The sequence below is a fragment of the Nomascus leucogenys genome, chromosome 10 (genome assembly GCF_006542625.1).
Source record: "Nomascus leucogenys isolate Asia chromosome 10, Asia_NLE_v1, whole genome shotgun sequence".
Classification (NCBI taxonomy): Eukaryota; Metazoa; Chordata; class Mammalia; order Primates; family Hylobatidae; genus Nomascus; species Nomascus leucogenys.
Window position 1 is genome coordinate 2,240,176 of NC_044390.1, and position 144,179 is coordinate 2,384,354.

At 42.0% G+C, this 144,179-nt stretch overlaps 3 protein-coding genes, 1 long non-coding RNA gene and 3 pseudogenes across 9 annotated transcripts; 4 read left to right on the plus strand and 3 right to left on the minus strand.

The window, feature by feature from the left end:
* Window positions 1–7,410: 7,410 nt before the first annotated feature.
* ZNF583 (zinc finger protein 583) lies at window positions 7,411–28,315 on the minus strand. Of its 2 annotated transcripts, XM_003277227.4 has the most exons (5): window positions 28,188–28,315; window positions 25,450–25,547; window positions 18,206–18,332; window positions 17,851–17,946; window positions 7,411–9,103 (listed from the first exon to the last, which is right to left on the minus strand). In XM_003277227.4, exons 2-5 carry the CDS (start codon window positions 25,456–25,458, stop codon window positions 7,626–7,628), a joined length of 1,710 nt encoding a protein of 569 aa, XP_003277275.1. In that variant the 5' UTR covers window positions 25,459–25,547; window positions 28,188–28,315; the 3' UTR covers window positions 7,411–7,625. The 2 variants fall into 2 exon arrangements, with proteins under 2 accessions (XP_003277275.1, XP_012355389.1); XM_012499935.1 differs by lacking the exons at window positions 25,450–25,547; window positions 28,188–28,315 and having other exon boundaries at window positions 18,206–18,344.
* A 335-nt stretch (window positions 28,316–28,650) lies between these two features.
* LOC100603726 lies at window positions 28,651–32,246 on the plus strand (annotated as a pseudogene). 2 transcript variants are annotated; one of them, XR_001114179.2, is made up of 2 exons: window positions 28,651–28,753; window positions 31,960–32,246. The product of XR_001114179.2 is annotated as a 60S ribosomal protein L38 pseudogene, transcript variant X1 (transcript). The 2 variants fall into 2 exon arrangements; XR_004031901.1 differs by having other exon boundaries at window positions 28,651–28,746.
* On the minus strand, window positions 31,963–38,652 carry LOC105738335. Its single transcript, XR_004031902.1, has 3 exons — window positions 38,275–38,652; window positions 37,887–38,111; window positions 31,963–32,044 (listed from the first exon to the last, which is right to left on the minus strand). It is a non-coding gene; the product is annotated as an uncharacterized LOC105738335 (long non-coding RNA).
* A 5-nt stretch (window positions 38,653–38,657) lies between these two features.
* On the plus strand, window positions 38,658–49,967 carry ZNF582 (zinc finger protein 582). 2 transcript variants are annotated; one of them, XM_003277254.4, is made up of 5 exons: window positions 38,658–39,108; window positions 40,501–40,589; window positions 41,827–41,953; window positions 42,234–42,329; window positions 47,426–49,967. In XM_003277254.4, exons 2-5 carry the CDS (start codon window positions 40,581–40,583, stop codon window positions 48,745–48,747), a joined length of 1,554 nt encoding a protein of 517 aa, XP_003277302.1. In that variant the 5' UTR covers window positions 38,658–39,108; window positions 40,501–40,580; the 3' UTR covers window positions 48,748–49,967. The 2 variants fall into 2 exon arrangements, with proteins under 2 accessions (XP_003277302.1, XP_003277303.1); XM_003277255.3 differs by having other exon boundaries at window positions 38,658–38,886.
* A 4,279-nt stretch (window positions 49,968–54,246) lies between these two features.
* On the minus strand, window positions 54,247–68,107 carry LOC100595116 (zinc finger protein 883-like). Its single transcript, XM_030819972.1, is given in 7 exon segments — window positions 54,247–55,459; window positions 55,462–55,650; window positions 55,653–55,703; window positions 57,452–57,522; window positions 57,990–58,306; window positions 65,220–65,428; window positions 67,978–68,107. Coding segments are annotated over 7 exon segments (1,818 nt in total). The 3' UTR covers window positions 54,247–54,608.
* An 8,059-nt stretch (window positions 68,108–76,166) lies between these two features.
* Window positions 76,167–78,318, plus strand: LOC100594773 (annotated as a pseudogene). Its single transcript, XR_004032108.1, has one exon. The product of XR_004032108.1 is annotated as a complex I intermediate-associated protein 30, mitochondrial pseudogene (transcript).
* A 2,209-nt stretch (window positions 78,319–80,527) lies between these two features.
* Window positions 80,528–100,023, plus strand: LOC115836934 (annotated as a pseudogene).
* Window positions 100,024–144,179: the final 44,156 nt, after the last annotated feature.

A 144,179-nucleotide genomic window follows, 5' to 3' on the forward strand; every position in this document is an offset into this window, starting at 1 on the left:
TTCATTAAAGATGAAGCCTCTACATGCATTTCTTACTCTTGTTGCTTTACCTTGGTTTCAGAAAGGAAAGACAAACAGAAACTACTTCAGTCCATCCTGTTAAATGTAGAAGTTAGTAAATATTTTTAAAGGCTTCTCACACATATATTCAAACTTGTTTCCTTGTGGGAATACACCAGTCTACCACTCTGCTGTAGAGAATAGGATAAGGGAGTAGGAAAATGAAGTTCCTTACCTGAAGGCCACAGTCTTTATAGATCAGATCTGCTTTCCTTTATACATGTAAACCATCTCATTTTCTGTGGGTTGTATCTCTGACACTTTCTGCGAGGGAGACCTTCTGTGGAGTGTATTAAAAGGAACTGCCTTCAACGGTCTCACTTTCTGTGGGTTGTATCTCTTACGCTTGCTGTGAGGGAGGCCTTCTGTGGAGTGTCTTAAAAGGAACTCCCCTGAAGTCCCCTGGCATGCTGGGTTCAGGTGACGCTAAACCAATTCTTGTCACCACAGCCCCAGCCTCTTTCTGCTGGGGTTACTTTATCATGCAACCTTCTCTGGATTACTGGCAAGACAGCTTAATTACAAGCCACTGTGTGCTATGTCCATTGGACCCATAGAAATGTAACTTACCTATGCTACAGAGTGAGGCAGCACCCCTGAATTGAACAAATTAATATTTCTGAAGAAAAAGATATGAATGTTTATACTAAGTAGGATCAATGTCAATAAATACCCTCATGTCAATTCAGGTCAGGTTTTGCCATTATGAGAACTGATTCTCAACCTGCCTTCAACCAGCCCCCATTCTGTGTGTTTTTTTTGTGAATTGGTCAGTTCAGTGATTCAGTCTCTCTGGAAGAGGCATGTGCACTTGACATAGGCTGGCTAGAGTACCCCACACACCATGGACCCAGTGTCCAGAGTGGGCACACAGCCAAACTGAAACAAATCATATTTTCCTCCCAGGGATTGACATGGATATTGTCCTACTTTTGAGATTAAATATTTATGGACATTTTAAGTCTAATATCCTCAGATGCCATTTCTTTCCCACCAAGAGACAGAACCTGGAGAGAAGGAAACTACTGAAAGCAGAGCTGAGTTACAAACCTCTGATAAGTCTGAGCACTTAAATCCAGCCTAACACTATGCCATACATGTTCAATGCTTTTTAGTTACAAGAATCAATAACCTGTTTCCTAAACTAATTTTGTTTGGTTTCTATCAATCCTGACTACTGTTGCTGTTTCTGGATTTATTTTTATACGCTCTTTACAAGTCTTTTATGAAAGAAAAGGATGTAACCCATCCCATGTGAGTTTATCACATTTGTTGCATTTTAACTTGAAATATAGCTAACCTGTATTTTCTTATTCTATCAACTTTAGGCAGATCTCTTGAATATCCTCTGCACAATGAGATTGCCACTTATCCTTGCTTCAATCTTTCATTTTCCCATCTACCTTCCACCATCCAATCAATCAGCTATATTCTGCCTTTCACATTACTATTTATGTTATAGATAATACTTCAGTGATTTCTATATTCTAAATGTAGAAAATAAAATAGCATTGCATTACTACCAACATTTGTTACTCTCTGAAGAGCCAGAGCCAAGTAATATGTAAAGATTACATTCCTCCTCTACACATCCAATGTTATGATCTTAGTACTCACTTAAAGGGAACTATCCTCATATCAAATGGATTTTCCTTTTTCAGTTTTCTAAAATCATGCAACATTTCATGAGGAGTTGCTTAACGTTAAGACCATGATATCTAGTTTGGTTTTTCCTTTGTCTTTTCCAGAGCCAGTAATTATCTTTCTTTCCTTCTCATATGAACAAAATTTTATTTCCATCATATTGCTAAGATCCTCCAACTTCATATGAATTCTGTTTAATGGAACCCATTCCATCCTTCAAAAAGTTTTTCTTCACTGACTCCCTGGATTCTTAGTCTACCAATAATTTGGTTGGATAGTTTTCTATGCTTATTGCAAAGTGGGTATCCTTGTAATCCTCAACTCCAGTTTTGGGTTACAACCACTGTTCACTTAAGCCTATCCTGCTGTCTTCTTCTTTTTTCATCTACATTTTCCTTGAGTGAATCCTTTAATATCCTGGATAATGGAAGTAAATTCCATGACTGAAAACATCAATATTTGGCCTCATGCTTTAAATATTGTTGGCCTACCAGACTTCTAGGTCCAAAGTAATTTTATCTCATAAGTTGTAAAGTGCTATTCTGTATTCTATCCAATATTTCTGATAGGAGGAAGGGCTAAAATCATCTTGATTCTCATTCTTTTTTGGTTACCTAATCATTTTTTAAAGCTTTTAGAATGTTTTCTTAATATTCTGAAATTTCACAAGCATATTTCTGGATTTTCCTGTTGTGGTCTTCCTAGTTCATCCTATACAACATTCAGTGAGCTAACCCAAGCTGAACATGCTTGTCTTGTTTCAGTTTAGAAAGATCCTCTATCATTCATTTGATACATTCTTATATTTTCTGTGAAATTTTCCCCAAAACATTGATATTGGACCTTGTAAATTTCCATGTCCCTTTTTCTCATTTTTCTTTTTAATTTATGCATCTAAAGTTTCTTTTCTTTCTAACCTTTATTAAATTGATTACAGCAGTATTTTTTTATTTCTTAGGAGTTCTTATCTAATTGTTCCCTTTATTTTGTAGTTTCAAATTGCAGGCTAAAATCAATTTTTCATTTTCTTCTGTTATTACATGACTTTCCCCACTCAGGATTCAATTATATCTCTTGGTCTTTATTATGCTGGTAGTTTTCTTCAAGTGATGATACTTAGCTATCAGTTTCCATTTAAGTATTACATGGTTTGATTACCATAGGTAAATGCCAGGGGGTCCTTTGTATATTTCCACTGTAGGTCTGTTTGCCTAAATGGGAAGGGTTATCAGGGTATCTGTATGCCTGGGAAGGGCTGGCAAGTCAAGGAGAGATTCTCCGAATTCCAAAAAAAGGTTTTAACTTAGACTGCCAACTTTTCATTCTAGGTGTCCAGTTCATTGTAAACTCAATTTTTTCATGTTAAAGTTTTTTTTTTAAATTATTACATTGATGTTTAATACTTCAAACAGTACAAATAACACTAAATCTTCCTTTGACCAGAACATCCAATACCAGTCCCTTCCTAGAGGAAACATTTATCAGTTGGGTGTCTGTTCAGAATGTTCACTAAGCATTTGCATACTTCCATAAATGCATTAGAAATAAAATATATTTTTAAATATACAATGGTGTATGTGAAATTTTTACATTTTCAACCAGTAAGTCCTTTAGTCAAATTCGTATCAATATTATCAGCCCATTCTTTTAAACTCCAGCATAGAACTCCTAGTCATTACTTTATTGATAGAAATTTAGGTTGTTTTCAGTGTTTCATATACTAACTATACCCTACAAAGTGGCTATAGTGAGCATTTTAAAAACTTCACTGCCTCTAAAGTAGCTGTGATGAGAAATCCTGTCTCCACACCACGACCAATATCTGGTATTATACTGTCTCAATTTGAATCTCTCGACTTGTGATTCCAGCACTTTGGGAGGCTGAGGGAAGAGGACCACTTGAGCCCAGGAGTTTGAGACCAGCCTCAGCAACAAAGTGAGACCTCATCTCTACAAAATAAATAATAAATGAGCAAATTTGCATCACTTAATACTAATGAGGTTAAGCAGAGACTTAGATTTATTAGATATCTGTATGTCTTCCATAATTTGGCCATTCTCATCTTTCCACATTTATATACTTGCTTTGTCCTTTACTTATTGACTTATATGTGTTCTTACATGTGTCCTTATATTATAAATGTGTTTCTTCCTTCCTGTTGCTTATCTTTTAACTTTATTTAAAAGCACACTAATTTTTGTTGTTGTTGAGACAGAGTTTCACTCTTGTTACCCAAGTCGGAGTGCAATGGCGCGATCTCAGCTCATTGCATTCTCCACTTCCTGGGATCAAGCCATTCACCTGCCTCAGCCTCCCAAGTGGCTGGGTTTACAGGCATGCCCCACCACACCCAGCTAATTTTGTATTCTTAGTAGAGACAGGGTTTCACCATGTTGGTCAGGCTGGTCTCTAACTCCTGAGGTCAGGTGATCCACCCGCCTCGGCCTCCCAACGTGCTGGGATTACAGGCATGAGCCACCATGCCTGGCCAAAAGCACACTAATTTTTTTTTTTTTTTTGAGACGGAGTCTCACTCTATCGCCCAGGCTGGAGTGCAGTGGCATGATCTTGGCTCACTGCAACCTCTGCCACATGGTTCAAGTGATTCTCCTGCCTCAGCCTCTCAAGTAGCTGAGATCACAGACGCCTGCCACTGCACCCAGCTAATTTTTTGTATTTTTAGTAGAGACGGGGTTTCACCATCTTGGCCAGGCTGGTTTTGAACTCATGACCTCATGATCCACCCACCTCGGTCTCCCAAAGTGCTGGGATTACAGGCGTGAGCCACCGCACCCAGCCAAAGCACACTAATTTTTGACAGTCAATTTTATCAATCTTTCCTTTATGGTATTTGAATATTTTAGAAAGACATGTCTGACACCAAAGTCATGAACATATCCCACTATATTTTTTCTAATACTTTTGCTTCAGTAATTTACATTTAGATTTTTATTCAGTTAGAACTTATTCTTGTTAATGGTGTGAAATAAAGATCCCACTCAATTTACTTATACAAGAGAGGGGAGAGTGAGGAGGCTTTTGGCAAGGGCTACTGACATAACTTTCACATACAAAGGCTTTAAGAGGCTTTTCATCATGTCTTCTTAGAAGCCACAGCCAGTACATAAGCCAGTTCCAAGCCTAACCTTCTCTAGGGATCCTTTGGGCAGACTGGATCCCAAACCCTTCAGTCATTCACATATAACATGCAGCATCTTCTGCTACAATTCATGAATGAACATTCTTCCCTGATTTGCCTTTTATTTCATCCACTCAAAAGCCTCACCTTTTTTTTTTTTATCATTTACATTGTTCTATGTGTATAATAGAATCTGGAGGGAAAGACATTATGTGCCGAGTTTTTGAACTTCAAAATAAAATTCTACTTTTCCCAATTAAAATTCTGAAGTTGACAAATTTCCCAATTAAAATTCTGAAGTTGACAAATTTCCCAATTAAAATTCTGAAGTTGACAAAAACCAGTTTGTACAAACTCATGCTCTTTTAAATTAGTGCATAGTATCTCTTTTCCTATGCTTTCAATGCAGTTTTATTAATCTGATATTGAACAAAATAGTATTTCATTGGCCTAAACTGTATTTATTCTGATCGTAGGGAGATTTAGTACTTACCACATATTTACTGGTCACCTGTTGCCTCTTCATATCCTTTGACTATGAGCTGGAGAAAAGCGTCATTTCCTAAGGGATTTTTATGAGCAATTTTATGTTAAGGATATGAATTCCATAGTTTATATGTGCTGCAATAATTTTCTCCCATTCTTAGGTTTAAAAAATATTTTATCTTTTACTACCTTTGATCATATAAAAGCTTTATAAAGTTCTTATACAGTCAAACCTATGACTTATTGACAGGACGTGGGGAGGCTTCTGAATATCATATGATGTTTAGGAAGGCCATTCTCATTCCATGATTAGAGTGTGTCACAGAGTCCTCTAATCACTGTTCCACATTTAGATAAACCACTTGAAAGTAACTTTCACATATGGAAAGAATGAATTGTTGTATAGAGCAGGATAAATTTTTCCAAAACTGTTAAACCACTGATGGTATAGGTCACTTTTGTTATAATTTTCTTTATATGTGTAACAGCATGAATATGTATGTTCACACATACATGTTAAAACCTTACAAAATTTATTAGGATTTTGTTAGGTAGAATCTGTAAATTAATTCATGAGCTACTGACATCAGTATGATAGTGAATCAGTCTTACCATATAAAGGATAAAATATTTGTCTTCTTTTTTATCCTCAATTAAACTTTCGTCATTCTGTTTATATCTATAGTCATATGTGAATTGATCACTGCATTGATTATATGTCAAAAGACTTCTGGGGTCAGGAATTAATATTAAAAGAGGTCAGATGTAAAGGATCAGGGAGTGGTTTGAATGTTGGAGAAAGGGAAAACACATGGTCTGCCGAAGGTATTCATGTGTATTTTAAACTTGATGCATACAGAATCAAACATGTTTGTGGGCCAGTTTATGAGAACTGACCTATAGTTTTGGTTTCTTTTCTTCACTAGTTTTGAAATTTTAGTAATTTAACAACCTTTATTATTTTAAATGACATAGGTTTGATATAATTCATTCACCCAGATTTAGAACAGGGGTTCAAGCTTATACTTTATTTTCTACTCATCATTGGTTACTGACTGTTTCAAGATTTTTTAATTTCGATTTTGCCTTTGTTTACATGTAAATGATGAATACATCTCGTAAACTGTCTTATTAAAAATGACTTTTTAGGCCAGGCACGGTAGCTCACACATGTAATCCCAGCACTTTGGGAGGCCAAGGCAGGCGGATCACCTGACGTCAGGAGTTAGAGAAAAGCCTGGCCAACATGTCAAAACCCTCTCTCTACTAAAAATACAAAAATTAGCTGGGTGTGGTGGTGCAGGCCTGTAATCCCAGCTACTCAGGAGGCTGAGGCAGGAGAATCACTTGAACACAGGAGGCGGAGATTGCACTGAGCCAAGATTGCACCACTGCACTCAAGCCTGAGCAACAGAGCAAGACTCCATCTCAAAAAAAAAAAAAAAGACTTTTAAAATAAGACATTAGCGTCTTAGAACTGTTAAATATCCAGTGAATGCTGAGATACAAGCCACCATCTTACCCTATATCATGGACTGTAATGTAAATCCTACTGTTAGATACCCTCCTCACCTACTTTTAGAAAAATGCCTACCATTCCTAATAAAAAAAAAAACTTCACAATCTCTCAGTCCTGAGCTGCTGCATCTCTCTTTATTTCTGAGATAATCATGGCTGAGATGATTGGCTTTCTATGTATAGTATGGTTATCTTTTTACTTTACATTAATGTTTGAGTAATTATGCTAGGCACGCTGCTGAGCAATTTACATGCATTATTTCATTCTTCTATTAACTCTTGAGGTAGAACCATTATTACTCCCACACAATAAATAAGACTGAAGCTTACAAAGCACAAAATGCTGCCCCCAAATTAAAGGGCAGAAAATGGAAGTGCAAAGATTGGAACCCAGGTCTTTTTGATCCTGGAATATGTATCTTAATCCTGGATAAGTATTCAGAGAATGAGATGGATAGTGACACAAGATAGGAACTTTGGAAGGTAGCCTGGAACAAGGTGTTAGAGGCTAGGTTTTTAGGCTATTTAGAAGAACGTGTGCTTTAACTTAAAAACCATGGGATGCCACTGAGGAATTTTAATGAGGGAGAAATGAGATTAAACATATTTTTTAAAATACAAATTTGGTTGCAATGTGGACAGCTGACACAGAGACAATGGTGAATACAAGGAGACCAATTAGAAAGCTACTCAAGTATCCCATGTCAAATATATTAATGTGCATTGGACAAGGATGACGGAATGGAAATGGATTAAAGAGGAGGATTCCAGGCATATTCAGGAGATGAAACCTACAGGTCTTGGCAACTGATTTGATGTGGAGGGTGAGGGAGAGGAAAGAGTCAAGAATGACTCCATAGTATGAATTCTCTCATGATGAGCAAGATGTGCACGCTGCCTGAAAGATTTCCTGCAATCTTTACATTCATAGGGTCTCTCTCCAGTATGAATTCTCTGATGTAGAGTAAGAGATCCACTATAGCTAAAGGCTTTCCCACAAACATTACATTCATAAGGTTTCTCTCCAGTATGAATTCTCTGATGTTGAGCAAGGCCTGCATTCTGGCTAAATGTTTTCCTACATTCCTTACACATATAGGGTTTTTCTCCAGTATGACTTCTCTGATGTTGTGCAAGTGATGAACTATTGCTAAAGGCCTTCCCACATTCAATACATTCATAGGGTTTCTCTCCAGTATGAACCCTCTGATGTTGATCAAGGTATGCAATTTGGCTGAAGGCTTTCCTACATACTTTACATTCATAAGGTTTTTCTCCAGTATGAACTCTCTGATGTTGAGCAAGATGTGCATACTGGCTGAAGGCTTTCCTACATTCCTTACATTCATAGGGCCTCTCTCCAGTATGAATTCTCTGATGTACAATTAGGTATCCACGATGGCTAAAGGCTTTCCCACACACATTACACACATAAGGTTTCTCTCCTGTATGAATCCTCTGATGCTGAGCAAGAAATGAACCATTACTAAAGGCCTTTCCACATTCAATACATTCGAAAGGTCTCTCTCCAGTATGAACTCTCTGATGCTGAGTCAGGTGTGCAATCTGGCTGAAGGCTTTTTTACATTCTTTACACTCATAAGGTTTCTCTCCAGTATGAACTCTCTGATGTTGGGCCAGGTGTGCATTCTGGCTGAAGGCTTTCCTACATTCTTTACATTCATAGGGTTTCTCCCCAGTATGTATTCTCTTATGTTGCGCCAAGTTTGCACTCTGGCTGAATGTTTTCCCACATTCAACACATGCATAGGGTTTCTCTCCAGTATGAATTCTCTGATGAAGAGTAAGGGATGAGCTCTGGTTGAAGACTTTCTCACAATCATTACATTTCAAAAGTTTCTTTTCTACATAGACTTTCCTATGTTTCATTTCAACAGATTTTTTCCGGTAACTCTTCTTTTGTGGTTCATGCTTATGTGCTTTTTCTTTGGTGGGAAAATTCTGTTGTATATCAAAGATTGTATCCTGGTGGAATGTTTGCCAAGATTTGTTATATTCTTTATTTTGAACTTCTGGAAGGATTTCTTTATGAGTGATGATTAATTGACTAAGATGTACCTCTTGACTTCCCAGCTGGTTCTTATACCAGTCCTCACTTTGACAGTCTTCTCTCAAAGTGGGATAGTCAAGGCTATAACTAAGATGTCTTGCTCCCACTGTCACAACTTTGGATGATTCTTCATATGTCTCTTGCTTTGATGAAAATTCACTGTTTTTAAATACATACTCCCAATCTAAAAGATATCAAGAAACAAATGTCTTTTGTATTTAATTCACTAGAAGAAACTTCTAAAACAAAAACATGTGAATAAAATACATAAGTTAAAGGATTTAAAAGCTTATAATGCATTCTAAAATAATGACATTATAATAATAAGAACTTAAGAGACTTGATTAAGGAAATAATCATTGACAACCAGTAAGTTAAGTATAAGAACAAAACAATGAAGGTGGTATTCTAAAAATCATAATCATCTTTTTATATCTAAGTTAATAACAGATTTCAAACACTTTTCCTCTCTTGTCATAGGTTATCCTGCATTCAAGCTAAGTTATCTTTAATAAGCCAGTTTTATGATGTTAATATTATTAAAAACTCCATTGGAATCCCAGGCCTAAAAACAACACTAGGCAGTATTAATATCCTTATTAGGATACATGTAAAACTTTATGGTTGTTCATATTGTTCATAAAACTCTATGGGTAAACATCTGTAGTTAGAAAAAAGTCTTCCTGAAAATCATTTTCTATGTAACAAATTCCAACCATATGTAAACTTTCAATTGATCCGTGCAGCTAAGATGCCTTCATATAAGAGTAGTTTTGTATCAAACTGCTTGGTCTTACTAACCTAGCACAGAACTTAATTTGCCTTCCCCTGTCCAGTTCCAAATCAGATCACTTCATTTTTCTGCTTAAGATTTTCCTGTAGGTTCTTACTACATTTAGAATAAAATGAAAATTCCTACCCTGGTTTATGAAACTCTACATGACCTGGTGTTCTCTGATCTGATCTTCTACTACTCTCTTGCTTGCTTACTCCACTTCAGTCATATGGGAATTCACTTTATTTCCACTTTAGGAACACCAGACTTGCTGCTTCTCTGCCTGAAAAGCACTTTCCACAGATATCTGCTTGATCCCTTCTCTCATTGCACTTCTTCACTTGAGGTTCTGTTCACATATTACCTCTTCAGTATGGCCTTTGCCGAACATCCAATATGAAGTATTCCACACTCTTATGTTTCTCTTTCCTCCTGCTTTGCACTTCATAGCACTTAACTTATTTAATATCATATTACATGTTAACTTACTCTCTTCTTATTAGAATGTAAACATTCATGTGCAGGAACTTTTTTTCTCACCCCTGAACACCCATTGCCTAAAATAGCCTGGACAGATAGAAGGTGCTTAGTATCTTTGGAATAAATACTGAATCAATAATACATAAAACACCACACTAATTCATCCTCTTATTAGAATGACATGCTTGCATGAATGGGGTAAATATCTGAAACCAAATGGAATATTACCACTAAACTTAAATATTATAGTGGATAGATATTTGGAAGGAAAAGAATCTGAAGGCAACATACTTAAATTGAGGCTGCTAATTCCTGCTGTGCTGCCTCAGTGCCCTTCCAAATTCCACTTTCCTCTCTAAACAGTTGCAAATCACACCCATGAATGCCCTATAGAAAGTCAACATGAAGATTAAATTCTGAAGACTCATGGGTCAAAAAAGAAATATGAAATGACTGCCAAGGAGCAATGATCTAATTAAACCCAGAATTAAGTTGATAAAACTATAATAAGTAAAAACATAGGTATAGTCATTGATGAATACTAATTCTCATTAGACTGAAAAGGATGGATATTATAATCGTTACAGGCATGATTCTTACATTTTAGAGTGTATCAGAATTAGATAAACTTGCTAAACTACAGATTGCTATACCCCACGCACAGAGTTTTTGATTGAGTTAGTGGAGGTTGAGGGCTGAGAATCTTCGTTTCTAATAAATTCACAGGTGGTGCTGCTGGTCTCAAGATGACATTCTGAGCATCACTGCACTATAGCACCCACTGGAAGCATAATATAAAAAGGTACAACAAGCCAGCAAATAAAATAAAATGGAATTATAAAAAATATTCAAACATCCCAAAAGAAGATAGAGATGAGCAAATATTTTTTAATGAGAAATATTAAAGAGAAAACAATAGTAGACTCAACTCAAATTATATAAATAATTAAATATTAATGAACTCCTTATTCAGTTAAAAGGCAGAACTTATAGGAATCAACAAAATGAAAGACACAATTATATGCTGTTTATAGAACCCTCACATTACATATAAGAATACATTAATAATACAGATAAAGAGAGATGTAACATGCAAACAGTAAGCATAAGGCTAGACTGACTATATTCATGTCAGATAAAATAGACTTTAAAACTGAGTATTACCAAAGATAGAGACATATAGTAATAAAAGGATCAATTCATCAGAAAGAAATAATCTTTAATGTGTGTGCACCTAATATAAAGCCTCAAAATACATAAAACAAAAATTGAAAGAGTAAGAAATAGGTAATCCTATAGTCATAATAGGCAACTAACACATGCTTTGCTCAGAAACTGACAAAACTAGGAAAAAATAGTAACAAAGAGGATCTCAACAGGGTTAACTACTTTGATCTAATTTATATTTATACAACACTACACCTAACACTTGTACAACATGTATTCGAGTGCACACAGTGTGTTCAGAAAATAAGATAGACTATATTCTGGGGCATAAACCAAGTCTCCATAAATCCCAAAGTACCAAAACCAAGATGAGTATGCTCTCTAACCTCAACAGAGGTTAGAGGTTATTGATTTTTAAATCAATAATACCTAGTCAACTCCAAACATCTGAGAACTAAACACATTAATATATAAATCATGGGTCAGAGTATACAAGAGAAACTAGAAAATATCTTGGTTGATAATGACAGTACAACATATCAAAATCTGTGAGATACAGCTAAAATAGTACTTAAAGGAAAACTCTACAGTTTTCAAATGCTTGTATTAGAAAACAACTAAAAGTCTAAAAATCAATAATCTAAGGTGTCACCTCAAGAAGTGAGGAAGACCAAAGTAAACTTAAGGAAAGTAGAAGAAAAAGTTAAGAAAGAAAATTAACAATATAGAAAAACAACAACAGAGGAAATAAAACAAAAGTAGGTTCTTTTTTTTTTTTTTTTTTTGAGACGGAGTCTCGCTCTGTCGCCCAGGCTGGAGTGCAGTGGCGCAATCTCGGCTCACTGCAAGCTCCGCCTCCCGGGTTCACGCCATTCTCCTGCCTCAGCCTCTCTGAGTAGCTGGGACTACAGGCACCCGCCACCACGCCCGGCTAATTTTTTTTTTTTTTTTTGTATTTTTAGTAGAGACAGGGTTTCACCGTGGTCTCGATCTCCTGACCTTGTGATCCGCCCGCCTCGGCCTCCCAAAGTGCTGGGATTACAAGCGTGAGCCACCACGCCCAGCCAAAAGTAGGTTCTCTTAAAACATCAGTTATCAAGAAAAAATGAACAGATATCAGCAACACCAGAGTTATCATTACATAGCCTACAGCTGTTTTTTAAAAAGTTAATAAATTGAAAAACTCAGGTGAAACACAGAAATCTCTTGAAAGACACAGCCTACCAAAGCTGATTCAACAAAAATCAGATAACCTGATTAACTCTATATCCATTAAAGCTGTTATGTAAAAAATACTTCAGGCACAGATGTCTTCATTGGTGAATTCTATCAAATATTTAAAGAAGAATACCATTTTATCCAAACTGTCAGAAAATAGAGAAAGATAAACACTTTCCAAGTTGGTTTTATAAGGCCAGTATTATCTTGATACCAAAACCAGATAAAAAAATTATAAGAAAGTAAACCTGCAGGCCGGGCACGGTGGCTCACGCCTGTAATCCCAGCACTTTGGGAGGCCGAGGCGGGTGGATCACGAGGACAAGAATCAAGACCATCCTGGTCAACATGATGAAACCCCATCTCTACTAAAAATACAAAAATTAGCTGGGCATGGTGGCGCATGCCTGTAGTCCCAGCTACTCAGGAGGCTGAGGCAGGAGAATCACTTGAACCCGGGAGATGGAGGTTGCAGTGAGCCAAGATTGAGCCAGTGCACTCCAGCCTAGTGACAGAGCAAGACTCCGTCTAAAAAAAAAAAAAAAAAAAAAAAAAGAAAGTAAAACTGCAGACCAATGTAGCACAAGTACATAAGGCAAAATCTTTAATAAAACTGTGCAAATCAAATCCAGGAAAATATGAACACCATCATCTTGACCAAGTAGAGTTTATCCCAAAAATGCAAGATTGGTTTCACATTTGAAAATCAATCAATGTAATTCACCATATTAAAAGGTTAAAGAAAAAAAATCACATGATCATTTCAACAGATGTAGAAATAGTATCTGATCCATTTATTATAAAAATTATCAGCAAACCAGGAATAGAAAGTAACGTTTTCAAACTGATCAAGGACATCTAAGAAAAACTTATAGCTTACACTGACTTAACAGTAAAAGACAGAATACATTTCCCCTTAAGACTGGAATAGCACAAGTACATTTCCTCTTACCCCTTCAATTACACATTATATAGGAGGTCCTAGCCATTGCAATATATCAAGAAAAATAAGGTTTAAGGATCAGAAGGAAAAAGAAAAACGTATTTGTAGATAGCAGGATTGTCCATCCGAAAAATCCTCATGGACCTACAAAATAACTGTGAGGGCAACTATTAAATGAATCTAGCAAAGTCATAAGATGTAAAGCTAATATAAAAATCAATTTACATTTCTGCCTACTGGTGGCAAACTATTAGAAAACTGAATTGTTAAAAAATTCTATGTATTATAGCACTCAAAAAACTATTAAAGACTTAGGAAAAAAATTCAACAGAGTACCACTATACTGGATACTGCAAAATATTCTTAAGATAAATTTTATTATTTTTCCTTTTTCTTTTTCAGACAGAGTCTTGCTATGTTGTCCAGGCTAGTCTCCAAGTCCTGGACTCAATCAACCCTTCCAACTCAGCCTCCCAAGTAGCTGAGATTACCAGCGCACACCATCACACCCAACTTCAAGACATTTTTAAAGACTAATAAATGGCTTAATAAACCATACTTATATTAGAAGACTCAATGTTAAGAGGTCAGTTTTTTTCAATTGATATACAGAATCAATGTAATCCCAACAAAAATCTTAAGTTTTTTGAGCAGAAATTCTCAACTTCATTCTAAAATTTATATGAAATGCAAATGATCTAAAACAGTCAAGGCAATTTTACAAATTGCACTATCTGATATCAAAACTTACTACAAAGCTACAGTAATCAAGGCAGTATGGAACTGGTGAGATGATAGACATATAGATCAATGGAACAGAAGACATTCCAGAACTATACCCACATATATGTGGTCAAGTGATGATCAGGAAAAGTAGCAAGGTGATACAATTAGGAAGGGAAAGTTTTTCCTAACGAAGGGTCTTGGGGCAACTGTATATCCATATGGAAAAAAAAATGAACCTTAACCTTTACCTCACACAAGACACATAAATTAATCAAAATCATTCACAGAGCTAAATATAAATGCTAAAACTTTAAAACTCCTAGAAAAATATCTTTGTGACCTGGGAGTAGCAAGAATTTCTTAGATATAAGAAGCACCAACCAAGACAAATTAATAAATTGGATTTTACAAAAATTGCAAACTTTGCCTCCAACAGAGGTGGCAGCAGAAAAACAAAAAGGCAAGCCATAATTGGCATACATATAAGCCAATACATATAAATGATAAAGAACTTGTTTTAAGACTATATACAGAACTCTTACAACTCATAAGATAAACAATCCAATAAAACATGGGAAAAATGTTTGAACAAAGATTTCATAAAAGTTATATGCATGGCCAGTAAGCATATGAAAAGAGGCTCAACATTATTAGTCATTCCAGAAATGCATATTAAAACCACAATACAACCTTTAGAATGACTAAAATTAAAAATACTACTGACGATACCAAGATTTGGTGAGAATGTGGATTAACTGGAAGTCTCATACACTGCTAGAAGAATGGTATAATTCCTTCAGAAAACTGACAGTTTCTAACAGAGTGAAACATATACCTATCATATAACTCAGTTCTTCCATCTTAGGTATTTACCCCCAAAAAATAAAAATGTATGTTCACACAAAGTCCTGTATATGACAGCTGCGTAGCAACTTTATTTATAATAGCCCCAAACTGGAAACAACCCAAATGTCCATAACCAGGTGAATGGATAAATGAAATGTTGCATTCATACATGCAACAATATAGATAAATTTCAAGATCATTATGCTGAGTGAAATAAGCCAGATATAATAAAATACGTACTGTATGATTCCATTTACTTTAGATGCAAATTAATAAAAAATAACAAAGATCAGATTCATGTTTGTTTGGAAATGGGAGTGGAGAGTAGGATAGATGGAAAGAGACACAAGCAATCTTTTGGGGTGATATACTAAATGTGTCTTGACTGTGGTGACAGTTTCATGGGTATATGCAAGTGTCATCAAACTGTACAATTTATATGTATCCAGTTTACTGTATGTAAATAATTCCTTAATACTGTCTTATCAAATACAATAAAACCAGAAAACTCTCTTTTAAACAACTCTGGGTGAAAGAAAAAATTTTTTAAGGTAGATTATCTAGTATGAACAGCAGTAACAAAAACACTAAGTATCAGAATCTACAAGAGATAGACAAAGATAAACTTAGAGGAAAATTCATAGTCCTTAATAATCTTATTACTAAATAAAAGAATTAAATTAATAGATTAAGCTCTCATTTCAGCACTATGGAGATCAAAATAAATAAGAAAATTAGAAGGAAAGAATTAGTAAGGAGAAAATATTTATGAATTAGTACAGAAAAAAAACACAAAATTGGAAAAGAATACTAATACATAAATCCATAAGCTAGTTCTTTAAAAATAAACTGATTTATGAGTAGAGTGACCTAATAAATGTATTCTTTTTTTTTTTGAGACAGAGCCTCACTCTGTCTCCCAGGCTAAAGTTCAGTGGTGCGATCTCGGCTCACTGCAACCTCCACCTCCTGAGTTGATTCTCTGCCTCAGCCTCCCAAGTAGCTGTGATTACAGGAGCCTGCCACCAAACCTGGCTAATTTTTGTATTTTTAGTAGAGGTGGGGTTTAACCATCTTGGCCAGGCTGGTCTTGAACTCCTGACCTCATGATGCACCCACCTCGGCCTCCCAAAGTGCTGGGATTACCCGTCTAAGCCACCACGACCGACCAATATATTCTTTTAAAAAAAGAAGAGTTATACAAAATAAGAAATTAAAATTGGAAACCATTATAGATATAAAACAAAGAAAGCTAATTGTAGATTACTTTGCTCAAATTCATGAAATCGGGTAACCTAAATGAAAAGGACAATTATCTAGAAAAATTAAAATGCATAAAATTTAACCAAAGACAGGCTGGGGGCAGTGGCTGATGCCTGTAATCCCAGCACTTTGGGAGGCCCAGGCGGGCAGATCATTTGAGGTCACAAGTTCAAGATCAGCCTGGCCAACATGGTGAAACCCCATCTCTACTTAAAATACAGAAAAATTAGCTGGGCGTGGTGGTGCATGCCTGTAATCCCAACTACTTGGGTGGCTGAGGCAGGAGAATTGCTTGAACCTGGGAGGTGGAGGTTGCAGTGCACCACTGCACTCCAGCCTGGGCAACAGGTCAAGACCTCATCTAAAAATATATATATATTAACCAAGGACAAATTATAGAGATGCCATTTACCATGGAGGATACTGAGAAAGTTGTCAAAGATTCACTTCCCCACAAAGGCCTCAGCATCAGGTTTTATCTCTCAAACTCTTAAGACCAGTGATCTCATTCATTCACACTGACATCTCTAAATCAGACTATTTTTCTGAGCCCCCATCTTCTAAACCAGTTGCATGTTGCATTTCTTTGCTTGGAACTCTCCTCATCTTATATATATAACCCTCTTATGTCCACAGCCAAATTTTTCATCTTTCCTCCTATCAACCTATTCTTCTGATTGTTTCTATTAAGTGTTATCATCTTCTAGTTACCCAGACTTGAAAATAAAATTGGCTTTCTTTTTTCTTTGCTGGTGTATAAGCCTCTGAATAATCCCAAGAATTTTGCAGAATCCTCTTCTCAAAACATAAAGTCAATCAGGCTTGGTAAAAGAATAAATAAATAAATAAATAAATAAATGCATCAATCCTTCAATCTAAAGGGAATGAGTAACTGAGAAAGGAAAAAACAAACAAACAAACAAAAAAACTGGCTTTCTTTTCTTTTTTTTAGACAGGCTCTTGCTTTGTTACCCAGGCTGGAATGCAGTGGCACGATCTCAGATCACAGGCTCAGGTGATCCTCCCACCTCAGCCTCCCACGTAGATGGGATTACAGGTGCATGCCACCAGGCCTGGCTAATTTTTTTTTTTTTTTGTATTTTTAGTTTTGCCATGTTGCCCAGGCTGGTCTCGAACTCCTGGGCTCAAGTGATCCACCCACTTTGGTTTCCCAAAGAGCTGGGATTATAGGCACCTGGATTTTTAAAAAATGAAACCAAGCAACTTGTATAAAACTAAAAGGCAGGGACAAGGAGATGCTGTGACATTTGGATCCAACAATAGGAAAATGGGTTATCAGGGAAGATTACTGTCAGAGAAGACTGTAACTTGTGAGAGAATATAGACAGAGAGAATTGAGGAGCTCATGCTAAAGATGCCTCAATATTTCTTCCCAGGCTTTGAGTCTTTAAGAAAAGCTACCCAGGAAACGTCAATTATGAACTGAAATCTTTCAGAATTGCTGAGCTTTTCCTGGCAATGGCTTCTATCTCCCTATTTCTCTCTCACTCACCAGGGCATGGGCCTCTTGTTCCCTCCTTCTTCACCATCCAGGGCTCTTTTCCTTGCTCCAATAATGAGATCACATCTGGCTTAGAAACAGAAACTCCTGCTTACAAAAAACAAAAGGGGAATTAGGCAGGTCTGTAAATAAGATCAAGTTTCTGCATCATCAAGAAGGTGGGAGAATAATGGGAGGGAGCCGAGGAATAAGAATGGGGAAGATGAAGCTGCCAATTCTACAAATTCAACCTATTTTGGGAAGCACAAGAAAGGGAAATTTAATGAAGCACATCAGAGGTTTCCCAAATATTACATTGGAGCTCAGTCCCATGTACAGATTCTGAATTAAGGGGAGATGTTCTTACCCAATGATACCAAGCTCCTGTAGTTCTCTAACATCACTTTCCTGTACAAATTCCTCTGAGCAGGGTTCAGCCATTCCCATTCCTCTTGAGAGAAATTTACAGCCACATCCCCAAATGTTACCAAATCCTGAAATGACATAAACACATTCTTGCTCAACTAGTGTTCATATCCTCACATGAGCCTAAGTTAAAAAGTTAAATTGTCTGTACTTTTAGAGAAAAATATTGCACATAGTGAAACTTTCTGACAGTATCTTAGGTTCTGAGCAACACATGTCAGGTAATTGCTAGATGACTTCTTTGTGCTTTGTTTTGATACTCTGTCATGGAAAGTATACAATTTAAGAGATAATCCTACTGGTAGAGAAAGGATTTATCACACACACAAAATTGGAAAACAACAGAATACTGTAAATCAAGTATAAAATATGTTATTCATACTAAATGCCACAGTATTTCTCAATATTGGAAAATCAGATACACCGGGGCAGTAAAGAGCTTCGAGGAGGAAACAGGCTGAGTTAAGCTTTATAATGTGTACATGGTTGAATCTGGCATTTTTCCAAACTCAGTACAATGGAATGGTCAATGTTCCAGAGATATCAATAGGGTTGTATAAAAATATATATGAATATGTTTGATGCTTATAATAATGACTTTCCAAAATTAAATATATAATAGAAACAGTAAACAAAATTATATACTGACTTGCAAAAATATGGCTTAAATGTATACCATAACAGAGAGCAATCAAGAAGCTGAGTGACAGATCACCTGATGTGTGAAAGTATGCCACTGAATTTGTGCTTGGTGGCAAAGACAACATTTGCCAACCAGCTGTCAAAGTGATGCATCTCATCTCACTGATGACATAAGGTATCTCACGTATCTTTTACATTTCATATTACACATTTCACAATGACAACCTAGGTCTTGTGTGTGTTGAATTTTAAACATTTGTTTTACACAAATTCCTCCCCTGTAGATGGTTTAAATGAATGGAAGGCATATGGTTTAGATGAACAGCAGCTTGATGTGACAAAAGGTATCTGAATCAGGCCAGGTGAGGTGGTGCATGCCTAAAGCCCCAGGTGCTCAAGAGGCTGAGGCAGGAGGATTGCCTTGGGATGCTTGAGTCCAGCCTGGGCAGTATAGTGAGACCCCGTTTCTAAAGACAGACAAACAAAAAGGTATCTGAATCAAAACAAGAAAAAATGTGTCACGGATAAAATGAAGTTGATCTCAAAGCCTACGACTTGCAATGTCTTGAGAAGAAGAAGAAGAGTAATGTTACAATAAATGTTTCAATCTGTATAATCAGTACTTGATAGGAAGGAATCAAAGAAGTACAATAAAAGTTACTTCAATATGGGACAAATGTCCATTGGAAATAAAAATTTTCCTGAGACTGTGTGTAAGAGGCGACTAATGATTGCCTAACAGCTCTTGATAACCCCACTAAGTTGTAAAGATAGTTGGTAACTTATAATCATGCTGCATGAGACAAAATAGTAGTAATTTAAGCACTATTAATTTACCTAAATAGTGAATGTCTCCAAGTCTGATAATAAAATGCATCAAAAAATACCTACAGCTCTCACTAGAGAAACATACACAATCGTGCCTGTTTGATGAGCAAGAGAGTTTTTAAAATGTTACAGTACAGCTCCCAAATAATACTACCCAATGTTGAATTAAGGATCTTTAAGATAACATGGAACAAGACCTAGTTTGCTCCCTAAAAATTAAAAATGGGTCTTCTTCCTAACAAGATAAATCAACTCAAGCCTTATCAGGGCTTGCTGTGTGGTTAGGCATGTGCATCTTGGTTTTGACACGTCACAGAGCAAAGCCTGCTCTTAAGCTGGGCTGACATAGAGATGGCATTCAATGGTACACACCTGAACATACTGATTTCTTAAATACTGAAATATTGCCGCACTCACACTCACTGATAAACAGCTACTTCACTGAGTGCTGCTAGTGACCACACCAGATTTCTCCATAAGGAATTCAACAACTGAAGATTAATGCCCAGCATGGCAGCAAACTCCAGGATCCCAACTAGGATAAGTTCTGCTGTGTGCCTTTGCCTTGTTGGTTGTCAAATATGAACATCACCCCTACTCTTATATGACTCTTTGCAGAGTAATGCTTCTATTGAAGAAATACTCAAATACATCAGTGATTTTATTTAGAAAACTTTTTAACGGAAAAAAAATGAGTCAATGTTAATTGCTACTGCCGGAAAAATGCACAAAAATGTTAAGGAGGTTATCTATAAAGAAAGCAAAAGTATGGCTCCAAGAAATATCAATTACATGCATCACCTGCTTTTAAAAAGCTTCCATCTCTGAAACACTTCTTAATACAAGGAAATCTGAGGAAGTGACTTGTCACCTCAAAGAAGGAATGGAATGTGAATCAGGTCTAAAAATTTAAACTTGTGCTGGATAGGCCTGGGCACTGCTAATCATCAATTCTACTGTAACTCAAACACTTCAACACAAACTCTCTAATATTTTGTGCAGGAAAGTGTTCCACACACATCATTTATTCTGCAGACATTAGTGAAGCAGCTTTTGCAACACAAAGTCCTTAAGAGACATTTTTTAGCTGCACACATGAACTAATAGATTGTGTTTTAACTATCTGACATTTTCCTCTCAGCCAATGAGACCATGAATACCTTGTAAACGTTTTTTATATTTATTTAGATTTAATTTAAAAAATTTGCCATCATTAAAGAAACTTAAAATATACTTTCCAGTATTTCTACCCTCAGTGATTTCCCCCCACTCCTTTGTTTTAATTTTATTTTTTGGGAGACAGGATCTTGCTCTGTCGCCCAGGCTGGAGTGCAGTGTCACAATCATGGCTGATTGCAGTCTCAACCTGTCAGGCTTGAATGATCCTCCCAACCTTGGCCTCTCAAGCAGCTGGGACCATAGGCACTCATCACCAGGCGCAGGTAATTTTTTTTAATTTTTGGTACAGATGATGTCTCACTATGTTGCCCAGGCTGGTCTCAAACTCCTGGGCTGAAGCGATCCTCCTGCCTTGGCCTCCCAAAGTGCTAGGATGCTGGGATTGATTACAGGTGTGAGCCACCTTACCCAGCCAATTTTTTCCCTTTTTAAGTTAAAGAATTGGAAGTCTTTCACCCCCATGCCTACTCCCGTGTCACCCTACCTCCTAAAAGCAATTATAATTTATAGTTAGTATAATCTGTTCAAATGGTTCCTTATACTTATGTCTATGATTATGTATATATTTTATTTACCGATAATGTCACTTTTATTGGCTGAGTAATATTATACAGTATAATTATGCCCTATCTTATTTACTAACCCCCATGCTTATTTTCAGTTGGGTAAATCTTAATTTTTGTTGTTGTTGTTTGTGTTTTTGAAATGGAGTCTCGCTCTGTCGCCCAGGCTGGAGAGCAGTGGCGTGATCTTGGCTCACTGCAACCTCCACCTCCCATGTTCAAGCAATTCTCCTGCCTCAGCTTCCCAAGTAGCTGGGATTACAGGGGCCCACCACCATGCCCAGCTAATTTTTTTGTATTTTTAGTAGAGATGGGGTTTCACCATGTTGGCCAGGCTGGTCTTGAACTGCTGACCTCAGATGATCCACCCACCTCGGCCCCCCAAAGTGCTGGGATTACAGGCGTGTGAGCCACCACACCCAGCCGGATAAATCTTAATTTTTTTACTATGATGTTGCATAGGTCTTGAATTATTTTCTTAAAATCGATTCATAGACGTCCGTCTCTCCATTGAGACCAGGATTTCACAAAATTACTTAACCTCAAAAAATTTTTTAATTACACTATTTTGACCCAGCAACAATACAGTCAAATTGTCTTTGAATTGAAAAAACAATTCAGGGTAGGAGTAAAGTGTTGGCTTGCACTCGAAGACATACTTGAAGAGTTCTTCAGGTAGAAGTAATACAGAAGGAAAATGGAAGCATGAAAACACAGGAAGAAATTAAGAGTTCTAAAGCAGTAACTATAAATAGAGCAATAAGAATACTGTGGAGTTAAATCATCATAGGCATCTTATCCTGTTCAGGAAGTGATAAGGGTACTAATCATAGGAAGAAGATTACAGAAGAAAGAAGGATTACTACATATGAGTAATGGATGAATATTATCTTAGAAAAGCCACTAAAAGAACAATAAAAATTACGTACAATTACTAAAATAATAAGGAAAAATACCTGACTTAACCAAAAAAAGCAAAAAAGGAGAAACAAAGGAAAAAAGAACAGATGGGATAAATGGAAAACAAACAGAAATACAGTAGCTTTAAACACATATCTATAAGTATTACATTAAATCTGTAATAAACACTAAAAGATTAAAATTATCAGGCTAGCTTTTTTTTTTTTTTTTTTTTTTTGAGAAGGAGTCTCGCTCTGTCGCCCAGGCTGGAGTGCAGTGGCGCCATCTCTGCTCACTGCAAGCTCCACCTCCCGGGTTCACGCCATTCTCCTGCCTCAGGCTCTCCGAGTAGCTGGGACTACAGGCGCCCGCCACCACGCCTGGCTAATTTTTTGTATTTTTAGTAGAGATGGGGTTTCACCGTGGTCTTGATCTCCTGACCTTGTGATCCGCCCGCCTCAGCCTCCCAAAGTGCTGGGATTACAAGCGTGAGCCACTGCGCCCGGCCCAGGCTAGCTTTTTTAAAACTAACCAATTATATGCTGCTTACAAGAGGCATACTTTAAACATAATCTTTAAAGGCAGAGGTTCTCAAAAACCATGCATAAAAATCATCCTGGATACCTGTAACCCAGCTACTTGGCTACTTGGGAGGCTGAAGCAGGAAGACAGCCGGAGGCCAGAAGTTCAAAACTAGCCTGGGCAACATAGTGAAACCCCATCTCAAAAAAAAGTAATCATCATCCTGGGAAACCCAATAAAAATGTGTTTTCTTAGGTGCCACCAAGAGACCATGATTCAGGAGGTCTGGAGTGGGGTCCTGGAAACAGCATTTGGGCTAATGGGTTCCATCTATTCTATACATCATACTTTCAGCTTTTTGTTTCTTCTGTTACCAAATCAGTAGCAGGAAAGAAGAGGTGGCTAGCTCTAGCTATCCTGGTCTCACTCACAGATGAGGAATTCATCTGAATGCCTGTTACCAACCAGGCACTATTCTAAGAGTCAGGAATGCAAAGGTGAACAAAACAAAGTTCCTCCTCTTAATATTCTAACAAAGGAGAAAAACATTAAACATAAGGTCATACATGTCAGGTAGTGACATATGTGACAAAAACAAAAGAAGGTAAAGGGGGATTAAGAGTGACAGGGTGTTTATTGTAGATAATATGGTCAAGGTAAGTGTAAATGAAGAGGTAAGGTTTGAACAACAATCTGAATGAAATGGGAGAGCAAGCTATGTCAACATGTAGGGGGACAGGGAAGCAAATGCAAAAGTCCAGAGACAAGAAAAAGCACAGTAAGTCTGAGCGACAGCAAATTCACAACTGTGATTAAAATGAAGGGAGGTAAATACTTGTAGAAAATGAGGTCTAGGAAAGCCAGGACCTGAAGCACAAAGGGCCTTATAGGCCATGGTTAGGACACTGGATTTCATTCCAAGTAAGATAGTAAGGCAATGAAGGTTCTGCACATGGGAGTGAAATAATGAGCCCCATCACAGTCTTGCTACAGTGTCCCTCATCATTTTCTACCACCCTCTTCATATCATCACTCATCATCATCGACATTACTGACCCTCAATTTTTATTACAACTTCTTACATCTGACTCAGTCACTAACTGGTTACGTGGACATGTCACTTTCTTCCCCTGGCCTCTTTTTCTTCATCTGTAGAATGAGAAACTTGGACAAGATCACCCATAATTATCTTCCTGGCTTTACTGTTTTATAAACCTAAGACTGTGCTGTCTAATACACTAGCTACTAGCTACATACAGCTAAATTTAAATCAATTAACATTAAAAATTCAGTTTCTCAGTCATGCTAGTATATACAAGTCTTTGTAGCCATATCTGGCTAGTGGCTACTATATTAAACACTGCAGATATAGAACATTTCTATTGTCATCATCACAGAAAGTTCTATTGGAAAATACTGTACTAGTTGATTTCTGCATCTGCCTCACCTTACTCCTTCTCCATTTTCCATATTTTAACCTAGAGGTTTGTATTTATATATATTTAACCTATATAATGTATTTAACCTCTATGTATTTTTCTCTAAGTGTAAATTTTTTTTACTACATGAATAATCCATCACTTTCCCACTGATTTAAAATAATATCAGTACATCATATAATAAACTAGTATACATTAAATTCTATGAAGACAAAGACAGGGCCTATTTATCACAACACTTAGCACAAGGCCTTTAATAACTATATGTTCAGTGAATGAATATTTCCATTCTTATGGAATTCTTATACTTGTATTTGTTTCTTAACATTATATGTTCCTTCTGGCTCCATTCCACACTATCTACTGTTTTCATTATTATAGACATATACAGCTTTTATTTTAATGTAGATTCAAGTGCTCTCCCATTACTCTTTTTCAAAAAAATAGTTCTGCTATTTTTTACATATTAATTCCACTAATCTTAACTGGATGACCTAGAATAACATAGCTGTGGACACTCAGAATGTCCCTAAAATGGTACCTCATTATTCCCTGGAATACTATTCTTCGAAGCCCATGGAGTGCCTGGAAAAATCCCTGCCCTAGCTGACCGACACTTCAATATTCAAGACTCAACACATCTCACTCCTCAAAATCACTTTGATCAAGAGACTTTGCCCTGTTCTGTGACTAAGATCACCTGATAACCCTCCTGTCTTGCCTTCTTTTCAAACCTAGGTCTATGGAAAAGCTTTATTTATGCTAGTGGTTACATCTGAACATACACCTCAGTCTCTCTCAATGAATCAACTTACTACAATGAAGGTTTACATATGCCAATGAGTGTATTTTTGCATCGTGACAGCTTCCAACAGACACTAAACCCAGAGGAGGTGCTGAACTATTTCTTGAGTGAAGATAAAAATGCTGGCTGTGGAAAAAAAGATAACTAGGCTTTTGGAAACTTTTACTGGAAAGCAAGATATGAGGAACAAGTCACTGGATGAATGGGACCTTGTTGGGTTGCAGAATTTTGGAAGAAAAACAAAATGTTCATATAATCTAAAAAATAAGACGGCATTTTAGGGAAGAGAGAACAAATGCTTCCTTACCTTGGACATGGCTTTAAGGATTCCAGAATTTGACAGTTCTTCTGTCCTACTCCTTCAGCTCCTTTCTGGGAGAGGGACAGTATCCTGAGAAAGTGGAGCTGGAGAAGGAAAAGAAACCATAAAATGCCAGGCCTGCCCTGCAGCTCTCAGTATCATCAGCCTAGAAACCTTTCCTTCCCTTTCTCCTTCTTTCCCCAACCTCAGGAGTAAATTAGAGGTATCACTGAGCAAGTCATTTATATCTAAATTTACAATTCTTTTTCCCATATGCTTTGGATCTTAAGAATACAACATACGGGCCAGGTGCGGTGGCTCATGCCTGTAATCCCAGCACTTTGGGAGGCCGAGGTGGGTGGATCACGAGGTCAGGAGATCAAGACCATCCTGGCTAACATGGGGAAACCCTGTCTCCACTAAAAAATACACAAAATTAGCCAGGTGTGGTGGTGGGCGCCTGTAGTCCCAGCTACTCGGGAGGCTGAGGCAGGAGAATGGTGTGAACCCAGGAGGCGGAGCTTGTAGTAAGCCGAGATCACGCCACTGCACTCCAGCCTGGGCAACAGAGCGAGACTCTGTCTCAAAAAAAAAAAAGAATACAACATACATGTTCTGTGCTTAAGTTACCTCCCCATTTATCATTTAAAACAAAAACAGCAATTACAGAATGGCATTACCAAGCAAGGATTTCCCCCTCTTTCACACATGAAGGCTCTTCATCAGAGTAATTATTCAAGGCATCATGGTAATAAGTAATTAAGCCAAACTGGAAACCAGGTCTAACTTTTAATTCTTTCCACCCGATCATGATGTTGAAAGGAAATATGTCCCCATCCTTTCTGCAAGGATGACAGATAAAGCTACAAACTGAAATTTCTCAGAGAAAGCATCTCCATACACAGAGTGAGTATCAGAGGGTCCATGTGGTGTGGTGGACACTCAGTCAGAGTCAAGACGGCCTACTTCAGGTCCTGGCTTAAGACGACCCACAACTGAAAGCTAATCTCTTGTTCTGGGCAATCTCCTCCGAGAGAAAGAAGGAGAGAGGGAGGGAGGGGCAGGCTATGCATAAACAGTGATCCAAACCCCCTATCATGAATTCTTGTCCACCAGACCTCACTGCCTTGAAGAATAAAGCCATTACCTAAGAAGCGGCATAACTTAGTGGTAAGAACCACTAGGCTTAAGGATCAGAACACCTGGTCTCAAAACAGCCAAACCACCACATGCTACCTATACAACCTCTGGCAAGTTAGGTAACCACTGCAAACCTGTTTCTCTATCAGTGAAATGGTAGCTATTCCCTATCAATTGTTGGGAGGATTCTGAAATGATCTACATAAAGCATTGAGCACAGTGCTTGGTACATCCTTTTTTAAATAAATTTTCATCTTTCTGTCATTTGTTTTCATAAACAGCACATGGTAGGTCTCCCATTCCTTTTTCCTTTTACATTCCTCACATGCCCCCAGAGACTGAGAGGGATGGAAAAACTACTGTGCCAGAGGACAAGCAGCCAGCGTGGTCAGCTTTTCAGGCTTAAGGCTGAGGCTCCTGTCTGTCTCTCCCTTTCCAGCTCTCGTCCCCTCTCCCTTTCTCCATCTTTTCCCTTTTATCTCAATCTCTCTGTCTCTCCACCACAACAGCAGTCTCCCAAACCCCAGAGCACACCAGCATCTCCAAGCACCCACACAGCTTCCTGCCCACACAAATCACAGACAACAAACCCACAGTTTCTCATTCTGGCACCTCCCCTGGCAACCTACGGACATGCCCCCACATTGTAACCCACCCTGCTCTCACAATGGGTCATATAAGGCCATTCTGAGTCACATTGTCACACTCACTGTCGGGATGACATACAGCGCTAAGTCACACAATCTCCCTCAGTCTCACATAATCACACTGTCATGCACAGTCTCAAACACTGTCACACACAATTTCAGTCCAACAACAAAAACTGTTCACATACAGTGACACAGTCTCAAACACTGTCACACACAATTTCAGTCCAACAACAAAAACTCTGTTCACATACAGTTTCACATACAGTGCCACAGTCTCACACACTGTCACACAAATTCTGTCGCAGTTTCACGTGGTCCCACATCAACAGCCACACACCGTACACAACCACACATAGCCTCACACACGGTGACATGGTCTCACATACTGTCACAGTCTCACCTAATCCTACACACACGGTCAAGCTCTGTTCACAAAGTCACACACACTGTCACACACTCTTACATTAGCCCACACACACAGGTCACACACAGTGACATGCTCTTACACACTGTTCACACGTGGTCTACACATAATGACAGTTTAACACTGTCACATATTCCCAGTCTCACACATGGTGATGTGGTCTTAAACACATACAGTGTCACACAGTCCCATATACTGTCAAAGGCTCCCGCACACACAGGGGCAACGGTCTCACACTGTCACACACATTCTCACACTCACTCTCATATTGTCACACACAGTCCCACATTTGTCCCACATGGTCTCACACTGACACACATATTCACACACGGTCTCACATTCTCACACTGTCACACACGGTCTCAAATTCTCACACAGTCACACATGGTCTCACACCCGGTTCCACACTGTCAAACACATTGTCACACACGGTTCCTTAATGTCTCACACATTCTCACACACTGTCACACACGGTCCCACACATGGTGGCATGGCGGCTCCCGGCGTCAGCTCCATCCCGCGCTCCTCACCGCCTCCTCCCTCCGGTGGGCACCTCCTTCGGCGCGGTCCTTGGAGGCCGGGCTGGGCCAGGGCCCGGGCCAGGGCTCGATCCTGGCCGCCAGCCGCGCTCACAAAGGCGCCGCAGCCCTAGGGCAGGCCGCAGGGGCCGCTGGGAAATGGAGTCCGGGGCGGCGCGGCGCAGAGGATGTTGGGATGTTGGTCGAGGGTCCCAACCGGCCGCAGGTCCCGCCGCTCAGTTGCGGGTAATTTCTGCTGCGTCCCCTTCCCTAGTAAGGCCACCTCCGCTGGCCTTCAGAACCCCACCCTGACCAGCTGAGCCCTCTCAGGCCGCTTGACTGTAGGCTCCCCTACCCGTTCCACCCGAGGCCTGGGAGGACCCTCTCTGACTGCGCAGGCGCAGCTGACTCAGGTCCCCAAAGGCTGCCAGGCCGGGGTGCTAGCGCGGTGAGGCGCACGCGCAGTGGCCGCGTCCGCGCTCGAGCGCTCCGGGTGGGGCTGTGAGCCCAGCGCTGAGAAAAGGGAGCTGGAAGACCAGTGTGGAGCCTGAGCCAGCTGGAGAGGGGCCCGGTAGGATGTACGTGTGATTAAGCGCTCTGGCGCCCGGGCTTTCTCTTTCCCTTTCTGTTTCGTCTCTCTCCGCCTTGCCCTGTCTTTCATTCGCCATTTATTGAGCGCCTGCTGTGTCGGGCACTGTCGTAGGCCCTGGGCACACAGCAGTGAACAAGCAGACAAAATCCCCACCTCATGGAGCAGCATTCTAATGCGGGAGGAATTCAATAGGAAAAAATTAATAATAAAGGACACTGATGCATATTGGGAAGTAATGCGTATTATCAAGAAAAGCGAAGCAGAGTATTAAGATCATTCTTTCAGTTCTTCATTCTTTCAGTTATGCCCTCTGAATAGGGAAAAAACACAAGGTGCACTTTTTTTTCTGTTATCTCAACGACAACTAATCATAACAGAAGACTTCTCTGACCAAATATATGGGAGTTTCCCACACATCCCAAGCAAGCAATGAGTTCGGTGTGTTCTGCAGCGGACACCAGCTGGGTGCCCTCCAGTTCAATTCCGACGCTGTCTACTTGGAGATGGGTCAGATACCATTCGCTGAGGGCTCAGTCCCCAAGCCTGCCTCCCCCTTCCCACTAGTCACAAGTCCAGCCTCTGGAGCATCTGACCTCACCAGCTTCAAATTGGGATTTTCACCACCCCCTCTTTGCGGTTCGATATTTTGCTAGAGTGGCTCACAGAACTCAGGAAACACTTATGTTTACTAGTTTATTATAAGGGATATTACAAATGATATAGATGAAGAGATGCATAGGGCAAGGTATAGAAAAAAGGGTGTTGCACCTTCCAGGAACCTCTACATGTTCAGCTGTGTGGAAGCTCTCTAAACCCTGCCTTTTGGGAGCTTTACAGCGGCTTCATTACATAGGCATGATTGATTAAAATCCCGTCCCCTCCTTAGGGTTGGGAGTGGGGTTGAATGTCCCAACCTTCTAGTCATGCCTTGGTCTTTCCATAACCAGTCCCCATCCTGAAACTCTATAGGGGTTGCCAGCTATCAATCAACTCATTAGCATACAAAATGAGTTTATACTCTTACTTTGTAGTTTCTAAGATTTTAGAAGTTCTATGTTAGGAAGATCAAATATATATTTCACAATATCATACTCTTATTCCTATTCTTCAGTCTGTCTTTGAAAATATTTTATAAACTCCTATCTCTAGTTTATCTCCCAATCGTGTACCATCCCTTCCAAAATCCTGTTATGCCCTTCAATTGCTTCATTTAATTGTCTGACCAAAGTTGTCAGTGACAAAGAGCATCACAGAAGCTGGGAATTTTATTTGAGGAAATAATAAAAAATGCAACTATGATATCAGCAAAAAATACTAACTGAAACTTTTTTTTTTGAAACGGAGCCTTGCTCTGTCACCCAGGCTGGAGTGCAGTGGCGCAATCTCAGCTCACTGCAAGCTCCACCTCCCAGGTTCATGCCATTCTCCTGCCTCAGCCTCCCGAGTAGCTGGGACTACAGGCACGTGCCACCATGCCTGGCTAATTTTTTTGTATTTTTAGTAGAGACGGGGTTTCACCTGTTAGCCAGGATGGTCTCGATCTCCTGACCTCCTGATCTGACTGCCTCAGCCTCCCAAAGTGCTGGGATTACAGGCATGAGCCAGCGAGCCCAGCTGAAACACTGTTTATAATAAAATGTTGAACATAAACAATATAGCTACTGTCACGGGTAGCAACTAGATAGGGCTTGTATCAAAGGTGGTAAAGAAAACAGTCTCGTATTTACCAGGACAGTCCTAAAGAAAGGCAGATTTATTAGAGAAAGTATGAAAATACATTGCAAGGTTGCAACTGGCAGCACAGGAGAGGAGGAGCTGTCTGCAAAGAGGCAGGAGCTGGAAGGGTTTTATAGGGTCATCCTGGAGAGAGCTGTTGTTTGATTAGCCATCTCTCAGAACAATTGTTCATCGTTCTTCCCCACTGGGGCCCCTTCCTCATTGTTGCTTACTTATCAGGACTCCACAGCTACAAGTAGAATAGTCAAATAAATAACAGTATGTTGTAAACCAAAAGGTATTGGAGACAGGTCTCAATCGATTTGGAAAGTTTATTTTCCCATGGTTAAGGAAGCACTCACAGTCTCAGGAGGTTCTGATGACGTGTGCCCAAGGTGGTTGGGGTACAGCTTGCTTTTATACATTTTAGGGAGATATGAGACATCAATCACTATAAGATGTACAGTGGTTCAGTCACGTAAGGTGGAAAAATCTGAGCTGGAGGCTTCCAGGTCATAAATAGATATGGGACAAAAGGTTGCATTCTTTTGAGTTATTGATTAGCTTTCCACTGAATACACAATTTAGTCTGGCTCCGTGAATCTGCATTTTTACATAAACAATAGCTCTAAGGAAGCAATCAGATATGCATTTCTCTCAGGTGAGCCTCATAGGGATGACTTTGAATTCTGTCTGTTGTCCAAAAGGAATTTCCTTGTGGGCAAATTGTGAGGGAGGTATGTAGCTTTTTATCTTTATAGCTATCGTATTTAGGAATCAAATGGGAGGCAGCCTTGCCTGACATAGTTCCCAGCTTGACTTTTCCCTTGGCTTAGTGATTTTGGAGTCCTTAGATTTTTTTTTGTTTTTTGAGACAGAGTCTTGCCCTGTTGCCCAGGCTGGAGTGCAATGGTGTGATCTCTGCTCACTGCAGCCTCCGCCTCCCAGGTTCAAGCTATTCTCCTGCCTCAGCCTCCCAAGTAGCTGGTATTACAGGTACACACCACCACACCCGCTTAATTTTTTTTTTTTTTTTTTTTATCTTTAGTAGAGACGGGGTTTTACTGTGTTGGCCAGGCTGGTCTCGATCTCCTGACCTCGTGATCCACCTGCCTCGGCCTCCCAAAGTGCTGGAATTACAGGCATGAGCCACTGTGCCCAACTGGAGTCCTGAGATTTTCCTTTCACATCTATCTGATTGAAAACTATACAATTTTTTAAAAGAATAATCGCATGGCAATGAAGCAACATGTAAAAATACTTCTTGTGTTAAGGTTTCTTAAAGGAGGAACAAAGCTGATAAAATTGCATTATGACTGCAACACTGGAAAACTGTTCCTAAAAAGTAAAAGGAACATAATCCACAAAAATTGTAATTGGGTTGTGTTTGAGTGTTGAAATTGTTAGAAATAAATTTTCGGGCTTTCTTTTTCATCCTTTTTCCCGGTTGCCGCTTGCTGTCCCGGTCCACGCCAGCGCCCAGTGCGCCTCGTCGCCATGCCTCGGAAAATTGAAGAAATTAAGGACTTCCTGCTCACAGCCCGACGAAAGGATGCCAAATCTGTCAAGATCAAGAAAAATAAGGACAACGTGAAGTTTAAAGTTCGATGCAGCAGATACCTTTACACCCTGCTCATCACTGACAAAGAGAAGGCAGAGAAACTGAAGCAGTCCCTGCCCCCTGGTTTGGCAGTGAAGGAACTGAAATGAACCAGACACACTGATTGCAACTGTATTAAAATACTAAAAATCCTAAAAAAAAATAATAATAAAAAATAAATTTTCGGTGCCACAAAAGAAATAGCATTCGAACAGAAATTTTCTCAGCAAGGCAATTTTACTTCTATAGAAGGGTGCATCTTGTGGATGGAGCAATGGTGAGAGCACACCTGAACAAGGGAGGGGAAGGGGTTCTTATCCCTGACATAGCCCCTACTGCTGCATCATTCCCCTATTGGCTAGGGTTGGACTGCACAGTCTAACCCTAAGCTAATTCCGATTGGCTATTTTAAAGACCGCAGGGGTTAAGAGCCAGAGTGGTGGGGTGAGCAGGAAAGATGGTTATGGAATAGGTGACTAAAGGTGACTTAGGTTAGAGCAGGTGACCAGGGGTGACTCAGGATGGAGCAGGTGACCAGGGGAACAGATGTGAACTACTGATCAGAACTGGCAGGGAGGTTGTTTACTGAAACTAGGGGCAAGGAGATGAAGAGAATGAGGAAGTTAAACTTTAAAATGGAAAACAAAGAACTGAACATACTGACATAAATTCTTTGAGGAGAAACTTAGAACTCACTGTATTTAACAAAATTATGATTGATAGCTTCCCCTTGCTTTTTCAAAACAGACAAGCCTTGTTTAAAATTTTAAAATAAGGCATCAGTAAACTTCCAGGTTTCTGCAGTCTTTTCGATATTCCACAAATGTGTGAAGAGAGTAGGAATCTTTATGAAACCACCTTTGCAAAAACTCTATCAGTGAGAAAAATTATTACAGTAAACTGAGCTAACCCATCTATCTTGCCTTTCCCTTAATTATTCCTGGGCTATAGGGCTGAGCTAACTTTGGAAGACATTTTTGCTATAGTTTAAATAACAGGCTTTGCCCAAAACTCAATTGTTTTTGTAAAGCTAATGGGAGGCCATCAGTCTGGGAGGAGAAGAGTCTGGGTCCTGCTAAGGTGGCGCCATTATTCAACTGTCAGCCATTATTCCAAAGGTTATAAGATATGCAACTTTCCCAATTACTACTGCAAATGACATCACTACTGTAGAACCTCAGATTGGCCTTTTGAGATATCTTTTCAGGTTTTTTCATGTCTGACACCCATGGCTCCACCTGGACCTGATGGTTCCACTTGGACTAACCAACCCAGCTCCTGTGGCACCACCCAGAAGCAATTCAGCCCACACAAGGAGAGCTTTGACCCCCTATGATTTCATCTCCAGCAGCAAGCACCTGTTACCTGGCCACTCCCACCCCTTCCCCCAAACTGACTTTGAAAAACCTCTAATATAAGAGCTTTGGATGAGATGATTTGAGTATGAACTCCATTTCCCATGTGGCGTGGCCAGCCTCGTGTCTATTAACCTCTTTCTCTACTACAATGCCATGGTCTTTATGCAGTGGGCAGGAAGAACCCCTTGGGCGGTGGTTACGTTTAGCTGAGGAGGCTAGGTGGTAACATTTTTTATTTTTAGCCATTATCTCTTAAGCTTCTCCTTTTGGTACAACCTTCTACAAAGCTTGGTAAGAGTCACTAAGTAAACTTCGATTTGCTTAAAAACCACATTTATTCTTTGTCTCAGGTGAGCAGCAACTATTTGGGCTGGTGGCGCAGAGGTAAACGAACTTACCAAGACAGCTGCGGGTGAAGAAAGGCAGATGTATTAAAGACAGTATCAAAGTATGTTATCAGGGAGCAACAGGCAGAATCAGTGGAAGAGGGGCTGACTGCAAGGAAATGAAGGCTTGCTGGAGATTTTATAGGATGGTTCCTGGGCTGACTGATAACGCCAAGGCAGCAGGGAGCTAACCTGCATTCTTCTGTCACCTGAGGTATTTGACGATAAGTGGATGCGCGCGTTTGATGATAAGCAGGAAGTCTGTGAGTTATGTTCATTATTTGCTCAGGAGGGTTGTATGTCCTGGGCCACAAAGAAAAGCAAGGCCATAGCTTATCTGCTGCCTTTTTTTGTTTATATATCCTGGACCATGAAGAAAATGCAGATCTATAGCTTATTTTCTTTATCTCTTTGCTTTCCCCTGGTCCCACCAGCCTGACTCCTTTTCCCTACATAGGAATCCACATTGTTCCCAAATGGGTAATCAGCAGACATATGTCTACCTACCACACCCAAGTTTAACGTAATTATCTAAATGGAAAATCTTGAGGAATAAAGATAAAAAACCCTCTAGCAGGCACAGCAGCTCATGCCTGTAATCCCAAGTGACATAGGAGTTAAAAAGAAATTATTTAGGCAGATAGTGAGGGTAAGGAAATCCTTGGTAAGGTTTTCCTTTTAATGAAAAGCAGCCCCCAAGTCATTTCTTTTCTAACAAAGAGCAGCCTGAAAAATCAAGCTGCAGACATAGATAAGCAAGCTGGAAGCTTGCACGGGTGAACGCCAGTAGCTGTGCCAATAGGAAAAAGCTACCCGGGGGCCAGGCATGTCCAACATCACAGCTCCATCTTCCCTTTTCTTTGCTCACGTGTACAGTAAGGAACATACAACGTGGCCCGGCCAGGTAGGGACCCCATCTGCATAATAAAAGATTAGGGTAGGGCAACCAGCTTCTGATTGGCACATCTGGTCCAACCAATCTTTGGGGCCTATGTAAATCAGAGACCACCTCCTGAAGCCAGTCTATAAAATCCTGGGCCCTTCGCCACAGACTGTAAGTCCTACTTGGGAGCCCTTCTCTCTCTGCAGGAGCCAGAGCTGTTCTCTTTTCTCTTTCACCTATTAAACCTCCGCTCTTAAAACTCACTTGTGTGTCCGCGTCCTTGATTCCCTTGGCATGAGACAACAAACCTCAGGTATTTACCCCAGACAACAATGCAGCTTCACCAGCATTTTGGAAGGCTGAAGCAAGACGATCACTTGAGCTCAGGAGTTCAAGACCAGCCTGGGCAATACAGTGAGGCCCCCATCTCTACAAAAAAAAAAGAAAAGAAAAATTAGCTTATGTGGTGGCATGCACCTGTGTTCTCAGCTACTTGGGAGGCTGAGGTAGGAGGATCGCTTAGGCCCAGGAGGTTGAGGCTGCAGTAAGCCATGTTTGTGCCACTGTGGCAAGCCAGATGTCACAAAAGATGAACAGGCAAGCCTCTGTTAACAACTGCTCCAGCACTGACTAAACGGTTAGGTTAAATATTAAAGGCTGAGAGAGCCAGCACCCTAACACAAAGGCTGATGATTTGAAGCATGACAAGATAATGAAGAAGGCCGGGCACGGTGGCTCACGCTTGTAATCCCAGCACTTTGGGAGGCCAAGGCAGGCGGATCACGAGGTCAGGAGATCGAGACCACAGTGAAACCCCGTCTCTACTAAAAATACAAAAAATTAGCCAGGCGTGGTGGCGGGCGCCTGTAGTCCCAGCTACTCGGAGAGGCTGAGGCAGGAGAATGGCGTGAACCCGGGAGGTGGAGCTTGCAGTGAGCCGAGATTGCGCCACTGCACTCCAGCCTGGGTGACAGAGAGAGACTCCGTCTCAAAAAAAAAAAAAAAAAGATAGTGAAGGAATGGTCACACTCCTCATACCAGGATCCATTTAGGATTAAACAAGTTTTATTGGGGGTCTAAAGGAACTCCCCAGACCTCCATAACTTAGTAGGAGACAAGATACGGGTAATTACCTTTGGCACTTGGACCCATCCAGAGTAAGTAAAATTACTGAGGCTCCAGAGGAATGTCCCCAAGACTCAGACCTTAGTTATAGATTAGAAGAAATTAATCACTTGTGTCTTTAGATGAATGCACACTTACATGTAGACATATAGCTTAGAAGGTAGATAAGCACTGGAAAACTTTGTAATTTTGAGTTGGTCTGGCAATATTTTTCTGGCCCTCTCCCTGTACCCGGTTACAGAAATAAAACTCTCTTCTTTCACAGTTCGTCAGCGTCTTGTTACAGGGCTGCGAGAATAAGCAGCCTGACCTTCGGTTCAGTCCAGGAACACCACTGCACACCAGCTTAGGTGACAGAGTGAGATGTTGTCTCTTAAAAAAAAAAAAGTCCTCAGAGAGAGAAGGCCACATGTATTTTGTCCTCAGTTGTCACAAGGAAGATGCAATACATTTATTTTTCTCCTGGATTAGTACTGCAGAAAAGCCTTTTATCCTTTTTCTTTTTTGGCTATGGATGTCTAGTTGCTCCAGCACTGTTTGTTGAAAAGGTTATACTTCCTCCGTGGAAATTTATTATTATAATAATACACAGATTTTAGGTCAGAAAAATTGGGGGAGGTGCCCAAGGTCACTCAGGGAGTAAGTAGCTAAGATTGGGTTAGAACCCACTTTGTTGTTGTGTGATTCCTTGCTTGGATTACTATGCACAACAGAGTATGGCCCACCTCCCCACAGTTGATCTCATTCAAGTGATAATGGGTGATCCTGAAATAGAAGGAATCTGGCAGAAGCATGGATATGGCTGGGGGTAACAGGAGAGGGAGCTGCTGGAGTAACTGCCTGTGCTTTGGCACAGGAATGTGTACTGGGAAGTGGCTGACAAAGACCTATGGATTCCATGGAATGGAGAGGCTAGCTCAGAGCATTCTCATACTCTTAAAAGGAAGAAACTGGAAGCCACCCTCTAAGAGGACCCTGAATGATCCCTGCCTCTTAGTACTTATACTCTTGTGTAGTCTCCACCTACTTAGACTCACAGCTGATTTTGTGACCAAGAGTATAATGGTGTATGACTTCAGAGGCTTGGTTCAGAGTCAGAAGTGGCCATTTATCATCCTCTAAATTTCTCTTTGGCAGATTAATGAATGTGAGAAAGTAAAAATGGTATAGACGAAAGTTAGCCTGAGAGATGGCTGGCTTTGTACCTGTTTGGTCCTTTTCCTTCCTTTCCTCCATAAGCAAATACTGAAGCATGTACATATAGACACACTCAACACAGTGGGATGTTAAAGGGAAACTAGAGCCACTCGCCCCTTCCCAAGATCAGAGAACATAGGAAAGATGATGACTTTTTGCATCTACCCTCTCCTCTTGAACTCACAACACTGTCCTGAAACACAAATAAGGTCAAGTAGGATAAATCTACAACTGTCTCCTCAACTGTCCGCTCACAAGTGTGAAATTCAACCATCCTTGCTGAAGTTGTCTCTTAATATCAGTCATCAGCAATAACCAACCTCTGAGCTTTGCTTATATTATTAAATCATTTTATTTGACCCTCAGGACAAAGCTGCAAGCCCAGCATTACATTGTTCCTTTTATGGACAAAAAAAAAATAAATAAATAACTGAGATAGGCATGAAGAAACTAATCCATGGCTGAAATGCTATTTGAATCCACATCTGTCTAACTCTAAAAGTGTGCTTTCCACCACATCACTGCGCCTGCAAGGAAAATGCAGCCTCTACCCTCTCCTGAAGAATGTGTAAAGAGGCAATATGGTGTGTTTTGGAAAAAGCATCTTTGCAGAAAGAAAGCATTAGCTTCAGTCATATCAGCATCCTTATCCAGCAGCAGTAGCATTATTTTACATGTATTAGCTCAGTTACTCCTCTCCAACAACTCAATGAATTAGATGCTACAATCATCCTCACTTTCAAATGTGGAGACCGAGTCACATCTCTAAGACTGGAGTTCAGGCATTCTGGCTCCAGTCTTAGAGATGGTTAAGGGTTCACACTCTTAACCACTTAATACACCATAGAGCTCACCAGGTCTGAGGGAAACAGGATCTAATCAAAAGAGTCACTCAAGACTCCGGGCCTGACTCAAGGACAAACTGTTCCACCTCGGACAGGGAGGGTTTCCGCATTCTGAGACCCAGCATAACAGGCCCTGACCGGCATCTGGTACTCGGACTCCCGATCATACTGGGTCACACTGGCTCGAGATGTGTAAAGTCCAGGGCTTCTCACACTTGATGACACCAAAGCCGCCTAAAAACAAGAGAGAATTAACAACTACCTATGGCGGTCTGATATTTGGCCAAGAGATGCCGCCCCATAAAACTCCTTTACATCTTTATTACGTTTTTATTTTGCGTTCTCCTTCATAACCCACATTTAACTCACCATAGATGTAACGTTTAAAATTAGTTACCAGATACACTCTTACGCTTCCAAACTTTAAGCTTCCTTCGAAACCTTCTGGTAAAACTGTTGTTCCACGGAAATGGGAACGTAACAGATGAGGGAATCTTCCACAGCCGCACACAGTTGTGTATCCACCGCTAAACGGTCCCAGTCACACATTCAACGACCCAGGCGGAATCAGAAGCTACCACCACACACCGTCACAATCACGCACACACAGTGACGGCCCCTTGCCCACTCGGTCACTCGCCCACAATCTCTCGCTAGAGAATCACACGCAGATAGCACACCCAGCACCACAGACCCCAAGAAGCAACCCAGGGACTCAAACACACGCACAGCACTCCTCCGCGCACTGCGCAGGCACGCCTGCGTCCGGCTCACCCCGAAACATCGCGAGATCCGGCTTCAAGGCCGGGCTGCTGCCTTTACGCCTAGAGACTATGTTTCCCAGAAGACACTGCGGCGCCGGCCCTATCATGGCGCAGCATCGGTGTGCTTTGTGCGCCTGCGCCATCTTCCGGCTGCGCACGGCGAATCCACCGGTACCGTGGTGGAAGCGCGCCTTGGGCTGCTGGGGGCGCGGCCGCGGTGACAGTTGGAGCCGAGGAGGCGGCAGGTGAGGGGTTCCGGAGCTTTCCAGGCGCTCTGAGGTCCAGCAGGAGCTGGTGCCGCGGCCGGTTGGGTCTTAGGCCTGAGAAGAACCCAGACGTCTCGCCCCATCGTCGCTCTATGGCTTTACCGGCGTGAGACTACATTTCCCGCCGGCCCTCGCGGTGCGCGCCTGCTGGCGCCCCCTTTCTGCTTCCAGCCTCATAGCCCAGGTGCATGGACCCCTTAGGTGGGTGCTCCGGGGTCTCCGACCCCCTGAAATGGCGGATGTTTTGCATTCGCTGTTATGCGTGCTTTTTTTTTTTTTTTTTAAATCTGAGAGGAAATCTTGTTTCATGAGGTTTTCAGGAGTTGCAAGACCCCAGAAGATTTAGAACCGCTAGTTTAGAAAAACTTATATTTGGGAACATTTTATATGTTCAAATTCTATGTCCAGCAATGGGGAAACACTTGAGTGGATCACAGGGCATCCTTTGTAAATAGGATATCGTGCAGTTAATACAAATAATTCTTATAAAAGTGGTCATAAGGAAAAGCTGTCTATTACATCATATTAAGCAACATTCATAATTATTTCACTTACACGTTACTTAGAACCAAATGTTTGTAATGCAATAGGCACTTTATATACTTCTTTACAAAATACTTATTGTTTAACAGTGAGCTCAAGAACTGGTTAAATGACAACACTGCGAATACTTGGGTGTTTTTTCTTCCAATTTTTTTGTTTTGTTTTGTTTTTAGCCTGTGTGTTAGTGAGTGAGTTTGACTTCTTTTTGCTGAATGGTCTCAAAGGATTCAGTAGTTAATATCTTTGCTTGTCAGTTTTTGATAGTCATTTTTGATAGTCACTTGGCATCCCATTATATGGCTGTGCCAAAAATGATTCAACCTCTTGGCTACTTGTGGACTTGCCTACTTATGTACTAATTTTCAGTTCTCTTATTTAGCAAATATTATTGGACATGCAGCTTTGTGCACTGCTGTGTCTCTATGGAAGGACACATTTATGTGCTGATAATGGAGCACTGGGCGTGCTGCGTGTAATTTGTCTCTTACTGTTCCTTCCAACTCTATCCCATTTGTTGATGCAAGGCATGCTCCATGAAGTGGCATCCACAAAGCCTCAGTTTGGGCTGTAGAGCTTTTTGTAAATTTGGCAGTTGGGAAAAGAGCCAGGTAGACTTTCAAAGGTGTTATATTTGCTGCAGGAGAGAGTTAAATGGCCTAGTCCTGGAAAGGCTTTATTCTAGGCTGGGGCTATGCAAATTTTGCAGGACATCTATGCTCCCTGGCTTGAGGGAAGCCCTCCTTGTCCTTGAGGTAACATGTGGGTCGCAGTCACTAGAACAGCCCTCAGCATCCCTGTCTCAGACTTCCATCTGCAACGAAACAGAACCACTGGATGTTTAGAGGAAATGGGAGGGAAACGACCACTGGTTCCCCTTCTCCTTGCAGCAGCTAAAGCTGGTTTCCTGGGGTTGGGTGAGGATCCGTTTGCCTCTCCTCCCCCCTCATTTTCTTGGTGGGCAGAGGGCAAGCAGGTGGGGACTTTTAACTCTGGCATTCTAGGAGCTGTGAGGCAAGCCTAGCCTCTCATGTTTGCTCTTTCCTCCCCCAGCTCTACCATCGCAGAACTCTGCCCTTCCCTAAGAGAGGAACCAGGAGGAGGACCTATCAGCCCTTCAAATTCTAAAAGTCATGTCCCTTGTGAGTTTTTAAATCCCATAAATATTTGCTTTCCTTATCTTGAAACTTTCCACCTGGGTTCCATTCAGGAATTTGGTTCTCAGACTTTCCCATTTTAGGGAATAAAAGGAACAGGCAGGAGTCCCTTCTCCCATTGTCCTCTCCTCTCGGACAAATGCCCACAGATTTATTCTCTATAGCATTCTGCATCTCCTGATGGTTTTCGTCTGCTAGGAGGAGAAGCTCATTTCCCTGTATGAAATGAGAGCATCCTTTGTAAGAACTGAAGTTTGAAGAGATGGAAATGAACGCTTAGGAGCAATCACATATAGAAAAGCAGGGGAGGTGGTGTTGGTTTCAATTTCAGCGCGTGGTACCGTATCCTGCTTTGGGAATGATTAATGATTGGATATGTAATTGAGGTTTGGCTGGGAATCCATCAAAAATTTGATGCCAGAATTAAAGTCTAGTTTGACGTTGAACAGAGCATTTGAATCTGGGACATCCTCCATTAGTTTCTTTAGCTTAAGAGGAAGAAAAGTACAGAGCTGAGGATGGTGAGTGATGTAGCAAGTGAGATGATCAGCTAGGCGGGTGAGTGATCAGGGCTTGGAAAAGCCTTAGAGATCTGATCCAACCCCAAGATCCAAAATAAGAGGATGTTTGAGTCATTCGTTTCACTTGATAGAAAATTGTACACTCAATAAAAGTGATCTCCACGGTTTTTCCCATGAAGAAAAAGGCTTGTGTTACGTTCCAACGTAATGATGAACTTCCATCTCCAAGAAATTCTTGAGTTACATGAAAATCCTGTATCTAAGATAGAAAACATGTTTCCATAATTAAAAAAAATAAAATATTTGGGGAAAATCCATCAGAACTATTTTTTGTTGTTATTGTTATTCCAAAAGATAGAAATGATAGGTCTCACCTTGAGAATTTATTGTATGCCAAGTACAGAGTGGGCAGTGTGCTTTATTACACTGTTTCTTATAATAAGGAAAACTCCGTTTAGCTTGATTTTAATTTTCATCCCAGACCTTCACACAGAGCATTGATTTGCTGTTAAAAGGAGTGTTTGAGAACATTTGCTCATTCTGTTTTACTCATACCCATTTCTTCTGTCACCTTTCACATTCAGTCCCACCCTTCTTGTTCAACAAAACAACCCCCCTTCCTGCAAAGACCTGCCCCACCTCCTTTCATCCCACTGTGAACCATTGAAATACATATGTATCATACATGCCTGTCATTCCAGGGGTCAGAATTGTTCAGGGATGTGGCCATAGTCTTCTCCCAAGAAGAATGGCAGTGGTTGGCACCGGCTCAGAGGGATTTGTACAGAGACGTGATGTTGGAGACCTACAGCAACCTGGTCTCACTGGGTAAGGTGATCTCGTCTGTTAGTTTGGAGGTTATCCTTGGGCATGTTCCTTCCTGATCAGTTTTTGGATGCTTTTCAGTCTTATGACTGGTTGGTCATTTTTGAGGGATTAAAGGGCAGCGCTGTTGGCTGAAGCTGCATCTTCCCCTACCCTCAGGCAACTGTCCTATCTTCCTCTGGCACTTCCTGCAACTGCCTCTCCTGCTTGATGACCAGGTCCTGGATCTGAATTCTGGAGCCCCCACACCATAACCAGGTGGCATGTTTCTTCTCATCTCCAGGTCTTGCCATTTCCAAACCTGATGTGATCTCCTTCCTAGAGCAAGGCAAAGAGCCCTGGATGGTGGAGAGGGTGGTGTCTAGAGGCCTGTGCCCAGGTGAGTGAGGTATCAATGGGAAGGTAGCAGCCACTTCAGGTATCAGGTCAGCTGGAAGTAGCCCTTTGTCTTAGAAAATCTTCCCTTCAGGTTGCTACATTCAAAGCTCATGTCTTACGTGTTGTTTTCCTCAGCTTGTCAGCAGCATTCGACAAAGGTGGCTGCTCCTTCCTCCTGAAACACTTAAAAATTCAACCTGGATTATAGGACTAGATTGAGTACAAATATGGTGGTTCCTAAGGAAAGTGTTTTGTCTTTGGAAAGATGTCTGTATCTTTTGACCATTTTTCTTTTTTTATTTATTTTAATTTTAATTTTTTTTAACTTCAGGAGGCAAGTGCAGGTTTGTTAAATAGGTAAACTTGTGTCATGGGGGGTTGTTGTACAGATTATTTCATCACCCAGGTATTAAGCCTAGTACTCATTAGTTACTTTTCCTGATTCTCTCCCTCCTCCCAACCTCCATTCTCTGAAAGGCCCGTGTGTGTTGTCCTGCTCTGTGTGTCCATGTGTTCTCATCATTTAGCTCCCACTTATGAGAACATGCAGTATTGGTTTTCTGTTCCTGTGTTAGTTTGCTTAGGATAATGGCTTCCAGCTCCATCCATGTCCCTGCAAAGGACATGATCTTGTCCTTTGACCATTTTTCTAAAGGAATTTGTATCGGTTTGTTTGAATTCTGGAGTCAGTTAACAAATACTTATTAAGCTTTTATTATGCACCATGGAATATGCCACAGTATACATTGATGAGGCAGGTGGCATTATCCTCGCTTTCATGGAACTTACACTGCAGTGGGAAAATAGACATGAAATCATACACACACGCGGACACGAGCTAATATGTGAAAGAAAAAGATCAGGTTCAGTCAGGGTGCATGGTAGGGCCAATGGCCTCTTCAAGGATAAGGCATTTCAACTGAGACATGGAAGGTGTGATGTAGCTGGGGAATACCAATTGTAGCCAATGAGTGTGAAGGACCTCAGCAGGGAGCCCTTGGTACCTCTGAGATAATGGATGGCCCTTGTGGCTGAGGTCAGTAAGCAAAGGGAGGAACACAAAGAGATACACTAGGGGCTGGGCATGGTGCCTCATGCTTATAATCCCAGTACTTTGGGAGGCTTAGGCGGCCAAATCACTTCACCAGCCTGGCCAACGTGGTGAAACCTTGTCCCTACTAAAATCACAAAAATTAGCTGGGTGTGGTGGCACATGCCTATAATCCCAGCTACTTGGGAGGCTGAAGCAGGAGAATCGCTTGAACATGGGAGGCGGAGATTGCAGTGAGCCGAGATTGAACCACTGCACTCCAGCTGGGGCAACAGAGAGAGACTCTGTCTCAAAAAGAAAAAAAAAAAGATACCCTAGGAAAGGCAACCACATTAAGAAGTCTGGGTTCTGCACTGTGGGCAGAGGGAAAGCAGTGTAGAAATAGAGCCAAGCCATGATTTTATGGTCCACCTGGAGAGGATATAAATATTGTGCTTCTCACAAGTTATTCACCTGCTAGTTTCAGAAGTCATTGATAGTTTTCTCTTGGATCAGATATGATTAATAGTTACAAAATAGTGATTTTTTAAAAAACTTTATTCTTTATTAGATCACATACTCCTGTAAAGAAGAGCTTTCTCCCTTTCACCATTTGTTTCTTCATTTATATCATATGGATTAATAGTAGGTGGCATATTTTTTCTCATCTCCAGGTCAGAATAAAATAAATCTTATTTTATCCTGTAACAGATTATTACCCATTATCATTATTTATCACAACGTTCATATTTTTCCAAATTTGGCCAGTGACACCCTTTCAAACTGGCTCCAGGGTTCTTTGGACATAATCCCCCCCTCTTTTTTTATAAGCACGTTTTTAACTTTTTAAGTTTCAACAATTCAGTAAAAGCTAGTTAACATAAATACAGAACAAGTCCACACAATTGACATCCATGTACATAAATGCAAGAATACCAAACCTCACATGAACCAAAAAGTATCAACTCTTACAATGTTGACTATTTAGCTATGACTAGTAGGTCATAAATCTTCGCATAAGCAAGAGTACACATTCAAATGTTTTTTAAAACTAAGAATAAAACAAGAATTTTATGTTTCTAAAGGGAGAAGCATAAAAGTCAATCTGTCGGCTGGGCACGGTGGCTCACGCCTGTAATCCCAGCACTTTGGGAGGCCAAGGCGGGCGGATCACGAGGTCAGGAGATCGAGACCATCCTGGCTAACACGGTGAAACCCCGTCTCTACTAAACATACAAAAAAAAAATTAGCCGGGCATGGTGGCGGGCGCCTTTAGTCCCAGCTACTCGGGAGGCTGAGGCAGGAGAATGGCATGAACCCGGGAGGCGGAGCTTGCAGTGAGCCGAGATCGCACCACTGCACTCTGGCCTGGGAGAAAGAGCAAGACTCCGTCTCAAAAAAAAAAAAAAGTCAATCTGTCGAAGAACATAAGGATGTAATAGAAAAGAGATTTGAGTGGGCACAAAGTTAGTACATCGTGTTAATACTTTTACATATTAAAATCCCTCTGCAGCCTGTAGTCCCAGCTACTCAGAAGGCTGAGAGAGGAGAATCACCTGAGCCTAGGAGTTTGAGGTTGTAGTATACTATGATTGTGCCTCTGCACTCCAGCCTGGGCAACAGAATGAGACCCTATCTCTCAAAAAAAAGAAAGAAAGAAAAATCCTTTGGAGGCAAACTTTATATAGAACGTTTGTATATGGTTTTTTTTTAAGTCGTCAGTGTCATACTTAAACTAAAATGCAGATTGTGCTTTTGTCTCCAAACTGATTGTAATACTTTTGAGTCCAATCAAAACACCTCAGAAACATCCAGTTACTGTTGACTACAATAAATGTGACACGCTGACAGAATTTAAGAGGGTACAATTTTTCACTGGTGAGAGCAGAAAAAGCTTGGTAATTCTCAATAATGTTGGGATCACTGCAGTGAATAGATCTGCAAAACAACATATCTAAAACCCAGACAAATGTTGTAAATACTGGTTCTGTTTAATAAATGACCAATGTTTTTATAAAAATACTTAACATAGAATTCCCTCCTGCTCTTTCACCCTCAATAAATGCTACAAAGTGCATTCACAAAGAGCCATATTAAGATAAAACTACTGCACAAAATATACCACTCATATATACTGAAATGAGTAGTATCACACTGGAGTTTAATTGTGCACATTTTATATACAGTATAGCAACATCCTTAGCCAGAAGTCTCAACAGAATTATCATGAACATGTTTAAGGGTTATACACATATATCAATTTAAAGTATGAAAAGGTACATTTGAACTTAATGGCAACATTTAAAAATGATATCCTTGTTAGCACATCAACTTGAATCTTTCTATGATGTACGATTCAGCAAATTAGGACAGAATCAAATTCTCAGCAAAAAGTACTTTGAGGCTGGGCATGGTGGCTCACGCCTGTAATCCCAGCACTTTGGGAGGCCAAGGCAGGCAGATTGCTTGAGCCCAGGAGTTTGAGACCAGCCTGGGCAATATGGCGAAACCCCATCTTTACAAAAAAACACAAAAATTAGCTGAGCATGGTGGTGCCCACCTTTAGTCAAGCTATATCTGAGTCTCTTTAAGTCAACTGGGGTTGGTTGCTATAAGTACAGTAAAACTTGCCACTGTAGCTGAAATCATGTACCAGGTAGAATCACAGTCCATTATACCATTCAGATTTTTCATGCAGTTTGAATAATCAGCAAAGTATGTTGCTCTAGAAGGACCTACCCTCAATCGACTGGCCTAATCCTCTAAACAAGGAAAAAAGCCCTTCTTTTTCCAAGGTCACCTTTAAGAAATGAAAAGGTTCAGGTAAATGAATGACATTTAAGAAATTTAAGAAATGTCATTCAGTTGATAATGGGCTTCAGCCATGGTGTTCAACTAAACTTCAGATATAAAAAACACCATGATGTTCAGCTAAACTTCAGTTATAAAAAGCTTCACAGAGGAAGACAGCAGCCATGTCATTCTAACTTCTAGCAGACACATGAGAATAGCTGCCACTGTACCAGCATATTCCCCTGGCTCATTCTCCTGCATATCCTCCAGGCACTGAGGCAGGTTGCAGATCCAATCACACACTTCCTCCATCACTTTTATTTTTATTTTTTAAAACTGCGGTAAAATACAAGATTTACCATGCTAACCATTTTCAAGTGTACAGTTGAGTAGTATTAAGTACATTCACACTGTTGTGCAACCATCATCACCGTCCATCTCCAGAACTCTTTTCATCTTGAAATCCCCATCATCTTTTTAAAATTCACTCTTTTGGGGGCATAATTTATGGTCAATAAAATGCATTTTTAAAATGTAGTATTAATAAGTGATGACAAATTTATACACCCACATAACCATCACCTCAATCAAGAGAGCGAACATTTCCATCAACCCAAAAAGTTCCCTTGTGCTCCTTCCTGCACAGTCCCTCAAACCAATGATTTGCTTTGGTTTCTGTCACTCTATATAGAGTCTCACAGAAACATTTATTGTCTTAAAAAATATAGTTCAATAGTGATTCTGACCCACACCAACTCTTTTTTTTTTTTTTTTTTAAAGTCTCCCTCTGTCACCCAGGTTGGAGTGCATTGGCATGATCATAGCTCACTACAGCCTCTAACTCCTGGACTTAAGCAGTCTTCTTTTCTCAGATGGGACTACAGGCATGTGCCACTGCAGCTGGCTAATTTTTAAAAATTATTTTGTAGACATGGGGTCCTGCTGTGTTGCCCATGCTGGTCTCAAACTCCTGGCCTCAAGTGATTCTCCCTTCTTGGCTTCCCAAAGCACTGGGATTACGGGCATGAGCCACCATGCCCAGCCCCACACTAACATTTTAGAATCACTTTTATAACCTCTCTTATTACCTCCCTCATCTCATTTATGTTATTTTCCTTTCACTGTTCTACTGTTCTACTTGTCCATTTTCTAACTGCTTAGCTACATTCAAGATTTAATAGGCATTGAGTCTAAACCCTCCAGTTCTTATTTTAGTTCCTTTATCTGGAAAAAAAAAGAAACCAAACATACTCGCTTTTTTCATTCTTTCTCAGTATTGGAGTCCAGATATGATACCAAGGAATTATCTCCAAAGCAGCATGTTTATGAAGTCGAATCACCCCAATGGGAGATAATGGAAAGCCTTACAAGTTATGGTCTTGAGTGTTCAAGTTTCCAAGATGATTGGGAATGCAGAAACCAGTTTGACAGACAACAGGGAAATCCAGATGGACATTTCCATCAAATGATCATCAGACATGAAGAAATGCCCACTTTTGACCAGCATGCATCCCTTACTTTTTATCAGAAAATTCATACTAGAGAAAAACCTTTTGGGTATAATAAATGTAGAAAAGACTTCTGGCAAAAGGAACTCCTTATTAATCATCAAGGAATTCATACTAATGAGAAACCCTATAAATGTAAGGAATGTGGGAAGGCCTTTAAATATGGCTCACGACTAATTCAACATGAGAATATTCATTCTGGTAAGAAACCCTATGAATGTAAGGAATGTGGAAAGGCCTTCAATTCTGGTTCAAATTTTATACAGCATCAGAGAGTTCATACTGGTGAGAAACCGTATGAATGTAAAGACTGTGAGAAGGCCTTTAGTCGAAGCTCACAGTTGATTGAACATCAGCGAACTCACACAGGTGAGAAACCCTATCAGTGTAAGGAATGTGGCAAGGCCTTCAATCGGATCTCACATCTTAAAGTACATTATAGAATTCATACTGGTGAAAAACCCTATGCATGCAAGGAATGTGGGAAAACCTTTAGTCATCGTTCTCAGTTGATTCAACATCTGACTATTCATACTGGCAAGAAACTCTATGAATGTAAGGAATGTGGGAAGGCTTTTAATCAAGGCTCAACTCTTATACGACATCAGAGAATTCATACTGGTGAGAAACCCTATGAGTGTAAAGTATGTGGAAAGGCCTTTAGAGTGAGCTCACAACTCAAGCAACATCAGAGAATTCACACTGGAGAGAAACCCTACCAATGTAAGGTATGTGGTAGGGCCTTCAAACGGGTCTCACATCTTACTGTACATTACAGAATTCATACAGGTGAAAAGCCATATGAATGTAAGGAATGTGGGAAGGCTTTTAGTCATTGCTCACAATTGATTCATCATCAGGTTATTCACACTGAGAAAAAGCCCTATGAATATAAGGAATGTGAGAGGATCTTGAGTCATGATTCAACTACCGTTCAACCTCAGAAAATGCATAATAGAGAAACACATGTGAATATAATAAATGTAGAAAAGCCTTCCATCAGCAGTTACCCCTTACTAATCATCAGAGAATTTATGTTGGCAAGCAACCATACGAATGGAAGTAATGGGGAAAGCCCATTAGCCTAGGCTAATCACGACTTACTTCTCCCTCTTGGAGAAAGACTTTAAGAATGTAATGCCAGTGACAATGCCTTCATTCAGAGGTCATCCTTTATCCTAAGTCTGAAAATTCATATCAAAGAAAATTTTATGGATGTAAATTGTTCAGACCATAATTGTCAAAGAAGCAGGGAAAGGTTGGAAGAAATTTTATTTCTAACACATTCCAGAATCACATTTTCTAACCACAGTGTAGTAATTTTATCAAGAGCAAAAGTTTTAGTTTTCTTACAAGTTAAAAAAAAAGCCAGATTATCATTTGCTTAACAAAGAAATAATTCAATTACTATAAATGGTAATGAAAAGAATGAATTGAGAGTTTAACATGCCAAGAGATGTGAAATGTGGCCAAAGAGATGTGAGGGTAAGGGGAAAGCCAAAGCTACACTGGAGGAATTTTTATAGCCTTTGAATGCATGCATATACATGAAAATCTGAAAGATAAACTCATAAGCACTAAACATGCTATTCAAGACTACCAAACATCCAGGCAGTGACAGAAGAAAGTAACAGAAAATGATGAAATAAAGAGACCATCTTACAATAATCTCGGTTTTAGTTTCTTTCTGATCCAGAAATAACCTAAATTTAGGAGAATATTTCTTAATTTCCACGTTGTTACATTGTTCTATGTGACGGGCACAGACAACCGTTGGTTGCCATCCCAGCAGCCATACCCAATTCCCCTTGTTATTGGCAGCATCTGTGTCTTACCTTAGACTCTGAGAATATCAGATGCTAATTTTCCAGTCTCCTGTGCAGCACAGCATGGCCAGTATTTCCCAGTGTTGCTCAGTGGAATCTGCTGGGGCTTCTGGGAAAGATTTTCCTCATTCAGAAGAGACAGGTTTATCATGAAGACTTCCTCCTCTCTCACTTCCTGCTTTTAAACATTTTTATATGAGAACATGATGCCTGAAGCTGCTGCAGCTATCTTGGAACCAAGAAGAGAAAAAAGTGGACCTCAGAGAAGCTGACCCAGAGCCTCAGAAGACTCAGCTACTAGGCCAGTTCTGGAACTGCCTTTTTGATGCCTTGTTATGTAAGAAAAATAAACCTTGATTGCTCAGTTACTTTTAGTTGGATATTTTGTAAATTCGCAGCCAAAAGCATCCTAAGTGATACAATATCTAATTTAATTTTATTACGGTTGGTAAATATGGCCTGAAGTTATCTACTTTTTTGAATTTTACTCTTTTTTTGGAGATGGAGTCTCGCTCTATCACCAGGCTGCAGTGCAGTGGCACAACCTCTGCCTCCCTGTTCAAGCGATTCTTCTGCCCCAGTCTCCCCAGTACCTGGGACTACAGGTGCGCGCTACAATGCCCAGCTAATTTTTGTATTTTTAGTAGAGATGAGGTTTCACCATGTTGGCCAGGATGGTCTGGATTTCCTGACCTTGTGATCCACCCGCCTCGGCCTCCCAGCACTTCCTGTAAGTGCTGGGATTACAGGCATGAGCCACTGTGCCGCCCAGTTTGACTTTTGTGTGTGTGTGTGGTTAAATACAAGATGAACATTGAAAAAATATGTATTCTGCATTTTTGGATACAAGTTTCTAAATAAGTCCATTAAGCCACTAGATTGCAATGGTAAAAATCTCCATGTTTTTATATAATTTGGTATGCTGGATCAGAATTTCCTAAAAAAATTTTGCCAACACCTTGAGTTTCCAGACATTTATGCTTTTTAATTTATATTCTTTGACTTACAGGGACATACTACTAACCCTCCATGAATTATACCTTTATCTTTACATAATATCCCATTTTGCCTAGTGCAGGGTATAAAAACCAAATCCAGCCTGCTACTTGCTTTATAAAGTCTGAGCGACACATTGCATTTATGGTCTACAACTGCTTTGGCTTCATTACAGCAGAGCTGAGTAATTGCCACAGAGACGATATGGCCACAACACCTATATTTACTGTCTGGTTTTTTTGTTTTGTTTTTTGAGATGGCATCTCAAACTGGACTGCAGTGGCACAGCCATGGCTCACTGAAGCCTCAGCCTCCCATTCATGCAGTCCTCCTACCTCAGCTTCCTGAACAGCTGGGACCACAGGCATGTGCCACCACGCTAGACTGATTTTTTAAAAATTATTTTGTAGATACAGGGTTTTCTTATGTTGCCCAGGATGGTCTCAAACTCCTGGGCTCAAGCAATTCTCCCACTTTGGCCTCACAAAGTCCTGGGATTACAGGTGTGAGCCAATGCACCTTGGCTTCTCTGGTTTTTTAGTTAAGTTTGGGCCAGGCACTATGACTCCTGCCTGTAATTCCAACACTCGGAGGCTGAGGCAGGAGGATCACTTGATACCATGAATTCTAGACCAGCCTGGGCAACAAAGGGAGACCCTATCTCTACAAAGAAATGGAAAAGTTAGCCAGGTGTGGTGGCATGTGCCTGTAGTCCCAACTACTTGGGAGGCTGAGGTGAGAGGATCATTTGAGCCCAGGAGTTCAAGGTTGCAGTTGAACTGTGATCATGCCATGTACTCCAGCCTGGGCAATGGAGCAACACCTTGTCTCAATGTTTACTCTTATTGAAACATTGGAATGGCAGATGACTTGCCATTGGCAAACTCGTGTGCTATGAGCCAGAACCATAGATTTCTGAAGATCAGTCTCCCCACATTCTATTGTAAGCCTTCTACCCATATGGTAATTATGGCCCTCCTTGCTTTTGATGCTAAGAGCTGTCACCTGGCTGCCATTATTCTGAGATCCTATCATTCCCATTGCAACTAGAGAGCCCAGTTCCTTAACAGCACCTCTTGCAGCCACCTCTCGCCTAGGGGACAGCCACTATCGGCCATCTCCATGACGCTTGTTCTCCCTTCTTGTATATCCACTTCTTTTGATCCCGTCCTCATTTGTCATGGCCATTCTGCTATCTTCATTTTATTTAATGAGAACCAATGCTTTTTCCAAGCTTCAAAAACTGTTCCAGCATCCATTAGAAGCATCTTTTTTCCCTTGCCAGTGTCTGAATCCTGTCATACAGTGACCCCATAGCAAAAAACTCTCCCCTATTCAACTTTGTATTCTACCCAATGATGCAGCAGTCTCAGGATCTCCTCCCAGGTATACTCTTCTGGTTCTTGCTTGTACATGTTAGCCAGGTCCTAAAGCTCCTTTGGTGTCTGAATCCATTTCTTACCACAGCAGTCCCAGAACTTCCTCAGTTTGGGATTGCTGAAATTTGACCCATTATTGATTTGGGGGAAAGATACTGTGGAAAGAAAGCATTGTTTTAAAGGGAGCATAGAAGGTATAGGGAAATCTGGGGATTTGAGCAAGGTGTGCAAATGCATGTGCTAAGAAGTCTACATCCTGACTCAGAGTTGCCACTTCCTCCCCACTAAGTCTTTCCTCTTAAGACTGAAAGCAAAACAAGGGTACCTACATTTATCACTTTCATTCAACACTGTCCTGGAGGTCACACAGCAATTGCAATGAGAAAAAGAAAGAACAGCATAAAGACCAGAAATGAATAAACTGTCTATTTGCAGGTGACATGACTGCTTATGAAAAAAATCTTAAGGCCAGGCGCGGTGGCTCATGCCTGTAATCCCAGCACTTTGGGAGGCTGAGGCAGGCAGATCACAAGGTCAGGACATAGAGACCATCCTGGCTAACACGGTGAAACCCAGTCTCTACTAAAAATACAAAAAAATTAGCCGGGTGTGGTGGCAGGCACCTGTAGTCCCAGCTACTCGGGAGGCTGAGGCAGAATGGTGTGAACCCGGGAGGCGGAGCTTGCAGTGAGCCGAAATCACGCCACTGCACTCCATCCTGGGCGACAGAGCAAGACTCCGTCTCAAAAAAAAAAAAAAAAAAAAATCTTAAGAAATCTGTATAACAACTCCAAGAATAAGTGAAATGTTCAAGACGATGCAAGATAAATGTACAAAACGCTATTTTCATGTAAAAGTAGCAAACAACTGGAAAAGTAAAAGACAAACCAATTTACATATTGTGAAAATGTCTATGAATAAACTTAAGAAAATACATTCAAGATCTCTATACAGAAAACTACAGGGTATTTCTGAGAAAAATTAAAGGAGACAAATAGAAGTTATGCTAAGGTTACAGACTGGAAGTCACTGCTGTTAAGTGTCAGTTCTCTTCAAATTTGTCTACAGAGTTGATGCAATCTCAATTATAATACTGACAGGCTTTTTGGTAGGAACTGACAAGGTGACTCTGAACATTTATTAGAAAATGCAAATAAGCTAGAGTAGTGAGGCCAATTTTTATTTTATTTTTTAATCCAGAAAAGCATCACCAGGATTTTTTTTTTTTTTTTTTTAAGAGACAGGGTCTCATTCTGTCAACCTGGCTGGACCGCAATGGTGTGATCACAACGCACTGCAGCCTTGAACTCCTGGGCTCAAGCGATCCTCCCACCTCAGCCTCCTGAGTAGTCAGGACTACAGATGGGTGCCACCATGCCCAGCTAATTTCTAAATTTTTTTGTAGAGACAAGGTCTTGCTATATTTCCCAGGCTGGTCTTGATCTTCTGGTCTTAAGTGATCCTCCTGCCTGGGGCTCCTAAAGTGCTGGGATTATAGGCATGAGCCACCATGCCCAGCCTAGAGGAATTTGTTAAAATAACAACAAAACTGGAAGACTTACTACTAAATTTCAAGACTTCCTCTAAAGCTATAATTAAGACAATGTGGAACTACTGAGAAGACAAATAGATTGATCAAACAGATTATTTCAGAAGTGTACTCATGATAAATAATTGATTTTTGCAAAAGGTGCCAATAACAACGTAAGGGCGAAAATGAAAGACATCTCCCAAAACTGGTGTCACTATGGGTCAATAATATGGGGGAAAATATAATTGAACCTTTACCTCCTCCATTATCCATAATGAAAACATGAAATAGATCTAACAGTAAAAGGTAAAAATACAATATAGCTATAGAAAACATGTAAGAAATTCTATGTAAGCTCAGCATAGAATAAATAATACTTCTTAGAACATAAAAAGCAGAATTAGGTCACGCACAGTGGCTCACATCTGTAGTCCCAGCACTTTGGGAGGCTGAGGCAGATGGACTACTTGAGCTCAGGAGGTCAAGACAAGCCTGGACAACATGGTGAAACCTAGTCTCTACAAAAAATATAGAAATTAGGTGTGGTGGCACATGCCTGTAGTCTCAGCTACTTCAGAGGCTGAGGTGGGAGGATCGCTTGAGCCTGGGAGGCAGAGACTGCAGTGAGCCATGATTGTGCCACTGCACTCCAGCCTGGGTGACAGAGTAAGACCCTGTCTGAAAAATAAATAAAAGCATAACTATTAAAAAATGTGATTAATTGGATGTGATCAAACTTAAAAGCTTTTATCACCATTATGTAAATGAAAAGGTAGGTTACAGAATAGAAGATATTTCCAAAATCTGGTGAACTCTCATAACTGCACACTAAGAAAAACCTCTAATTTTTTTTTTATTATACTTTTAGGGTACATGTGCACAACATGCAGGTTTGTTACATATGTATACATGTGCCATGTTGGTGTGCTGCACCCATTAACTCATCATTTACATTAGGGGGAGGGGGGAGGGATAGCATTAGGAGATAATACTAATAAAAAATCTCTAATTTAAAAAATAATCTGCAAGACTTCAACACACACTTCACAGAAAATATATATCAACAGTCAAGGGAAGGCATTTTTAAGTTAAATTAACAGTGCAATGAAATATCATTCCATATAAACTAAGATAGCATATTTAAAAAGACTGAGAGGACAAAGTACTGGTGATGATATAGAATAATCAGAATTAACATTTTGAGTTTTGGTTATTTGCTAACATTTTCCATTACACATTCTACAGTGTCGAGTAAGGTGAGAGCTGCATCTAAAGGACTTCCCGCATTGACTGCACTGAAAGGGTTTTTCACCAGTATGAATTCTATTATGTTGACAAAGTGTGGAGGAAGTATTAAAGGCCTTCCCACAGGCATGGCATTTATAGGGTTTCTCTCCACTGTGTGTTCTCGTATGAGTAACAAGGGAAGAGTGCGCACTGAAGGCTTTTCCACATTCCTTGCATTTATACGTTTTCTCTCCACTGTGTGTTCTCTTATGAGTAACAAGAGAAGAATGGGCGCTAAAGGACTTTCCACATTCCTTACATTCGTAGGGTTTTTCACCAGTATGAATTCTCCTGTGCAGAGTGAACTGCATGACATGACAGAAGGTCTTTTTGCAGTCCTTACATTGATATGGTTTTTCTCCAGTGTGAATTCTCCAATGTGCAATCAGGGAAGACAGGCGCACAAAAGATTTCTTACACTTACTACACTCATAGGGTTTTTCTCCAGAATGAGTTTTCTGATGTCTAATGAGCTGGGCACTTTGAGTGAAGGCTCTGCCACACTCCTTACATTCATATGGCTTTTCTCCACTATGAATTCGCTGGTGATCCATAAGAGCTGAGGAATGGCTGAAGGCCTTTCCACATTCACTGCATTCATGGAACTTTTCTCCCATATGTGTAGTCTGATGCTGTGTGAGATGAGTCATCTGGCTGAAGGTTTTCCTACATTCCTTACATTTGCAAGTTTTCTCACCAGTGTGAATTCTCTCATGCTGGGTAAGGTGTGCCCTCTGGTTGAAGGTTTTACTACATTCATTACATTTATAGGGTCTCTCGTGTGGATTCTTTGATGCTGAATGAGAGTTGATCGACGAGTGAAGTATTTCCCACAATCTAAACACTGATTGCATTTCTTTCGTGTATGATTTCTCTTATGGAGAGTAAGCTGCGTATTGTGGCAGTATACATTTCCACATTCCTTACATACGTTTCTTATACATGTTATCACTCTGTCAAACTGAGATAATACTCATTAATAGCCGTCTTTGCAGATAACTCCTTAATCTCTGCACCTGGCACCTCTGAAAGGGAAAAAAATCAATGAACAGAAGCAAATTAAACTAATGTAATATACCTGTCTTTTATCTTTTCAATCCCACTTTAGGCACCTACTGAAGAAACTAAGATATCAGTTTTTAAGGTTATATTGATAAGAATGCTTATTGAAATAGGCTTTATATTGGAAACAAACTAGGGGTCCCTCATCATGAACCATGGTATATCTCTATCTGTAGTACTACTTAGCTACTAAAAAAAGAGTGAACTTCAGCTGTTTTCTGAGCTGCAGGATAATATATTAAGTGAAATGAACAAGATGCAGTGTGCTAAGTTATACCACAAGTTTCAAAACACAAAAAGGTAAATGATAGTTGGTCAACTAGAAACATCCCAAATGTCTGTCAACAGGAAAATGAGTAAGTAGAGTGTAATATATTAACACAATGGAATACTCAGCAAAACAACAACAAATAATGGACATCAATGAACATTAAAATCATTATGTTGAGTTAATGAAGCCAGACACACACCTACATACTACTTGACTCCATTTACGTGAAGCCAAGCAAAACAAATCCACTGTCATCAAAACAAGAATTTAGTTTCCTCTGAGGGCCAGGGCAGGGAAAAGTACATGAAAAATACTTGTAGGAGTGATGAAAATCTATCTTGATGGTGAAAATATCAACAGAGTTAAGGAAGCAGTGGAAGTATGGAGGAAATGGGATAAGAACTGCTGGTTAAAAAAAGCCTTAGCTTAAATACTTCACATCAAAATACAGAAACAAAAAAGTGGTAAAAATGTTTTTTTTGCATGGTTGTTACATGACGGTTGAAATTTTTTATTAATTTTTCTTTTAAAATACATAAATATAATTTAACAACTTCATGAATAGCTTGAGTCATCATAACAAACAATGTGTAGGGAAAATATTGCCTGTTTTCCTAAAAGAAAGAAAATATAAGTTTCCCCTTTGAGAAGAAAATCTATTTTTCAAACAAAAAGTCTTGGTGACTACGCTTAGTGGGCTAAGAATCAAATCTGGTTGTATTTGCACAAAATTTCAGAGACCATGCAAACACCCTGAAGAGAACCCTTTCTTGGGAAATAGAGCCAGCTCATCCATCTTCTCCCTTGCAGCATACTTCTTGTTCCTCATTTACAGAAAGCCAATAGGTATTTCCCAGAATTCCACAGATGAAGCCTGTGACTTGAAGCTGCCCAACGTCAAACTGGAACCTGTGATCCAAAACACTATCTTTCACTAATGTCCTAGTAAATGGCCTGACTTTGTTAACCTGGACCTTCATGCTCAAGATATCAATCACATTCCCATTCCCCAAAATTTCCAAAGGCAGATTACCGAGTCTGAACCACTCATTAGCATTTTCTATGCTGCGTCCTCTCAGTCCAGAGCTGTAAAGAAATTCAAAGATGACTGAGTATTCACCTCTACTTCAAGAAGACGACAGTCCCCGGATAAAGGCTCTCGTCTTCTCCAGGGAATGTATCTTTGACCCACCACACAGTGCTTAAAAGAAGACTGGTGACAGTGGAGATTCAGATTAATTCATTCAGTGACTAAATGAACACTAAAGTACAGGACATGGACTCTGAGAAGAGAGGTCCCTACAGTCCCATGTGTTGCTGAATGAAAAGACCTGAACCTTGTCCCGGTGTCACTCTTTACCACCCAAGTAAGCAAAATTAGATGTGCCCAGGACTTACAACCTATGATGTTGCAGGAAAAAAGATAAAACAAAAACTCACCTGAGACATGGCTAATGTGCACTGCGCTGGAACAGTGTCCTGAACAGTGACCGGGTCCTGGAAATGCAGAGCTAAGGAGAAGGAAGAAAACTTCAGAGACGAGATTCTCGAACCCACTGCCACCCATTTTCAACCATGTTCCTAACAAACTCCAAAAACGACAGATTTCACTGTTTAGCGAGCAGCTCTGGTTCCTAAAAATGTAACTGGGCTTTTTCCAATGCCCCAGGCGCCTACTCTGGGATAGAACCATTCACACAAAGAGTAATTTTAATAATGTCCTCTGTGTACACAAACGCCCCAACGCACTGATTACGCGCGCATTGTTGTCAGGCACCCGCCACCTCCAAACTCAGGCCCGGACGCCAGCTCTGACCTGCGCGGATCCCTGGGCCTCTGGCCATTCAGCCGGCCACTCCTCCCCGGAGCGCCTCTGAGACGGACCGCCCCGACGCAACACAAACCTCATAATGGCCCAGGCTCCGCGTGGCGCTGGGAAAATACCGCCCAAGAAAGGAGAAACGGCGACGCTGCCCACCCAGGTCTCTTTAGAGCCGCCGACCTGAAGCAGCGGCCGCACCGCGTATGCGCCCGGGTGGTTTCTGGGACTAGGCGAGGACTCGCAGTGCGCATGTGCAGCCCCACGGCCCCGCTCCCAGTGACCGGAATGCAGAGGCCTACAAGGGCTAAGAGACAAGCTACCTGGGACACAAAGTACGCGTGCGTACTGACGCCCCGTAGGGCCTCGACGCGGAGCCTGGTGGAGAGGGTTCCGCTGGTGATTGAGTACGCAGGCGTGAGTTCGGCCTTGGGGGCGTGGCTTTGTGCCGGTTGGCGGTGTTGAGAACGCTGCGCCTGCGCAGAGAATCAAGCGGGTGCCGTCTGAGGGCTGAAGCGTGTATCAGTACCAGGTTCAGACTTCGTGGGAAGCTTTAAGAGGTGGGGAAAGTGCCTATGATAATACATTGGCGTGGATATGTGCGTCGTAAGTTTGGGAAAGTGTTTGTTATGAGAGGTGGGTAGGACCATCGAGCGTCTGCTTTGGTGTATCTGATGGCCCCATTCTCTGTGAGGTTAGGCCCATTCTCCGTGAGGTTATGTGATTTGATATGTGACTCTATATGCATCTCTGTGGGTGTTTGGTTGACACTTGAGCTGTAGAGTGTGTCTGCTGTGTGACTTTTTCTTAATTGTTTAATCTTTATGAGCTTCAGTTGCTCATGTGTGCACGGAACAATATTTCTTAGCTAATAGTGTTGCGAGGATTAAGTGCTCATAAATGTGCCTGGCACAAAATAAGCAATGAATGGAGAAACTGTGCTTCAGTGCATTATTTAGATCATGGGCTTTTAGGTCATTTGATTCTACTTTGTCATTGTTTTGAGCTATTTACCAACTCACATTGTGGATCACTGATGGCAGTTCAAATTACTTCTTGTTTACACAAAAGTAAATTGGAGGAGGCTCAGTTTACTTCCCTCCTCCATCTCCATTTGGGAGGAGACCGGTTTTTGCCTCTTTTGCTGCTGCATATCATTTTAATTTTAATTTTTTTTGTTTTCGTTTTTGTTTTGTTAAGAAACAGCATCTCACTCTATTGCCAACACTGAAGTGCAGTGGCACCGTCATAGCTCACTGCAGCCACGACCGCTTGACATCCTGGATTGAAGCTATCTTCCTGCCTCAGCCTCCTGATTAGCTGGGACTACAGGTGTGCACCACCATGCCCGGCTAATTTTTTAAGTATAGGTGAGATCTCACTATGTTACCCAGGCTGGTCTCAAACTCCTGGCCTCAAGCGATCCTCCCACATTGACCTCCCAAAGTGCTGCAATTACAGGCATGAGCCACTGCAACCAGCCACTTTAATATTCTTGATCTATAAATGTGACTTTTTTTCGACTCGGGGAAGGGTTCTCTTATGAGTTGGTTTTAACACGTCACCAGTTTTTCTCATTAATGAGTTAAGCAAAATCTTCAATCTGTGTATTTTGCCTATTACAGTGCCTTGTAATTTTTTCCTGATAGCTGAATATGATGTACTTGGTAAAATGAGCTGCATGATAGGTCTTTAGTAACATGGTGATAAGATTTGGTTGTGAGAGGAGAAGTGTCCTATAGTCTGCAAAAATAATATATAAACTTAGGCATATTAAAATTTTAAAGAGTTTATTTAAGCAGATAGCAGTTCATGAATTGGGCATTGCCAGACCACATACAGCTTAGGGCCTCTCTGAAGAGGCATGAGGGAAGGGCTTTTACAGGCTGAACTCAGAAACAAGGCAAAGAAAATACTTGATTGGTTAGAGTAGAGCCTTATTTGGATCATTCCAGTAGAAAGTCAATAGTAGGAGGTTAATTGGTGGTTTCTGATTGGTTAAGGCCAGTTATACTGAGTTGGGTTTGGGTTTGCTTAGGTTAAGAATTCAGGCTACTGGAGCCACCTCAGCCTAATGGCCTCCCAATTAATGGTTTCAACAAATCTTAATGGTAAGGTTTCTTTTTCTTTTTTTTTTTTTTTTTGAGACAGAGTCTCACTGTGTCACCCAGACTGGAGTGCAATGGCGCAATCTCGGTTCACTGCAAGCTCCGCCTCCTGCCTCAGCCTCCCGAGTAGCTGGGACTACAGGCATCCGCCACCACGCCCGGCTAATTTTTTGTATTTTTAGTAGAGACGGGGTTTCACCATGTTAGCCAAGATGGTCTCGATCTCCTGACCTCGTGATCCGCCCGCCTCGGCCTCCCAAAGGTTTCAGTCTCTTATCCTGAGCCCAGAGGGACTATGAATTTCACAAGTGCTTCTCAGTAAAACCCTTTCCCCTTAAGTGGGACAGGATGGCAAGAGGAGACCAGAATTGTTTATTTTCCTTCTTCCAGGTCATTTGGACACTGATAAAACCCCAAGACGGTAGGCTCTGATAAAATAGTTTCTCTCCAGAGCATTGAACAGAATGCTGTGGTATATTTCAAAATGGCTACTCTTCCTCTTCCCCTGCCAGAACCAGCTGGGGACTTTCTCAGATCTTCACTGTGAGAACCTGCTAGAGTCCTTGGAGATAAAACTCACGAAAGTGTAAAGATAGCTCTATGGCAAGGTCTTCTTGGAGTTTTTAACTCTCAGACTTAACCATATTCAGCCTCCAGCAATTCATCAATTACAGTTCAGGTTTTCCTAACCTTGTTCTGGTTCCTGCAGAGGCACAAAGATTTGTGCTTGTGAGTTTCTGCTCTGGTAAGTTATCATTCTCTGTGTCTGCCTGTCTCCAACTTTGGAGGCAGTAGCTTGCCTTGTGACCTCACTTATTTGACAGATCTAAGAAGAATTGCCGATTTTTCAGTTTGTTCAGCTTTTTATTTGTTGTTAGGATGGAGTGAGGACTTCCAGCTCCTTGCTGGACCAGAAACTGGAAGTCGCAGTAATATCTTTAAACATGTTCACTTTTGTATCCATATGAGACTCATCTTTTTTTTTTTTTTTTTTTTTTTTTTTGAGACAGAGTCTCACTGTGTCACCCAGGCTGGAGTGCAGTGGCGCGATCTCGGCTCACTGCAAGCTCCGCCTCCCGGGTTCACGCCATTCTCCTGCCTCAGCCTCTCCGAGTAGCTGGGACTACAGGCGCCCACCATCACGCCCGGCTAATTTTTTGTATTTTTAGTAGAGACGAGGTTTCACCGTGGTCTCGATCTCCTGCCCTCGTGATCTGCCCGTCTCGGCCTCCCAAGGTGCTGGATTACAAGGGTGAGCCACCGCGCCAGGCCGAGACTCATCTTTTAATAGCAGGTAGTGAATGTTAGCTGCCTAAGCCTTTTAACCATGTTGTATAGGGAAACTGTGTGTCTATTGTTGAGGAAATAAAAACAGAAACTTCCTGCCAACCCAGAAAACCTCGCTACAAAGGTAGAAGGGAAAGAAAACAGTTTTATTATTGAATAAGCATTACACCAGAATCCAATATGTACCATAGGCAGTCTGCTAAAGAGATTGCTAAGACAGAAATCTCATCTTTTTCTATAGCCAAACAAATACATCTCATTATGTACATTTCTCAAGATCAACAATAATTAGTCAAGTCGTAGGAATTGGAGGGCCTCCACTACCAACTGGAGGGCCAAACCATGACTTTAAATGAAGTAATACATTCTGATAAGAACAAAGCATTCTTGTTTCTGTGTGATGTGTCTGTTCTGTTTCTAGGAATGGATGTTTTCTTTTAAAAATGGTTTATTGAAGTATCATGTACCTATCTTAAGTGTACAGCATGATGATGTGTATGCCCATGTAACCATCACCTAGAAGGTAAAGAATATTTCCATCACACTGGAAACTTCCCTTGAGCTCCTTCCCATTCATCACCCCCTTAGAATAACCACTATTCTGATGTTTATCCCCATAGATTCATTTTGCCAGTTCTTGGCCTTCTTAGAATAGTATGCAATATGTATTCTTTTGCATCTGGCTTCTCTTAGCATAATGTTAGCAATTCATATGTGTAGGGTATATGTCAACAGTTCTTAGTAGCATTCCATTGCATGAATGTACCAGTTTAGTTTATGCATTCACTCACTAATGGACATCCAGCTTGTTTTAAGTTTTTAACTGCTGTGAATAAAGCTGTATGAACATATGTCTCTATGGCCATGTGCACTCCCTTCTCTTGTAATAGAGGTAGGGTCATGGGATAGTTGTGTGTTTAATTTTTTAAAAAACTGTCAGTTTTCCAAAGTGGTTGTACCATATAACATGTTCACTACCAATGTGTGATAATTCTAGTCATTCCACATCCTTTCCAAGATTTTATAGTGTCTTTCTTTAAATTGTAGTCATTCTGATGTGTCTGTAGTAGTATCCTGTTTTCTTAGTGAAGCAAAAGTAATATCAATAGACAGTCTGATTTATTATTGGCCTACAATAGCTGAAAACTATTCTATTTAGTTCTCAACTTTCATGAGTAATAACATGAGTTCATGTGGTAAGCTGTCTCTACATTGCTTGGTTCAAAAAGTCCTGCAGAGGACCACTGATCTTTAAAAAGTGCTGTCACCCTTCAGGTTCTCTGTCTCCTCAATCTATTCTTTGCCTGACTTAAGGATTTTTTTCCTGCCCAGAAGCTCTCCAGCAGTTCATCCCCTCATCCATGTTCTAGCTTTACTGGATGGATGGATTGCCTGTGATGGGAGGGGTTGCTGCAGAGGTCTCTGAAATGCCTTTGAGACCTTTCTGCCATTGTCTTTGCTGTCAGCTCTTGTTTGCATTTTACTTATGCAAATTTCTCTAGCAAGTGGTTGCTTAGCAGCTCACTTGAATTCTTCTCTTGAAAATAGGCTTTTCTCTTCTACCACATGGCCAGGTTGCAAATTTTCCAAACTACTATGGTCTGCTTCCTCTTTAAATAGAATATAATTTCCAACCTTAGGTCATTTATTTGCTCACACATCTGAACATAGGCTGACTTCTCATCCAAAAAATGGAGGCCTAACACAAATGGAAAATTGTCTTAAATTGCTGAAGAATAAAAAACACTTAATGCTATATCCTATGAAAATATCCTTTAAATATGAGGATAAAAATCAAGGTAATCTTAGAAACATGCAAAGCTATGAGAATTTTTATTGCCTACAACCTACATGACAGCCAGTTCTAAAGGAACTCCTTCAGTCTGCAGGAATCCTAGTGCAGGTCCAGGGATAAACCTGAGAAACAGTAAAGTAGTATATATAAAAGACAACATTTTCCTTCCTGATGGAATTGCTGTAAAACGCTACTGACTCTTTAAAGAACAATAACCCCATAGGCAGTTTTTATACTGTAGGCAAAAGTAAAAATTATAAGAATTGCGCAAAGGATATGGGGTAAATGGAATCAGTTATACACTCTTGGTTTTCTCCTCACTGAGACTGAAGAGGAAATTAATGAATTTTACAATACGTGAAGCTCAGAAAATTAACTTTCCCCTCAGGGCTTAGTATAAGGTAGCGCCCCCTGCCCACCCTGTAGTGGAACTTACAGAAGGATATTAACAGCCTGTGCTCCTTCTGTGCTCCGTGAGCCTTATCTATACTCCCCAGTTTCACATTCCTTGGAGCTCTGTGAATTCTTGCTTACCTCCCCAGCACAGCTGCAAGGTCCTAAGATTGGTAAGGATATGTTACACAACCATGTATTCCCAAGGATGTAAGACATGGAGTAACAACTGCCTTTCTTCTCGCTTCTGTAAGTACGCTTCCTGCATCATGTAATTCCCACCGCTGACTGTTTAAAAGGTGGCTGCTCTCTTTGTTCGGGGCTCAGACTTTCCTGGACGCTAGTCCTACTGAGCCAGGTGATCACCTTAATAAAGGCTCTCCTGAACTCTGTTCGGTCATTCCCATCTCTGATTGTCCTGCTACAAGACAGTTATCAAATCCTCCATCTGCATAACTCCATCAGCAAACCCTGCATTTACCTTCTGGGACAATGTGGTACTTTCCCTATATCTTTCTCCCTGTCTCATCCTTTCATCTATTTATTGCATATCTTAAAGTAGATGTTTTTCACCAAGTACACACTGGTATCTGGTATTAATGAGGCTGTCAGTAAATAATATTGGCACCACAGAAAATAAGTGTTACGTCTATTCTTTGTCTTTTCCCAAATACTAATCTATAAATTTCTTTAGGTTGTGGCTTGAGGTCATCATAATCATTACCTTCTTCCCAATCCTGATTCAAATCTTGACCCATAATAGGTGCTTAATACCTAAACATATGAAGGAATAAAGAATAGATGCATATTCTAAGTTAATAAATAATCAGGAACAAATACATGGAAGGATCAGTACTGCCAGTTTAAACACACACAAACTGTGCTTCAAACGTCTTGCACTATTTGCCAATAAACACAGTCTGGAGCCAAAGTTCAAGTTGGAATTTTTTGTTATAAATTGTTTTATCATAATTGTTTTACAGTCATAATTGTTTTACAGAGCTTGGTCTTGGGCTATTTTTGTTACTTTATTTTTTAATTTATTTTTTCCAGTATTTTCTTGTATCTCTACCATGTTTTAAGCATCAGCCAAGTCAGTGTAAAACAGTAAAAATTGGAAAAAAAATTGACATGATCTTCAAAATCATGGAGTATTCAGTAAAATAAATGAACCTGACAGTAAATAAGCAAATAGAAATATAGCACAGTATTAATACAATGTGACATTGTAATATTAGAACATTTTGATAATACTGTTACTACCACATCACCTAAGACATTTGGAGGCAGTTTTATACAATTTTGATAGTTTTGGTAAGTTTTGATTTAAGCAATAATCTATCATGAGAAAAAGTTCACACTTACTGCCCAGGGTTACTCAATGCTAGAGGCTTCATGTGGAGCTTCCGAAATTATGTATGGGGACCCGTGGAGCTGTCAATTGGGAACAGAATGCCCCACATCATGATTACTATCCTCAATAGAAAAACCACGGTGGGTTTCATATGTCAGTGTCACACCCACATTTCCTGTGAAATACAGGTGCCGGTTTACAGCTAAGGTGCTTTCCACATGAGCATATTAATGTTGGGGGCCTCCAGTTTTGGGGATGTAGCCAGGATTTACTTGAAGGCTGAGGATTTCCTGGGGAAATACGAGAAACATTGTCTTGTATATGACACAGTAGATTGGAACAAGATTTTCTAATATGCATAGTTTAGGGAATTGCATTTTAACTCTGTCCCTAAAACACAGTCATTCAGCCGTCAAAAAGTGGTCCACACTGACATTCCATTATTAACTCACCTTGGCCTTGGAATTGCAGAATGAGTTGGGGAAGAGCTGAATGGGAAGGTGGGAGGTATAGAGGTGTGGGCCCTTCTGACTCTCTAAACCTGCTTTCTTCCGTTTAACTTCTATCCATGGTGAATGATCCCTGGGAACAACAGATTGGACCCAACTAGGATCTCCCTTGGAGTAGATCAGACTGATGATCTCCACCATCCAAATGGTTCCTGAATAAAAAAGAAGAAGGTGTCACCTACTTCAATATGACGTCTTAAAGACACTGTTATTTCAGTGATAATGCCCCTGTCCATCAATCCAACTGGTGTTTTCATTCCTCATCTTACTTTGTCTTAAGTGCATTCAGCTGATGCTTTATTCTAGAGATACTGTCCTTTTCACTTTTATGTGGCCATCTTTACCCTGTTTTGTCATAAAACTCTTTTAAAAAACCAACTTTTAAAATGTTAAATTGTGGCAAAATACAAAAAATTGACTGGCTTAACCCTTGGTAAGTGTCCAGTTCAGTAAATACGCACATTATCGTGCAACCATCACCACCATCCATCTCCAGAACGTTTTTCTCTTTGCAAAACTGAAACTTTGTAAACATTGAAAACAACTCTTTCTATTCTCTTCCCATCAGCTCCTTGCAACCACCACACTACTTTCCCTCTCTATAAATATTTCTACACCAGGAACCTCCTGTGACTGGATCACACAGTATTTATCCTTTCATGCCTGACTTTTACTTAGTATAGTGCCCTCAAGGTCCATCCATGTGGTACCATGTATTAGAACTTCCTCTCTTCTAAGGGTGACTAATATTCCATTGTATGTATAGAGCACATTCTGTTTATCTGTTCATCCGTCGATGGACACGTGGGCTGCTTCCCCCTTTGGGCTGTTGGATGCCTTAATACTCTTGCTCCCACTGCTCAATATCATTTTATTTATTTATTTATTTTATTTTATTTACTTATTTATTTATTTTTTGAGACAGAGTCTCGCTCTGTTGCCCGGGCTGAAGTGCAGTGGTGTGATCTCAGCTCACTGCAAGCTCTGCCTCCCGGGTTCAGGCCATTCTCCTGCCTCAGCCTCCCGAGTAGCTGGGACTACAGGCGCCCGCCACCATGCCTGGCTAATTTTTTTTGTAGTTTTAGTAGAGACGGGGTTTCACCGTGTTAGTCAGGATGGTCTCGATCTCCTGACCTCATGATCCGCCCGTCTCGGCCTCCCAAAGTGCTGGGATTACAGGCATGAGCCACCGCACCTGGCCTCAGTATCATTTTAAAAAGAGCAAAACTGTCATGTGCAGCCAACATGGAGGGAACTGGAAGAAATTGTGTTAAGTGAAATAAGCTCAGTCCAGTAAAACAATGGCACCAAATAGTCTTAGTACACAGAATAGACCATTGAGCTACTGCACACATGCACTTGCTAAATATTACAATATTTTCACTCCCATTTTCCCACCTCTCACATTCTTTCTCTAGTTACACTGTAGTATCCGTTACACTTGATAATCCCAGCTTCCCTGTATGTGCTTCTCCACCAGCGCGCTCTGCCTCAATGCATGACACCAACACATGCCTACTATTCTTTACCTGAAACCTCAGGCATATGTATGTGCCTTCTTCCTCATCTATGCCTAATATATGGTTCTCAGCTGGGGTAAACTGTGCCCACCTCAAGGGAAAATTAACAGTGACTGCAGACATTTTGAGTTATTACACTTGAGTATGCTACTGACTCCAGTGGGCAGGGGCCAGGGATACAGCTAAACATCCTACAATGCACAGCACAGCCCTCTTCCCTCTGAAAATGTATTATGTGGCCCACATGTCCATAGTGTAATAGATCGAAACACCGCCATCTGGCAAAGACGTTCTCCTCGACCAGACTTGACTTAGGCTTCCCTGAGCCCTGTTCCTGACTAGGCCTGGACTTGGGACGTCTGTGTCCATCCTGGCTGCACCCAGTTTCAACAAGGGTAATGACAATCCCCCCATCCTTGATACCTGATCCGGATTCTCATCTTCCACTCTTAATGTCTAAGTCTTTGGCCTGCCTTTAGCAAGGATTCTGCTCTTGATACCTAATCAAGTTGCTCTTTGTAATTTCCCACCCACTGACTGCCTTACTCTGATAATTGTCTACAAAAAACCAACTATCATTGCTATATTCAGAGTTGAGTTGGGTCTCTCTCCCCTGTTGCAATTGTGTTGAATATTCTTCCTCACCATTTACCCAAGCGTCAGAATACTTTTTCTTTTACATCTAACAATCTCACATTCACGCTCAGCATCTAAGGATAAATGTTTATTTTTTCACCGAAATTCCTTCAATAGTCAGTCCCCTCTAACCATCCTGCATGATCACTTAAATCTGCCTTAGCTTCTGTGGGATCTTATGTCTCTCTATGTCTCTACAATGCCCCAGTAATCACATTCATTTGCATTATGTTTAATTATCTGGCTTAATCCGTCTCTCTGAGTAGAAGTTTTGTCAAAACACCACACTATCGGCACCTGTAGTCCCAGCTACTTGGGAGGCTGAGGCAGGAGAATGCTGTGAATCCGGGAGGCGGAGCTTGCAGTGAGCTGAGATCGTGCCACTGCACTCCAGCCTGGGCGACGGAGCGAAACTCCGTCTCAAAAACAAACAAAAAAACCCCCACACTATCCACCAAAGCATACCCAAGCGCAGGGCATAAAGAAGGCACTCCATCAGTATCTTCACCCCATCCCTTCCTCAGTTTCAGGTCCCACTTCCTTACCTGACTTTGGGTAAGAAAGTATAATGACATCTTCATCCCACAACACAACTTCATCCTGCAAACATCTCAGGTCTGTAAAATTATTGCTGGGAAAAGGAATCCCTTCAATCCAGATAGATTCACCAGCCATCTAAAAAAACACCACAGGCTTCCCAGGTTCGTATTTGTTGTACCTGTGCAATCTTAGAGGCACCACTTTTCTTGTTCTGCGACAGGTTAAGATGCAAAGGATGGAGAGATTGGGACAGAGCAGCCTAAGTTCATTTTGATACAGCTTCGATGACTGGAGGATTACCAGGCTTTTTGGTCTGGTGCTGATAGGATTAACGACATGGACACATGTGGAGTAGTTTTAAGAGTGAAAAGTTTAATAGGCAAGTAAGAAGGAAGAAAGAAGAGAACAGCTCCCCCGTACTGAGACATAGGAAAGGAACAGAGATAGACCCTGTGCGCAACAGAAAGACAGTCCGTTATATCGGGAGGCTGGAGGAGGCGGTATCTGGTTTGCATAAGGCCCAAAGGATTGGTTTGACCAGGTGTATTATTCATGTAGCCTGGGAGAAACCAGGCCCTCCCACCATAGCCTTTTAATATGCAAATGTGGGTTGCCATGATGGTTTGAACACATGGTGTTACTTGGAGGTGGCCATCACACTTTGCACAGGTGGTAACAAGGAGAAGACGGTGGGAATCACCATATTGAGTGGACTCAGTTTCTAGTGGCCAGATTCGCACATCAAAGCTTGTCAGCCCGGCCCTTGAAGCCGCCTTTTTGGTTAGAAAAGAGATTGTTTGGGGATCATTTCTTATTATAGGAAAATCTCCACCAAGAACCTTTACCCTTACTGTATGCCTAAAATGATTTCTTAATAACTCCTGTAATATCCTCCCCTCAAAGAGAATTAAACCTAACTGCCGTTAGGGGGTGTTAGATGATGATTCTTTCTGGCTACTGTCTGCTGAAAAGGGGCGTGTGGTGGTGGGGGACAGCAGTTGGGCCTTCTCCTGTGGTTGATCTAAGGTTCTCAAAAGAATGGCATGTCTATGTGTGGCTCTGCTCACAGCACCATTTAAAGTTTAATTGCTTCTATTAAACTTTAATGTTTTATTAAATAAAACATTTAATAAAATATTAAAATATTAAACTTTAATTTAAGGTGAAAAAATATAAATTTTACAAGAAGATTTAAAATGTAGGGTTAGGATACAATTATTAAAATTACCACCGTTAGTGGGGGGCCCTATATATATTTTTTTTTTTTTTTTGAGACGGAGTCTCGCTCTGTCGCCCAGGCTGGAGTGCAGTGGCGCGATCTCGGCTCACTGCAAGCTCCGCCTCCCGGGTTCACGCCATTCTCCTGCCTCAGCCTCTCCGAGTAGCTGGGACTACAGGCGCCCGCCGCCACGCCCGGCTAATTTTTTTGTATTTTTAGTAGAGACGGGGTTTCACCGTGGTCTCGATCTCCTGACCTCGTGATCCGCCCGCCTCGGCCTCCCAAAGTGCTGGGATTACAAGCGTGAGCCACCGCGCCCGGCCAGTGGGGGGCCCTATTAAACCATAACTGACAGAGTTTGACACCTTTTAGTTACACCAATGGATTGCAATACTGGCTTGCCTCCACTAGATGTCGGTGTACATTACCAGAAACGTTAATATAGAAGTAACTTTTTCCTAGAGAAAAGCAGACATTTCCCCCTTAACCTGCCGTTAGAGAATAACTTTAGGCCTAGGCCATTTTTACAACTTGCAATATGATTGGGAGAAATACATTATTGGGTGGCTAAAATAACTTCAGCGTTAATTTTGACAGTTCCTTTCCTTTATTAAAATCTTTCATGACTTTTATACACCTTCTTACAACATCTTCAAACTTTTTGGTTTGTCCTAAACATCCTTTCTTTAAACAACCAGTTATTTCCCTTTAGTACAAGAATTTACCATACAAAATCCTTCCTTATATAAAATCTCTTCCTTTATACCCTTTTCATGGTGTGTATCATATTACCAACCTTTAGTAAAGTCTTTTCAAACTTAATGATAGTATAACTTTCATGCTTCTTATCCATAACTATTAGTCCTGCTATAAGCAAAACAACCTTGACTAAATTTTTCCTGCAATTATTAATCCTGTTATAAGGATGATAATCAGGCAAAATATTACAGCAATTAGAATTTTACAACCAGAATTCCACATTGGGGGTGCCACAGTGTTTAGTTCTATTGCAAATAGTAGCTTGACTAGAACAATTTTTGCAAGAGTGGCATAGTAAATAATTTTCATTTAAAACTTTGCTTGCCAAGATATAACATGTCCCTTTGGGGATTTACAAAGTTACAAATGTGATTCTATGAATAATTAAATCTGTCGGCCGGGCGCGGTGGCTCACGCTTGTAATCCCAGCACTTTGGGAGGCCGAGGCGGGCGGATCACGAGGTCAGGAGATCAAGACCACGGTGAAACCCCGTCTCTACTAAAAATACAAAAGATTAGCCGGGCGTGGTGGCGGGCGCCTGTAGTCCCAGCTACTCGGAGAGGCTGAGGCAGGAGAATGGCGTGAACCCGGGAGGTGGAGCTTGCAGTGAGCTGAGATTGTGCCACTGCACTCCAGCCTGGGTGACAGAGTGAGGCTCCGTCTCAAAAAAAAAAAAAAGAAAAAAAAGTATGTGATAAGGTAGGAGTGGGACTAAGATGTGTAGCCCTCACTCAGTTACTTATCTTTTATGATTTTCAGCTTAAGATCTTTTTTTGTTTTCTTTTTTTTTTTTGAGATGGAGTCTTGTTCTGTCGCCCAGCCTGGAGTGCAGTGGCCTGATCTCAGCTCACTGCAACCTCCGCCTCCCGGGTTCAAGCGATTCTCCTGCCTCAGCCTCCTGAGTAGCTGGGACTACAGGTGCCCACCACCACGCCTGGCTAATTTGAATTAGTTTTTGTATTTTTAGTAGAGAATTTATTAGAGAATTTAGTAGAGAATTTATTGCAATACTGGCTTGCCTCCACTAGATGTCGGTGTACATTACCAGAAACGTTAATATAGAAGTAACTTTTTCCTAGAGAAAAGCAGACATTTCCCCCTTAACCTGCCGTTAGAGAATAACTTTAGGCCTAGGCCATTTTTACAACTTGCAATATGATTGGGAGAAATACATTGGGAGAAAAACACTGTGGCACCCCCAATGTGGAATTCTGGTTGTAAAATTCTAATTGCTGTAATATTTTGCCTGATTATCATCCTTATAACAGGATTAATAATTGCAGGAAACATTTAGTCAAGGTTGTTTTGCTTATAGCAGGACTAATAGTTATGGATAAGAAGCATGAAAGTTATACTATCATTAAGTTTGAAAAGACTTTACTAAAGGTTGGTAATATGATACACACCATGAAAAGGGTATAAAGGAAGAGATTTTATATAAGGAAGGATTTTGTATGGTAAATTCTTGTACTAAAGGGAAATAACAGGGTTTCACCATGTTAGCCAGGCTGGTCTCGATCTCCTAACCTCCTAATCCGCCCGCCTCCCAAAGTGCTGGGATTACAGGTATGAGCCACGGCGCCTGGCCAAGATCTTCTATTTCTTCACACTGATATTGAGGACATTCCTCCAGACTGTCAGGGGTGGCTTCCTCAGCTTTGCAGGCTTTGGCTTGATTGTGATGTATTCACAAGTTGATTCCTGTAACTTTTACTGCCCAAGGGGGTTGAGAGAACAACAGTGTAGGGCCCTTCCTAGCTTGGCTTAGGGAAGGTGACAGAGGTGAGGGTTTTACTAACACCAAATTTCTTCAGTTAAATAGAGGTGGCTCCTGCTGGAAGTGAGCTGGAGAGGTTACATGCTTAACCAATTTAGAGGTTTCCTGCCTGAAAACAATTTCTGAGCACATGGATAAGTTTTATCCTTTCCCAAGTGAAAAGCTTGGTGAAGGATTTTAAGAACTTTTCATTGGCTGGAGGCTGGCAAATAGAGTTTGCCATCCTGACTGTAGCCATCCTGGGGGCTGAAAAGTATGCCCTAGAGAAGTAGCCTATTCTATTGTTGCAGGGGAATACTGAGGTTTAATTTCTCTTACAGAGCCCTTTTAGATTAGAAGGGGCTTGAAGTGTGTTAATACCTTGAAGCTTTCATGCCTTTGACTTAGCTGCCTGATCAGCTAATTTATTTCCTTCGGCTACCTTGTTTCCTTTCAATGTTCCTTAAAATGCACCCCTGCTATTTTTTCGTGGAAGAAAAACTGAAGATAATAACCTGCTAATTTCCTGGCGATATTTTATAGGAGATCCATTACTGGTAAGAAAATGTCTTTCCTTTTAAATGGCCCCAGCATGAGCATGGAGAGCTATGAAAGCATACTTGGAATTAGTGTAAATGTTAGCTGCCTTTCCCTTGCTTAATTTAGGTGCTCCTGTAAGAGCTATTAGCTCAGCTAATTGAGCATTTGTGCCTGGGGAGAGTGACTATTGCTTATCCTGCCTTATGTACTTCTTGCTTTACCGGCTGTCAGCTAAGAGCTCCCCCTAGAGGACAGTGATTCTGCTACATTATGTGGGCTGTAAACAGTTAAATTATTTCCTAGGATTAACTTGGACGCTTTTCTGACTAGTAGAGCTGTCATGACAATGGCTTGCAAGCATGTGTCAACTAAGGTTGAGAAAAAGATTGGATTAGCCTTTTTCCTGAGATGCCCCTTACGGTTGTGCTCTGGGGAGAGGGGAGGTCTGGATTAGAGAGGAGAAGAGAGAGAGAGACTAGCTCTAGTGTTTGGAAGGAGGTTTACTTTCCTTCCTTTAATTTCCAGAATCATCTGGAGCTCCTGTGCTATAATGGCAGTTTGAACCGCTGGAGCCAAGATTTGAGCCCCGGGACCCATCAGTCCTGCTGGACCATACGCGAGACTGGTCCTGAACCCAGTGACCTCTGCCTCTGGGGGCAATTCCATCTCCAGTGGTTTTTGCCACAGGCTGACAGGGTCAAGCTTGCTTCGTCTTGCTGCCTGGGCAATCCTTAAAATGCCCTGGCATGCCACATCAATAGCAACTAGCAGATGCACCTTGGGGATTCTGGACGTTGCAAGCCTGCAAAGCTGCTGCTAGAGCCTCTGTCCTTCTCCTGAGCTTGCTGTCTTTCTTTTGGGCCTCCTCCTCCTGGTCCATATTATTAAAGACCGAAGTGGCCACTGTCAGGAGGTTCTCTAAGGTGCTGTCTGGTCCTGTACCTTGCTTCTGTGGTTTCCTTCTACTATCAGGAGCTGCCTTGTGTAATAAACGTGTCCTTCAGGATGAGCTGCTCCTCAACTGAATTAGGGGATATGGAGGTGTACTCTATCAGTGCTCTCTTAGCCTTTCCATAAAGGCTACAGGATTTTTATCTGGTCCATTATAGACAGTTTAGAGTTTGATACCCAACCTTGTTTTGACCTTAATTGACTCTCCCTTAGCTTGAGAGAGCCAGACAGACTCCATCTTGGCTCCTTCACTTACAGCCCCTTACCCACCCCCTTCCTCAAGGACTTAACTGGTGCAAGCAGTCTCCCAGCACATCCAAGGATGCAATTAACTGATAAGATACTGTGGCAAGCTGTATCCGCAGTTCCTAGGAATTTGCCCAGTTGATAGCACCCAGAGCCCCCGCATTTGTCTCCGGTTGATAACACCCAAAGCCCCACGTCTATCACCTTGTGATGGATTTAAAGCCCCTGTACCTGAAACTGTTTGCTTTCCCATAACCATTTATCCTTTTAACTTTTTGCCTGCTTTACTTCTGTAAGATTGTTTTAACTAGACTTCCCCCACTCCCCTTTCTAAACCAAAGTATAAAAGAAAATCTAACCCCTTCTTCATGGCCGAGAGAATTTTGAGCACTAGCCATCTCTCGGCCGCTGGCTAATAAAGGACTCCTGAATTCGTCTCAGCGTGTGGCATTTCTCTGTAACTTGCTCAGTTACAACAAGAGTAATTGAGGCCGGGCGCGGTGGCTCACGCCTGTAATCCCAGCACCTGTAATCCCTCGGCCTTCGGAGGCCAAGGCGGGCGGATCATGAGGTCAGGAGATCGAGACCATCCTGGCTAATGTGGTGAAACCCTGTCTCTCCTAAAAATACAAAAAATTGGCCGGGCGTGGTAGCAGGCGCCTGTAGTCTCAGCTACTCGGGAGGCTGAGGCAGGAGCATGGCGTGAACCCAGGAGGTGGAGCTTGCAGTGAGCCGCGATCACACCACTGCACTCCAGCCTGGGTGACAGAGTGAGACTCCGTCTCGGAAAAAAAAACACACAAAAAAACAAAAGAGTAATTGAGAGGTTTGGCCTTGGTTTTCTGTAGGCCTTCTAAAATGCATATTACAAAGTGCTTTATCTTCCACTTATCCCCTTGGGTAATGGGGTACCATTAGGTCCCAAAATTTGGTTGATATCTAAAGTTTATTTTGCTGTACAACTCTGGTTTTTGTGGGGTTTTTTTTCTTTTTTTTTTTTTTAGAGTCTTACTTGCTTCTAACACAAAAAAGGCCAGGTTTTCCTTCAGGCAACTCCTTTATGGAGTTTGCGCTTGCCTCCAACAGGAAAGATGAGGTTTTTGCCCTGCTCCCCTACTGGTAGAGAGCAGGCTTCAACCTGTGACCCATCATCCCTAGATAAGTAACTGAGTTGGAGATTGTCTTGGCCAAAGAGAAGAGTAACAACCAGCTGGTCTTAATTTCTTGTTACCATTAGAGCACTTCATAATCATATAAGTTGTGTGATCATTTGTTTTGCTTAAATGTTTTGTTGTTGTTTGTTTCTGTTTTTGTTGTTGTTTTGCTTTTTTTCCCCATTGGGTTTTATCAACTCTACCTTTTTTTTTTTTTATTGAGCAAAGGTTTTTTCTTCTCAGCTGACTGACTAATGTTTTCTTCATTTACTTCTGCTGTCCTTTCTCTTGCACCCTCTGCTGCATGAGGAACATAACATAGTTTATAATAGTCTGAGTTTCCTTAAAGAAAATGGAGAAGGTGCAACTCCCTTGGGGGAGACACCTGTTTTTCCTTATCAAACCCCAAAAGTGTAAACAGAAAAGTTCATCTCAGCTCTTAAACTGCTTGCTTTTGTATTGTGTTACCTGATTTATTAACTAAAATAGTTATCGCAACAGAATTTACTCATTGGGTTTTAAAGAAGTGTATAGTTTAGACAGAAATGTCATTGTTTACAAAATTTTTTTTCTAAGTGCACTGTAAAAACATCACATGGTCTAGCCTCATCATAATTCTCCCTTTTTGGAAACCCAGCATTCAGTGTGGGTTTCTGCCCAGAGCTCAGAGAGCCAGTTAAAGGATAGATAATTCTTATCTAAATAAAATTCGTCTCCTTATACAACCCTATGATAAATTTTTATAATTTTATGTTTGATTTGGCATCCCTCTTTAATCTCCTTCTAGCACACCAGACTCTTTCTCTCCATACTTTATAATGCAAATTTTTCTATTTGATTTTCACCTGAGTTGTTTCCTTTACTATGCAAATTTAAGGCTATTTAGCTGACAACTGCCTAAGGTTGTGAAACAGGTTACCAAGAATCTGAAAATCTATGATAGGAAAAAAGAAGGTTTTTGTGAATTGGTGAAGATGTACTTCTTTCCACATGTCTAATATATCTATGTATTTATGTGTTATGTAAACAATATTTCACTAATGAAAATATATAAAAGAGCTCTGATTAATAGGCTTAAAAAACATGTACATCAAATACTTTATCAGAAAAAGAAAAGATACTCAAATGCTTTTTCAAGTTTATGTGACTTAAGTAAATCTTTAATAAATAAGCTAGCATTAATATTATTATTAAAGTAATATTAGAAATGTCTGAAGAATTGCCAGCATACATTTTTGTTTGCATTTTTTTTTTGAGATGTAGTCTCGCTCTGTTGCCCAGGCTGGATTGCAGTGGTGTGATCTTGGTTCACCGCAAGCTCTGCCTCCCAGGTTCACACCATTCTCTTGCCTCAGCCTGCCGAGTAGCTGGGACTAGAGGTGCCCGCCAACATGCCTGGCTAATTTTTTGTATTTTTTTTTTTTAATGGAGACAGGGTTTCACCCTGTTAGCCAGGATGGTCTTGATCTCCTGACCCTGTGATCCACCTACCTCAGCCTCCCAAAGTGCTGGGATTACAGGTGTGAGCCACTGCGCTCGGCCCTTTGTTTGCATTTATTGATCAAACAATTTCTTACTTATCCCTGCCAAATACTATAAGGTGTCAAAATTTGACATAGGGGTTGCGAAAGTATAAACACAGCCAAAACAGAATGACTTTGCTTGTGTAATCTTTAATAAATAAGACATTGATACTGGTTTAATAAAAATAGCTCTATCTTGAATTTAGTAACATTACCATAACTTCTAATCTTGTGGCTTTAGGTGGTCTAGTCCACAGGCAGTAAGGAAGTTGGTTTTGGGAAAGAACTGTTATCATCTTTGTTTCAAAGCTAAACTATAAAGTGAGTTCCTCACAAAGTTTGTTTGGCCTACGCCCAGGAATGAACAAGGACAGTCTGGAGGTTAGAATCAAGATGGAGTCAGCTAGGTCAGATCTTTGTTATTGTCTCAGTTATGGTGGTTTCATAATTTTAAACGATGCCTATCACAGTTTCATAAACAATGTAGGTAAATGATTAACATAAGATAATTAGGTAAATGTAATGGGATGACTACTTGTAGATAAAATTGTCATAATTTAAAATCTAAATTACTATTACATTAAATAATAGATATTTTATTATTTGGGTATTTTTCAACAAAATATATTGTAGGAAAACATTCTTTCTAAAAACAGGTGTGTGCTTTTTAAAAAGGTATACACTCTTTTGTCTAATTTAAAGCTTATGTAAAGGTTTTATATAAAACAAGGTAAAAGGAACCAGGAAATAAGAGAGATGTAAAGAAAGTTAAAGAAATAAAGAGGTTTTTCTCTCCATCGTGCCGAACGTCCAGCCTCTGGAGATTGGGCGCTGAGTGCCGGAGGTAAACACCGAGGCAGAAGAGTTTTGCCACTCACTACCTGTGTGACTTTCGGTAAATTAGTCTTGGAACATCCATTTCCTCATCTCTATAATTGAAATGATAATAGTACCTCTCTCAGGGTTGTTGTGAGCCGTCAATGAAAATACACTTAGAGCAGTTTCTGGCACTTGGTAGAATTGGGCTATTTGCTAAAGCTTCTTGGTAGCCCTTGGTAGCCCAGGAAGAAACTTACATTTTGATTTTTTTGTACCATGGCTTTGGTTCACAAATTGCTGCATGGCACTTATATTCTCAGAAAATGCTCTAAGACAACTGCTGCCTTGCATTCATTTTTGGGTATTCGCTTTGCACACCATTCCAGTAGTCTTCAGAAACCAGTGGCTTCTCCTGACAAAGCCTCCTCACAGAGGAAGACTGAAGGAGGTTGGCAAGGACATCACCAGAAAGAAGTTGCTTTGGATATAACTTCTCCTGAGGAGAAACCTGAAGTTAGTTTTAATAAAGCAATTAGAGATGAAATAAAGGACCATTTTAGGTGTTTGAAGGATGAAATTATGGATCATTGGATAGGACCCAAAGGCCGCCCTCTGCATGAGGTCTTGCTGGAACAAGCCAAGGTTGTCTGACAGTTCTAGGGGAGAGAAGACTTGGATAAGTAGATAGTGACTTCTGAAAAGACAATTGGAGGCAGAAGTGAAGTATTTTTGAAAATGGGCAAGAATAACCAAAGTGCACTGCTATATGGAACTCTGAGCTCTGAGGTGCCTCAGGATGGGGAGACTACCTGAAGTGAGTACTGTGCAATGATATCCAGGATTCCAGGGGGTGCTTTTGAGAGGAAGATGTCTTATGTTTGGTCCCAGTTCAGTACTCTGTATCTCCGTGTACGTGGGGATGGTTGGCCTTGGATGATGAATATCAGGGAGGACACAGATATAATCCAGAGGAAAATCAGATGTATAGCTACTTCATGTTCACCCGTGGGGAGCCCTACTGGCAGAAGGTCAACATCCCTTTTTCCAATTTTTTTTTCCCTAATCAAGGAAGAGTGCAGGATGTTCAGAGTCAGCTTCTGCTTGACAAGACCTCTTCTATAGCATTCACCTTGGCTGATAAAGTGGATGGTCCATTCTTCCTGGAGACAGATTTTATTGGAGTGCTTACTGATCCAGCCCACACAGAAGAATTTGCCTATGAAAGTTCTCCAGAGCTTAACCCAAGACTTTTAAAATAAAGATCATGTGGTAGTTTTCTTTTACTAAACTAAGGGTACTAGTATCTACAATGATATAAACAAAATAAAATATTTCTTTAATGGCATCCAAAAAAAAAAAAAGAAAGAGGTTTTTTTTTGTAAGACAGCTTAAAGAGAAATAATTTTATATGAGAAAGAATCTTGTATGGTAAATTTAGTCCTAGAATAAAATGACTAGTTGTTTAAGAAAAAGTGATGTTTAGGACAAACCAGAAAATCCAAGCATGTCATGAATTACAAGCAATTACAAGAAGATTATTAAACAAACAAAACAAAAACTTTTATATGATCAAGTTGTCTATAAAGAGAAATGATAATGGTGTTTCTGCAGATTGGGTTTGATGTAAGAAAACACTTATACACTAAAGAATTGGTTAGAACAATGACATTTTCTTAAGGGGTTGATTTACTCAATAAATTATAAGAGATTTTATTTTTTAATTTTTAACCCAAAATTCAACTTTTATTGCATCTCACAGGTTTTGGTTTTCTCTCCCTTTCTAAAAGGCACAAAATAGTAACACTCTCCTTCAACTCATTTTCAGGTCATGTAAGTTTGTTTTCCTTGGGTTCCACTTTTTTTTGTTGTTGTTGCCTGATGCTAACAGCGTTTTCTCAAAGGTCTAAAGGAAATGTTTCCTTTGAACATAATATTCTGTGCACTGCAGAAGGGTTTTTTTTTTTTTGCCTTTTGGTAACCTGCCTAGAAGATTTTATGTTTTATTGCTTAGAAAAAGCTGAGGCTAAAAAAATTCCTAATTAAGGTTATTACATTTGTTATCTTCCTTTATGTGCTTTTAAAGTCCTTGTGACATTGAGTTACAGGGCCTTGACTCCTGGGTCTAAAAATGACACCAAGCCCTACTAAATCTTAAATTCTGAGAGCTTATATTGCATATATTTCAACCTTGGAGAATCTGACAATTATTTGTCTTGGGGTTGCTCTTCTCAAGGGGTATCTTAGTGGTGTTCTCAGTATTACCTGAATTTGAATGTTGGCCTGTCTTGCTAGGTTGGGGAAGTTCTCCTGGATAATATCCTGAAATGTGTTTTCCAACTTGGTTCCATTATCCCTGTCACTTTCAGGTACACCAATCAACCATAGGTTTGGTCTTTTCACAGTCTCATATTTCTTGGAGGCTTTGTTAGTTCCTTTTTCATTCTTTTTTCTCTAATCTTTTCTTCATGCCTTATTTTAGTAAGTTGATCTTCAATCTCTGATATCTTTTCTTTTGCTTGATCAATTTGGCTATTGATACTTGTGTATGACAAATGATGGCAACTCCTCTCCAGCAAGGGCACAAAACTGGACGGAGAATGAGACTGATGAATTGACAGAAGTAGGCAGATTTGCCCTGAGGGGTTCCCAGCTTGAAGGGATCCAAGATATTTCCCTTTCACAAGACAATCCCATTCTGTCAATGAATTAATCAGCAAGAAGATTTCTTTTCACTTCCCTCTTCTCCTGCAAGGGAAGACTTTAAGAGACCTGAATTGACGTGGCAAGGTGGTCTCATTTTCAACTCTCAGGCACAAAGTCTTTCTTCTCTTTGGTTTGACTGCCAAAATGAAAATTCAAGGTTACTAAAAGCTGCAATTCCAGTATATCTCCTTCTTATGCCACAGAAATTGTCATTCATGGATATGAAGGCTCTGACAGCTAAGTATAATTTTGCCACCATGAAAAAGCCAATGAGAAGCCAACAAAAACAGGATTTCAGAAACACAAAAGTACCTCCATTTCCAACTATGTGTCAAAAGCTTTCCTGATTACGCTTGTTTGTTTGAGATTTCTCTAGCTGTAGCCAAAAATATCCTAAATTATTATCATTAGTATTCCTTTCATGAAATTGATGTGACCTGCTACCCTGACTCATACTAAGAGAAGAATCAAGAGAATTGTGAAAAGGAAAAGTGGTTTTGAACTTTGTTCTCCTGGAGATCCAACAATCTAACCTTAGAACTCTGCTTCCTCCAGTTTTCTCACTCCATCTGCAGTGAGAGCTGCCCTGCTGGCTCCACTGCTACTTTGAGTGCAGGCACTGCCTTGAGAGACATTTTGCTGACAGAAAGGTGATAGGGGGGCTTTCAAACGATTCCTTCTGAAAGCTGACATTCAACTCATGTTTACTCTTTGGGTAACTTTATCCTGCAAATTCTGAGAGAACACCATCCTTCTAGGTCCAATTGGCCACAAAACAGGTTGCATGAGTCTCCATAGCAAAATGGAAATCCAAATGGAATCCAATTTCCATTTGGATTTCCATTTTGCACATAGTGAGTTTTCTCTGTTCATTTCGGGTTTGGATGGAGGAGGGGAAAAATGCTCAGACTTTCCCCAAGACGGTAGTATCAGACAATCCCCAGGAACAGCTTGGAAGGGTCAGTGTGGGCAGGTGTTGAGTTCTCTAAGTCATCTAGAGCAAGGGCAGGCAAACCATGGCCCACAGGCTAAATATGGCTACAACTCCTCCTTTACATATTGCTAAATACGGCTACAACCGCTCCTTCACATATTGCTAAATACGGCTACAACTGCTCCTTCACATGTTGCTAAATACGGCTACAACCGCTCCTTCATATGTTGCCAAATACAGCTACAACCGCTCCTTCACATGTTGCTAAATACGGCTACAACCGCTCCTTCACATATTGCTAAATATGGCTAAAACCGCTCCTTCACATATTGCTAAATACGGCTACAACTGGTCCTTCACATGTTGCTAAATACGGCTACAACCGCTCCTTCACATGTTGCTAAATACGGCTACAACCGCTCCTTCACATATTGCTAAATACGGCTACAACCGGTCCTTCACATGTTGCTAAATACGGCTACAACCGCTCCTTCACATGTTGCTAAATACAGCTACAACCGCTCCTTCACATATTGCTAAATACGGCTACAACTGCTCCTTCACATATTGCTAAATACTGCTACAACCGCTCCTTTACATATTGCTAAATACTGCTACAACCGCTCCTTTACATATTGCTAAATATGGCTACAACTGCTCCTTCACGTATTGCTAAATATGGCTACAACTGCTCCTTCACATATTGCTAAATACGGCTACAACTGCTCCTTTACATATTGCTAAATACAGCTACAACTGCTCCTTTACATATTGCTTACAGTGGCTTCAATCTGCAAGAGAAGACTTGAATAGTTGCCATAGACACCTTCTGGTTTGCAAACTGGAAATATTTATTACCATTTACAGAAAAGGTTTGCTGTCGTATGTCTCACAAATCCAGTGCAGTCTGTAATTAGTTACAATGAAAAGATGACAATGCCCAGGTCACATTGTTCCTAAGGCCTGTTCTGCATTTCTCCCCATTTAGAATGAATTCCCTGCAGGCATTTTTGTACTCCAAATACATTACGCCACTGTCAAGCTTTCTCCTTCCATATATGCTTAGAACCCTGGGAACAGGCCACCTTTTCAGTTCTGTTCACAGTGGCTGTGTCTTCTGCTTCAGCCAAAACTTTCACTGTGGTCACAGCCTTCCAAGCTACAAGGCCAGCCAGCAGGATGGGCAAGCTACAAGGCCAGCCAGCAGGACCCAGGGTCCTGTTGGGTACCCTAAAATCTCATTCTGTTGTCACCTTTGCCCCCTCATCCAAGTGACCATCTCTGGAATCTAGTTGGAAACATCTCCTTCCTCCCTAGACAAAGACCCATAGTCCTGGTATAATCATCATCCAGTGTAATGGGGGCTCTATCACTGTTTTCTACTGTGTCTTGAGCTATTTGGGCTTCTTGGTTCTGGGGACCTTTGCTGTAGTCTTCCTGGAAAGTAACCCGCCTGACATCTTCAATGAAACCAAATGTCTCACCTTCAGCATGTTGGTGTTCTGCAGTATCTGGGTGGCTTTCCTCCTGAGTTATAGTAGCACTCAGGGAAAGGCCATGGTGGCTGTGGAGATTGTCTCCATCTTGACCTCCAGCACTGGGTTACATGGATATATCTTGCTCCCAATTGCTACATGATTCTCCTTCACCCAGAAAGGAACAGTCTTCAATGCCTAAAGAAGAAGCTGAGAAACCATAAGCAGAAGGACTATACTATATATAGACTAAGAGGAGGGACTACAATGCTTATTAGTGGTAGAGAATTTGTAAGCTAATTGTGTAAAGTGCTCCTGAAAAATCAATAAATATTAAACAACTTGTTTCAAAAAAAAAAAAAGACAACGAGATATTGGCAAGTTACTTACAGAAGCAAACCTGAATATCCAGTGAATAAGAAGATTCTGGGCTCATTGGAAGGTATTGAGTTGTCACAGTTAATTTTTCACAGTAACAGATTTATCTTGTTATACTCTCGCCTCTTCCAGGATTCAACTTTCACTAGCCTTCAGTTTTAAAAAAGAAGATGCTAAGCCTAACTAGTAATCAAAAATGCAAATTAAAAAGCCACAAAATAACATATTACTTTGCAGAATAAAAGAAAAAATTACAAATCTGTAATCACTAAATATTGACTAGGATGTAAAGCAACATGTGCCTGCAAACGCACACACACAGAACTACATAAACTTCACACCTGTTAAGGAATAATTTCCAGGAGGCATTGTTAAGTAAAACAAGCAAGATATAAATGAAAGTACAGGGTGGGTGGAGCCGAGATGGCCGAATAGGAACAGCTCTAGTCTACAGCTCCCAGCGTGAGTGACACAGAAGACAGGTGATTTCTGCATTTCCAACTGAGGTACTGGGTTCATCTCACTGGGGAGTGCTGGACAGTGGGTGCAGGACAGTGGGTGCAGCACACTGTGTGTGAGCCAAAGCAAGGCAAGGCATCGCCTCACCCGGGAAGCACAAGGGGTCAGAGAATTCCCTCTCCTAGTCAAAGAAAGGGGTGACAGACGGCATCTGGAAAATCAGGTCACTCCCACCCTAACACTGCACTTTTCCAATGGGCTTAACAAATGGCACACCAGGAGATTATATCCTGCACCTGGCTCGGAGGGTCCTACGCCCACGGAGCCTCGCTCATTGCTGGCACAGCAGTCTGCGATCAAACTGCAAGGTGGCAGCAAGGCTGGGGGGGGCGCCCGCCATTGCCGAGGCTTGAGTATGTAAACAAAGCGGCCAGAAAGATCGAACTGGGTGGAGCCCACCACAGCTCAAGGAGGCCTGCCTGCCTCTGTAGGCTCCACCTCTGGGGGCAGGGCACAGACAAAAGGCAGCAGTAACATCTGCAGACTTAAATGTCCCTGTCCGACAGCTTTGAAGAGAGTAGTGGTTCTCCCAGCACACAGCTTGAGATCTGAGAACGGGCAGACTGCCTCCTCAAGTGGGTCCCTGACCCCCGAGTAGCCTAACTGGGAGGCATCCCCCAGTAGGGGCGGACTGACACCTCACACGGCCGGGTACTCCTCTGAGACAAAACTTCCAGAGGAACGATCAGGCAGCAGCATTTGCAGTTCACCAATATCCGCTGTTCTGCAGCCACCACTGCTGATACCCAGGCAAACAGGTCTGGAGTGGACCTCCAGCAAACTCCAACAGACCTGCAGCTGAGGGTCCTGACTGTTAGAAGGAAAACTAACAAACAGAAAGGACATCCACACCAAAAACCCATCTGTACATCACCATCATCAAAGACCAAAGGTAGATAAAACCACAAAGATGGGGAAAAAACAGAGCAGAAAAACCAGAAACTCTAAAAATCAGAGTGCCTCTCCTCCTCCAAAGGAACGCAGCTCCTCACCAGCAATGGAACAAAGCTGGATGGAGAATGACTTTGACGAGTTGAGAGAAGAAGGCTTCAGAAGTTCAAACTACTCCAAGCTAAAGGAGGAAGTTCGAACCAATGGCAAAGAAGTTAAAAACCTTGAAAAAAATTAGACAAATGGCTATCTAGAATAACCAATGCAGAGAAGTCCTTAAAGGACCTGATGGAGCTGAAAACCATGGCACAAGAAGTATGTGACGAATGCACAAGGCTCAGTAGCCGATGAGATCAACTGGAAGAAAGGGTATCAGCAATAGAAGATGAAATTAATGAAATGAAGTGAGAAGAGTAGTTTAGAGAAAAAAGAATAAAAAGAAATGAACAAAGCCTCCAAGAAATATGGGACTATGTGAAAAGACCAAATCTACGTCTGATTGGTGTACCTGAAAGTGAGGGGGAGAATGGAACCAAGTTGGAAAACACTCTGCAGGACATTATCCAGGAGAACTTCCCCAATCTAGCAAGGCAGGCAAACATTCAAACTCAGGAAATACAGAGAATGCCACAAAGATACTCCTCGAGAAGAGCAACTCCAAGACACATAATTGTCAGATTCACCAAAGTTGAAATGAAGGAAAAAATGTTAAGGGCAGCCAGAGAGAAAGGTCGGGTTACCCACAAAGGGAAGCCCATCAGACTAACAGCTGATCTCTCGGCAGAAACTCTACAAGCCAGAAGAGAGTGGGGGCCGATATTCAACATTCTTAAAGAAAATAATTTTCAACCCAGAATTTCATATCCAGCCAAACTAAGCTTCATAAGTGGAGGAGAAATAAAATACAGACAAACAAATGCTGAGAGATTTTGTCACCACCAGGCCTGCCCTAAAAGAGCTCCTGAAGGAAGCACTAAACATGGAAAGGAACAACTGGTGCCAGCCACTGCAAAAACAAGCCAAATTGTAAAGACCATCAAGGCTAGGAAGAAACTGTATCAACTAACGAGCAAAATAACCAGCTAACATCATAATGACAGGATCAAATTCACACATAACAATATTAACCTTAAATGTAAATGGGCTAAATGCTCCAATTAAAAGACACAGACTGGCAAATTGGATAAAGAGTCAAGACCCATCAGTGTGCTGCATTCAGGAAACCCATCTCACCTGCAGAGACACACATAGGCTCAAAATAAAGGGATGGAGGAAGATCTACCAAGCAAATGGAAATGTTGGCCTGGCTAGCTAAGTTGGGGGAGTTCTCATGGATGATATCCTAAAATATGTTTTCCAAATTGGTTCCATTATCCCTATCTCTTTTGGGTACACCAGCCAGTCATAGATTTGTTCTCTTTACACAATCCCATATTTCTTGGAGGTTTGTTCATTCCTTTTCATTCTTTTTTTTTCTTCTATTCTTGTCTACCTATCTTACTTCAGAAAGGCAGTCTTCAAGCTCTGAGATTCTTTCCTCTGCTTGGTCTATTCTGCTATTAATACTTGTGATTGCATTTTAACATTCTTCTATTGTGTTTCTTCAGTTCTATCAGGCTGGTTACATTCTTCTCTACACTGGCTATTTTGTCTGTCAGCTCATGCAATGCTTTATCATGACTTTTTAGCTTCCTTGAAACATGATCCTTTAGCTCAGTGAAGTTTGTTTTTATCTGTATTCTGAATTCTACTTCTGTCATTTCAGCCATCTCAGCCCAGTTTCAAATCCTTGCTGGAGAGGTGATGTGGTCATTTGGAGAAAAGAGAGCACTCTGACTTTTTGTGTTTTCACCATTCTTGTGCTGATTTTTTTTCTCATCTTTGTGGGCTTATCTACCTTTAATATTTGAAGTTGCTGACCTTTGGATGAGTTTTTTTTTTCATTTAACAATTTGGCCACTTTTCTATAGGGCTGCTGTGGTTTGCTGGGAGTCCTCTCCAGTCCCTAGTCATCTCAGATTTCCCAGTACCTGGAGGTATCACCAGTGAAGGCTGAAAAACAGCAAAGATGGAATTCTGCCCATTCCTCTGGGAGCTCTATCTTTGTGTTTGTAACACAAAAAATAAATTCTTGGGGTGATGGATACCCGATTTATCCTGATGTGATTATTATGCATTACATGCTCATATCAAAATATTTCATGTAGCCCATAAACATATACACCTACTATGTACCCACAGAAATAAAAAATAAAAATAAATGGTTATGTCAATATAACTGATACATCACGTTGGAAAAGTGAACAAAATAAAAAATTTAAAAATAATAATAAAATAATTTGTGCAAGATCAGATCATCACCAAATGGTAGAGATGTGATAAAACAGGCAGTCTGTGAGCCACCCCACCGTTTCTGTGCGGAGATTGTGGTGCAGCGGGGTCCTCTATAGTCCAAGCCCAGGCAGACCTCCAGGCATCTAGAACATCCCACTCTGTGCAGAGAATTTGGAGCCAAGGAGGTTTCCTATCTGATCCATGGCTAGTCACACCTCTGGGTACATGGTTGACACTGGTGCTTGTGCCTGCTATCAGGAAGCCTGTACATGGGCCTGCCCATTCCAGCCTTGTCCATCTTGGAATGCATGCTTTGAATTTTTTAATCTGTAATCTCTTGTTTTCCATTTTGGTTAAGGATCACTGCTGAAGAGCTAGTGTAATCTTTCAGTGGTGTCACAACATTCAGATTTTTCATGATGCCAGAATTCTTACAATGGCTTCTTCTCATCTGGAGATTTTGGCATTCCTAATTTTTGTAATTATTTTCATGCAGACAAGATTCTTATATGTGTGTGTGTATATATATATATATATTTTTTTTTTTTTCTTTTTTCCTGTTTCCCTAGAAGGTGTGAGCATACAGTATGTTTGGTACCATCTTTTGGCTTTGCTTTTATAGCCCTATGGACTTCTCATGGCTGGCTTTATATTGAGCTATTGTGCAGTTTGGCATACTAGCCAGCAGATGGCATGCACGAATAAGAGATGGCTTTGGCCAATGTCACTAGGTATATACTTTATTATTGTTTACTAAGAGAAGCTCTCAAAAAATTGAAAGCATGCATTGCAAGGAAGCTCAGCAACACCCAAGGCAAGGTTCAAAATCAACGCAAATATATTTCTACAGCAATCTAGTAAATGAAGGAAGAGATAAACATGTCAAAAAGAAATCAGAGCTTCTGGTATTGAAAAACTCAATTAAGGAATTTTTAAAATACAATTAAAAGCTTTATCAATAGACTGGAGCAAGCAGAAGAATGAATTTCAGAACTTGAAGTCTGGTCTTTTGAACAAACTCAGTCAGACAAACAAAAGAGTTTTAAAAAACAATAAAGTCTTTGAGAAAGATGGGATTATATAAACTGACCAAACTTATGAATTAATGACATTTCTGAGAGAAGGAGAAAAGGTAAGTGACCTGGAAAACATATCTGAGAGAATAATTTAAGAAAATCTCCCTAATCTTGCTGGAGAGGTAGACATCCAGATAGAAGAAATCCAGAGAACACCTGGGAGATACTATACAAAGCAGACATCACCAAGACATAGTCACCACACTGTCCACCATCAATACTAAAGAAAATAAATCTTAAAGACAGCTACAGAAAAATGTTAGATTATGTACAAAGGGAACTCCATCAGGCCAACAGCAGACTTCTCAGCAGAAACTTGCAAGCTGGAAGGGATTGAAGGCCTGTTTTCAGCATTCTGAAAGAAAAGAAATTCCAACAAAGAATTTTATGTCACACCAAACTAGGCTTCAAAAGCAAAGAAGAAATAAAATATTTTACAGACAAGCAAGCAATAAGGGAATTTGTTACCACTAGACCAGCCTTACAAGAGATCCTTAAGGGAGTTCTAAACATGGAAACAAAGGAACAATACCTGCTACCACAAAAATACACTTAAGTATATAGTCCTCAGATCCTATAAAGCAACCACACAATAAAAACCTACAAAGCAACTAGGCAACAACTTCATGAAAGGATGAAAACCTCACATATCACTATTAACCTAGAATATAAATGGCCTAAATGCCTTACTCAAAAGGCATAGAGTGGCAAGTTTGATTTTAAAAAGAAAGACTCATTTGTCTGCTGTCATCAAGAGATCCATCTCACATGTAAAAACACCCATAGGGCTCAAAGTAAAAGGTTGGAAAAAAATCTATCATGCAAATGGAAAACAAAAAAGCAGGGGTAGATATTCTTAGATCAGATAAAACAGACTTTAAACCAACAAAAGTAAAAAAGTATGAAGAAAAGCATTTCATAATGATAAAGACCTCAATTTAATAAGAAGACTTAACTATCTAAATACATACGTACCCCACATTGGAGCACCCAGCTTCATAAAGCTGTAGCTCTAGACCTATGAAAAGACTCATGCACACAATAATAGTAGGGGACTTCAACACCCCACTGATAGCATTAGACAGATCATCAGAGCAGAAAACTAACAAAGAAACCTGGACTTAAATCTGACACTTGACCAATTGGCCCTAATAGACATTTACAGAATACTGAAGCCATAACTACAGAGTGCACATTCTTCTCATCTGCACATGGAACACATGGACAACAAGCTCAGCCTAAAACAAGTTTCAATCAATTAAAAAAAAATAAAAATCATGCCAGCCATACCCTTGGACCACAGTGCAATAAAAATAGAAATCAATACCAAGAAGATATCTCAAAACCACACAATAACATGGAAATTAAATAACTTGTTCCTGAATGACTTTTAGGTAAACAATGAAATTAAGGCAGAAATAAAAAAAAAATTCTTTGAAATACTAGGCTGGGTGCGGTGGCTCACACCTGTAATCCCAGCACTTTGGGAGGCCGAGGCGGGTGGACCACCTGAGGTCAGGAGTTCAAGACCAGCTTGGCCAACTGGTGAAACCCCATCTCTACCAAAATACAAAAATTAGCTGGGCATGATGGCAGGTGCCTGTAATGCCAGCTACTCAGGAGGCTGAGGCGGGAGAATTGCTTGAACCCAGGAGGCGGAGGTTGCAGTGAGCCGAGATCACACTGTTACACTCTAGCCTGGGTGACAGAGTGAGACTCCATCTCAAAAAAAAAAAAAAAAAAAGAATGCAATTCCATTTACAATAGCTGAAAGAAAAAAAAGACAGCCTAGACTATATATAACCAAGAAGGTGAAACATCTCTACTAGGGGAACTACAGAACACTACTGAAAAAAATAATAGACGACAAAAATTAATGGAAAAGCATTCCATGCTCATGAATTGTAAGAATCAATATTGTTAAAATGGCCATACTGCTCAAAGCAATCTACATATTCAACGCCAATCCTATCAAGCTACTAACATCTTTTTTCACAGAACTAGAGAAAAACTACTCTAAACTTTATCTAAAACCAAAGAATAGCCTGAATTGTCAAAGCAGTTCTAAACAACAACAAAAACAAAGCTGGAGGCATCGCATTACTTGACTTCAAACTGTACCACAAGACTACAATAAGCAAAACAGCATGCAAAAACAGACATAGATCGATGGAACAAAAAACAACCCAGAATTAAGCCACACACCTACAGCCATCTGACCTTAGACAAAGTCAACAACAAAAAAACAATGGTGAAGAACTCCATATTCAATAAATGGTGCTGACATTGCTGGCTAGGCATATGCAGAAGAATGCAACTGGACCCCTACATTTCACCATATACAAAAATTAACTCAAGATGGATTAAAGATTTAAATGTAAGACCTCAATCAATGAGACGCCTAGAAGAAAACCTAGGAAACACCATTATGAACATTGGCTTTGGAAAAAAATTTATGACTAAGTTCTCAAAAGCTATTGCAACAAAAAAAATGAAAAATTGTATCTAATTACACAGCAAATGAAACTAATAACAGAGTAACAGACAACCTATAGAATTGGAGAAAATATTCAAAAACTGCATCAAAAAAGGTCTAATATTCAGAATCAACATAAAAAGTAAACAACTAAACAAGCAAAAATAAAGTAATCCCCTTAAAAATAGGCAAAAGATGTAAACAGACATTTGTCAGAAGAAAACAAGCAGCCAACAAACATGAATAAATGCTTAACTTTACTAGTCGTCAGAGAAATGAAAGTCAAAACCACAATAATGAGATGCCATCTTACACCAGTCAAAATGACTATTATTAAAAAGTAAAAAAAAAAAAAAAAGAACAGATGATGGCAAGGCTACTGAGAAAAGGGAATGCTTATACACTGTGGTGGGAATGTAAATTAGTTCAGCCACTATGAAAAGCAGTTTGGAGATTTTTCAAAAACTTAAAACAGAACTATCCTTTGACCCAGCAATTCGTTGCTGGTTTTATATCCAAAAGAAAATAAATTTTTGTACCAAAAAGACACATGCACCCATATGTTCACTGCAGCACTATTCACAAAAGCAAAGACGTGAAATCAACATAGCTGCCCATTATTGGTGGATTGGATAAAGAAAATGTGGTACATATACACCATGGAATACTATGCAGTCATAAAACGGAACAAAATCCTGTGCTTTGCAGTGACATAGATGCAGGTAGAAACTATTATCCTAAGTGAATTAACACAGGAACAGAAACGAAACACTGCATGTTCTCACTTATAAGTGGAAGTTAAACACTGAGCACACATGGACATAAACATGGGAACAATAGACACTGGGGAGTACCAGAGTGGAGAAGCAAGACAAGGGGCAAGGGCTGAAAAACTATTGGGTACTGTGCTTTCTACCTGAGTGACAGGATCAATCATCAAACCTCAGCATCATGCAACATACCTAAGTAACAAACCTACTCATGTATTCCATGAACCTAAAGTGGAAATTAGTTTTGAAATAAAAATTTTTTAAAAATAAAAATATTCATTGTTGGGATAAATAAACTACCCAGATTACAATGGTGATACACAAAGAACAAAATAAGATATTTGACCTACCAAGATGTGAGAAAGTAAATTATCATGGAAAACTTTTTTTTTATGTTTTTTAAATTGTATTGACTATTTCAAGGAATATTTAGATGTTGATTTTCTCTATTTTTCTATTTTCAATTTCATTAATTTCTACTCCAGTTATTATTATTATTTCTTCTGCTTGCTTTGGGATTAGTCAGAGTACAGAATACAGTACTTTTTCTAGTTTCCTAAGGTATAAACATAGACTATTGAATATAGAATTATCTTCTTTACTGATATAGATACTTAATACTATAACTCTATTTCCCTCTTAGCATTTCTTTTGCTTCATCTTACAAATCTGGTAAGTTGTAACTTCATTTTTATTTAGTTCAACTTTTGTTTGCTTGTTTGTTTTTGTTTTTGTTTTCTGAGACAGAGCCTGGCTCTGTCACCCAGGCTGGAGGGCAGTGACACAATCTCGGCTCACTGCAACCTCTGCCTCCCAGATTCAAGTGATTCTCGTGCCTCAGCCTCTTAAGTAGCTGGGTTTATAGGCATATGGCACCACGCCCAGCTAATTTTTGTATTTTTAGTAGAGGCGGGGTTTTGACATGTTGGCCAGGTTGGTCTTGAACTCCTGACTTCATAACCCGCCTGCCTAGGCCTCCCAAAGTGCTGGGATCACAGGCATGAGCCACTGCGCCTGGCCACAAATACGTTTTTTTAATGTCATAAAACTGAAATTATTTTATAATAAAATAGTAAAATTTTTAAAACAGGAAGTTTGCATTCTGTGACAGCATTTTTCTTTATATCTTTGGAAGTATTCAATATGTTGAAAAAACAACTTGCAACATACATGTCAGTTATAAAACATAGTAAAATGATGAACTCCTAAAAACATCCCCATCCACCTAAGAGGTAAACATTGATCACTTCTCCTGTCCACCCATGCTTCTCTTTCTCCCTTCACTGTGCTACCCCCATACATGACCACTATCATAAATGTTGAGTTGATTATTAAGCTACTTCTAACTATGTGGATATACTTCATAATATAAATGTATGTAAGGTTTGTAATGCCTATGTATCAAAATATGTACTAATGTGAATATAAATACATCATGTATACTATCATATTTTGATATATGAATTATTTGTACTATAAAAGATTATACTACACATATTCATTTACATGAGAAATATATACACATATGGATACTTATGTAATACTACATATAGCACACAACTATGCATATGTAGTACATGAACTACGGTGCATATGTATTGCATGTGTATGTAAATACACATGTAAAAACAAAATAGATTACATGTATTAGTAGATGTGTAAAATTGAATATATACATAAATTTATGTATTGTATAGTATTTGTATAGAATACATAAAATACATTTATACCTAGATAGTATAAGATAGACATGCACTTATATTGTAAAATATACATTTTCAGATGTAAAATTATATATCATACATATAAGATATTTGTATATATATTTATAATTAAAATCACTGCAGTTGGCCAGGTGCTATGGCTCACACTTGTAATCCCCCACTTTGCGAGGTGAGATGGGAGAATTGCTTGAGGCCAGGAGTTCGAGACCAGCCTGAGAAACACAGCAAGACCCCATTTCTATAAAGAATAAAAAACATAGCCAGGTGCGGTGGGATGCACCTTTAGTCCTAGCTACTTGGGAGGCTGAGGCAGGAGTATTGCTTGAGCCCAGGAGTTTGAGGCTGGAGTGAGCCATGATCGTGTCACTGCACTCCAGCCTGGGTGACATTAGAGACCTAATGTATATATAGCATGATGAATGCAGTAAATCCTAATGGACACCTGAAATTAAACTCTATCTCTAACAAAAAAAAAATCACTGTAGCCTTTCTATATTCATGTAAGTGTCACATGACTATTTAGAGGTTAAGCATAACCTCAACTTGTGAAGGGCATTGTACGTGGGTCAGCAGATAGCACTGAGTGAATGTTTGCTGGATGAGTGAATGATGGGTACAGAGCAAAGTGTAAGCAGTGTCTTTCAGCTGCTATGTTCTGCTCAAGGCTGGTTTCTTTATGTGTTGAAGAGGAAGCCACAGGCATGGAGGAGGCTTGGCATGATTGATTATGAGCAGCGGATCAATATGTTGCATATTAGGGCCCATGATGGAAATCAAAGCAGAGGAGACTCGAGATCTAGTGGGATTTGTACCATTAGTGAAGCAGAGGGAGAGATGCAGCACATTTATGTGAGAGCATGGGTGGATGGGGGTGTCATTTGCAGTTAATTGCCCACTACTGAAAGGCACCCAGCAGTACACTATGGGAAGTGAAGTAAGCCACGCACAGAGAGCCACATACTGCGTGATTCCCATTTATATGTGGAATATTAAAAAGTCAAACTCAGAGAGTAGTAACAGAGAGTAGAATGTCAGTTCCCAGGGGTGGAGGGTGGGGGGATTGGGGAGATGCTTGTCAAAGGGCAGAAACTTTCAGCTATAAGATGAAATACTGTTAGAGACCTAATGTATAGCATGGTGAACATAGAGAATCCTAATGTGTACTTGAAATTTTCCAAGAGTTATCTCAAATGTTCTCACCACACACACACAACGGTAACTGTGAGATGTGGATATATTAATTAGCTTGTTTTAGACATTTTACAATATATACATACATCAAGACATCCTATTGTACACTCTAAATATAGGTAATTTTTTGTTAATCAAAACTCAAAGCTGGAAAAAGGCACTCAATATATATTGTTTTCTTAATTCTTTAACACCACACTCTAATCCTCTTGAAATATTTCTTGTCATAAAATCTAGGCCCTGAAATCCTGAAAACAGCAACAACAACAACAACAACAACAACAGATAACAACCAGTATATCTGCCTCACTAATCTAATGAATTCTCCTTCCTTAACCCCTTCAAACGCTATTTAAAAAAAAAAAAAGGTGTCTACTTCTGGTGATGACAGAGTGACTGGTGCTAGACTGTACTTCCTGATACAGAAAACTACAAACCTGGATGCATTCTATCTGGCAACAGTTTTCAGGCAGGGATAAAAGGTCATGCAAGAGTGAAATTCACACAGGAAGAGAACCTAGCAAGCTAAGCCCCATGACCTCCCTGTTCTCTTTCAGGGGATAATTCCTCTCCCAGTAGATACAACTGGAATCTGGGCCAAACAAAGCAGTCATTGATATGGTTTGGCTGTGTCTCCACCCAAATCTCATCTTGAATTGAGGTCCCAGAAAGTGGGACATTAGAAAGGAAGACAGTTTCTGGGGAGGGGCCCCGTTCTGTGTGGGAAACGTGTGAGGGGAGAAGAAAAGACACACATATAATACCTTTAAGGGTAAACAACCTTTATCCCACGTAAATGGCAACGCAGATAGGATAAGCAAATGATATAATAAGCAAATTGCAATGGGGAGGGAAGAAGGGAAAAGATATATATCTATTTGCACTCACCAGACTATGGAGGATTCACCACCAGGCTGGGAAGCAACAGCCTGGGCTCCAGAGTCAGCCACTCATCCATGCACAGACAATGAGTGGTCTCATGAAGCTTCAGCGCAGTCTGGGACCCTAGTTCTTTTTGTAAGTTGTTTGACATGAGGCCCAGTCACGAGGGCCCTTCACGACTGGGCTCAAGAAAAACAAAAAGGTCAATTTGTTTTTGTGGTTGTCTATTGTTTTTCAATAACTAACGTATAGGAATAGATTGAAATAGAGATTTCTCCAAAACAGCGCTAGATGAATGCCTCAAGGGGCTCACACAACCTGTTCCAGGACTTGGTGACCATTGTTTGCGGCCATGTTCAATTGAGTTCAAACTTAATATTTAACTTTTCCTCCACAGGCCCTCAGAAATTTGTGTCAGTAAATGTGGGAGGGCAGGTATCTTTTTGACATACTAGCTTCCTTTTTTTTTTTTTTTTTTTGAACATGTACACAGCAGTGGGAATGCCAGTCACATGGGAATTCTATTTTTAGTTGTTTGATGAACCACCACAGTTTTCCATAGTGGCTGTACCAGTTTACTTTCCCACCAACATTGTACGAGGGTTCCCCTTACTCTGCATGCTCACCAGCATCCATTATTTTTTGGCTTTCTGATAAAAGCCATTTTAACTGGAGTGAGATAATTTCTCATTGTGGTTTTGATTTGCATTTCCCTGATGTGCTGATGTTGAACAGCGTTTCGTATACCTCTTGACCAACTGATGAACAAAATATGATACATATACACAATGGAATATTATTCAGCCGTAAAAAGGAATAAAATTATGTTATTTGCTGCAACATGGATAGAATTGGAGGACATTATGTTAAGTGAAATAAGCCAGGAATAGATGGACAAATATTCCGTCTTCTCACTCGTATGTGGGAGCTAAAAACATGGATCTCATGGAATTAGAGAGTTGATTGGTGGTTACTGGAGGCTATGAATAGAGGAGGAAAGGAGAGAGGTTGTTTTGTGGGCACAAAAATACAGTTGGATAGAATGAATAAGATCTACTATTCAGTAGTACAGCAGGGCAACTACAGTTAACAATAATTTGTTGTATGATTTAAAGTTGCTGGAGGGGAGGAATTGAAATGTTTCCAACATAAAGAAAGGGTGCAGGTTTGGGGTGATGGAGTCCCAATTGCCCTGGTTTATCATTAGACATTGCATGCATGCATCAAAATGCCACATGACCCCACAATATATATAACTATTATGTATCTATAAAAAAAAAGTTCTGCCGGCCGGGCACGGTGGCTCACGCCTGTAATCCGGATCACCTGAGGTCGGGAGTTTGAGACCAGCCTGACCAACATGGAGAAACACCATCTTTACTAAAAATACAAAATTAGCACGGTGTCGTGGCGCATGCCTGTAATCTCAGCTACTTGGGAGGCTGAGGCAGGAGAATTGCTTGAACCCAGGAGGTGGAGGTTGCAGTGAGCCGAGATCATGCCATTGTACTCCAGCCTGGACAGTAAGAGTGAAACGCTGTCTCAAAAAAAAAAAAAAAAAAAAAAAAAAAAGTTCTGCCTCAGAGTTCTGCATCCATAAATTCAACAAACCTGGGATCAAACATATTTTTTTGCCAGGCACAGTAGCTCACACCTGTAATCTCAGCACTTTGGCAGGCCAAGGCAGGAGGATCACTTGAGTCCAGGAGTTTGAGATCAGCCTGGGCAGCATAGTGAGACCTTGTCTCTACGAAAAATAAACTATGCACCTAGTCCCAGCTACCCAGGAGGCTGAGGTGGGAGGATCACTTGAGCCTGGGAGGTTGAGGCTGCAGTGAGCTGTGATTGTGCCAGTGCACTCTGAGTGACAGAGCAAGAACCCTGTCTCCAAAAAATATTTTTAAGAAACCAATAAAAATAATACTAATTTGAAAACCAAGAGAGTCTAACAACCATTTACATAGCATTTACATTGTATTAGGTATTATATGTAATCTAGAGATGATTTAAAGTATACAGGAGTAAGCGCTAGGTTATATGCAAATAGTACTTCATTTTATGCAGCGGACTTGAGCAGCCTGAGATTTTGGTGCCTGAGATGATCCTAGAACTAATCCCCTACAGACATACTGAGAGGTGACTACATGTCTGTATCTATAGATAGATATCAAGATGGCGAGAGATAGATTGGGCAGGGAGGGAACGCGTTTACATGAGATAGAGACAGGGACGAACAGAGAGTTAAGATCCACAATTATTAAAGGAGTATTCCTGCACCACTGTGCAGTCACTGTGTGACTACCAAAAGGTGGCCTATTGTTGGAGTATGTCTTGTGTCAGAATTTCCATATATTGAAGCATGCTAAGCACCACTGTGGATATGATTTCACATTGTACTCGCCTGGCTTATTATTATTATTTTTGAGAGAGAGTTTCACTCTTGTCACCCAGGCTGGAGTGCAATGGCATGATCTCGGTTCACTGCAATCACCGCCTCCTGGGTTCAGGCGATTCTCCTGCCTCAGCATCCCAAGTACCTGGAGTTACAGGCTACTTTTGTATTTTCAGTAGAGATTGGGTCTCCACCCTGTCTAATTTTGTATTTTTAGTAGAGATTGGGTTTCTCCATGTTGGTCAGGACATTGCCACGCCTGGCTAATTTTGTATTTTTAGTAGAGATTGGGTTTCTCCATGTTGGTCAGGCTGGTCTCAAACTCCTGACCTCAGGTGATCTGCCTGCGTCAGCCTTGTCTGGTCTTTCTAAATGTCCGGGCAGCAGAGGAAGCCCTACTCAGGATTGTTGAATTGATGGGCAGAGAACAGAATTGAGATGATTATAAGAAAGAGGAACAACTTGAAACAGCCAGGAAGTTTCTATATTATGAAACAGACTAAATTTTGATCAGAACAGTTAACAGATGGCTCTGAAATTAGCCTGTTGCCTTCAGACAGTGACAGGTATAAGAAGAGATTTCCTAAGTTTGATGCAGACCAGAAAGGCTTTATTACCATTGTTGATGTTCCATGTGTATTAGAGAGTATCAATGTCCAAATGGATGAAAATACACTCCATGAAATTCTAAATGAAGTTGATTTGAATAAAAATGGACAGGTTGAACTCAATGAATTTTTGCAGCTGATGAGTGCTATTCAAAAAGGAAGGGTATCTGGAAGCTGGCTCGCTACACTAATGAAAACTGCAGAAGAGAACCTCGACAGAAGAGTTCCAATTCCAGTGGACCATAGTTACAGGAGGGACCGGGCTTAGCATGCGACTGGCCCGGGCAGATCTGTGTTTGTTAAACAGGTCCTGTTTGTGCGTATTTTGCTATGAATGAAGTTCCTTTAAGGACAAAGAAAAGCACACTTTTCTTCTTTTGAGCGTATCTCCTTTTACTTAAAATCTGCTAAATGCTAAAACACACAGTCCTTCACCAATCCCAGAGACTCGTTTGGAAATGAACTGATTTCAAGCCATTACTGTGAATAAAGCACCCCAGCATTTTGTGTAAGTTCTTTTTTTTTTTTTTTTTTTTTCCAAGATGGAGCCTCGGTCTGTCGCCCAGGCTGTAGTGCAGTGGTGCAATCTCGGCTCACTGCAACCTCCGCCTCCTAGGTTCAAGCAATTCTTTTGCCTCAGCCTCCCGGGTAGTTAGGATTACAGGCACCCGCCACCACATCTGGCTAATTTTTGTATTTTTAGTAGAGATGGGGTTTCACCATGTTGGTCAGGCTGGTCTCAAACTCCTGACCTCGTGATCCACCCACCTCAGCCTCCCAAAGTGCTAGGATTACAGTCATGAGCCACTGCACCCAGCCATAAGTTCTGAATTAAACCTGTACAGCTTCCTTACCTGATTTAAGAAAGGGAGACAAGAAATAGGGTGGAATGAGCTTCTTCGAAATTTGTTCCAAGCACAAAAGAAAAAATTTTCCATTTGCATATAAACTTGACATTAGTTGATTATGTTGGGGTTGGGGTGGGTATGCAGGGATTGCCTTTTATTATCAAGTGATTTATTTCAAGAGCCTTTAAGGGGAGTGAGGTGAAGGAACCCCCATCTGTGCTAGAGAGTTGGATACTCCTTTAAATAGCCCCACCACAGTCACAACAATAATGATAATGCTGGATTATTTGTTTAGCCAAGGTTGTCTGCCTCATGTCCATCATGCTGTTTGCAATATTCCTGCTTTCAATCAATTTATACTGAGTGTAACTTTAGGGTTTCTGCTATTAAATGCGTGATCCCTCTTCTGCTTCAGTTTCTGGCTTGGCTTTGTCTGTTTCAAAATATGTAGCTTCCTCTTTGGCACAACAGAAAACTCATTTTCACTTTTATTAAATATACTCTAAGTGTTATCATTGATTTTCTCTTATGTATCTGTGAAGATTTTTGGTACATAAATGTAATATTAAAGTCACTGATGCTATAACTTGCAATGTTTGCATCATGTCCACCTTTTTTAAGGAGTGAAAAAGCCCTAGTATGTTTTTAAAGAATAGCAAGTGCAAGCTCAGTACTAGAGTGACTACACACACTGCATGTTTTCATACGTGGCACTTTTATGTACCGTGTTGGGCTATTGTTCTAGATCGGACTGTTAAATACTATGTTCAAGGCTGGGTTGTCATTTTTATAACTGTCTTGGTGTTTTATGGCCATTATTTATTACTTTTGATATAGAGAATGAGCTACATGCATTTATAAAGCAATAAGAGGATGTATTTAATGTGCCTTGTTTTTAACTGAATAAGAACTGGAAGCATGAATCAATAAAACTGATTAAAATGGTCAAAAAAAAGCTGAAGTGTTTATGTTTTTCTTTAAAACACATGCAGAACACACATACGCGTGCTTGCGTGCACGCACACACACAACTCACACACACACACACCAGCCAAACAGTCCACCTAAATGGGGCTGTAGTGGTGAGAGCTCTGGGCAATGGAATGTTACCAAATGTGCAGTGCTCTGTTTTGGAGACAGTGACCCCCTTTTTGTTTATTTCAGATATAAAACAATGCAGGCTTTGTCCTGAAGATCATTATCCAAACAAGAAAAGGGAACATGCCTTCTCAAATAGGAGACCTTCCTGGCCTATGATGAGCCTTTGGGCCTGACTCTGGCGTGCACAGCCTTGTTCTACTCTGCCCTCTCTGTTCTGAACCTTGTGGAGTTTGTGTGGCACCAAAACACTCCCATAGTTGAGGCCAGCAACCAGACTCTGAGCTACACCCTCCTTGTCTCCCTCACACTCTGCTTTCTCTCTTCCTTGCTCTTCATCGGCCGCCCCAGCCCTGCCACCTGCCTCCTCTCACGGACCATCTTTGCAGCTGTGTTCACAGTGGCTGTTTTCTGCAGGGCCTTCCAGGCTATAAGGCCAGAAAGCAGGATCCGAAAGTGGATGGGTCCCCAAAGAACACATTCTGTTGTCTTCCTTTGCTCCTTTACCCAAGTGACCCTCTGTGGAATCTGGCTGGGGACACAGCCTCCCTTCGTAGACAAGGACCCTCAGTCCATGCCTGGCTACATCATTATCCAGTGTAATGAGGGCTCCGTCACTGCCTTCTACTCTGTCTTGGGCTATTTGGGCTTCTTGGTTTTAGGGTCCCTTGCTGTAGCCTTTCTGGCAAGGAACCTGCCTGATGCCTTCAATGAAGCCAAGTTCCTGACTTTCAGCATGCTGGTGTCCTGCAGTGACTGGGTGGCCTTCCTCCCGAGTTACTAAAGCACCCAGGGCAAGGCCAGAGTGGCCGTGAGATCTCCATCGTGGGCTCCAGCGCTGGGTTACTTGGCTGCATCTTTGCTCCCAAATGCTATGTGATCCTCTTTCATCTAGAAAGGAACACTATTCAATGTTTAAAGAAGCCTAGTCCAGGCATAGTGGCTCACGCCTGTAATGCCAGCACTCTGGAGGCCAAGGCGGCTGGATTGCTTGAGCCCAGGAGTTCGAGACCAGCCTGGGCAATGTGGCAAAACCCCATCTCTACAAAATATACAGAAATTAGCTGCAGATGGTGGCATGCGCCTGTAGTCCCAGCTACTCAGGAGGCGGAGGTGGGAGGACTGCTTAAGCCCGGGAGGTCAAGGCTACAGTGAGCCAAGATCACACCACTGCATTCTAGCATGGAAAACACAGCATGACTCTGTCTAAATAAATAAATAAGAAGCCTGAGAAACCATAAACAGACCAAACAATAAACAGGTTGAGAAGAGGAACTGTAATGATCATTAGTGGCAGAGAATTTGTAACCTGATTGTGGAAAGCACATCTGAAAACAAAGATTTAATGAACTATTTGAAAAAAACGGCAATGAAAGATAGGAAATTTACAGAGTCAAAACCTGAATATCCAGTGAATCATAAAAAGATTCTGGCTGCTCAAAGGTAGTGAGTTCTACCAATGTATTGTCCACAGTCAGTTACAGACCAAATTCCTTGTTCTACTCTTTCCCCGCTCCTCACTAATGCACCTGACTAGTCTTTAACGAAGAAAAAAAAAAAGATGCTAAGCCTGATAGTCAAAAATTCAAATTAAAAAAACCATAAAATAGTTAATTACTTCTCACTACAATGGCAAAAATTACAAATCTGGAATCACTAAGTGTTGATTGGGATGCGGAGCACAAAGTGAGGGCATTGGGTAGGGTGAGGTCTGTGAAGATGATAGAACTACTGACCGGGATTTTAGCACCAAAATCGACCTCAAAGTTCAATTGCGCACCCCTTGGTTATGTTACAGATGGTGCAATGCTGGGCCACAGAGCTTGCCCCAGGTTCCCAGGCAAAGTCAGTGGCAGTGCCTGGACTGGAAATTCATCCCCATCCATTTTCACTTGCAGAATCTCAGGGCTCAGTAAAGAACCATGATTGACGGAGGTCACACAGCAACTGGTATGACAGGGACAGGTTTCCAGAATTCCAGTGTCTTAACACCAAGCCCTGCAGTATTTCTCAGAGAGAACAAAACCACTACTCTTGTGTGCTCAGAAGAAAGTTTAGTGGTCATAAAATCCAATACATCCAACTTGCAGATAAACACACAAAGACCCTGGAGGAAGGTGGGGCGGTCACTTGTCCAAATCTCCAAAGAAAAGGTAAGAATGGTGACCATCAAAGCCGCTGACACTTGAAGGGTCATTGTGTGCCGGCCATTGCTCTGAGGTTCCCTTAATTCTCACAACAACCCCCTACATTTTAACATCAAATTCTAACATCATCCTCACTTCACCCATGCGGAAACTGAGACACAGAGTGTGTCTCTTGCCTGAGGCCCTGAAATAGTAAGGGAGCACAGCAGGGGCACCAGACATTATTTCACAAAAAGGGAAACTGAGGCCCACAGAGGGTGAAAGGTCACAGGCTCACCCTCTCCGGGACGAGTGGTATAGGGTAGGTGGCCTCAATGACAGAGCTTGGCTCAGAACCCACAGCCCCTTAAAATCAGCTTTCTCCCCTCCCGTGGGCAGCTATGAAGTCAGAGGGGAACTGGGAGGGTCCGTTACCATGGAGACTGGAAGCCCATTCAGAGAACAGGGTGGAAACTGGGAGTCGCCCTCATCTCTCAGGGCACCACTTTGGAGCCAGCATTTTCGGCCTCGGAAATGAGACCCAGAGCGCCTCGCGCGAGCAACCCCAACCTCTCCGCAGGCGACATGCGACACCGCCCGGGTGACCCAGGCTTGAGAATCTCTGGATTTGACGGACGCAGGACGAGGGCAGACACTCCTCAATGCGCGTGTGCAAACTCTATCCCGTCCTTTAAAGAAGGCCATGTGGCCTCTTCACCAATCGGAATCCTGCTTTTTCCCTGGTCCCGCCTTATTACCAGACTTCCGGCGTCTCGCTGGCCGCAAAACAACCCTAAACTGGAGGGCTCGGCGACTCCCAGAGACTTCTGGGTATTGTAGTCCTAAAGGTGCAGAGGGCCAAGAGGTGCACGTTTTAGTAAAAAGTAGCCTAGAATAAAAATGCCTACACTAGTAATGATTCGGCGAGTTGGAAACGCTTGTTAGATGCTTTCCCCCACTGTTATTTGTGGGGGAAGCAGGAGGGAAGGAGAAGGAAGGTAGCCGCAGAGGCTTCTGGGAATTCTAGTTCAGTCCTCTGAGCAAGGGCTGGGAGCTGCGACCCCCGCCCCGGATCCGGAAGTGGTCGCCGAGGCCGCCTAGCAGCCAATGTGAATGCGACAAGTCCCCGATCCAGGCGTCCCGCTCTCCCCGGCCCCGCTCGCCAGGTCCTACCACGATGCCTGACTCGTTTGCGGCTTTGGGACCGGTTGTAGGTGGCTTGACCGTCACTAGTAGACGTTTCTGATTGTGTCGCGGTCACCATGGTAACGACTTTAGCTTCCCTTCCGCCCTTGCGGTGACGTCACTGGCGGAGGCCGGACTGGGGTGGGTTGGGGAGAGGGAGTGCGCATGCGCCTGGGGCCAGGACGTGGGAGGAGGGGGAGATTCGTGGGAGGACCGAGCCCGGGGATGGGACTGGAGGAGTTTCCGTGACCTTGAGGGCTGTATGTGCTGAGGGACAGCTTTCTTTAAATAATAATATGCGTGCAGGCGCCCTGCATGATTCCTGGCCGCGTGCTTTCTAGTAAGTGCGCAGAGACTTTTCGCAAGAATTGATTCACTCTTTTTTCCTTCCCTCCCCATTTTTGATTGGAAACCCAGACTTCCTTTCACGCCTGTCGCCAGGTTAACTAGGTCACTGTTTGCTCTCAGGAGCAACCCTGTCTCCCGCAGTTCGCTTGGTCCTTGATTACAGGTTCGTGCTGTGCATTCATTCATTCAGTGAGAGCCGAATAAGTGCTAGTGGCCAAGGAGACAGCAGTGAGCTCAACAGCTGAATGGCCTCAGACCTTACCGAGTTTCTCAATACCAGGGTTATTGACATTGGGGGCAGACATTGCTTTGTTGTGGGGGGCTGCCCTGTGCGTGGTAGGTTACTGAGGATCTTCCCTCACCTCACCCACTGGATGCCAGGAAAAATCCTCTCCAGCCCCTAGCTCCTGGTTGTGACAACCAAAAATGTCTCCAGACATTGCCAAATGTCCCCTGGGGGCTGAAGTCAGCCTACTGAGAACTGCTGCCCTAAAAGTTTTCCTAAACACTCTTCTATACCTTCCCATAACTTGGTCGCCCAGTAAACTCTCACCAGCTGATTGAAATCTGATATGAATGTCTGGACATGATCTGACACATTAACTTCATTTTACATCAAATTTAAGAGCACTCCCATCATCAAAGGGAAGGGATGATTAAATGTACAAAGGCCATTAATGGTATCCAGGAGAAGTTACAAAAAACTAACATCAAGTACCTGGGCATATAATTATCTGGTTAGCGTATGAAACCTTCTCCTAATGATAAATGAATTTATAAAGCTAATTTAAAAATTAGTTACTACTGGGTTCCACCAAAACAAAATACATCATTTTTGCCTAACTTATCTACGGAGGGATTGGCATTCTCTTCTGATATGGTTTGGCTGTGTCCCCACCCAAATCTCATCTTGAATTCCCACATGTGGGAGGGACCCCGTGGGAGGTAATTGAATCATGGGGGCAGGTCTTTCCCATGCTGTTCTTGTGCTAGTGAATAAGTCTCACGAGATCTGATGGTTTTTTATAAAGGGGAGGTTCCCTGCTCAAGCTCTCTTCTCTTGTCTGCTGCCATGTGAGACGTGCCTTTGACCTTCTGCCATGATTGTGAGGCCTCCCCAGCCACGTGAAACTGTAAGTCCATTAAACCTTTCTTTTGTAAATTGCCCAGTCTTGGATATGTCTTTATCAGCAGCGTGAAAACAGACTAATACATCTTCCATCTGTCTGTCATCAACTTACTGGGTGGTTTCCGTGGCTTTTAGCAGTTTCTTTATTACATTTTAAAGGATCAGCCCTGTTTGCACGTGAGTCGCTGTAAGAAAAGACAAGAGCTTCCTATGAGCTGTTATGCAAACACAGCCATATCAACTCAGTCAGAATGTCTGGAGATGGGAGCCCAGACCTCTGCACTTACAAATAAACAATCATAATCATAGCAGCAGCAGTAGCAGTAACTGGTGCTAACAAGCATGGTGTGCTGACAATGCCTGAACTATGGTTGCAGGATTTCTGTGGAAACACCATCTTTAATTCCCATGATGGCTGTATGAAATAGGTGCAGTCTACATCCCCATTTAACAGAGGAGGACATGGGGACACAAACACATAAGATAAGTGCAGCTGAAGAGTGGAATATTTTTTATTTTACATTTTTAATTTTGGGATAATTTTATATTTACAGAAAAGTTGCAATGATACAGTACAGAGCATTCTCATGTACCCCTTCCCCACTGCCCCATACTGTTAACATCTTACATAAGCCTAGTAGATGTGTCAGAACTGTAACATTGTTACAGTACTGTTAACGCCAGACTTTATTCACATTTCCCCAGTTTTTTCTCTAGCATCCTTTTCCTGTTCTGGGGTCACATGTGAGACACCACATGACATTTAGTTGCCATGTCTTCCTGCCCTCCTCTGATCTGCAGCAGTGTCTCTGACTCTCCTTGTTTTTAATGACCTTGACAATTTTGAGGTGTACAGACTGGGTGTTCTGTAAAATGTCCCTCCATTTGGAATTGTCTGATGCTTGCTTATGACTAGACTTGGATTATGGGCAGGAACTGACTTTTAAATTTTTTTTTGATTTTAATGAAAAATTTTAAATTGATACTTGGTTCAGTTATCAGACAACCTTTAATCCTGTTTGGAACAACTTGGATATGTGGATCTACTTTTTAACTATAAATGTTAGAAAATATAATTGCAGATCAATTTTAGCATTCAAATTGAGATGTGCCATAAGTGAAAAATACACAATGGATTTCAAAGACTTCATACAGAATGAAGGATATAACTGATCTCATTAATAATAGTTTGTATTGACTACATGTTGAAATGTATCTTGGATATATTGAATTAAATCGTACGTATTATTCAAATTGATTTTACCGGGTTCTGGGCTAGTAGGAAGTGTGAAATAAGTGTGGCTCACAGATTTCTATTGGATAACACTGCCCTAGATAATAACAATACATTAATTGAGAACTATGTGCCAGGTACTGTGTTTTAGAAATATTACCTCATTTAGAACACGTGAACACAGGGAGGGGAACAACACGCACTGGGGCCTGTCAGGGTATGGGGTTGCGGGGAGGGAGAGCACTGGGAAAAATAGCTAATGCCTGCTGGACTGAATACCTAGGTGATGGATTGATAGGGGCAGCAAACTACCATGGCACACATTTACCTGTGTAACAAAACTGCATAGCCTGCACATGTACCCTGGAACTTAAAAATTAAAAAAATACATATATTATCTCGTTTAAACTTTACCTCTATGAGGCAAGCTCAGTAGACTGTTTCTTAACCTCCACTTTAAAATGATCCCTGCGGTAAAAGAATTTTCCATCCGTCTATGAAATATACCAACTGATGCTTCAGGCTCACTGAATGCCCCTGGCTAGTGCAGTGCTTTCTAATATGCCTTCATTCTTCTCTGTTGGTTCAGTTGTGTGACTACCCAGAGCTAGTTGAGTTGCATTTATTCTAAACCTTTTCATCCTAATGGATTTTATTTCAATTATGTAATGCAATTACATTTAACATAAATGAGGAAAATATGAGTGCGTCAGCAAAGAATTGTTTCCACCCAAAACAGTAATTCAGTAGGAAAGATGTGATAAAGGCCTATTGTTAATAAGAGCAACAACAAAAAATATGTCAAGTTGGAATGGGCAAGATGGCTATAGGGATGATCTTTGTCTTTTTTTTTAATGCAGTGAGGATTTTGCTTAAATAGCTTTGCAAGCATGCCTGTATCTCTGCTGCCCTTTTAAGGGACAAACTGGAAATTGTAGGTCCATAGACCTATACAATAACAACAACGAAACCCCCTGGTCTTATATCAGAAGATTAGCAAATGCATGTACAATTTCATATTTTAAAACAAATGGTAAAAGTATTTTTAATTACCTGTTGGAACCAACTTATTTGATGAACCAACCAGTGATGGTTCTGATCATGATGATAAGAGAACTTCTACCCTACTGTTACTATCCCCATTTTACAGATGATAAAATAAGGCATTAAGAGACATACCCTCCCCAAGGCTGCATAGCCATTAAGGGGTGGAGCTGGGATTCGAACCCAAGAAACCTGTCTCCAGAGCCCAAGCTTTCAACCAGGACAAGGAACCTCCTCCAGAATAGGCAAGAAACATGCAGGCTGGAGAGCTGGATATAGCATCCTCCTGAAACAGCCATATCCTCACACCTGTATTTCCTCGGGACAGAGGGGGGAGCCCCAAATCTTTACACAAAAGAATACGGACTTTGGGATGAGTCCAACTGGGTCAAATCTCGGCTCTGTAGCTTAGTGTGATGTTGGGTGAGCCATCAGTCCCTCTGAGCTGTAGTTTCTTCACCTGTAAAGTGCACAGTTAACTGATATCATTCATGATTCTTGGTAATCCACCAGCATACCTGTTAGTTTTCAGTGTTGGGCGAATGGAATAACCCAGCCTTTTCAGCCATTTCAACAAGTATACATTTTATTATGGAAGTAGTGGGGAAAGTTCGAGAACGATGTGGAGGAGAGATTTTAGGGGAAACCCCTGCAGTTGCTCTCTCAGCCACTCTGGGTGCCTCCTCCCAAGGCATGGCCCCCACAGACACCTGGCCATGCCTCTGGGCACCCAGGTGCCATTCCTTAAAGGACCCAGTTCATTACCCTCCACACACACAGTCCAGGGGACAGAGAGCTTTCTTCAGAGGTTAGAATACCTGGGAGATGGAGGCCTTGTGAAGGCTGAGCTGAGATGGAGCAGGCTCACTAGAAAGAACAGCAGGGATCATCCCTAAGAAAGGAGAGAGAAATGTATTTGTGCATTGATTTTCATCTTCATGCATTCTCAGACTTCTTGCCTGGTGCCATCTCCATCCACCTCTACAGGGCTCTTTGTGACCTGCTTCAAGCCCACCTCCTCCCTCCAGCTTAGCCCATTCTCCGCACTCACTAGGTTTCACCAACTTTGTCACTATTCCCACCGGGCTGTTCCAGCAGCTGGAACACGCTTCCCTCAGATCTCATGGACCCTAGCTCAGCCCCATCACCAGGGCAAGTGTCTCCTCCTCAGAGTGGGGCTCTTCTAGAAACCAGCCAGCTGGAAGCAGCGCCCCCTCCAGTTCCTCACTGTCCCCGCGCCAGGCCTGAGTTTGTGTTGCACCCCTACCTCCCACTAGAGGGCGCGCCCCACAGGAGCAGGGACCGCCCAGGCCTGGCTGGGCTGCACCCCCCAGCCTGGCACACTGGAGTCGCGCAGAGTTGCAGGAAGAGAACCTTAAGGTTTGCTTCTGGGCGCAGGAGTTCCAGAGATGGATCAGGGGTACTTCTTGCTCCCAGAGGGGCTCACAGTCTATGTAAGCAGGGGCCCTCAAACTGTGTTCCGCAGGGCCAACTGCAGCCTGCATCCCTTTTAATAAAGTTTCTTTTTGTAATTGAGGTAAAATGCAAACATAATGCATACCATAAAATTCACCATTTTAACCATTTTGAAAGTGCACAATTTAGTGGCCTTCATTACGTTCGCCATGTTGTGCAATTGTCACTTCTAAGAGTGGAACATTTTCATCAACCCAAAAAAGAAATCCATTAAACAGTCACTCCCCTTGTTCCTTCTTCCCCTCAGCCCCTGGCAACTAGTAATTGGCCTTCTGTCTCTTTGAATTTGCCAAGTCTGTCTATTTCATATACATGGCATCATCTACTGTGTGGTCTTTTGTGTCTGCTTCTTTCACTCAGCACAGTGTTTTCAAGGTTCAGCCATGTTGTTGCACGTGCCAGGACCTCATTCCTTTTTTGGGGGCTGAATAATAATCCACTGTATGAATGCACTATGTTTTGTTTATCCATTCATCAGTTGTTGGGCACAGTCACAGCCATCAGTGTATTCTCTATGATTGCTTTGAGTAGATTAGTGCAACAGACCATATGACCTGAAAAGCCAACACGTAATATTTGGTCCCTCACAAGGAAGGTTTGCCAACTTCTTGCCTAATGGGTTGAAAGCACACCTTTATATGAAAATGACTGTCTGGTTTGACCGGCGCTTTAATGTATGGTTGAAGAGAGCCTGAGAAACCATTCAACACCATTCATTTCCTTCAGCATCCTCCCCAGTGGAATCTGAAGGATTGCTGTTGGTTCCTCAACCAAAGCATTGCTTAGGTGAATCTTGAGGACTGAGGAGGATTTTTCTAGGTAGACAAAGATCAAGAAATCAATGTGTACAATGGCATAATGGAGCGGGAAAAAAATGTGATGTTTTCAGGGTAATCAGAAATGATTTAATATGGGGGGGGGGGGGCGCGGTGGCTCACACCTGTAATCCCAGCACTTTGGGAGGCCGAGGTGGGTAGGTCACCTGAGGTCAGGAGTTCGAGACCAGCCTGGCCAACATGGTGAAATCCCGTCTCTACTAAAAATACAAAAATTAGCCAGGCGTGGTGGTGCATGCCTGTAATCCCAGCTACTCAGGAGGCTGAGGCAGGAGAATTGTTTGAACCTGGGAGGCAGAGGTTGCAGTGAGCTGAGATTGGGCCACTGTGCTCCAGCCTGGGCGACAGAGTGAGCCTCCATCTCAAAAAAAAAAAAAAAAAAAAAAAAAAAAAAAGGCTGGGCGCGGTGGCTCATGCCTGTAATCCCAGCACTTTGGGAGGCCAAGGCGGGCAGATCACGAGGTCAAGAGATCGAGACCATCCTGGCCAACATGGTGAAACCCTGTCTCTACTAAAAATACAAAACTTAGCCGGGCGTGGTGGCACTCGCCTGTAGTCCCAGCTACTCGGGAGGCTGAGGCAGGAGAATTGCTTGAACCCGGGAGGCGGAGGTTGCAGTGAGCCAAGATTGCGCCACTGCACTCCAGCCTGGCGACAGAGCGAGACTCCATCTCAAAAAAAAAAAGGTTTAATATGGACGGGATGGAATGTGGGTGGGGGGATCAAGAGAAGTGGAGAAAAGTTTAGAGAAGCAGGAGGAGCTTGGAGCCTGAGAACCCTTGGGTACCATGCCAGAGACTGAACTTGATCAGTGGGGCAGAGGCTTCCTGCCAGGTTCCCTGAAAACTTGGGCTCTTTTGGGAATTCCACAAAGGTTTGCTTTGATTTTCATTTCAAAAATTAAACTATTTTTTAAAATAGGTGTGTACCCAAAATATAGCACATGGACTGAAATTTTTATTCACTGGAGAGCCACACCAACCTCTTGCATGTTTTACATACAGACCTTGGGGAAAAAAATTTATTACCTGAAGGGCATGTAGAGTTCACAAGGCAAACTATTAGGCATTTGCAGTGACTTATCTCTGTGGGTTCAGATTTTTCTCCGTATGAACGATTAGAAGGAAATACTGCAAGATACGGGGTAAAAGAGAGTAACGTAAGACAGCAAAGGCCTTCTGTACCCTATGCTTGCAAATCTCATCACCTCACTTCATGATAAGTAAATGTCACACAGTTAACCTTAGGAAAAGTACTTCTGGTAATGAAAAGCAACTTAGAATTTTTTATATATTGCGATTCCATGTAAGATTTCAGCAGAAAAGTGTTTTGGATTTTCTTTCTTTTAAAGTTTGAAAGACACTCATCATAGTTGGTGAGTTTCCACTGGTGGATTTAAGTGGGAGTGCAGCAGGGGGTGGGGGTATGTCGCATGATCGAGTTGACTTTTTTAATGTAAAAAGGGCACTGGGGATGCCAGGGAGAGGATGAAAGGCAGGCGACGCGGGAGAGGCCAGGGAGGAGCCTCTTTATAGCTATCAAGGGAAGAGAAATCTCCCATCTGTCCTTAGTACTTTCCCTGGTGACGCGGGAGAGGCCAGGGGGACCCTCTTTGCAGATATCGAGGGAAGAGAAACCTCCCGTCTGTCTTTGGTACTTTCTCTGGCGATGGGGGAGAGGCCAGAGAGGAGCCTCTTTGTAGCTAGTAGCTATCAAGGGAAGAGAAATCTCCCATCTGTCCTTAGTACTTTCTCTGGCGACATGGGAGAGGCCAGGGGGACCCTCTTTGCGGCTATTGAGGGAAGAGAAACCTCCCGTCTGTCTTTCATACTTTCTCTCCATACCCTGGACCCTAGCCTTGACCAGGCTACCGTCATCTCATGGAAACTGAGTAGCCTCTTAACTGGCCTCTGCACTTCATGTCACTGGGACGTGTCTCTTTCCCACTGACAGCCTTTCCATGGCCTCCCGTGGCTCTGAGGTTTGGGTCTAAAATGCTTGCTGTAATCTTCCAGGTCTGAGGTGGTCTGCTGAGCATGTCACCCACACTCCTCCCACAGTGCCCTCCCACTCCCTCCCCCTTCTCCTGCGCCCATTTTTCTTTCTGACTCCAGGCACATCTAGGCCACTTTCCACCCCAGGGCCTTTGTACAAGCCAGTTCCTTCACCTGGAGCCTCTTTCACATGTTTTCTGTGTATCTGACAACCCCTTGTTCTACAGGCCTTTGATTCAACGTCACTTTCCCAAAGAGGCTCTCCTTCATCACCCAACTATCCAGGGCAAGGTTCTTTAGTTCTCTTTTTCATCATATCCTGAGCTTTTCCTCTGTAGCTCTTAAGTATCACCTGTAATCATCTAATTGTTTTCTTGTGAGCACAGGAATCTTGTCTGCCCTGTTCACCACTGCATCCAGGATGCATCAATGAGTCGTTATAAACACAGAATTATCATATGACCCAGCAATTTCACTCCTAGTTTGTACCCCAAAAGATTCTAAGACAGATATTCTAACAAAACTTGTTTATAAAAGTTCATAGCACCGCGACTCACAACAGTCAAAAGGTGGCAGCAACCTAGTGCACTTTACCCGATGATGGATAAACAGTGTGCTGTGTCCATGCAGTGGAGTGTTATCCAGCAGAAACGAATGCAGTCCTGATACAAGGTATACCATGATGAACCTTGGAAATATGCCCAATGAATAAAGCCAGGCAAAGGGCCACGTAGTGTATGATTCCATGTGTATGAAATGACCAGAATAGGTGAGTTCTCAGAGAGTAGACTAGTGGTTGCCAGGAACGGGGAAGAGACGATGTCTTGGTACAGAGTTCCCTCTTAGGATGATTAGAAGATTCTGGAAACAGATTAGTGGTGATGGCCGCACAATATTATGAGTGCACTGATTGTCACTAATGGTTAATTTTATGTTGTGTGTGTTGGGCCACAAGTCCTAAGACTTGTGGAAAAAATTATAGAGTGAATTTATAAAGGAGTTCCTCCTGCCCGGCACGTCCCTGTCATTTACAGTGTGTTTCCTTGCCCCGTCAGGCAGTGGCTTGCAATTAGCGGTGATGAACTTGGGACTTCTCGTGAAATTCTGGGTTTCTATGATTGCAGCTTCCAAATCCACCTGTGTTCCTTACCTCAGATGCCAGGCAGTTGGGATGAACCGCCCCCAACCCCACCCCAGCGGTGGGAAAAGCCCACTTCCCTGCCATAGCATACCTGATGTCCAGTTCCGAGTTACAGTAGTGGCAGTAACACTTGGGAGGAAAAAGTGAACCGGGAACAGAGAAAGAAACAGTTGGGGTGAGGCGAGTGAATTCCTGCCTTCCCTCCCTTTCTCCCCATCCTCCTCTCCCTTCTTTCCTGTCCTGCCCCTCTGCTCTTTCTCTCTGCTTGTGACATCTTGTGGTCTTGCTTCTCTATTCAGCTCGCCTCTCACCACTCCCACCTTCTTCCCCATCTTCCAGCCAGTTCTCCTCATCCCCCTAAGCAGCACAATCCACTAAGCTGGAGTTTCTCAGCCTCAGGTCCCTGATGTTTTGACCTGGCTTATTTTTGTCATGGTGTGTTGTCCGGGGCCGTGTGGCATGTTGAATGGCCTCCCTGGCCTCTGCCCACTAGATGCCAGTCGAGCTCCCTCCTCCAGCTGTCAAAACCAATCCTGTGGTCCAGACACTGCCGAGTGTCCCCTGGGTGGCAACGTCACCCCCGTTTCAGAACCGCTAGCATAACTCAAGTCACTGTCTCAGGCTCATCTCCCTGGTCTCTCCATTTTCCTTATTCCTCACATCCAGCACATAAGCAGTTCCTTCAGAACTGCGGCACTTCTGTCCTCTCCATGAGCACTGCCGTGTCTCCTGCCCTGGCTGGTCGGGCCTCCTCTCAGTCTGTCTGCTCCTCTCAGTCTGTCTGCTCCCACTCTCGCCCTGATTCCGATCCACTCTCCACAGGTAGCATCGAGAAGTATCCTCTGATAACTCAGAAGGGATCTTGCTGGCGGCTGTCCACCAGCTTAGAACACAAGCTTGCTTCTCGTGTGGTCTATGAGAACCTTACATGACCTGGACCCCCCGCCCCTCTCAGGTCACATAGATGTTCCTTTGGTTCCTCAAAGGTACTCAGTGTGTTCCTGCCTCGGGGTCTGCTGTGCCTGCCTGCTTTGCTCGCAGTGGTTGCCCCCAAGCTGCTCTGAAGGCAAGATCCTTCCACTGTCTCATCTCTATGTCCAGACGTCGCCTGCCCGGGGAAGGCTGCCCGTGGCCGTGGCTGCCCCCTCTGATATCACCCTGATTTAGTTCATGTTTTTTGGAGCTGGCTGCTTGTTCCTCTGCAGTCCTCCTGCTGTCCCCATCATGGGAGCCCTGGGGACTCAAGGACCTTGTGGGTTCTGTTCTCCTCTGAGTCCCCAGCATCTAGGATGGGTCCTCTACACCCATGAATACTTGAAGACTGACTGAGTCAATGAATGAAGAATGACTTGTCCTTCCTTCCATCCCTCCTTCCCTTCCTTCCTCCCTCCCCGCCTCCCTCCTTTCCTTCCTTTTTTTTTTTTTTTTTTATTTACTTTAATTTTTTGAGACAGTCTCACTCTGTCATCCAGGCTGGTGCGATCTTGGCTCACCACAACCTCTGCTTCCTGGGTTCAAGTGATTCTCCTGCCTCAGCCTCCCGAGTAGCTGGGTTTACAGGCATGTGCCACCGTGCCCGGCTATTTTTTGTATTTTTAGTAGAGACGGGGTTTCACCGTGTTGACCAGGCTGGTCTTGAACTCCTGGCCTCAGTGATCCAGCTGCCTCGGCCTCCCACAGTGCTGCGATGACAGGCGTGAGCCACCGCGCCCAGCCTGGCTTATAGTTTCTTGCACCCTGCCCTATTTTCACCTCTCTGAGTCCTGCACATGGTGTTTCCGCTGGAATGCTTCCCCTGCTTCCCCTCCTCAATTGGCTAATTCCGTCCTATCCTTAACCCACAGCGGAGGTGTCACCTCCTGCAGAAAGCCTTCCATGAGCCCACACTTCTCCTAGGCTGAGATAAGCGCCACTGCCTCCTGCACTAGCACCTGCTCATGAAGTGCTACCACTCGGTGATGTGGTTCTCTCTGTGGATGCCTGCCTCCCTTACAGAATTAGGACCTTCTTGAAGGTAGCTCAACCATCAGAGTCCCCAGCAACCAGCAACAGGCTTGGTCCTTATGAACGTCCCTTAGAAAGAGCAAGAGACAGTGACACAGAGAGAGGCAGAATGAGTGATAGTATTTCAAAGGAGCCCCTGGGGCTGTGTTAGTGCAGAAGGGAGTAGCTTTTATCCCAGTCTAGAGGTGGGAGGGAAGGAAGAAGGAGAGGGAGGGAAGAAGGAAAGAGAAGGAAGGAGAGAGAAGGAGGGAGGGAGGAAGAAGGGGGGGAAGAAAAGGGAGGAGGAGGGAGGGAGGAAGAGGGGGAGGAAGAAAAGGAAGAGGGGGAGGAAGAAAAAAGGGAGGAAGAAAAGGAAGAGGGAGAGGAAGAAAAGGAAGGGAGAGGGAAGGAGGGAGGAAAGGGGGGAGGAAAAGGAGGGAGGAAGGAAAGAAGGGCAGAGAGGGAAGAAGGATGGGAAGGAAGAACTGGGGGAAGAAGCAGATGGAGGGAGGAAGAAAGGAAGGGATAAAGGGAGGGATGAAGGGAGAAGGAGGAAAGAGTAGGGAGGGAGGAGAGAGAAGGAGGAAGTAAGGGAGGGAAGAAAAAAGGAAGAGGAAAGAGGGAAGGAGGAAGGAAGGGGAGGGAGGGAGGAAGAAAGAAGAGGGAAGAAGGAGAGAGGAAGGAAGAGTGAAATGAGAGATGGAGGGGGGAGGAAGAGCGGGAAGGAGAGAGTGTTTTACAGAAGGGCTCTCCTGCCACTTCCTGCTTGGCACTTCTGAGGCGCCCTCCTTCGCTTCCTCTATGCCCCCACTTCCCTCCTCTTTCCTTCCTCTCCTCACCCTCCTCCCCTCCGTGCTGTCTTCTTCTTACCCAGTCCCCTTTGTTGTAGGGTACGAAGAGGTAGGTCATCACCATGTAGGCGCATTTCAGGAAGTTCCTCTTGGGCAGTGTTCTTCCTCTTGGGGAGTGGTTTCCTGGATGAGGTGCTGCCTGAGAAGGGTTTAACTAGAGAGAACAATGGAGATGATTGATGCTGATGACCTTCCCTTCCTGCCCTAGAGCTTCCTGCCACTGCTGTCTCTCCATTCTGATCTCCAAACTCACATCTCTGCCTGCCTCCTGAATTGAAATTTTGGTCCACACCCACCATCACTGCCAGCTTCCCCCTGCTTGGTTACCACCATATCCCAGACAAACAGTCCGGAATGCCTTTTGGCTCTCGTACCTCACATCCAAGACATCACCAAATCTGACCCTGTCTTGCCCAGATTTCTCACCAAACTCTGAGAGGGGTTTGAACCAGAGTGACTCCATCTTGAATAGGGGCTGGGTAAAATGAGGCTGAGCCTTACTGGGCTGCATTCCCAGGAAGTTAAGGCATTCTTAGTCACAGGAGGACAATAGGAGGTTGGCACAAGATAACAGGTCGCAAAGACCCTGCTGATAAAACAGGTTGCAGTAAAGAAGCTGCCAAAACCCACCGAAACCAAGATGGCAATTCAGGTGGCCTCTGGTGGTCCTCATTGCTCATTATACCCTAATTATAATGCATTAGCAGGCTCAGAGACACGCCCACCAGCGCCATGACAGTTTACAGATCTCATGGCAACTTCAGGAAGTTCCCTTACATGGCCTAAAAAGGGGAGGCACCCTCAGCTCCAGGAAATCTCCACTCCTTCCCTGGAAAACTCATAAATAATCCACCCCTTGTTTATCATATAATCAGGAAATAACTATAAATAGACTCAGTCCAGCAGCCCTTGCTGCTGCTCTGCCTATGGAGTAGCCATTCTTTTCTTCCTTTACTTTCTTAATAAACTTGCCTTCACTTTATGGACTTGCCTCAAATTCTTTCTTGCACGAGATTCAAGAACCCTCTCTGGGGGTCTTGATCAGGACACCTTTCTGGTGACAAAACCACCAACTCTTCCCCATCCCCAGGCTTCAGGCTCTGCTCTTGATGGCTGCCTCTGCCCCCTATGCCATCCTTTCTCTTTCTCACCCATCTCCCACATGAGTGCCAGCAGGATCCTTCTAGCATCAGATCCGACCATGTCACTTTCTTATTTCAAACCTCATGTGGTGCACGAGTGTTTCTTTTGCCTCTGTAACATTTTTCCCTTGACTTTTTATTTTAAAAGTATTACATTCAGAAAATCTCATTTTTTTAATAGGTAAACCTGTCTGTCTAAACAGGTTTCCAATCAAAAAATAAAACATTACCAGTGTATAGGCAAATGCAAATCGAAAACGAAAAAAAATTAATTCTCCCTGTTGAAAATTCAGGAAGCGATTACTCCTTGTCCCCTTTGCTTAGAGCATTTACTTTAGAAAATTTTGCCATTGCAAGTCTCTCTCATTTCAACGTTTACACGAATCTTTTTCAAAGCTAAGTAAGGCTGCGGCCAGCATTATGACCCAGGAAGGTGTTTTCAAGGATCTGGAAACATCTTCCCCAGCTTCTTGTTGGGAGGGGATGGAACCTAACTTTGGTGGGCACCTCACCCCCACTTCCCCAGCTTCTTGTTGGGAGGGGATGGAGCCTAACTTTGGTGGGCACCTCACCCCCATCTTCCCCAGCTTCTTGTTGGGAGGGGATGGAGCCTAACTTTGGTGGGCACCTCACCCCAAGTAGCAAATCTACCTCCTGTGATAAAGATATTAGAAGTTTATTTTTCCCTTGGATTAAGCCAATTAACAAACACAGTTGGCTATCCCAATAACCAAGTGAATTTACGGTGAACCATGTACAAAACAGAGCTGTCAAGTTCTTTTAGTTGAGGACTAGCTGTTGTTTATCTTGAGAGCAGGTATGTAATAAGTTGTATGTGCTTGGCTATGTAAAAGAGTGAAATTTTTTTTTTCTGTCTTTGCAATCTCTTCACATATCACGTTCTGATTTAATGCTTACCCATTAATAAAACTATTTTCTTTCTCTTCTACCTGGGTGGAGAAGATCTCTGGGTTTGGAGGATATTTTGTTTTTATTATATTTCACCAGCACCAGCATATCCCAAGCCTCTCAGACATATACCCTCCCAATCAAAGGTACACAATCACATCTATAAAAAATGAGGCTCATCTTTCTTTCCTCGCAATCCTTTTGCCTATTATTTCCTTTCTCTTGCCTGGCTAGGACTTGCACTGGATAGAACATCAGTCCAATGTGAAATGCAAGTGTTGATAGCGAGAACGTCTCGTCTGTGATCTCAGAGGGAACGTGTTCTACACCCTCAGCCCTCTGTGTCACTGGACTCTACATCTGAGGACCCAGCCAACAACTGGTCAAAAATACTTTCTAAAATCCCAATAAAAATAGCAATACACAATAAAAACAATACAAAAATATAACAGTACAATAACTAAGGAGCATTTACATTATATTATAAGTAATCTAGAGATGATTTAAAGTGTGCAGGAGGCTGTGCATAGGTTAAATGCAAGCATTATGCTATTTTATATCATGGACTTGAACATCAAAGAATTTTGCTATCTGCAGGGAGGTCCTGGACCCAACCCCTGAGGATACTGAGGGACAACTGTATTTTACCTTAAACAGGTTGTTCCTTGTGAGTTTTCGGTGGCTATTTTTTATTATATTAAGATGTTCTCTTCTACACCTAGCTAGCTGAGATTTTTTTTTTTAAATCATGAATAAGGCCGGGCATGGTGGCTTATGTCGGTAATTCCAGTACTTTGGGAGTCTGAGGTGGGAGGCTCACCTGGGCCCAGGAATTTGAGACCAGCCTGGGCAACATAGGGAGACCCAAACTCTACAAAACATGTAATAAATTAGCTGGATGTGGTGTCTCGTGCCTGTGGCCCCAGCTACTCAGAGGCTGTAGAGGGGAGGATCACTTGAGCCTAGGAGTTTAGGGTTGTGGTGCGCCGTGATCATACCACTGCACTCCAGCCTGGGCAACAAAGCTAGACCGTGTCTCAAAAAAAAAAAATCATGTAAACTGTAAAATCTTACCATATTCTTTTTCTGTATCTACTGAAATGATAACGTGCTTGTTTTCTTTTACGTTAATAAGGTGGGAATACCATATATTGGTTTTTACCTATTAAACCATTATTGCATTGTTGGAATAAAGTGAATTTAGTCATGATTCTTTAAAATATATTGCCAAATTGGATTTGCTAATATTTAGTCTAGGATTTTGCATCTATATTTATGGGAAAGATTGGCCTGAAATTTTCCTTTTTCGTATTTGTCAGATCTTCTATCAAGGTTATTCTGTCCCAAAACCAAGTTGGGAAATGACTGTTTTTAATTTTCTGGAAGATTTCCTGTAAGATTCAATGTGATTTCTTCCTTTTAATTCACTATTAAAGCTAACTTGATCCTGAAAGACTTTTTTGTGTGTGGTAAGGCTATTACAGATGGCGTTTCTTTAATAGATAGAAGATTATTCAGATTTTTTTTTTTGAGATGGAGTCTTGCTCTGTTGCCAGGCTGGAGTACAGTGGCACGATCTCAGCTCACTGCAACCTCCACCTCCCAGGTTCAAGTGATTCTCCTGCCTCAGCCTCCCGAGTAGCTGGGACTACAGGTGCCCGCCACCAAGCCTGGCTAATTTTTTTGTATTTTTAGTAGAGACGGGGTTTCACCATGTTGGGTGGGATGGTCTCGATCTCCTGACCTTGTGATCCGCCTGCCTCGGCCTCCCAAAGTGCTGGGATTACAAGTGTGAGCCACCGCGCCCAGCCCAGATGTTTTATATCGTTTCATTTGTTTTTAGTAATTTGTGTTTTTTTGGGATTTTGTCCATTTTATCTAAACTTTCAGTTTTATTGGCATAAAGTTTCTCCAATGATCACCTTGTTGTTATTTTGTTACCTGCAAGATCTGCTATGATGCTCTCTTCTTCCTTCCAAATATTGGCAGTTTGTTTCTCCTCTATTTTTTCTTATCAGTAATGCTAGAGGATTAAATTTGTATTATGCTTTTCAAAAGAACCAACCATTAGTGTTGTTCTGGCTTTTTTTTTTTTTTTTTTTTTGAGACTTGCTCAGTTACCCAGGCTGGATACAGCGGCACAATCATGGCTCACTGCAGTCTCCACCTCCCCAGCTCAAGTAATCCTCCCGCCTCAGCCTTCCGGGTAGCTGGGACCACAGGTGCTGCCACCATGCCCGGCTCTGCCTACTTTAAAGTGCTCATCTCCACCATCTGGATCACTTGGTGGCTTGCTACTGTTTTCTGGTTTTCTGGCCCTCAGTCCTAGTAATTTCCATGTCAGGAAGAGAGGACTCACAGTCCACAGAAGCAGCAGCTGGGATAGAAATGTGTCCCATTCACATCTCAGTATGTTGGGTCTCCTCGATGCCCATGAGCAGTGTAAAAGGGCAGGTGGCTTGCAGACTTTGGATGCCCTTCAGGGAGGCAGCCTCTCCGGTACCAAAGCCCCTGCAGGGCCTTGATTACCTGAAATCTTCTCTTCTAAGGCTTTATCGTAGCCCAGACTGTCCTGTAGATGAGGAATGGTACGACCCCAAGCACTTACCTTCCTCCTTGCAGCCACTGGTTTCCTCTAAAAATGAAGAGGTGGAGGAGAAAAAGAAGCAGGAAGAGAAGGAGGAAGAGGAAAGGAAGAAAGGGAGAGAGGGAGGGAGGAAGAGGAAGAAGAGGAGAAAAGAAAGGAAAAGAAAAGAAACAATCAGGTGAATTATGAAGTGGATGGAGACCAAACTCTAAATAGTGCTTCCAGGTGCCTCGAATGAGGAAAGAAGAGAATAAAGTTAGTCTCCTTGTGTCCCTGGATCCCAGGGACTCACCTGCCTCAGGGCCTTTGCGTATACTGTTCTCTCTTCCTGGAATGCCTTTCCTCCAGTTATCTCTGGCTCACCTGCCCTTCTTCTTCAAGCCTTTGCTGAAATGTCATGTTTCCTGATCGCCCTTTAAAAACTTTTTTTTTTTTTTTTGAGACAGAATTTTGCTCTTGTCACCCAGGCTGGAGTGCAACGGCACGATCTTGGCTCACTGCAACCTCTGCTTCCCAGGTTCAAGAGATTCTCCTGCCTCAACCTCCCAAGTAGCTGGGATTACAGGTGCACACCACCATGCCCAGCTATTGTTTTCTATTTTTACAAAATTTGTTTCAAAATAATTGTTTGTATTTTAGTAGAGACAGAGTTTCACCATGTTGGCCAGGCTGGTCTCGAACTTCTGGCCTCAGGTGATCCACCAACCTCGGCCTCCCAAAGTGCTGGGATTACAGGCGTGAGCCACCACACCTGGCCAAAAAACTTAACTTCCTGCACTGCGTTTCCATCTCTATTACTCTGTTGTCTCCATAGGACATAGTAGCCTCCAGCAGACCTGTAACTACTGCTCTTCGTTTTTTCTCCTCTGACTGGAATACAAGTTCCACTTGGTCTCAAACTTCTGTCTGTTTTATCCTCTGCTGCATCTCTAACACCTAGAATAAGATTTGTACAGGAGAGCTAACATTAGTTAATATCTGTTGGACAAATAAAAACATATTAAACATTTATGATGCAGATGATGATGTGGATAAAGAGTGTAGGGTCTGATGATATTTAAGCCCCCCCCCCACCCACCATAGAAAAAACCAGTACCTCTATATTTCTGTGCACAGGAGTGAACACAAAATAGCACAGTCACCAGACTTACCATGCAGTACTTGGAGGCTCAGCAAGCCTAAGGAAGACAGGGGCATACAACGTGAATCAGAAGGGGCAGCATGATAAACACTTCCAGACCAGCAGGTCCAGCAGGCTCGCCCCAAGCCACTCCTCCTCCGAGAAGCCCTGCTGGATTGCCCGCATCGTCCTGTTGCACACTGTCCCCACTGCCACCTCCCTCCTGTGCCACATGGATTCCTGTTGTAATTTAACTGCCTATTACTTGTCCATCTCCCCATCTCCACTAGACTGTGAGTTGATGTGAGGGTGTGAGCTCGTCAGATCCATCTGTCAGCTTTCCACCACCCTGCCCAGCCCTAAAAAGCATTCCTCCCAAACCAGCTTCCCACAGAGTCCCAGGGCAAGCATGGAGTGAGGCGTTACCTAGGATCTCTGATGTTGTCCATCCAGAAGGAGATGGGGTCCAGGAAGCAAGACAGGTCGGGAGCAGACAGGCCCAGAGTGTGGAGTTGCAAGGAGCCATGGAAGAGGAGGCCACATGTAGTGAAAAATCACAACGTCAGAAGACAGAGCGATGGGCGCACAGGAGAGCAGAGCCCTGGGTGGGTTGTGCTGAGTAGTCTGGACATGCCGCAGTGAACAGGCAGACAATCAGAGGCTGCTTCATGTGGGCTGGAGGAGACGTGCAGTGACTTGCAGGATTTGCACAGCAGCAAGGTTAGGCTGGGAAGGAAGCCGCCACGCCATTCCCATCTCTTCTGTTTGTTTTTGTTTTGTTTTTTGTTTTTTAGACGGAGTCTCATTCCATTGCCCAGACTGGGCTGCAGTGGCACAATCTCGGCTCACTGCAACTTCTGCCTCCTGGGTTCAAGCGATTCTCCTGCTTCAGCCTCCTGAGTAGCTGGGACCACAGGCATCCGCAACCACACTTGGCTAATTTTTGTATTTTTAGTAGAGATGGAGGTTTCACCATGTTGGCCAGGCTGGTCTAGAACTCCTGACCTGAGGTGATCCGCCTGCCTCGGCCTCCCAAAGTGCTGGGATTCAGGCGTGAGCTACCATGCCAGGCCTTTTTTCCATATATTTTGTGTCACTGTAACGTAGGTACCTACATACTCATCCAGTGGTGGCATATTCCTTCCCACCACCTGTTGTTGTTTTCTGAACTTTTTTTTTTAATAACAACTTGACTGGTATATTAATATAATTCACATAACTTAATGATTCACCCATCAAGTGTACAAGACAGTATTTTTTAGTACATTCACAAAGCTGTGCATCCATCACCACAATCAATTTTAGAACATTTTCATCACCCCAAAAAGAAACTGTGCACCCGTTGGCCATTGCCTCCAAACTCGGTGCCCCTGAGCAGTCACTCTCCCTCTCTCTGGGCTCACCCCCCTCTCCCATGGTCCTAGGCAACCACTAAACTGCTTTCCCTATCTGTGGACTTGCCTGCTGTGGCCATTTCGTAGAGATAGAGTCATACCCTATGTGCTTTTGTGTCTGGCTTCTTTCACTGAGCACTGTGTTTTCAAGGCTCATTTATGTTGTATCCTGTGTCAGCACTTTCCCTGTGGCTGAATAACATTCCATTGTATGAATAGACACATTTTATTTACCGACTCATCGGTGGGTGGACATCCTGACACTTGCTTTTGTAGATGAAGTTTTATTGGAACAGAGCCATGCCCATTCACAATGTGTTGGCTACTGCTTTTGTAAATAAAGTTTTATTGGCACACAGCCATGCCCATTCACTGTGTGTTGTCTGTGGCTGCTTTCAGGCCACAAAGGCAGCATTGAGTAGTGAGTGGCAGCAGAGACCATCTGGCCTTCAAAGCCTAAGATATTTACTATTTAGCGCTTTACAGAAAAAAAGAAAAAAAAATGCTGATTGATCCCTGCTTTGTATCATTGAATTCTGAAACAAGCAAAAAATATTATCTCCATTAATCAGGTAGGAAAATAGAATCTAAGGGAGTCTGGGTAAGTTACGCCCACATTATAGATGATGGGCGTAGAGTTCCCACCCAGGCCTGTTTGCCTTAAAACTCAGGCTGTCTCCACTGAGTCACTTGCATGCTGGATTAATGTGAGGGTCGGGACAAAGAGCCCACGTGAATCGCCCAGCACAGAGCTTGGCACCTGGTGGGCCCTTAGGCAGGTGTTTGGGATTTTCCTGCTGGGTTTGGCTTTTGCTTGTTACTGGAGCAGGGCTGGGTCTGCTTTCAGTTTGCAAAGTGCTGTCAGTGCAGCATGAGGCGGAGGCTGGAGAAGGGCCTGGGAAAAGGAGCGAAAGGAGCAGGGCAGAGGGGCCTCCTGCGGACATGGCAGTGTTCAGAACTAAGGTAAATGAGGTGGTCCTCACAGCCCCTTGCTGAGCCCTCACCCGTGCCAGACATTTCATTCAGTGGGGGTTTCTCAACCTCCAGATGAGTGACATTTGGGGCTGGATGGTTTTTTTGTTGTGGGGGTGGGGTGTCCTGTACATTGTAGGATGTTTAGCAACATCTCGAGATTCCCACCATGAGATGCCATTAGCCTCCCCTACCACCTCCCTGAGTCCTCACAACCAAAAATATCTCTAGGCTTTGCCAGGTGTCCCCTGAGGGGCAAAATCTCCCCAGTTGGGAATCATCCTGCCAAGTGCATGATCCTGTTTGCTCCTCACAACCATACGAGGCTGGAACTATTATGTGCATTGTTCAGACCAGGGGGCTGAGCCTTTCAGGAGGCGAGGGTCCGAAGCCCACAGAACTAGAAAGAGGTGCAGTCAAGACCGGCGCCCACAGTGCACACTCTCTGCCAGTTCCTCTTTCCCTTTCTTAGCGTAATTTTATCTTCCTTACAATATATACAACATACAATTACAATGATAATACTTCCAGTGTAGGGATGAGGCAGGGACCTCATTAGTCTGAGACGCTTTAAACACTTTCAAGTTTGCATTGTTTAATAGCACCGTTTGGGATCCAGACTGGGCTTAAGTTATTCTCTGCACCTGACTGGCTGTGTGACCACGAGCAGGCAACCCTCCCTCTCTTGCCACAGTGTTCTCAGTTGTAAAACAAGGACAATGACTTGGGGACTATCATGAGTCAAGCACTTACAACCATGCCTGGTACCCAGAACATGCTCTTGAGCTGCAGGATACCATTTTTCCATTTGTTTTTTCAAATCAGGATGTCTTGGGTTTCACTGAGGCTCAAGCTGCATAGAAGTGGGGTTTGGAGGTGGGTGTGGGGCATGGACAGGATGGTGTCTCAGAACTGGGGTTTAGACGGCTTTGAATATGGATCAAAAGAGAAGAGTGTGTCCTCAGCCAAAAGGTAGAATCAACCCAAAATTCCATCAGTGGATGATTGGATTAAAAAATGCAGTCTATCCATGCAATGGAGTATTACTCAGCCATGAAAAGGAATGAAGCACTGTCACAGGCCACAGCGTGGCTGAACCTTGAGGACACTGTGTTGAGTGATGAAGCCAGACACAAAAGACCACACCATGTATGATTCCACTTCTACGAGGTACCTAGAATCCTCAAACTTGCAGAGACAGAAAGTGAAATGGTGGTTGCCGGGGCTGAGGTCAGAGGGAGAATGGGGACTGACTGTTTAATGGGTATTTTTTTTTGGTGGGGCAGTGATTATAAAGTTCTGGAGTCGGTGGTGATGGTTGCACACCATTGTGAGTGTAACAAGTGCCACTAAATCACACACTTTAAAGTGGTTAAGGTGGGTGCAGTGGCTCATGCGTATAATCCCAATGCTTTGAGAGGCTGAGGTAGAAGGATTGCTTGAGTCCAGAAATTGAAGACCAGCCTGGGCAACAAAGCAAACAAAAAAGTAAAAAAAAAAAGTTAAAAAAAAAAAAGTAAAAAAAAAAAAAGTAAAAACAAACAAAAAATAATTAGCTAGGTGTGGTGACACACACCTGTAGTCCCAGCTCCTCAGGAGGCTAAGAAAGAAGGATCACTTGAGCCCAGGAGGTCTGTACCATTGCACTCCAGCCTGGATAACAGAGCGAGATCCTGTCTCTCAAAAATGAAACCAAGTTACAATGGTAAATTTCATGTTTTGTATATTTTACTACCATTTCAAGACTTTTTAAAAAATGTATGTTACCCACATGTGGCAAACAGTGCCTTTTTCAGGTAACAGCATGATGAAATGGTTGGAGATGTTCTTGGGGAAATGAGTCTGAGCCACACAGCAGTGGGAGGCAGCACAGCACCATGGTTAAGCTGCTGAGTCACACAGCCCAGGATCCGTAACCCGCCGTCACTGCTGGGATGCCCAGCCTTGACTTAGTTACCTAACGTTTATACCTCAGTCAAGTGCAGATGAATAATACTTGCCTTGTGAAGAAGTTGTGGGGAATAACTACACATAACATATTGAAAAGTGCTGCTCTGGTGCCTCGTGCCTGGCACCCAGAAAGCTCTTTGTAAATTTCCATCACTGTCATCACCATCATCATCATGGCATTACATGAATGCCTGATTTGAGGAGGGATTGGTTTCCATGAGACACCCCATCTATTTGAAGATGATGGTAATATAGCTATTTTTTCCCAGTCCTTGAGTTTAAAAAAAAAAAAAGATGGTCAAAAGCTGAGAGTTGATCCAAGGCTAAGAGTGGACCTCCCTTGGCAGAGATGAGAACAGGAGCAAAACAGAAGGGGTCAAATGTGAAACAAGACTCTTATGTTTCAGTGCTGTTGAGATGAGATGCCAGGAGCAGAAGATCCAGTGGGCATTGTTGGGCAGCAGTGGAGGCACCGAGAGGAGAGGAAAAGAAAGAAGTTAGTAACGCCTTCTTCCTAGCTCCTCCCACCCTGTGGTTCTCAAAACAGACCTTCCCAAAAAAGAGAAATAAAGTGTCTTCCAGATTTAATGCGATAGGCTGGGGCCCAGGGTGGGTGACTCGAGATGCTTCTTTGAGACTTTACTCCTTTAGAGACGCATTAATCCAGGTAGACAGAAGCCCCAGGTATTCAGTTTCCGTGGGGGATTCATCTTCCAGAGATTAGGAAGATACTAGAGCATCCCTTTGAGTCTCCAGGGTTCTCTCTCATTTCTGCCCTGAGGGTCAGTAGGGAGAGAGCTTGAGGAAGGAACAAGGCACCCCTCTTTGGTTCTCTTCTCAATGGCGCTCCCAACAAATACATACAACTCAAAGCTTTCTTGTCTTCTGGGGCAATGGTCCTGTGAGCTCGGGGACGTGATATGCCAAGGGCTCACATACTCAGTCCTGCATGTAACCCCAGACCCACCGCACCCCAGACATACCCTCACAGCTCTCCACACGATCTGGGGCTTGCAGCCCACCCTGAAACCCTTCAGAGGGGGGCAGCAGATGGAGGGTCCCTCTCAACTTGTGTTCTACATTGAGAAGAACTATCCAAAGATTCCCTTCTTTTTATTGTTGCCTCTTCTTCCCAGCACCTGAAAACTTCCAAGTGACCCATAGGAAAGGAAAATTACTTTTTACTGGAGGAAGTAGCAGAACCAGCATTCGGGGAGTCAGTGTGGAGAAGAGTGAGCAAGAGAATACAATCAGCAGTACAGGACATTCAATTATTCCTCCATTCAATATTGTAAAACTATTTTAAACTGTTTATGTATTTATATTTAATAGAGAAGGGGTCTCCCTATGTTGCCCAGGCTGATCTTAAACTCCTGGGCTCAAGCCTTCCTCCCACCTCAGCCTCCCGAAGTGCTGGGATTACAGGCATGAGCCACCGCGTCCAACCCAAAGAATCACCATTTGGGAAGCAAACTCAAGAGCTTAGAGTTCCATCACAGACATCCTCCTTCTTTAGATATGAAGTAGGGTCCTAGGCCCTAATTTTAAACAAAGACCCTGAGAAGCACTGCTCTAGCTCAGAGGTCAACAAATGTTTTCTCTAAAGGGTCAGACAGTAAATAGTGTAGGCTTTGCAGGCCACATGGCCCCAGTCACAACTATGCAGCTCTGCCATTAGAGCATGAAAACAACTACAAATAATACCTAAATGAATGGGTGTGACTGTGTGTCAATAAAACTTTATTTATAAAAACAAGCAGTGGGCCTGTCTGGAGTTTGCTGAGTCCTGCTTTATCTCAGTAGTTCTCAAACCATCTGAGCCAAACCATCAGAAGCACCTGAGAAACCTTTTGAAAGGACAGATTCCTGGGACCCACCCCTTGGTATTCTCATGCAGAAGGTCCAGGTAGAACAAAGAAATCTGTCTTTTTGAAAAAGTTTCAGATAATTAGCCAGTTTGGGGAAACCACTCTTTATAACTTGGGCTCCATTTGACTAGTGCTCTTGGGAGAATTCAGTTATGTAATAGAGGCAAGTTCTCCAGTATTAGTTTTCTTCAACTCCTTCTAATGAGCAAAAATAACATGAATTAGAGGTACAAGAAACATTTGTGAGGGCCAGAAGTGGTGGCTCATGCCTGTAATCCCAGGACTTTGGCAGGCCGAGCTGGGAAGATTGCTTGAGCCCAAGAGTTCGAGATCAGCCTGAGCAACATGGTGAGACCCTGGCTCTACAAAAATGTAAAATATTAGCTGGGTATGGTGGTGTGCACCTGTAGTCTCAGCTACTCAGGAGGCTGAGGCAGGAGGATTGCTTGAGCCTGGGGGGTCTAAGCTGCAGTAAGCTATGATTGCACTACTGCACTCCAGCCTGGGCAACAAAGTGAGAACCCACCTCAAAAAAAACCAAAAACAGACCACCACACACAAGAGAAACATTTGTGTGGTCCAACTATGTGCCATATGGTTTTCTAGGACATGTACTAAAAGATGGACAAGTCTTTGGCCTCAAAGATCAGTACTCATGGGAAGAGGGGTCTCTCTCCGTCTTACCCGCACTAGAGTATAAATACGTCTGTCTTCTGAAGAGACTGCTCCACCATCTTCCTTGAAATTTCCCCTCCCCTCTATAAAGGGCCTGGCTCCTTTCTCTCCCCCAGACTATCACTTTTGCTTTGGAGGAATGAATGGGGTAAGCTCCCTCACATTGGAGCAATTTCTACACCAAATAAAAAAAGACACAGCTTACACTTAGTGAGGTGCTGAAGCTAGCTTACAAGAGACAATTACTAAAATTTAGGAATTGTCCAGTGCAGCTCTCAGACCCTTAGCATCCTGAAATCAGGCATGGTCAGAGTATTTACACCATGGGAAGTGGCAGTCACTACAAACCAGGGCTCCCTTTCCCACTCTCCCCTCGCAGAAGTGGTTGTTAGACATTTACCAGCACAGCATAGCTTAGATTCATTGGCAGAATCTGTACTGATGATGCTCCTGATGCCAGGCCAATGGCTAAACACTGGGGCCTGGACCAACTCTTCCCTGGCATTTTCTTAAAAGAGTTCGAAGGCCCAGCGGGGGTTATGACAATCTAATTTCAGAGACAAAAACGGTCACAGTACTTACTTTCTTCTTCTGTCCTGTCTGGAGGCGAGAATGTAGGCAGCCCAGGTTGCAATGGAGAGGCAGAGTAGAGAGAGAAATCAGCATTAAGACACGGGTCCCAGACACCACTGACTAAGCATCCCTGACCAGTGAGAGGAGAGCAGAGGTGGAGATGCTGCTGGAGACGAGGCAGCCCAGCTCACTCATTTTACAGGTGAAGACACAGACTTAAGCACTCAGTCACGCCTTCTAACACATGTTTATGAGGCATCTCCTGTGTGCTGGGCATCACACAAGGTATGGAGGGTGCAGTGGAAAGCAAGGCAGGCCAGAACCAGATGCTCAGGGAACTCACAGACGAGTCAGAGAGAAGCAGGCAGCAAAGGCATCAAAAGTGGGGTTTCGGTGGGGCAAGTATTCTGGGTAGACCTGCTGGGTTCTGTGGGAACCTGTAAGGGGGTGATGGTTGCTGACCTTGCGGGGACACCAGGGGAGGCATCTTGAGGGAAGTGATGTTGTGTCTGAGACCTGGAAGATGAGCAGGGGTTAGCTGGGTGAAGAAATTTGGAAGAGGAGGCAGGAAAGTGTCTCAGACAGAGGGAACAATGTGGGCGTCTTCCTAGGTGGGATGGAGCCTGCAGCTGCGGGGGACTTGAAGGAGCCCACCTCAGGGGCATGATGGTAGGGGATCATGGCACAAGACGTGGCTGGAGAGTATCTGGAGCTCAGTGACGCAGACCCCTGTGGGTCAGCTTAAGGGCCTCAGCCTTCATCCTAAGAACAGCGGACATCATGGACCCATTTGGGCCTGTGGCTCTGCCACACCAGCCTCGTGACCGTCAGCAACTCACTCCATCTCCTTGTGCCTCAGTCTGCTTATCAGAAAAGTGGAATCATAAATAAGAGACCCACCCTCCTGGTCTGCCCAGAACTGAAGGGGTTCCCAGGATGCAAGAGTTTCAGAGCTAACACTGGAAGTGTCCTGGGATGAGCTGGTCACTGTAGCTTTTGTGGCATTTACACCTCTTAGAGGGGTTATAAGGATTAAAAAGAATCCATGCAAAGGGATACTTGGAAATTCATTGGCTGATTTAAGGTGCTGAATGAATCTACTGTTAGTGGCCACCTTGCCTCTGATGCTCTGCCTCCTTCCAGGCCTCAGTTTCCCCACCTGTTTAGTGACTCAGATGATTTCTAGCCTCATGAGTCTGTGACTCCCTCCACACCCGCCTCAACTCCCCGCCGTTATTATACCTGACAGTGGCTACATTCGATTGGTACTTGGTTTCGTGGCAGGCACTTCACATGTGGAATAAGAATGTTTTGCTTTTTATAAAGTCCTGCTGCATTCCAAGGAGGAAGCTTCTGGTGCACAGAGGCCTGATATTTATGGGTTAGGTGGATTTGGGGGGACGGGAGTGAGGGAGAACTGAATTACTGAGCTTGTTAAAAGGAGACTGTGCAGCTCTGCAGGCAATGTGGGAGTGAGGAGAGGTGGGAAGAGAAGAAAAGTAGAGGTGAGCAGAGTTGGTAAGGTGAGGAACCATGTGCCCGAGGCTGGACTGACTGTTCCTGACACTCTCTGTCAAAACTCAGTCATAGGTTTCCGTAAAATGTTTCCCACAACACATTTCTTGGGGGAACCCACGGAGGAGACTTCTACTTCCAGGTTGATGGGCAAGGAGGAGAGTTCTACTTCCAGGTTGATGGGAAAACAGAGAAAGTGCATGGTGGTTTCGCCACCTAAGATGGACAGAACTCAGAAACTGTCATCACAGGAGTAACAGAAACCACAAGGAAGACTTTGGACTCCAGAATCCATGGAATGGTGGGGGTGGGAGGGAGTCGAATCCGCTTTCACCGGCTCCCTAATATCTGAGTGTTTCTGACATTTTATCATAATCTCACAACCACACTCTGCAGTGCGTGCTGCAAATCCTGGTTTACCGGGAAGAAAACAGACTTGTCCTGGGTGGTGTGTGCTGGTAAATAGTGGAGCCCGGTGGCAATTCCAGATATGGATGTATTGGGAAGCCCAGCTAGCATTCGCTCTGCCGGGCATCTCTAGCAGTGAGAGATGAGCGCTTAGTGATGCTGAGCAGATCTCAGGTGGACACAGATTACAGCTTGAACTCCTTGGGTACCACATGGTGAGGAAGTTTTTCTCCCTCCAATTCTCTTTCAACCAGAGAGAAATTCTCAAAATGGCACTAGTGCATCTTTAACTCATGAAACTTGCTAGTCTTTATTTCCACCGAACAGCGAGAACAACCTTCACACAAAGAGCCTTGGCATAAAACACTGTCTAGTTATAATTTAATCACGTTTTGTTTTCATGATATTTATCTTCACAGTTGTCTCCTCCTTATGACAAGTAGTAACACTGGCTGACCACCTACTCTAGAGGTATAAAGCGTCTTTTTCAAGTTTATTTACTTAAGGAAAAAGCTGTACGTCCATTTAAAGAATGAGAGATGTGGGGGTTCTGGCAGTGCATAGATGCAGCAAGAACTCCTGTTGGGGTTCAGTCCCTCTGAGAAAAAAATAAGGGGGGGCGCAATTTTTTTTGGCCACCACATTATCAAAAATAAAAAGTTTGGGCCAGATGTGGGGCTCACACCTGTAATTCCAGCACTTTGGGAGGCCGAGGCAGGAGAATCACGAGGTCAGGAGTTCAAGACCAGCCTGGCCAACATGGTGAAACCCCATCTCTACTAATAATACAAAAAATAACCGGGTGTGGTGGTGGGCGCCTGTAGTCCCAGCTACTCGGGAGGCTGAGGCAGGAGAATCGCTTGAACCCGGGAGGCGGAGGTTGCAGTGAGCCAAGATCGCACCACTGTACTCCAACCTGGGCAACAGAGCAAGACTCCGTCTCTAAATAAATAAAGAAAAAGTTAGATAATATCCCATGCTGCTGAAGGTGTGGGGAAACAAGCATCCCCACAGGCTGTATATGAGGATGCAAATTTGTTAAACATCTGTCCAGATTTAAAAGGCACAGTGGCTCACGCCTGTAATCCCAGCACTTTGGGAGGCTGAGGCAGGCAGATCATGAGGTCAGGAAATCAAGCCCATCCTGGCTAACATGGTGAAACCCTGTCTCTACTAAAAATACAAAAAATTAGCCGTGCGTGGTGGCAGGCGCCTGTAGTCCCAGCTACTTGGGAGGCTGAGGCAGGAGAATGGCGTGAACCTGGGAGGTGGAGCTTGCAGTGAGCCAAGATTGCGCCACTGCACTCCAGCCTGGGTGACAGAGTGAGACTCCATCTCAAAAAAAAAAAAAAAAAAAAAGAAAGGCAGATACCCTTTGACCCAGCCATTTCCCTTTTAGGATAACTTAGCAGATAGGAATTTGCAAAAAATAAAAAAGCAGTGACTGGATAAGGATTTCCATTATAGCGCTGTTTATAATAACATCAAAACAAAATAAAACATAACTGGGCCGGGCGTGGTTGCTCACGCTTGTAATCTCAGCACTTTGGGAGGCTGAGGCGGGCTGATCATGAGGTCAGGAGTTCGAGACCAGCCTGATCGACATAGTGAAATTCTGTCTCTACTAAAAATACAAAAATAATAATAATTAAAAAATTAAAGCAAACAAAACAAATCAAAATATGTTAGGAATCCCAGTAAACAGAGTGAAAGGAAACAACTAAAAACATATATGTTAGGAAAAAAACTAAATGTACATGAACCAGAGGCTCATTAAATTATGGGAGTATACAAGAAGCATTTTTCAGGTATTTGAAAGAGGTAAAGTGATATCACTAAAACACATAATACTTTTAACTTGAAGAGTTAAGCATATACATACATGTGTGTGACTATTTCTGGGGAGAATACACGTGAGACTAGAAATGGTGCTTGCTTCTAAGAGCAGAGCCGGGAATGTGGTGAAGAGAATGATTTTGACTTTCATTTTATGTTTCCTCGATATTTTCCCATGTGCATATGCTATTTATAAAACTTAAAAAACTCCACAGCATAATAATTATTAGGCAAAATTCTAGCTGTAACCTTATATAGCAATAAAGATTTTCATTATGTCAAAGCTCAAACAAAACATGTGCTTGGATAATACCCAAAGTGTTCTTTAGACTCTACCTAAAAGCGTACATGACTCAATGAGTCTACATTACCTTGCGGGCAAGAGAAAGACCAGGTTCAAAAGGTATAATCCTGACTGTTACCATCCGGTGACAGTCTGCTCATGAGACCTGAGGAAGAAGACATAACACATGATGTGCAAAGGCAGCAGAAAGAAATATTCCGAATTAATGGATTTCCCCCAGTTCAACAGATGTAACAAACTCTCTTCTTCAGAAAGCGTGGCTATAATGCCTCAGTTATAATGCCTCATTATTCCCACTTAATACCTGTTCCTACCTCTATCAATCATAGCAAGACCAGGTGCAGTGGCTCAGGCCTGTAATCCTAGCACTTTGGGGGCTGAGGTGGGTGGATCACCTGAGGTCAGGAGTTCAAGACCAGCCTGAACAACATGGCCAAACCCCATCTCTACTAAAAATACAAAAATTAGGCAGGCATGGTGGTGGGTGCCTGTAATCCCAGCTACTCAGGAGGCTGAGGTTGGAGAATGGCGTGAACCCGGGAGGCAGAGGCTGCAGTGACCCACAATTGTGCCACTGCACTCCAGCCTGAGCAACAGAGCGAGACTCTGTCTCAAAAAAAAAAAAAAAAAATACAGCAAGCCTCACTTGTCTCTAATCTAATTTCTGTTTACTTGTCTGTTTCCCACCAGACTCTGAGTTTATAAAGAATGAGCATATCAGATCCACCTCTGGGCTCCATTGCCCAAGCATGAGTCCAGGCACAGATTAGATACTCAGAAATCCTTGCTCAAAATCCTTACACCATATTTTTCTCATCTAAAACCCACCAATGAATACACACAATCTAACCCAGGTGTACATTCTAGAGCAAAGCCCAAAATTTCCCGCCAAAGTGCACAGTCCAGGGGCATTGTGAAGTGGCAAGGTACTTACCTATGATCCCTGATGGCAGCCCATCCAGGAGAGTCAGCGTGGTGGCCAAGGTTACATGCGTGGTCCAGAATGTTGTCCCGAAGAGGTCACAAAGATGAAGCCATAATCAGAAAACCAAAAACAAGGTCAGATGCGGGGGTTGGGAACAGATTGGGAAGTAGAATCCACAAGGGGTCATGCATGGTGAGCAGTCAGGGACTAAGACTCAGAAGGCTGTGAGATTATTGAGGACCCTCGTGCATTTGATGCAGAGAAGAGCGTCCAAAGTGGGGGAAGAGGTTGGGACAGCAATCATGAACCGTCCTTCATTCTTGCTAGGAACAGAAGAAAAGATGATCCTTTATTGCCTCTAGAAAGAGGAGCCAAGCTCTGTCCTTCTATTTACCCCACACCAGCCCTCTGAGATCAGATATTGTCCCCATGTTGCTGGTGAGGACAGGTGAACCTCCAAGGAGTTACGTGATTTGCAGAGATCTGTGCAGCTGGTGAGTGAAAAAGCAGGAACTCAAACTCAGATCTCTCTGACTTCTTCTAGAAGTCTCCATTTCCTCATCTCCAAAATGGGAACGTTAACTGGGGCGAGGCTTCCTACATACTGAAGGTTTGCTAGTGGAAAGTGCTGTATTTATGGAGCTCACAACACCTCTGTCGATATCACTGAAATTCGTCTGGTAGTTAATGCCTAACACTGTTGGGAATATTGATGTGGGCATTGAATGGCTGATGTCCAGGCTATACATTTTACTAAATAGGTGGCCTTGGGATGATCAATGAACTCTCTATGCTCTTTAAAATGGAGATATTATTTCCTTATTGGAGTCAATAAAGAAGGAAGATAATGCAGATTGAGTACTTAGCCTAGCTCCTGGCTCAAGGTAACATTTAGTAAAGTTAGAAATAGTAATATGAAGTAAGTAATAATAATGATGATGATAATAGTACTGGATTCATACATAAGGGTATGCACGTGTGTGTGTGTGTGCAGTGGGGGCAGGGACATGGAATCAGAAAGCGGTGGTGAAGCCTGGATTTCTTGAGTTGAAAATGTTTTGCAACCATAACTTCATTTAACCTTGCAAAATAGGCACAGAGAGGTGAAGTGACTTCTCTAAGATTGCCCCACCTAGGAAGGAGCAGAATTAGGCTCCAAATGCAAAGGTGCCTAATGTGGGCCTTGCCCCCTTTCTGCAAGTCATCATCTCACTTCCTGACCTAGCCTTCTGCCCCCGAGTCTTGCAAACTCAATGCCAAAGCCGTGGTCTCATTCCACCTAACTTGTTCCAGATTGCTATCTCTAGGAATTATTAAATAGGCAGCGATGGTGGTGGCTTTTACTACCTGACCTCAGAAAGCAAGGATGTAAGTCATTGTGTCTAACTAAATATTATTATCGATGTCAGGTAGACCTGAATTGAGCTCTCAGACCTAATAGCTTTCTTTGAGCCATGTGTGGCCCATGAAAGAGTGCTCAATTTCTGGGCAAGTGGCTCTGGGGGGAGGCTAGTAAAAGGGTTTGTGTTGCTGTTGTTGTTGTTGTTGTTGATTAAAGGACAATCCCACACTTGGTTTTACTAGTTCCTCTATTAGAAGCTAAGCTGTGAACAGACCAGAGAAGAAACATAAGTCGAAGTTCAGCAGCAATGATCCCTTTTGGACTAAGGCAAACAGACCCGGAAGGGAAAGAGATGGAATGAGAAGCTTACCTTTCAGCACTGTTGGCAGGCAAGCAGCAGGAAGGACGGGACCGATGGTAGCCAGTGGGAACCATATTGCCAATGAAGGTTCAGAGAGAATATGAAAGGAATTAAGTCATCCTTGGTACCTCATTGCACCCCATAGGTCCTGAGATAGGTTAGGGAACCAGAATGGGGAGCTGCAATTCATTCTAAGTGCATTGGACCCCTTTGGAGGCACATTTACCCTGAAGTCAGAAATTTCCCAAGTACCAGTGGCCTGGGGAATCCAGACCCTCCCTTCTCCACCTGAATTTCTAGCATAAGGAAGGTCTCCATAATAACCAAGTGTCATCTCCACTTCTCAACCAGAGACTGGATGTTAATTCTGGAAAAGGAAGACATCTTACCCACCCTGTACCATATTTTTCTCATCTAAAACCCACCAATAAATACACACAATCTAACCCAGGTGTACATTCTAGAGCAAAGGCCCCTAGATTGTGGTAGGTCATTGATCCTACTGAAAATCTGATCAAAGCTATTTCCAGAACACCACACAGGTTCTCTTTCTCTCTGACAGCACACCCAGTTTTAGACCTAATGACAGAGGCTTGTTGGCCTCCTCGAAGTCCATCCAGTTGCACCCCTCCCACCCCCTGCAATCTGCAGATTCTGGGTGAAGAGGTCATGTTTGAATTGAGGGCATCTGAATCTGCCCCAGGTTGAATGTGATCATCAGCAGTTTTGCCTCTCTCTTTCATTCCCTTCATTCTCTAGGTTGAAGGGCGGGCTCCCCATTTATGTAGGGAGAAGGAGATATGACTTACAGTTGACTGGAAGGGGCAGCAGAGCCAGGAGCCAGTGAATCAACATGGAAAATGCAAGGAAGAGAGTGGAATTAATATTAACATAATCCATCTCTGTTAATTTTTACATGTATTTCTTTATTCCTTCATGGAACATCTATTTGCCTGTTCTTATATGGAGTGTGATCTTTATATGGGACACTATTTTTATGTAGTTTGTCACATAAATTTGAGAAAGATCAATATAGCGACAGCATTGTAGTGGCACGAGTATTAGAAACCCTTCTTTAACTTTGCAGTTTCAGAAATTAATCTTACAGATGTATACATTTATGTAAATACATAAATGTGTATGTGTATATATGCACACACACTGTTGACCCTTGAACAATACAGGTTTGAACTACATGGTTACACTTATCCACTTAGATGTGGATTTTCTTCTGCCTCTGCCACCCCTGAGACAGAAAGACCAACCCCTCCCCTTCCTCCATCTGCTCAGCCTACTCATTGTGAAGATGACAAGGATGAAGACCTTGATAATGATCCACTTCCACTTAATGAAGAGTAAACATATTTTCTCTTTCTTAATAACATTTTCTTTTCTCTAGCTTCCCTTATTTTAAGAATCAGTATGTAACATTTGTAACATACAAAATATGTGTTAATCTACTGTCTATGTTATTAGTAAGTCTTCTGGTCAACAGTAGGCTATTCATAGTTAAGTTTTGGGGAAATCAAAAGTTGTATGTGAATTTTCAACTGCACTGGAGGTTGGTGCCCCTAACTGTCACATTGTTCAAGGGTCAAATGTGTATGTGTTATGGTTTGAGTGTGTACCCCAAATAGCACGTGTTGGAAACTTAATCCCAAATGCAACAGTGTTGGGAGGTGGGGCCTAATGGGAGGTATTTAGGTCACAAGGGCTCAACTTTCATGAATAGATTAATGCTGGTTATAAAAGGGCTTGAAGCTCTGAGCTCTCTGTCTCTGTTTCTGTCTCTCTCTCTGTCCTTTCGTCATAGGATGACACAACAGGAAGGCTCTCACAAGATGCCAACCCCTCAATCTTGGACTTCCCAGCCTCCAGAAACATGAGCCAATAAATTTCTATTCATTATAAATTATCCAGTCTCAGGTATTCTGTTATGGTAGCCCAAAACAGACTAAGACAGTGGTTATATCTAGATGATAAAGAAATATATATCTATATATAGATATAATTCTACATATTTCCATGTGTAATCCTACAGATATAAATATATAGATCTACATTGATATATATCCTGTATGTCTAATTTCATGTAAGCTGAATTTTTCTTTGAAGCATTGTTTAAAAGAGCAAACTACTGAAAACAACCTGAGTGACCATTAGCATGTGACTGGTCAAACAAATTGTGGACTTCCATACAAGAAATATTATTCAGCCAAAAACATATAAATAGGAGATTGAGGATGCTCCTTAGGAACTGACACAGAGTCATCTTCTGGAAGTATTATTAGGTGAAAAAAGTAAGGTGCATACAGAACAGTGTGTATAATACGCTGTCTTTTTTGTAAAAATAGGAACAAGAAGGCTTTGAATATATAAATACACATTTGTTTCTACTTGCATAAAATATCTCTGGAAGGATCTGGAAGAAATAATTAATATCAGATTCTTTCAGGGAAGGGAAATGAGTGAATAGGTTGGGAAGGAATTTTTTCCAGTATAACCTTGAGAACTTCTTTAATTCTGAACTCTGGAATCTTATTTTAAATGAAAATAACATGATGTTTTAAATTGAATAATTAGTAATTTAAATTAAAGTTTATGTAAATACTATTTTGTTAATTGAAATATTAATAAAATAATAACATAAAACAAAACATTTTAATTAAAACAGCATAATATTTTAAATTGAAACAAAAACAGTGTGGATCATGAGATATTTGCATTTGTTTAGGTTTAGAAGGTTCAGCTTTTGAAGACAGGAAGGAACTAACATAGGCTAGCTTTTTAGGTATAAAAAACCTGAAATCTTATCTGCAGGCATTTTAGCTCACCAGGTCTGGTGTGGGGATTAAATATTTCTAAAGTTTCCATGTGATTCTCATGATGATGGTCCAGTGTGAGGATTCAGAGCTTTGGAAACCTCAGACCCCATATGGGACACGTACTATTTTGAAAATTAAATTGCATGACATATTTTAAATTCTCAGTACGTGCTAAATACTTAATTAATATTGGTTCCTTTTACCTCCTTTCAATCTGAAATAATAGCATTAAGTTATGTTCTCACAGTCCTTTCCATTTTGCAAGCCTCTTTCCATTTATTTAGCCCTACTGAGTGCTAGGAATTTTGCTAGGCTATAGGAATAAACAGATTGAGTAAAGTACAGTCCCTGCCCTCTAGGAACTTACAGTCTTGCAGTCTAGTAGGGGTGGAAAAAAAAAAAGAGATCTTTTTCCCTTCCATGTGAGTTGGAGCAGAAATTCTCAAAGTATCATCCAAAGACCACTTGGTGGGGGTGGGGGGTGGTCCCTGAGACCCTTTCAGGGGATGTGATGGTTGATTTGGGGTGTCAGCTTGACTAAGGCACCCATATAGCAGTAAGACATATTTATTCTCAATGCTTCGGTAGGCACTGAGTCCGTCCGTCTTCTGCAGAAAGGGAGTGGTTTGGCGTTTGATGAGAATGTTTGGGCTGCCCCAGGTGTGTCTGTGAAGGTGTTTCTGGAGGATATTGGTGTGTGAGTTGGAAGATTAGGTAGGGAAGATCCACCCTCACGGTGGGTGAGCAGCATCCAATTGGATGGAGGCCCGGCTGGAGCCAAGAGGTGGAGTAAGGGTCAATTCTTGCTCTCCCTTCTGCAGCTGGGACGCCCCTCTCCTGGCCTTGGATGTCAGAACTCTAGGTACTCCAGCTTTTGGGATTCTAGGACTTGAACCAGCAGTCCTCTGAGCTCCCAGGCCATTGGCCTCAGACTGAGAGTTAGTTAGACCATCCGTCAGCTTCCTTGGTTCTGAGGCCTTCAGACTTGGACTGACCACACTACTGGCCCTCCTGGTTCTCCAGCTTGCAGACCCCACAACTGAGTGAGCTAATTCCCCTAGCAAATTCATTCTCAAATATCTCTGTCAATATCTCTATCAATATCTCTATCTAAATATGTATCTATTTGTGTGTCTTCATGGTTCTGTCTCTCGGAGAACTCTGCCTAAAACGGGTCTGCATGATCTTCCCTTTTCCAACTCCTTATCTGCGTGAGATTAGATTTTCATTTGCTTCAACCAAAATAGCACATTGTGGCTGGGTGGGGCAGCTCACGCCTGTAGTCTCAGCACTTTGGGAGACCGAGGTGGGCAGAACACTTGAGGTCAGCAGTTCAAAACCAGCCTGGCCAATATGGTGAAACCTTGTCTCTCCTAAATATACAAAAATTAGCCAGGCATGGTGGCATGCACCTATAATCCCAGCTACTTGGGAGGCTGAGGCAAGATAATTCCTTGAACCCAGGAGGCAGATGTCGCAGTGAGCCAAAACCGTGCCACTGCACTCCAGCCTGGGTGACAGAGCAAGACTATGTCTCCAAAATAAATAAATACATAAAGCTAAAAAAAAAATAGCACAATGTGACAGACTGAAGCAGAAATGAGAATTCAGCTGTTTTCTATTAAACTAGACGTCAAAGAGATTTACAAAAATGTAAAATAATACCTTTCTTACTAAACTTTTTTGGTCTGGAAACAAATAGCCATTTCACTAAAACATTTTATTTATGTTAGTATGTGTATTTATTATCCTTATTTTTAAAATATTTTTAATTTCAGTAGCTTTAGAGGAACAAGTGGTTTTTGGTGACATGGATGAATTGTGTAGTGGTGAAGTCTAGGATTTTAGTGCACCAACACCTGTGTAATGTACATTATACCCAATAGGTAGTTTTCATCCCTCACCTCCCTGCCACCCTCCTTCCTTCTGAATCTCTATTATCCTTATTTTTTTAATGCAGTAATAGATATTTTAATAATAGCTTCACTGAGATATAATTCACATACCATGCAGTTTACCCATTTCAGTGGTTTGTAGGATACTAAGACTTGTGCAACCATCACTACACCAATTTTAGAGCCTTTAATCACCCCAAAATAAACCCTGAACCCCTTAGTCATCGTCCGTAAGTTCCCCCACCCCTCACCCCCTGGAAATTACTAACATCCATTGTGTCTCTATGGATTTGCCTATCCTGAATATTTCATATACGGTAAACAGAATCAGGTAATATGTGATCTTTTATCACTGGCCTCTTTCACTGAGAATAATGTTTTCAAGGCTCACACACGTTGTTGAATGCATCAGAACTTTGTTTCTTTTTATGAGTGAATAATATTCCATTGTATGCATAGACCACACTCTGTTTCTCCGTTCATTAATGGATGCACGCTAGGATTACCTCCACTTGCTAGCTGTTAGGAATAGTGCTGCCGTGAACATTTGTGCACAGGTTCTTATGTGGACTTACCGTTTCATTCATCTTGGGCACATACCTAAAGCAGAATTGCTGAGTAACTAGTGTTTAACATTTTGAGGAACAGCCAGACTGTTTTCCAAAGGAGCTGTATCATTTCGCATTCCCACCAGCAGCATATGAGGGTTCTAATTTCTCCACCCTAGTTAGTGTGAAGTGGTACCTCATTGTGGCTTTGGCTTCCATTTTCCTGATGGCTAATGAGGTTGAGCATCTTTTTATGTGCTTATTTGTAAATAGAAATATTTTTTGTAAATATAAATATTTTTGTAAATATTTATAATATTTGTAAATATAAATATTTTTAAGTTAAAAATCCTTGAATTTATAATAAGGTAAATATCAATAAAGATAACTTTGGCCGGGCACGGTGGCTCACGCCTGTAATCCCAGCACTTGGGAGGCCAAGGTGGGCGGATCACCTGAGGTCAGGAGTTCGAGACTAGCCTGACCAACATGGTGAAACCCTGTCTCTACTAAAAATACAAAATTAGCCGGGCATGGTGGCGCGCGGCCTGTAGTCCCAGCTACTTGAGAGGCTGAGGCAGGAGAATCAAAACCAGCCTGGGGGAGAAAAGTCAGCTTTTCCTTACAGAGAAATTCCATTGAATATATGTAGAAGGAATAAGGGGAATAGAAAATTACCATTGGAGAAGCACTGTAGCAATCATTTCTGCAGCAAGATCCACAGATGGATGCTCCCTTGAACCCGGGAGACAGAGGTTGCAGTGAACCCAGATCGCACCGCTACACTCCAGCCTGGGCGGCAGAGCGAGGCTTGTCTCAAAAATAAAAAAATAAATAGAAATAACCCTCACTGGAAAAAAAAAAAAAAAAGAGCTCCTTAGATCCTCAATAATTTTTTTAGCGTGTTCAGTGGCCCTAAGACCATGAAGTTTGCAAACCACCGGCTGGTGTTAAACATAAGCCAAGGTGTTATTCTAATGGAGATCTGCCTGACATCTCTCTTCCCTGATAAATGCTCTTCATTTTCCCAATAAGCCTGTCTTCCCCAGACAAAGGAATGAAGGAGGGCTGCTCTTTTAGTTGTGAGCATCACTGTAAGACAACAATAGAAAGGTGGTTTGCTTTTCTGAGTCATGTCCAGACCCCATGGCAGGTCTGTGCACCAGATCCAACTCCCACCCTTCCCCAGAATTGCCAGAGAGGTTGCAAGATCCAAAAGAACTTTAGGAGAGGTAGCTATGAAAATACAGACTTGGGGGTTCCACGGTTCTTACTTTTTTCTTTAGTTGCAACTGGAGACAAAAGCATCAGCCAGACGGTTCACAACGAGATCAGGGAGCAGGGAGCAGAGAGAGAAATCAGCATTAGACTCAGATCAGTGCAATAACCAAGAAGACCAGAGATAGAAGTGTCCCTGGAGATCAGCTGACCCACTCACTGCTATCAATAAAGCTACTCGGGCCCATCTATCAGCCCCATCCGTCCATCGATACGTCTGTTCATTCATCATCCATCCAACCAACATTCACATGGTACATGCTCTGGGCATTGGCCCATGTTTGGTGCTGCAGACACAGATAAATCAGATTCAGCCCCTGCTCTGTAGGTATTCGCAAGGCTGATTGGGAAGAGAAGTTCTGGTATAAGAGTACACTAGACACGCCAAACTCTGTTCTCACAGAACTTCCTATCTATGGATGTCCCAAACGTCTTACAGGTGCTTCAAGCTTAGCCTGTTCAAAAAAGAATCTGTGGTCATCACACTCCTATCCGTCAAACAATAATCTGTTAATGCAATACTTTTTCTTTATTCTTACTACTTTTTGTAGAGATGAGTCTCACTGTGTTGCCCAGGCTGGTCTCAAACTCCTGGCTTCAAGTGATCCTCTTGCATTGGCCTCCCAAAGTGCTGGGATTAAAGGCTTGAGCCACTGCACCCAACCAATACGATAAATAACCCTGAGTTCACACTGATATAAATAAATACAGTACTTGAATAACTAAATGGGGAAGAAAAGTCAGCTTTTCCTTACAGAGAAATTCCATTGAATATATGTAGAAGGAATAAGGGGAATAGAAAATTACCATTGGAGAAGCACTGTAGCAATCATTTCTGCAGCAAGATCCACAGATGGATGCTAAAATTAATGGGCAAACATTGGAGGAGAAACAGGGTATTTGCATAGCCTCAAAATTTCTCCTCCAGCATATGTATTACAAAGGGGCAAAATAGTAACTTAACAGTGGAGAAATCTGGCAGACACCACCTTAGCCGAGTGACTAAAGTTAACACCATGGGTAATAAGACACATCAACATCATGTGGTCCCTGCTGTAATTTCCTGGGAAGGGTATGAGACCACTTCTGCAGTATTCCTGCCCCAAATGCATAGTCTCAGTCCAATCATGAGAAAGCTTCAGACAAACCCAAATTGAGAGAAATTCTGCAAAACAACTGATCAGAGCTCTTCAAATGTTTCAGGGTCATGAAAGACAAAGATTGAGGAGGTTCAGTCACACATTCTAAGGACAAATCACAAGACCAAAGGAGATGGGATAACAAAATGCGACATAGTTCAGCAAGAGCTGGATTTTATGCAAAAAAAAAACCAACTTAATTGAAAATGCCAGGTGGGATCCTGGATTGGATCCTCAAATAGCATAGTTTTTCTATTAGTAGAAACATTAGTAAAATTTGAATGAGGTCTGTAATTTCTTTACTAGTTTTGTTCTGGTGTTGGGTCCTGCTTTTAGTCATTGTGCTGTGGTTAGGTAAGATGTTAACAGCTGAGATAACTGGGTGAAGAATATTGAGAAACTCAATTTTTGTGACTTTTCTCTAAGTCTAAAATAATTTCAAAATAAATATTTTTAAAAACGTGTTCCTCTACAGAGTTTTTTTTTTTCTTTCTTTTTTTCTTTTTGAAACATACAGAGTCTTGCTCTGTTTCCCAGGCTGGAGTGCAATGGCAGGATCTCGGCTCACTGCAACCTCCACCTCCTGAGTTCAAGTGGTTCTCCTGCCTCAGCTTCCTGAGTAGCTGGGTTACAGGCCCCCACTACCATGCCCGGCTAATTTTTGTATTTTTAGTAGAGATGGGTTTTCGCCATGTTGGCCAGGCTGGTCTTGAGCTTCTGACCTCAAATAATCCAGCCACCTTGGCTTCCCAAAGTGCTGGGATTACAGGCGTGAGCCACTGCGCCCGACCTCTACAGAGTTTTCTCATCTCAGTTAAGGGCAGCCTCAATTACCCAGTTGCAAATATATGTATGTATAAAGAGAGCCTTTCTGCGTGCTTCTCTATCCCCAACCACCAGCATCTGACCCATCACTCAATCCTGTGAGCTTCAGTGTCTCATAACCTTCTACTTATCCCCATCTTCACCCTGATGACCAAAACGTTTTCTAACTTGTGTGTTTGCCCCTAATCTGATTCCCACCTAATCCATTCTTTCCTGAGGGGCAAGACGGATTATTTAAACACACACACACAAACACACACACACACACACACACACTCCTAAATATGACACTGCTTTGCTGAAAACCCTTTAACAGCTTCCTTTTCCCTTAGGATAACATCCAGAATTTTTCCTGTGACCCACATGCCCCTGTCTATTCTGTTTCCTGTCTCCTCTCTCTTCTTACTTGTAACAGCCCCACCGCCATGCCCCTCCTTCTGTCTACCACGTTCCTGACACACCGGCCTCTTTCTGATGAAGGGACTCAGTGCCTTCTGCCCCAGGACCTTTGCATATTCTAGTCTTTGCCTGGAATAGTCTCTCCTAACTCTTCAGCTGGCTAGCTCCTATTCCTTACCTCAAATGTGACTTTTCTAGAGAGGCCGTCTCTGAATCCCCACACTAGAAAGTGTTTGTTTAGCATGAGAATTCCATGAAGACAGAACTATTTCTGTCTTTTTCATCACTGTATTCCCAGCATCAAGCCCATGGAAAGAACCAGGAATAAACATTTGTGGATCAAATGAGGAAACGGGAACTCAGAGTTATGGCGAGACCCAAGTCCTCTTCCCAATATACTCTTTGGTGTCTTTACATCGCAAAAGTCTGGAGTCTCACTAGAATTATCTAACTACAGTAATGTTGACTTCCAGGCACTGCACAACATAAGCTCGTCAATGACATACAACAGTCCCATGAACTGGGGGTTCTTGTGAGCCCCGTTGGTCAGATGAGGACAGCAAGGCCTGCAGAAGCAATGTCTCCCCAAAGTCACAAAGAATCAGTGATAGAAACCAGGATGCAGACACAAGTGTATCTCCAAGGGCAGGGGCTAGCAACCTAGACTCTTTCACCCCACCGTGTCCATCAAGGGAAATGTGAATGTCTAAATGGGAAGCAAGAAGAAGTCTGTTAGACTTCAGGAGCTTCTCTCTGAATCCAGCCCACGAGAGCCTTCCAAGTTGTTAGAAAATACACAGGGG

What these genes read in the sequence shown, in the direction of transcription:
- ZNF583 (XM_012499935.1), bottom strand. Translation starts at nt 18,344, where the DNA reads ATGTCATTTCAGGATTTGGTAACATTTGGGGATGTGGCTGTAAATTTC. An exon ending in CAGGAGCTTGGTATCATTGG is followed by an intron (nt 17,947 to 18,205) that starts GTAAGAACATCT and finishes TTTTGTAAGCAG; the next exon opens with GAGTTTCTGTTTCTAAGCCA. An exon ending in AACAAGAGGCCCATGCCCTG is followed by an intron (nt 9,104 to 17,850) that starts GTGAGTGAGAGA and finishes GATATCTTTTAG; the next exon opens with ATTGGGAGTATGTATTTAAA.
- ZNF582 (XM_003277254.4), top strand. An exon ending in CAGCAACCTGGTCTCACTGG is followed by an intron (nt 41,954 to 42,233) that starts GTAAGGTGATCT and finishes TCTCATCTCCAG; the next exon opens with GTCTTGCCATTTCCAAACCT. An exon ending in GTCTAGAGGCCTGTGCCCAG is followed by an intron (nt 42,330 to 47,425) that starts GTGAGTGAGGTA and finishes ATTCTTTCTCAG; the next exon opens with TATTGGAGTCCAGATATGAT.